Here is a 144,179-nt window from a genome sequence, read left to right on the forward strand (position 1 = left end):
CTCACAGTTTAGCCAGCCACTTTGCAATGAATTTGAAAGACACCCCTCTCACTCTAACGCAAGATATTCCACATCTTCATCTTCAGTGGCACTCCATATGTTATCCATTTGCAAAGTAAGGCGGAATGACGAGGCAATTACAACCCACAGCACACCAGAAAACCCGAAGCTTTTGTTCAGCGCTGTTTATGACCGAGGCTTGCAGCCAAAACCCATTACAATCCTGGAAAAGGGTTCCCCCTGACAGGATCAGGCCTTGCAAAGCCAGTTGCCTAGGGTCATAAATTTATTGCCAGTAATTCACTATATTCTACTTAAGTCTGAGGTTTACTTATATTAGTTTCACAATGAAGTCCACTTTCAGTGTCGCACTTTCTCCTGCATTGCATTCCCTTTTTGGGACACTGTCGTCAGAAGCTTGCAGAACACTTTCTGTGAGCTTTCTGGTTATTTTTGTTCCAAAAACAAAAGCTTGCATACACCCTCAAGGAAAGATAGCACAGGATGCACATCAGCAAGATTGCTGAAAAGAAAAGCAATTAATTCACTTTTCTGAAGCTATTCATGGTTTCTCACTGTTGCACCATTGTAAGATTTGATTTTAAAAGCTAAAAGGTTTTTCAGATGTTTGTTTCCAGGTATCTGCTGTGTTTAATAATTAATTGACAAGAGCTTATGTCCTTGTAAGTGAATGCAGAGGTTTTTGTTGGGAAAATAAAAAAAGTTTGATATATTTGATATATTGTCTCACAAAACTTTAAGTACATTAATATATTATTCAATATCTATCTGGATCATCTTCAATGTGATAAATACAATGCAAATCCTTTAATGCATGGATAATTGGCAGGTATTTACATACAGTACACCATCTTGAATTCAACATTCTGTGCAAAAATGAAAAAGTATAAATGATCACCACAAAGGAAATGATGTAATGCATATGACTTCTTCCTGTGCAATGACAGAGAATTAAATTTATAGAAACCACTCAAATATACCTTTCTTAGCATCTCCTTCAAGGAATTAAGAGACTGACTAAAATGTTTTGTTCATTGTTTTTTCCCTATTTTAAATAAATGTTTTTAAAAAGAAAAAGTTCCACTGCTTCAAAAGCCTAACTGATTTTCAAGACAGAGCACCTTCAACTCAGGTTTCCAACTGAAAGTTTGCAAAATCAACACCACAACAAGAAAAAAATAACTTTTTATCAAGCCTCCTTATTCCTTTCATCATTAAAATGTACATTTGTCAAATTCATATGGGACAGATAATAAACCAAGGAAAAGGCAAGTAAGTTGAAAAGGTTTATTTGTTGAGAGCTTTATCAGCCCACAAACATAACAAAATCTTTTTTTGGGGTTGTGCCTTGCTTTTAAAAAGGTTTATTCCTGGTAAAACAGAACTGAAAAGGCTATGTTGAGTGTGAGGGTTTGAATAGCTTCAGAGAGAAAAGGAACCTTTCTCATGTCATCACCATGTGAAGAAGTCATAGACCTTACACCTCATTTGAGTGGAGTCTTCAAACACAGGAGCCCAACGTGTCAGTACCAGGCTATCAAGATGGCACAAATCACATCTGAAACACATGTATCCCGTATAAGTTTAAAGTTCACCTCTACATTTTTCACCTGTCCTCCAAAGTTCCCTGTTCCCAAACGAGCTGACATTTGCAAAAGAAAACCACCAAGGCGCATCAGTAGACACCAAAGCATGGCCTCAGTTGAACTTTCTCCAAGGATTCCTCAAGGCAAGGGTCTTCAGCACCGGGCAGAACCTGAACTCGAACAGCGTTAAGAGGTGAGCTTGGAGTAGCTGGGTGGGGAGAATCGTCTCCTCAGGTATTTGAGAATGTAGAGAGGCAGGCAGCTCACCAGCGTGATGACCGTCACCTTCCACACAAACGATAAGGTGGCAATGAAGTAGACATCTGTGGCAAGAGACAAAGACCACAAATGCTCATCACGGCTCTTCAGAATAAAAATTAAAAAAAAAAAGTCAAAAGCTGAATAGAAAGTATACAGCCACAGGCTTACTTCTTACAATTAAGATCTCTGCTAACAGATATTTACAGTAGCTCATTTTGTTATATGTACAACCAAAACGAATCCTAGACAACAGCACTACTAGGCAGATTATAGATGTTCCAGTTTAATGGGTGAATTTAATGTGCCCCACATTACAGGGTAAAGGAAAAGGAGGACATCGCTACAAATGACAAAAGACACAGGACTTCACAAAAGCCTGGCCCTCGTTCATCTTTATAGAGGAGGAATCTTGGATCAACCTCCTCTCAGTTCCTCCTGCTCCTCCATCTGGGAAAAAGCTGCCTGGGCAGGATTCCATATCCCAAGAAGACACCGATTCCAAATTCAATTCCAAGACGTGGCCAGATGCGTTTTTAGTTTTGACTTAGTTTCATATCGAATGAAATTAAAAAATAAAGAAGATCTGTTTCAAATGATTAGTTATCGGTGTGCATAGGTAAGTCAGTCACAAAATCTCCTGAACCATCTATCTAAGCGCTTTGAAAAGCCACCTTTAAAGGCGCTATATAAAATAAAGTTTATTATTATTATTATTATTATTATTATTATGCTTTTCTTAAATAATGATAAATGACTCGTGTTCACTTTAGCAGAAGAAAAGAGGAGGTTAAATGATCCATTATCTGTGATAAATTCCATTAGAAATCAAATCAGCACCATGGGCCTGTATTTTGGTGCACATCGAATCTTGACTAAATCAATTTTCAAAGGTTGATATTATAAGGCATGAATGATCTTTGCTTAACTGTTAGCGACATTTCAAACAGCTCTCCTTTGATGAAAGGACACACAGAACATTTGTGAGCTTAAAGGTCAGACCTGATTCACCAAATGTGTGACACACGCTCCTGACAAAGATCAAGTTCAGACAACATGTGTCTTGTTTGTTTTTTTTCATAGCAGGAAAAACGTGCCACAGACAAATCACACTACAGAAGCCAATAAGAAAAGGCAGCTTTTGAAAGAACATTGGCTACAACTGAACTCAAAAATAGAAAAGAAACCCAGGGAAAGCAAATTAAATGAAAATGGACTAATAATCTAGTGATGGTTTACAAAAACAATGAAAATGTCAAATTGTATCGCAATCTGTAGAATGCTTGAGTAGTTACGGAGTTTATCGTGAAATTCTGTAAAGCTGGTGGTTACCATCTTTTTGCAACAGGGTCAACATTTTACAATATTTTTTAACCACAAGCTTGACCGGTGAGCAACAATGAAGTCAAAATTTTTAAAAGAAAAAATGATAAATACCCCCCTTAGCTATTGCTTAATGCAAGTATGAAGAATTATGTCTAGGATTCACTGGGCTTTCATTGCAAATTGCGTATAAAATGTATTATTCATAGAAAAAAATTAGACTACATCCTTCATGGACAGCATGGTTAACTACAGGGCTTCTTAAAGTAACAGTAACTTTATTTCCTTAATAGTATGATCATCCCGTGCGTATTTAGTTTATATTATTTTGGAGCTCAGTTTTTAAAGATAATTAATTCTAAAATCATCTGATGCCTGGAGTGCGTGGTTTGCCAAACAGTCTTTCTTTTTGAGCACTTGCTTGTCGCCAGGGTTTATTCTCAAATTTTGGACGACAGGTTGTGCAGATTTACAATGGTAATGCGTTGGTACCAAAACGGTCCAGTTTCTAGCCCCACTGTAAACTCCTCCCCAAAGCTTTTGTGCTGGTACACTCCTGCACAGAGAAATACTGTACTTCAATCAGCAGGAAAGTATTTTCTTCTTGATACTCTTATTTTTAAACTGAATTCATGTGTTTCTCCCTTTGTGCTAGATGTGGTTACAAAGGTGATGCTGAGTACTGCTCTTGCTTTAACACTGAAAGCTCATATTAAAGGCATGCCCCCATAGTGTATCACAGGATTTTAAATCCATCAAAAGGAACTGAGCGTCCCCTAATTCATTAACTGCATCAGTAACACATCAATAAGGGCTACGTTACTTAATCCTAATCAATAATTAAATATCAATGGTTCGTCCCCCATCTAAAGTATGACATTGCGGATGGGATCTGCAAAAACTCACTCGTAGAGCAATCTAAAAGAACACATCTGCAGTCGATCTGGATTTGAGAGACAGGCCGACCTTTGGCATTCCACACTCAAAAGGTTATAGAATGCTGCCTTGGTCACTCAATGTGGAATTGAATGAATTAACCTTTATTTACCCTAAGGGAATTCCCTTTGCACATCAAGCGCTCATAAACATAACCTGTTCAACAATTACACAATACAACCACAGTACAATACCATAATACAAAACAGCATTCAACAAAGTCACTCAATCAAGACTCTTCCAGTAGCATACGATTAAAAAATAGAAAGCAGCTTGTAAAGATTCTAAAAACAAACAAAAACATACTACATTCCCCATTGTGCTTAACAGCAGTTTTGCTCTCAGTGGGCAAATGTATACTTGCATTCCATCTCGAATATAGAATGTGGTTTATATTGGAGACTAGACTGTACTCATGGGAAGCCTATTCAATCTGAAGGCCATTTTCTTTATGCTGGTGGCATTTCAGACTTTTTCACTTAAAGAGTTTCCGGATTGGGATCATCCTCATCACCACTGTCACCTTGAAATTAAACCTCTTTATGTCGTAAAAAGAAAACTAAAGCTTTCAAGCTTTATCGACTGGGCTGGACTCATGTGCACTGAAAGATTTTGATTTTAATCCAAAGAAAATTTGATTAAGTGTTGGGGCAAAACAGCAGTGAAACAGAATTAAGAGGGGCTGACTCACAGGGGTGTGTAACAGACCTTGATTTATCACACTCTCAAGCAAATCATCTGTCCAGTGTTGAAACAAAGCTAAAACACACTGGAAGAAAACAAGGATTATTAAAATACACAAAAGTATTAACCGGATCCGGCCAAAGTAGGGTCTGGCACCTATATATAGTTAATAACATTTGTTGGGAAATAAAGGGAAAATAAATCTAAAATACTGTAAGTATTGTACCATTAAGAAATATAAAAAAAAGAAATAAAAAAACACTTTTTAAAAAGAGTTTTTTAATGAAAGAGAATGCAGTGTGACAGTTTGAGTCACAGAAATCACCAAATTCAAGAAACTCAAGAAAAAAAAAGAAAACATTATAATTAGTATGTTGACCTTTTTTATTATAATTCTCGAGAGGTGCTTTTTGCTTCTCTGATAAACACAATGGCCTTGGCAATATTAGATCTACAAGGCAGGAAATTAAGATCACACTGAGGAATTTCCCCTTTAATATTCTATTCAACGTCAGACCTCCAAATTACAGTTCAATCCAACAACACAGGGGACAAACGAACACTACAGGCATTTAAAGCATTCACAGATTTAAGAGAACGGACCTTAAATACTTCCCTTCTGATGAGTTACATGATAAAAATGCAGGACAACAGGATCATAAATCAAATAAATAAGTGCTAATATTTGCTAATGTTCGCCATATTAAAAGGCAAGCCTCAATTTCTCCTCTCCAACTCAATTTCTCAATCCAGACATAAATACGCTGGAGTGTAATAAATATTGGTCCATATGATTGAGTTTCATTATGGAGTGAACTATCTGGGGAAAAAAAAAACTCTTTCAGAAGAGTTCAGGAATTACCATGCACAGAAGTTATATTTCAAACTCTAAATCTTAAAACTTGACACAGTCAAGTGAGAAATATAGTGCCTCTATGCCCATTTGCCATTTTCTCTTATTTTTTCAGTTGTTAATCTTCCACTGGAAGACTACCAATTTCTTCAACACAAGTCTTTACAGTTAGACTGTACAAGCGCAATTCTCTGAATTCAATTAAAAAAAATTCTTATCCCAGCAGACAGTGGTCTGTTTCACTGTAAAAATGCCACAAACTCATATTAGGCTCCAGATATTTGTATTGATATGCCACATCCTTTTTTTAATTTAAAAGAACATTTTAACTACCCACTGCTAGGATTGACTAGTGTTAACAACTATGTTAAACCTAAACTATCTCATTTAGTTCAGAAGAAAGCTACTCCACTTTCCCATATAAAATATAATGTTACACCAATGAGCTTTACTTTTATGCCTTAGCAATATTGCCACATCAATAAGGTAAAGCAGGCAATCAGATTATCTGCATAAAAAAACAGTGGATCATTCGCTTTAAATGGGAATGTGCTTTAAATGGGAAGAGCTGTATAACAAAGGCATAAACACACATCTGCATTGGTAGCAGCTCAACTAGAAAATGCGTCCAGAAGCACAGGAGATCCCCAGATAAAGACGAAACGCAATGCAGTCTTCTCAGGGCTGCTGGAGAGCTGGGAAACTTACCAATGAACTCATGCAGGAAGACGAGGGAGGCGATGTAGCAGGCCAGGCTGAGCAGCTCGGCTACGATCATCAGCCAGTGCCAGGTCTGGATGGTGAGGGCCACCATGAGCAACTCAGTGAGGATCAGCGAAGTGAAGGAGATGGCCACAATGTGCACGAACTCCGACTCAAACAGCAGCAGCGCGCCATACATGATGATGCTCCCTGGGGGAATTGAGACACACACACAGAGGAAGAACACAGGTGTTGATCTCAAGCCAAGATCCCAATAACACAGCCACAAGACAATCAAATGATTGTCCTCCGTAGCCCTGCTTTCTGGGACTCTAAAGTCATGTTCCCACACAAGGATATCTCCCCAGGCGATGATCCAGTAAGAACCCAGAGAATCTGAGGAAGAGCAAAGTCACACTTTGCTGAAATATTCCTTACTTTCCCAAATCTTCCTTCCACAGTGGAATCCATCAAAAAAGTAAATAGAAAGCTGATGCGTTTCTGGGATGTTAATGGCTTTTCATGATTCTTCTAATCTCGCGTTTGTACTTCAGCTACAGACAATCTTTACATGATTTCAAGATTGACTGATCGCGATGATACAGAAAAGGCAGTAATATGTATATCTCTCAAAAAATGATCTGTAACACTAGGCAACTTCAGCTGGAATTCCCCAAGCAGTGGTACACAACTGTTCAAGTGTGGCATCACTTCATGGCTTGAGGCAGCAAAGGACAATCCTGGATTGCTGTACAATGGTTGCCAGTGAGGGCTCTCCCACTTCTTCTGCGGGGGTGTTGAAGTTGCACAGCTTGACAAGTTCTGGATGGTTGGGACACATGCACATGCCAGTGGACAGGTGGTACAACCCTCATCCTCCCCCATAATGGTATGTAAGAGGGTCATAGCAGCAATACTACTTTGGTGAGTTCAAAAAAGGGGTAAGAAGGGAGAGATAATGAATGGAAAATATATTTTTAGAACTAAATCTTCAGGAAACATATTTTTTACATGTTCCAACCCTTTTCTCCCCATGTTTGCGTGGGTTTCCTCCCACAGTCCAAAGACACACTGGTACATTAATTAACTTCTGAGTAAATTGCCCTTGGTGTGAAAGTGTGCGTTTCTGTGTCTATGTGTGCCCCTCGATGGCTTGGCATCCTGTCCAGTGTCTATCCTCTATTCTTGCCGAGATAGGCTCAGACTCCCCCGCAACCCTGAGTTAATTCTACAGCTACTCAACCACTGAGCTTTTGACAGACTACAAGCTCCACTGCACCTGACAGGAGAGCAGCATGTCTCTCACTGACATCACTGCAAGCCTGGCAAGTAACACGATTGTCTGTTCTCTGAAAACCTGGATGACTAATCCCTGCCCTACCCTCCCATTTGGGCTCTGCCAAAACAGCCTGGGGAATCCTGGTTACGGTCAGCTAGTGACATGACAGAGAATAAAACAGTTAAAGGAAAGAATCTCATCTAATTTCTGTCTGCAAGGTCTGAGCATCATTAGTCAGCGACTTTTCCTGTTCACAGTTCTTGACATGTGACTCTAAACGGTTTGTCACCAACTTGACCTTCTGCAAGTCATTTTGCTACTGTAGTTAGTTTCAAAGCATGACTTCGCATTCTCTCCACTAGTTTTAAAAAGCAATAATTTTCATGCTTTTCAACCACAAAATTAACAAAGATAACTGAGGCAGCTGAACACAAGAGCTGCTAAATACTTTTTCAGGTCCAATACGAAACAAATCCAATTTACAGCCTTGCTTGAGTCCACCTGTAATAGAAACAAATCCAGAAAAACGAGCTTTCTTAACACAGAATTAGGAACGAAAGGAAACTGTGAGGGGGTGGCTGGTGGGGAGGGTGAAGGGAGTGGTACTGTACATTTGCAGCTTGAGTAAATTTCGGGGTATAATTTAGAATAGCACTGGGTACACCTCCAAGGACAAACAGCCTGTTTTGAAGGATGACTGTAAAAAAAAAAACAGTTTGGTTCTTTTGAGAACAACAACTTTTGAACCAGTCTCAGAAAAACTGCTGATAATTACAAAAAAAAGAATAACAAGTGTGTGGGAGAGCCACAGTAGAGGCAGAGTCTTCGCCAGAGTCTTATGATGTCTCAGTGCATAGGTGGGGGGCAGGGGAGGTTGTTATAACTGCAGAACTGGTTTTCAGTCAATTTCCATTTACCAGGACAGCACTCAAGGTGATTAACACATCCCTTTCCCCTTCTCACACACCCACACACTAGCTGCTGAGTCCTCATTCAGTGCGAGAGCAAAGCATTTTCATTTTTTAACGAGGGGAGGTTTCTGTGTTGGGCCTGTAGTGCAAGAAACAAATGGAAAGCTTTTCAAAACACACATCCTTGCAGGCACATGTATTATCATTCAGATAGCAATCGCGCTTCCTGATAAACGGACATCACAGGACCCCAATGAAGACGACCAGGAGTAAAATAATTCATAATCTTAAATGTAGATCAGTTAATGTGGCCTCCGTCTAAGAGCTGCAAATAATGTGCACTACAAAGTACTTAAAAATTGTGTGCTTCAATTTAAATGCGAAAGAAAAGGTGTGTGCTTCTTCCATTTGAGAACAAATGTCATAAGATTTCATGCAGCAGATGACTCCATTGCTTTATGTTGAAGCACTTTGTGCTGTATGCACTGCAAACAACATTACATTTCTACATAGGTGGATTGAGCTGTGTTGTCTTTAACACATTACACTCCTGCAGGAATAATGCACACTCTTTTCAATACAGCTTAAGCCTGGAGTAGACATGGTGCCCTAAATTGCCCCTAAATCAGGAGCAAAATCGAAGGAGCAAACACTTTCGTTCATTGGAGCACCTTGTAACTTATTAAAATACATTAAAGCTCCTTTTTGTAGAGAACACGACTTTTTAATATTCATGAGTGATACATACTTTATACATAACATATGTTGAATTATCAGAGCCAACTGCCAGACTTTACTACACGTTTGCATTAAAGGAGCGCAGTTTAATTAAAACCAAACAGAAAATGTAGGAAGTTATGGGTGTTCAGAAAATGGGAACAAAAAGGCTACAAGACCACTGTGGAACAGCAGTACCTGTTCTCTAAATGTGTCCATTGGGGAAAGATATTGGTCTTGATTGTTTATTACTTCTTGTTTCTTACCGACACTAGCTTCAAATACCAAGTCCATAAAATAAAATAGGAAATATTTACCTGCTCTTAGAATCAAACAAATTGAGTCTAATATACTGCGGTCAACAAGCAGCAAGAAGCCCTTAAAATGAAATGTAATTCTTCCCCACATGTTGCTCAAGTTACTTAAGTAACATAACTGCATTTAACTGTTTCCAAGGTTATAATCCTGACCATTTTCTACAATACAATTTTGATGTCTAGCCCCTCTAACCTCTTGATCCCTGCCAGAGGAACAGAAGAAGCAACAGACAAGATGACAAAATCATCCTTTATGCCAGTTCCAGTTTATATTGACTTCAGTACAAACATATATAGTCCAAACCTGGAAACTTCAGGTCTGTTATTCTTTGTCATGCAGTTTTGTCACAATATCCTAATAACTAAAATCCTAAAACCCAATTGTTACATATATAATAATGTAATAATGTTCTATTGCTATATTGTTCTTAAAAAACCTTTCCTTGGGATCATGCAAGCACTGCATGTTAATTTGCACAGTGTGTGCAGGAAGTGGTTATTTTGTTTTTAACTGTATCAATGTAGATGCAAGAGATTCTCAGCCAGTACACTTCTGTGTTGTTGCTGGACAAACTACGACGTGTGTTTAAATTTCATTTCTTTCCTTATTGATGCATGAGAACGGAAGCTGTGAAGTATATTTCTTGGCGAGCTCAGACTGCGTCTGTTTTTCTTTTTCAAGCAGTGGCCTACCTTTCCTTTCATCACCCAAAGACAAGCTGTGCTTAGACCTCACTTTCACACTGTCATCACAGGCTATGTAACCTCCCACAAGGTTAACACAGAACTTGAACCCAAGTTACGTGATTCGTAGCACAGTAGGATTTCCAACAAGTGGAATGAAAAAAAAACAGTTATATAAAAGCTTTAACATTAATCAAAGAATAGCAAATAATATTAATTTAAGTGAGCCTTCAGGTTAGACTTTAAAACCGTATTTGTAATAAAATGTTTATTACATAATTCATCATAAATATTTTATAATACCAAAAATTCAGTCAAACGTAAGACTAAAAGACTACGTAATAGACTTACCTTGATAGATACTTATTAAAACCCATATTAAAAATGTCTTGAAAGACAGTGGCCGACCCTGGAAAAGATAAAAGCAAAGAAACACATGAATCACCACTATGAAAAAGTATGAGTAGAATAAGGTATTCTGCAATCTTTAATCGCTTTGTAGTCTGTGAGAAGAAACCACCTCCTGCATAATAATGAAGGTCTACAGCCCAGGTCTCCAAATGTAGTTTGGGAGAGATAAAGGGTGTTCTGTTTTCACTACTACCAAGCACTTTTATTTAAGTCAGCCAATTATAATGAGCTTAATGTGACATTTAGCTACTGCTGCTGGAATTCTGAGTGCTCAAGCCTAGAGCAGACTTGTTTGTCACCACTGAACTAAGGCTAAAACTGATTTTACACCAAATGACAGCTTATACTCCTCCGGGAACTGTTTAAAAGTCAAAAACAAAAGAAAATCTCCTTTATGTAAAAAAAACGTATTTTCATTATTTGAACTAGTCATTTTTCTCATTACCCAGTAATATTTTTTTCTCTGGTCCTAACCTGCTCCAGCTAACAAATTAACTAGCAGGAGGTGTCCAATAAGTGCAATTATATAGGATAAGGAGGCATTATCTTTGTTAATTTGGCAGTTAGTGAAAGACAATGAGCTTGCTTGCTTATCACTGTCCATTTCTTACTGATATAACAGGAGCTTCAAACAGCAGAACTGTCTCTTCTTGGAGATGGGTTGAAAAAGTAAGCTAAACTGCAACACCAGAACATTTGGTGAATGAACTGGCAGCCTCCAGTCCATGCCATTACAGGACTTTGATCCAACCAGAATGTTAATTGTTTAGTTGGCCTTTTTATTGCATAACTGACTCTGTTGATAGAAATCAGGTACATAGTGAGGGATCAGCCAGAACAAAGATATATGACAAAGTGAATCAGAAAGGTCAAAGTTGTTGACCCCTGATTAAGAGCAATGTTGGTCCCCAAAATGCTCGTAATTCCAATGATCTCCCTGCATCAGAACTTTCCAGAATGTAACCGAATTAATCATTTACCTATATTTATATCATTTATCATCACAGGTTGAGAACGTGAACATACCTTCAAGAGATCCTTGTACAGTTCGGGATACAACATCGCCACTTCTGACTTGACATCCTTGTCCAGAACCAGAGAAAATACAGGGAACATTGTGTACAGAGTGGAGTAACTGGAAAACAGGAATGAACAGAATGCAATGGATCAAGATCACACACCTATGAACTCATTGTGGCATGAAAGCTTTACTTCAACAATCAGTTTTTCTAAAAACTATGTTCATTTAATCTAAGGAAATTTAGGCCCATTACTTAACTTTTCAAACAGGAGTCTGAAAAGGTCTTGTCTTATGGTTTTCAAAGTTTTTATTCTTGTGTTCTGCTGTAGGCATACTGAGAGCTCTGTAGTAAATTAAATAAACGGGCTCTTTGCCTACAGTGGAAAATTCAGACACATTATCCGCGCACAGAAGAGCAACTTCAGTTGCAACGTATTTTTAAAAAGTATAAAATGAATCGCACTGTGCTCAGCAATGAAGTTTCTGCTGAAAATGTACAGTATGTGCTGCAGATAATTCTTAGGTGAAGCCTGATGCATTATTTAAAATGCAAAATCACTGTATGTAACCGCTGCTAATTAAAAAAATCAACCTGGTATTTCAGGCAGGCAAAAAGAAAAAACACAGTGACCAGCATCTTGAAGAACCCTGATTGGTCCAAACAGGCATGTGAGGAATGAATGAACGCAGCTGTATTGATCACTGTGGTTCGACACTCAGGAGCTGCTCACCCGATAATGAGGAACCCCTGGTAGAGAGGGACAGAGGCAAAGTAAAACACTGAAGAGAATACAGCCTGGAAAAGAAAAGGGGACAGAAAGGTCACAACGTCAGCCAGATCTTCACCTGACAACACAAGAAATCTTAAGGACCTGATAACATAGTGTAATGACATGTACATCAGGCAGTGTAAAGCAGGGCCTACGGTATATGTTACCTCATAGGTCAATCAATTAACTGCGACATATATACAGGGGTGTCGTTTCGAATGCAGCCTAACAAGCAACTTTCACCAGAACCAATCCAACCCAGCACAAGAGTTTTTTTGTCCCTTTTGTCTGTGGCTTGGCCCAACCGAGAAAGCCGACGGAATGTGCAACACAATGACCAACAGACTTGCAGAATGCCATTAGGGAACCACTCAGACATTCCTCGGCGGGTCAGTGGGTCAAACCCACAGCAGACCGATGAGTCAGTGGCTGCACTGCTGCCAGTTTCTCCGCGGCAGGGTACTCCGATCCACCCCGGCCAGCCCCCGTCACGCAGTGATTACCTGCATGGTACTGATGCACAGACTCCTGTGGATGACGAACTGGCTGAGGGCGGCTGACCTCTTGTAACTGTTCCGCCCGTGAACCATAAGCAATCTGCCCAAGTGCTTGAACTGAGTCACCGAGAAGTCGGCAGCCAGTGATGCCTGCTTTCCCTCCTGAAAAACACCGGGCAAAGAAAAAAAAAACAAAACAAAATATTATGGTCTGGTCTGCAACCTATTTTTGTTCAACAAACCTCTGCAAACAGCAGAGCTGTAATAAAGTAGGTCGAAAGTTGAAATTTTATACTGCTACTGCCAACGCAGCTTGAAGTTTATAGCTTTCAAAATAACAAAAGTGCAAACCACAGTATTTCAACTTGTTTTGCTTTCTTTTTTCCATCTGGAGGTTTTTCAGTTGTGCAGCGTTCTCTTGACACTGTCTGACTAACGGTACACTAACAATAAAATGATACGATTTTCTCTTGGAAGAATAACAAGTCTGAATGATGTTATTCAATTAATATTAAAGCAAGAATGAGATTTTGATATGCTAATTGAAGTCAACCAATTTTTTTTTCATTACAAGCGCATTCCCTCCTCACAAAGCAAATATGTTTTTGGAGTTACTTTTCAGGAAACACAGCACACATTTGAATTGGCCAAATCCAGGCATATTAGCTCTTACTTTTCCTTCAACTCCCACGCCACAGTCTGCTTCCTGGATCATGCTGACATCATTTCCTCCATCCCCTGTGAACCAATCAGGAAATCAGCTGTTTTATACTTCTGGGGGGGTTTGTGTCCCACAGATGCCCATCCGTCAACAAGGACAGTTTTTAACATCTCCTGCTAAACACAATCTGCTGATTGACCGACCATGTACACTGAAATCAACATGGAATGACAACAGGACTAGCACAGCAACAGGAGTTAGTAGAGGGTAATTTTCCAAAGACAAAGCCTCAGTTATTTATAAAAAAAAGCATTACTGACCTACAGTTTTGATATGTTCAACAGGTGAATGTGCATTTTGTTACAAATACATTTTGCACATGCTCTTTATTAATCCATGTCAGTTTGTCAATTGGTTATATATTCAACATATCTGCATGGGATTCTAAAATTGAATCAATGTTCTAATCATTTTTCAGGTGTTATTTTGTTCCTGGAAAAGAGTGGTTTTAATTATCAAGTAGTCTACAACCTTGAAACTGCACACTGCATTGGAGTTAAAGAAAAGATAAAATAATGGTCTTTCTTAAAGCTGCCATCGCAGTTACACATATCATTTTTAAAATTCAGGAGCCTCAGGTTGACTCAATGAAATGGTGTGGGAAATGTTGAATCCTTTTGATCTGGACCACTAGGAAAAGGGGTTGTTGTGAACCTCAGTTTATGAAAGTGTTGACAACATCAGACATCACAGGTGACCACATGGGACTCAATCGTCAGGTTAGGGGTGCACTAATAGAAATTAACCTTCTTTTACAATGAAGAAGATCAGTAACATATCAGAATTATGCTCAGCTGTTTGATTACACATTGTAATCAAATTGTCTCCAGACCGTGTACCTCACAACAGAACACTTGGAAAGCAGTTTGTATTTAAAATTTCACAATTTTGGAAAATGAAGAGATCATGCTCTCCGAATGGCATATTAATAGATCATTTTTAACACCATCTTGCCTATACTAAAGTTATGCAAGAAGGTTATTCTTTTATTTTAATTAGCAACAACGTGGAACACAAGTTATATTGCAAAAAGGATGCAGCGTCTTTTTAACAATCAAATGATACTATTGTAAAAGGTTTTCATTTAAAACATATTATCTGTGCATGTAAATATGGTTACCTTTCCTGCAGATATTTTGGTATATCTTACAAATAAAGTATTTGTATAAAACGAGTATATAATTAAATTCTGGTATTAAAAAGGAAATTATCTTTATGAACAGTTGACATAATATTTGATTAAATATTAGAGAACATTACAGCTTATATCAGGATTAATACCTCTGCATTGCTTTCTAACTTCCACTTGTAAGCCATTGCTTGCGCCTTCATAATAATCAAATATTTAATAACAACAGTAATGAAAAGTGTATTTACAGATGGTTGTGAATTTGACAGTAATCAGGAGACTTATCTGGAAAACACAATACTCGCAAACACAACGTTAAGTATTCAAAAGCTACTTTTAATAATGCCGTTTATCACGCTGGTTCAGCTGAGCTGACTGTAAAAGAAAAATCTATTGCATGAATGCTTCTTCCACAGTCATTAACAAAGGGTGTGATGTAAGTGACCCAAGAGCATCAAAGTATAATTTGCTCTGTAACTTATTTTCAAAGCATTATTGAACTGTGCTCATTAAAGAATTATGTCTTGCCACCAAGCCATAATTCCTGTCACATGTGTGACGATAGCACTAAAAAATAAATAAAAATACATATTCAACTGTTAACCCTGGGTTGGTGACTCAATGTACTAACAACAATTAATGCACTCCTAAGCATTAAAACAAAGGGAAATCGTTAGAATCAGGCATGTCCTGAATAACTTTTAAGTTTAAAATAAAAGAATAGGCTTGGAAATAACCCGTATTGATGATAATACTGAAATCAATTTAAATTTCTGCTGTTCTGGGAAGTTCTGCTAAATGGGTCGACTTGCTCGTACAGAATTTCTGCAAAAATAAAGTAATGCCCATTTTTGTACCCATAATTCTGTACACATGGTACAGAATTGATCTTCTAAATGGACAGACTCTGCCTGGGGAACAAGACGAAGCTACTGAGTATGTCCGGTTTGAGCTCAATAGTTCTTCACACCCAGGTATCTCTCAATAATAATAATAATAGGAGTCCACATTAGCAATAGGACCCACACAGACCATAGAATGAGCGCCCCCTACTGGCCCCACTAACACCTCTTCCAGCAGCAACCTTAGTTTTTCCCAGGAGGTCTCCCATCCAGGTACTGACCAGGCTCACAGCTGCTGAGCTTCAGTGGGCTGCCATCCTGGGAGTTGCAGGATGATATGGCTGCTGGCCCTTCGACCGGTAAATGAAGGTACAAGGACTCACCCACTGCGCAAGTCAGCTTGCCTGTGCGCTCCTGCAGCAGACGGACAATCTGGGCCTTCTGGGTGGGGGCACAGCGGCAGCACACCACTGCCGGGCACTGGCACGCCAGCTCCATGAACTCGTATTCGTAGAACTTCAGACACACCTGTTTCCGCCCAGAAGCACAGTTATGAGGCCCTGAGCTTGACAGGTTCTACTGAAATCATTAGCGTGTCCTACAAATATTACATGAGTAAAATATTTAAGGTTAACAGTATTGATAAGGATTGTATAAAGCACAGAACTTAACAGATTCTCATATTTTGCAAAAAGCTTAAGACTGGCTTAATTCTGTAATATCCTAAAATGACTTCATTACCTGCTCTCTTACAGTTTTTTTTAAAAAAAGAACTGGATTCAGAGATGAAAACACATCCCTTCCCACTTTTTATTATTTGATCTTTGTGGGGCTTCATGTAACCAAGACGAAATGAGAAGACCTGCTGCAGTTGCGTTTTTTCTCCGTGGCAATCCTACGCTAAGTAAAACACCTGAGCAGACTTGTGCCGGCCTGTGCACGCGTGCCCACCTCTAAAGAGTCCCCAGATATGACCAGAGCACAGTCGTGTTTCCGGCGGAAAGCGTTCAGCTCCAGGTGGGCCTCTCCCCGCGTGGTCACCTGACGAGGAAGAAACAGGGCCGTCATGGAAGAGAAGGGCCAGGTTGTACAGTGAAGGACACAAAATCAGCTGGTTAGAAAAAGAGCTTAAAGTCACGTACCATGGCCATCACCCCCATTATGAATTACAACACGCAAAAAATTTGAGGTCGACTGTACTTAGCCGATTAGCTAATTTATAAAACACATGCAGTGAAAGAGTGCCTGTGTCTATCCACAGTGGAAAATGTGCATCAGAGAAAACTGTCCCACCGCTGTCTAAAGTCAGAAACATTCTTGATTGCAGTTCCTGATGACTTTGTGCACTATGAATACCGGTGAAAATAATGTTCTGAGATTGTTCAACGCACAACATAAAAAGCACCCATTACAAATGACAGGTGGGTGTTACTGCAGAGCAATTGTAATAAGCATGAAAAGCAATCACTCGACCTGACAAAAATGTTCTAGTTATCCACACACACACATACTCTTCAGGAGGCTGCACTCAAAACCTTCCTTTCAGAAATCAAACAGTTTTTTCAGGCAGCACAGCTAAGTAAAACACTTTTTTTTTAGCACAGCGAGAACTGCTACAGACCAGGGAAGCTACAGTATGCTTGACATTCAGACACGGGAGCTCTGCACACCACTAATGCCCACTGGGGAGCTCTAGGCCATTGTTTCCAGACTGTGCCAGCCATTGTTATCTTTTTCCAGGAACCTCCAATTTTCCTTACGCAAGCTGTAACCTTCCATGACAACTCTCTTCGAAACGGCAACAATCCAAAAGGAAGCTGGAGCAGCTATCAAAGCAATTGTGCAGGTAGAAGTCTGCAAAAGAGATTAGGAAGCAACCTTCTCCTTTATTTGCCCTGAGCCCATTTCAGATATTTTTCCTCTTGACTCGCAGCCCACTGCTAAATTTAGCAGTGGGGGCCATATTTCACTTATTCTGATAAAAAAAAACGGAGCACAGGCAAGGTAGCAATCCTATCAGATACACAACCGATGAGCGACAAAATTCTGTAAAACTTCTGCACAGGATGTTAAAGACAATTAGGTTTGTTTAAAGGGAAGCTATTATTTTTTACCATTTCAGTGCTGTTTATTTTTTTCTTGGTGCACAACCGCTTCATCCCCAAACCCTGTACCCAAGGGGCACGGCCCATTCAATTTAATTTGCTAGCTGATGTAGGTAATGGTCTGACTGAGCTTCATGCAGTCCAAGTAAATCTTTTCCTCAGACCTTAAAGAGGCTGAGAAAACCTGCTGGAATATGTCCTTCAAGGACTAGTATTGGGAAACCTTGAATTAAAAAAAAACTGGAAGCAGAAAGTCCTAACAAAAAAGGCAATGAAAGGCCCAAAGTGCTCTATGATAAGCTTCTGTTACCTACTGATTGATTGTTTTCAGTGCAGTTACTGTTCCTATAGCTCCATGTTCCCCTGTTCTCTACCTGCTGAAAGTAGTTTAGGAAAGTGTAAAGAATACGCCCCTGCGTATAACAGGGATCTCAGCCACCCGGGCTGGGGGAGCTCTCCTTTAGCTCAGCCAGCAAGTTCCCTGCTGTGCGACGCCACAGACCCGGGTTCATGCCCAGGCAGCGAGGGACGAACAGGCATGGGAGGAGCAGCAGGGGCAGAAACCCCAAGGACCGTTACATGAGCAAAGAAGGGGTTCATGAAGGTCTTGGGGAAAATACAATCCCCAAGTCTGCAGACCATCCTACAAACCTGCAAGCCACACAGCTTTGAAACCCATCGACAGCTGAAGACGGGGGGAAAAAAAATATCTGCCTGGACTACTTCAGGAAATAACACAGTTCAGCGACTGAAAGCTCCAAAGAACCTAACAACACTGTAGAATTTCATCACTGACATCACCAGCTTTTGCTGACCCACTTCTGAATGAGGGCTACCCCAAGATTCTCCCATGAACATGGCTTTCCTTATTGTATTTTCCTGCAAGCTTACTGATTTCACCCTGCCATGTGACACATGGTTTTCTTCTTTCGCCTCACGTGTTTCACATCTCTTGGGATTCATTTCAGTATTTCTGTGGCCCAGTTATGATCTCGTTCTCCTCCAATATTCCTTTCCCACTGCCACTACTGCTACCGCTCTGTACTTTTTCTAGCCGGCCAATTTATCTCCACCTGGATACGCAAGATCCAGATGCAGTAGCCACCACATTTTCTCATACCGGCAAGCTGACTTAGCCAAGACTATCATGCCATACATCATGACTTTGCAACATTTATTAATTAAAACTGTGAAACATGAGTATTGAATATATTAACAGTATCCATTTTCGATCGTCTTGTCCCAGAGAAGATCATGGTATTAATAGGATAACTTTAAAATGGCATATAATTCTAAATGCACAATGTCCATCTACTATTAACATATGTTGAAAACTAATGCTGTGGATTTAATTATCCAATAGGTTTTACTCATCTGGTAGTTCCACAAAGCTTCTTGAAGTTTCTTGAAGTCAATCATGGCCACTGAGCATTAGAGGAGGTTGAACCCAGAAGCAAAACACCCAGTACCTTATTTTGGGGCAAGTTGGAGAACTGTCCAAAGACAAATTATCTGCCTCAACAACTATAGTGAGCACTGTAAAAAAAAAAAAAAAACCTGAGGCAACCCAGTTGTGACTGCGGAGCCCATCATTATTAAGGTCAAAACTAATGTGGTGTATTGCTAACTCCCAAATTCATCTCCAAGTAGAGGACGTACACAACTTAACCCAAATGCACAAACATGAAAGTGGTTTGGGAGGATGGCTCACACCCTAGGGCTACAACTGGAAAGCTTTTTTGACATCATCCGGATACAAAGTCCCCAAGACTAACATTTGAGGTTGACCTTATGAATCTGGGATCTGTGGCAGAGCTCTATGGCATCACAGAAAAAGAAATCAACGTGCTCCATAGCAACTACTTCTCTCCCAAGTCAAAAGGGAACACATGATGTGCTCAGATGAAACAAAAGACTAAAGACTTGGACAGTCCTACCAGCAGGGTGATTAGAACACTAAGGCGAAACTCAATGACAATGAATATGACTTCTTCTGTGAAGAAGAGAAATGGATCTCTTTAGCTGTAGGCTTGTTTTGCGAACTCTTGGTCTGGTGTTCTCTTTAGATGCGAGCAGTAGACAATTCCCAACCAGAATGTTTGAGCCAAATAGAATATTTTAGCCTTTTAGCCTTTTTTAACAAAAACTTGTGCCTTCTGTCAAAAAAACTCAAGTTTAGACAATAAGATAACATCACAAAGCCTGCATCAAACAAAATGACCCCATGATTACAGGAGCATCAGGAACAGTGCTCTTGATTGGTCAACACAGTCTTTACTAGAATGCAGATTGCATAAATCAGCTAGGCTGAAGAGGTTACACATCAAGGGAGTTAACTGATGTACCTCATGAGAAGTGCAATGACCTTTTTAAAGGCTACAGGACAGGGACTACTACCAAGTTTTAACCAGAAGAGGGTTAATAAAATCAAGCTACTATGTAGAAATGCGAACATTATGTTTTGAGAAATGCTTGTAACTCATTTTGTCACATGTATTTATAATATCGAAATGTATAGGTTTTTCAGTTTTTTGTTGTTGTTGTAAGCATTAGCATGCTTTTAGTTGCACTTCATCATGGATGTAACTCAATTTGTGTGTGTGTCAAGGGAATCTATACTGAACAACCTGGACTCTGAAAAATGGAAACTCAACATGGTGCATTTGTGCAGTTAATGTAACACGGGAGAGATATTTGGAGTAGCGTGCCTTCCTAGAGGCTCTATTTTATTTTGTTTTTGAACTGTGCATCGTTGCCCAGCTCACATGCAGAACCATGAAATAACTGATAGATCCATGTGCATCACCTCCAACACAAAACCAAGCAGCAGAATGCACTTGTGACCAAGTCTGCTGTTTTCTGCTTGTACTCTGTACCTTTCCTTGTATGTTGGTCAAGAAGATCTGACATGAAACATTTCAAACTTACAGGTCTGAAGGTGTGAATGTCTTGGGTCCTGGTCACAAGGTGTGCATTCTTTGCTGTGCAGGTTGCAGTTTCTAGTTTGTCCCCAGTGAGCATCCATACCTATACAGAAAATTAAGATGTGAGAGTTTTTGAACATCAAAAATGGATTCTGATATTCAAAGTTATTGTTTCTCCTCTTGCTGAGTGAACCTCTTTGGTGCTGCAATTTCTAAATTTTCAAACAATCAATGATGCAGTCATTACCAAAACTTAAAGAAGTTTCAGTCTTGATTTTCTGAACGCTGAAAACATTTATTTACTCAATCTGTCTTCTGTTTTGCTACAGAAATGTTTAACCCATGGTAGACAGGTCACTTTGTACAGGGTTAAAAACACTTAAAAGAATTTAAAGAAACAACAAGTGTGAATTAATTTTTTTCATTATCCATCCATCATCACTCCACTATTCCTGGTGAGGGTCGCGGTTGTAGCAGGCCGAGTAGATCAGCCCAGACTTTCCTGCCCCCGGCAACAGATTCCAGCTCCTTCTGGGGGGTCCCCAGGCGCTCCCAAGCCAGTCGAGAGATATAAACGGGTTTGCCACGGGGTCTCCGCTCGGTGGGAACACCTCCAGCGGAAGCCAACCAGGGGGGCATCCTTATAAAATGCCCAAACCACCTCAACCGTCTCCTCTCGCTCCGGAGGAGCGGTGGCCCTGCTCTGAGGCTCTCCCAGAGTGCCGAGCTCCTCGCCCTGTCACGGAGAGTCTGCCCAGCTGCCCTGCGGAGACACCTCAATTCTGCCACTTGTATCCACGATCTCGTTCTTTCGGTCACTATCAACAGCTTGTGACCATAGGTGAGGACAGGGACGTAGATCAACCGGTAACTGAGTCTTCAAACTCAGCTCCCGTTTCACCATCACAGACCGGTACAGTGCCCGCAGTACAGCTGACGCTGCCCCGATCCACTTGTATGTTTCTTATATCACATATATTATTTTTTTCTGACCAATAATAATCTCACTTCAACTTAAGCCTAAACCTAGATAAGGGTGTCTGCTTAGCAAACAATAAATTAACGGTAATAATACATTCAGTCATCTGCCTATCTTAGTGCAATCAATTAGTCTACAGTGAGTAACTTCTTATCTTGTCTATCTTTCAACAAACTAGCAATCTATGCACAGCTTTAATAGGTGAGTAAACATGTTAGAAATATCTTAAATTACTAGGAAATATACAAGCAAATGTTTCTTTTCAGTAAAAAATGATAAGGGCTACATTGTTTCCTTTTCTTGCTTAACATCTGGTTCAGTTTTTAATTCACAGGCAGTTACTACATATCCTTCTAAAAAAGTTTCTGGCTGTAACTGGTTCCACAATTATAAAGCTCTTTATTATAATATACTGTATAAAGGTACAATTCTGAGAATATGACATCTTATAAATCATAATTTAAGCTCAAATATTTTGTTATCATTGTGGAATTACAATATTGCTTTAAAGGCTGTCTTGGATAAACATCTGTTGGAAAGTGCACCACATTTTGAAAGGTGTGTTTAAGAGTTCCAATAATGAATACAAAATATAAATGGATATGGGCTAATAAAGGCTATTTTTGCTAAAGATGTCCATTATTTATTATTATTATTATTATTATTTCCATGACACTGAAATGAAGCATTGTACCTTGGCAAAGGACTAATTATTGCCATAAATTGTGTTTCTGCAATAATGTCATCAGTTCAATCAAGAACATCCAAACCTGTCCTATTGAAAAGTATCCTGAGAATTCTAAAGCCATATGTTCACCCTCTAAATTGAAAACAAAGATGCACAAGGTTACACATTTGTGAGAATCAAGTAAATAGGTTGGCACAATGATGTCAGGATTGCTGCCTCTGTCTGTCTGACATCCTGGATTTAATTATACAGTGGGTGACTGTATGTATGGAGTTTGCATGTACTTCCATAGGTTAATAGGTAGATTGTCTCTGCATGCACGCATGTGTGTGCAAGTACTCACACACCCCGCTATGCATTGGCTGTCCCTCCAAAGTAGGTCTTAAGTGTCTTTTGTCTTATGCTTTTGGGATGGATTGCAGATTGGCACAATCCATGCGAGGGGTAATCAACCCTTTGATATTGGATGAAAGTAAACAGGTAAATCTGTATGCAACAGATGTTCACTAGTACTGCGGACAGGCCAAAAAAAATAAGCAAACCGAAGTTTCGCACCTTAATCCCTGCATTGCGAAGCATTTCCAGAGTAGGCCTCACATCGGCCTGAAGCTGGTCCTCCACTCCAGTCAGACACAGAAGTTCCATCTCCATTTCCAGACTCTCAATCACCGTGGCAACCTTAAGGGAACGGTCGTGAACGCTCAGCTTGGCCTGCACATACCGGGCCTGTAAAAATCATTTTAGAAAAGTTTCATCCTTTAGGGTTTTAACAAGATTACAGTCCACTTCACCTCATCCTGGCTTCACTGACATCAAGCTATAAGGCTTCATGCTGGCTCTGCCTTACTAAGGAGTTCCTATTTTTAAGCAATTAAAATAGATTTATTGATAATTAAGTGACGATAATGTTAAAAGATTTCAAAAGTGTATAGATCAGTAGAAACCTTAAACTACTGATATATAAGTCATAACAAGAACCTATCGTAAACTGAGAGGCACAAAAATACAGTTTTCAGAAGTAAAAATAAATTGAGATGTCAGCCATCTAGAAAATACTTTTTAGATTACACACACACCTAAAAATCTACAGAGGAAAGATAATCCTAGTGAGAAATTTGTAGGACTCAATACTGTCTTACGCAGAATTTTAGTCATTTTAAATGCATGGCATGAGACAGAAAAACAATCAGAAGTTAGAATTATATGCATTGCAAAACTGTTATACAAGTATGATATGCAACGATTTTAGTTTTCTGTAGCTGTTTCTTTGCTTTACAGCTTAAGTTTTGCAAAAGATCACAGTGAAAGTACTTCATAAAAAAAAACTTGAAACCTACATTGATGAATCAACCAAATATAAAAAAGTGAGATTAAACCAAAACAATTTGAGTGAGTCACTGAGGAAAGCATTCTCTGACTCACTGGGTGACTCATATCCACCCACACATTGACACAATAATACAGTATATCAATTGTCCAGGACACAAAAAGGACACCCAGCCTTGAGTTTAATTTTAATGGCTGTAAACAGAACCACTGGCTACATGGAGATCTTAAAATAATTTTGCATTTAAGTACACAACCACACCACTTGATATGGCAAGCAGCTGAGACAGATATCTGTTATGGTACAGATGCAAACAACAGGCGTTAACACAGGAGTTCTTTCAGTCAGGGAATATAAATACAATAAATATTAAATGGGTGGCATTTTAGCTAGAACAGGCTATCTATGGAAAGGACCAAGGTGTTTATATTGAATCATCAGTGTCGTCAACCAACTAATGTAGGTTTAAAAATGTGCTCAGATGCACAAATAAAGTAGTCAGTGTCACCATACTTAATTGTATACCATTTATGGATGTACCTCCTATGTCTTTATTCTAGATGAGAAAGCTTTATTGAATTTAAAGTGTAGGCAGATCCCCATTTTGTTGCTTATCATTGGCTTGGTCACAGCCTGGGAAGTTGTAGTTGGCATTGTAACCAAGCATTAAGGTTTCTGCAAGCGTGTTTGAAAATGTCTTCAGTGAGACAGATGACTGCAACTGCCAACTGATGATTCTTTGAGTAAAATGCACCTCGAACGTTTCCGAAGGACTACGCTAAAGGAATATACGGTGTTAAATTGAGCACGATACTGGTTTAAGTAAAAAATATTTCTGTGGAGAAATACAGTACATACTGTATAAATCCCTCTTGACCATGTTCTGTACTGTAGCTAGTGCTGATAATTTCAATTTTAACAATACTCTCTGCATTTATACAGATATTATTTTAATTGTATTCTTTCCAGTGAAGATAAGTGGTGTGGATGAATAGGCACATGCTAAAACGCATCCCTGTTCATCTTTTTAAAATGTTGAATATTAAAGGCATATGAAATGAACCTGATTTAATATAAGGGAATATAAAGAAAATGATGAAGCACTGCAACAAGCATTAGTTCAATAGCCAGATCTACAGTACTGTTTCATCTTAGTAACTGGGGTTCAAAGCATGCTGAAGTGTACACCCCTAGGGCGGAGCCGTGGCACTGTGGCTAAGGATCTGTGCCTGTGGCATGAAGGTTGCCGGTTCAAATCCCGCAGCCGGCAGAGGAATCCTACTCTGTTGGGCCCCTGAGCAAGGCCCTTAACCCCAGCTGCTCCAGGGGCACTTTATAATGGCTCACCCTGCACCCTGACCCCAGGCTTGTCTCCCAGTCTGTGTGTCTGTGTCTCATGGAGAACAAGCTGGGGTATGCAAAAAGACAAAATTGTATATGGCTAATAAAGTGATCTTATCTTATTTATTATCTTATCTTTTAAAGTGCATAAATTGTGACACATAGATTACACACTTTAGCAGGGTTTTAAGGTAAAGCATAACCTGTTTAATCCATTATTTTAACCATTATAACCCCATTCAGTAAAGCGCAGTCAGTTTTAGCTATTAAACAAGACACTGCTGCTTTGGAAAGGACCCAGAATGATCCTGACAATGACATTTCATATAGGTAAAAGACCAAAAATCATTTGCACCTGAAAGAAGACAAGGATTTAAAGTTCTTATATCTACTGACAAAGGTAAGAGAGAGGACTCATTCAGGTGCAACAGTGAAAGGAGGAACAGAGAACATAAGTGGGAAATTAAACAAAGCAGCTTTCAGGTCTTCAGATTTAAGGTACATTTTTCTACAAAGGGTTATGGGTGTCTGGAATAAGATCAATCAGATCCTTGTGTTGATTAGCTTCCTGCAAACCACAAAGGTTTGATGGGCTGAATGTCATCTTATTCTACGTTCTTAATCCAAAGAAAACCGATTGAAGAATTCTGAACGGAATTTGGCCCATCTTGCACATTCATGTGGTAGCGGCTTATTGATCCGAGGACCACATCGAGATGCTTTGTGAAGCCTCCCTTTGAAAAATCTTAAGCAGCATGATTGTTTTGTAAAACAGAGTCATGGCAGGGGCAACGTCAATAGACATCATTATTTTAATCACAACTCTGAATACAAAAAATAGTTATGTGTATGTTGAAGATCGACTTATTCAGTACACAGTGGTAAGGATGTGAGAAGCACAAATATCAAGCTTTCAGTGTCCTTCCAGCAAAAAAAAGTTTCTGGACTTTGTTTACTGCTAAGATCAATAAGACCCAGACAGGCAGAATGTCCACTGTGTGCTTGTAACTTCTTATTTAATCAACTAATGGTTAATAACATTAAACTACTAAGATTTACTAATAAGAATATGTGTATTTCCAACACTGTCTCATATTGCAAGATGGCAAACGCAGGAAATTTGGGAACAGCAAATTCATTAAAAACCTAAGGCAACCTATTCTGCTAGACCATAGACCAACCTTTAAAAAGTTGAGACTTAATAGTATCAACTTAATAGTAATAGGTATACAGATAATATATAAATCATATATTCAGTTTCTTTTACCATCAGTGGCTGTGCTGCGACACTGAAAAAGTCCCCAAGTTTTATTCACAGGTAAAGAGTACAGCAATTTCTCACTGTGAAGCTGCTGTTAGCTGCACATACACATTAATAGCGATCTGCATGAACACGTTGTATTTTCTACATGCTTGTATCAATCTGAAATTTCACAAAGGGGTCAACCTTTCTCCGAGAATTTCCATTATCGGTTCTAAAATGGTCTGAAGCTCCGATGAATGGCACAGAGAAATAAGAGGAAAAAAGCATCATGCATTTCTGGCATTTATTAGTGCGGGACACTTTGCGGGTCTTTGTGTTGATGTTGAAAAGGCAGTCGTTTGCATTACCATTTAAGGTTAGCAAAAACGCTTGATTGTTTTGGAATCCTATAAAGTAGGATGTGGGACCTTGCTGAATGAAACATGTTTTTGAGGTGGGGCCATCCCACTTAGAAGCCATGACTCATCACAACTGCTTTCTGACAATTCCACACACAGCAAAAAACAACAACAACAGATTTAAAAACATTTGCATGCTGTTGAATCCAGGAATGTTTAATTAACACTGCACACTGTAGGGCCGCTCCAGCCCCTGCAGGGATTAAACTGAATAATAATCTTTTTCAGAGGAGCACTGACATTGTCCCACACACAGAGGCCCCCACCCATGTGAAAGGGCCAATACGCAAAAGGCAGGCAATTTACTAACTCTTATTCCGGAGGTAACTATTTCTTTTTCCAAAGAGAATTAAAATGATCTCTCAGGGGCTATCCCTGCCATTATTTATGATGATGCTAGTGTAGTTTGTTTATAGGGCACCACAGTGGCGCAGTGGTTAGGTTTGCTGCCTCGCAACACTGGGGCACTGTGTTCAATTACTACGGGAGATAGAGGCGTGTCTGTTCTCCTTCTGTTTGCGTGGGTTTCCTCCTACATCAATGACATCATGGTAGATTTAACTTTCTTCTGGGAAAACTGGCCCCCGTGTGCACGTGTGTACGTTTGTGTCTGTCTGTGACCTGCGATGGACTAGCATCCCATCCAGAGTGTATCCCGCCTTGTGCCCAATGCTTCCGGGGATAGGCTCCTATTAGCTTGATGTGGATGAGCGGTTAAGTAAAGTGATAATGTTTCGTATTTCTCTCTTGCTGACCCCACTCTAGAAATTTTACTTTCACTATTTGTCCATCCTTGAGGACAATAATTCTTGACGATGTAACCATAGTACATACAGTATAGAACAAAATTCATCTGTGAATAGGTACAGACTTAAGATGTGGCCTCACCTCAAAATCTTGATACTGCTCCTCTGTTAAAGACTTCTTAGAGACCACCAGCACTCTCAGTCCTTCTCTGGCCATATTCCCACACTGAAAAAATATTGGATATTATAAATTCATTATTTATTATAAACGGCTGTGCACATGTAACCTGCAACTACCAATCTGATGTGGTCTAGTTCTTGCAGAGATCTAGCCAGCCTTATAAGGGAAAGGCTTAAAAGTTATCATGCTAGGAATCACATTTCATATCCATCTACTGTGTTTCGACTTTCTGAGTGTATAAATATGTAACAATTTTGCGTATTCTTTTAAAAAACCCTACTTTTTCTATAATTGTGATAACCATCCATCAGAGTTTTCATATACATGGATTGCTCATATACATTTGCAAACTGTGTACAGTTGTCCTCCATCTCCGATGTTATCTACTGATTTAGCAACTTAAGCATTATTTTCATATAATAATGTACGATCTAAGCTCACATAGCACTTCAACAGAATTATAAAGCTAAGTATTCACAAGTTGATGCAAGTTAATTCACTATAAATCTTAACTACCACTTAATAAGCAGTTATACTGTATTTCACTTACTGTAGGTTAATGAACAGTCACAAACAAAATATACCATACATAATAAAGAGGTAAATAACGAATTGTGGGAGCCAACATTTATGTCATCAGCTGAGCAGTTTCCCTGCTCGGCTTTAACGTACAAACAAAACGAATGAACCCGATGCTCTACGGGAATTAACATTCTGCAACAAAGCTGTCAGAGGAGGGATTTGCTGGATAATAACCAACGCCCAACGTGATCATCATTGATAAACTGATTCATAAGCGCTGTAAAACCTCAAAGCAACATTCAGTAAAGCCTTTTCCAAAACGTCCACCCATCTATATCTAGATGAAGGTGTTTCCTGCCTCCTTCTCCGTTCACACAGTGCTGGCTGTGGTTGTGTGGGCTGTTTACTATAATGGAAGCCAAGCTCCGAGTAGGCTGCACTTGAGGGCACAACCTTTTCACTCTGCTGCAGTGTTATTATGGAAGGCTGTGGGGATCTTAGTCACAATAGGAAGACTTATAAACGTCTGCTGTAATTGTTGATGTACGTCTACAGCACCTCTTCTTCCAACCAATCGTTGTACTGGACGATGCCCGCCATCACAACGTCGGCTCCCTTCATGTAAAAAGTAATCTCTCCTGTTGACTCATCCTGAAAACACACAAAACCAACAGTCAATAAAAAAAGGGAGCCAAGCTAGGAGTACAAAGGAGACAGAGCACTGAAGCAAAGTGCATTTAGAAAAACACAGGTGTTGGAAAACAGTACAGTGTCACCGAGTTTACTTAAACACCAAAAACGGCTTTTTTAAAGTTTCTAAACCTTTAAAAGGTTTGAACTTGTCAAAACCTGCCGGGCCCCAATTTTCTCATTCACAAGGTGAATTTGATTATTGAAATATATATTTTTAAAATTCTATCAAATTTTCTTTTTTTTCCCCCCAGGAGACTTTTGCTTTCTTGACGAAACACTGAAAAGTACTTTCAACTGTCATCTTTACTAGGCAAATCTTGTGATATCCCACTCCTTTTGGCTTGTATGCTTTTAAAAAAACTTCTGTTTCATTCTGCTGGTAGGGACCACACACTTGCTATTTTGTTTGCTTGTATAGACAGAGAAAGGAAAACTTTTTTGGAATGGAAACGGGTCTTTAGAAGGTGTTTGAAAAAGTATGTGCTCTGGGAAGCCAGGCGAAAACTCCGGCTTCCTGATATTGAGCTGGCAGGCAGGGCTTTTAGAAGCCAAGGATAATACTTTGTCATTTGAGTATTCGGATTAGTCATTTCCTCTGTCAGAGTTCAAAGCTGGGTTAGTTCTTTCTCAGATAACCCTAAAACTGTCTGATTAACTAGCAGAGCAATTTAATTAGGTATTCAGCCACTTGCTTGCAATTTCCTTTCATAAAGCTGAAACATGAGGCTTTTCAGTCCTATCGAGTCTCAGTAGCAAGGATAAGGTGGAAGAAATAAAACAGCAGAGGTGTCTGGTCTTAATTCAAGTCGTAATCCAAGCAGTCTCTGAAAGACTGATTTTTTTTTTTTAACTGGATGTGTTTTGGCCTGTGCTGAAGAGCATTCATTTCACTAGCCAAATCAAGAACACTAAGCGTATTTTAAACAGCGTTATTCCTCAGCATAACTTGAGTGCAGGCTCTTTTGCTTGCTTTATTCTGTCTTTAATCACTTAATGATCTCTGATGGATGCATTTATAACAATGACTGTCCGTTTTAAAATTAATTTTGAATTCCCGTTTCATAAGACCCATTGTAGGACTATCAACAGTAAAATGAAATGAGTAAAATGATGTCTAATTATATGATTCCAGTTAATATGTATTAACATACTGCTATATTTAGCAAATATGTGTAGCACACAGTTATGTGCAGAGGCTGTACACCAATCTTAGAGACTGATCTTGTATGACTTTGGATTATAAAAAGGCTGGCCTAGTCAGCACTGGGATTGGAGACCTCCAAGGAAAACAAGTTCAGTGCAAATGTCATTGGTGGAACTGTAGGTGGCACTCCATCCTCTAAACCAAAGCTTCCAAAGCAACAAAAACCCAGTTTGATGATCGAAGACATTGTGCTGCAGAAGGTCCCATCTGCATTTTCCAGCCACTCCTTATACTGAACAGTGCCCGTCCCTACCACGCCATCACAGTTCATGTAACACAATCAATCCCATGAAGTCCAACCACATTGTTCAGAGGAGCAGGGCTGTTGACCTCCACCAGGGATCAAACAATCCCTATAGTGTGACCTTCTCACTTCTCCATCTGATCTGCTGTGCTTTGGAGCTGCTACACATCACTCAGGTGGGAGCTTTACTGCTTGAAGAACTGGGTCCCTTCCTATCTATAAAGGAAGTTTGGATCCTTTGGGATAAAAGCACTACATAAATGCAATTAAATATTATTTTATTATTAGATCCAAATTGCCAGTCACCAAACCATGCAAGAAGCAATAGTTTTAATGTCATAAGAGAAGAAATGTTTTGCATTTGACCACAATTTGGATGCTTTGAGGCAGTTACAAAATATCTGGTACTTTTTACAATTTACGGCCATTTCAAAAACACTTTGAGGATCAAATGGCTCACTGTTTCATGCAAAAATATTTATGTCTGTGATTTAAAGCTTCAGTCTACATAAATCCATGCAGAAAAAACTGGGAAAGAAAAATAACTACTCATAAGAAGGGAATTCTTATTCATCAAGCAAGTTCAACACTCGGCTTTCGGATCCTTTAGTTCAGTTTTCTACATCCCAGCTGCTTTCCAACCCAACATCTTTTGGGTCTTTTGGATGGAATAAAGCAAAAAAAAACACAGACCAGGAGATTGTACTACGCTCGGAACAGGTTACAGCACAACATGTCAGCAGCTGGTCACGCACAGCAATTGGGAATTTCGGTGGCCTATTTTATAAGATTCGACAGCCCTTACCCTGACAATAATGCCCATGCGTTTGCTTTCATAGGTGAAGGGGAAGATCTGCAGGATGGTGAAATTCAGGATTTGTCCACTAGGAGTCCTCAGCTGCATAGAGGATTGGTCTCTGCCAACCAGAGTCAGTCCCACACTCTCTGTCCACTGCACCAGAGCCACCTAGAAAGATGAAGGGAAGGATCACCTTAATTGCTGGGTTACTGGATACGGTAAAGGGCATTCAACTGAACATGAATGGGGATGGGTTGGTTTATTGGTTATAATGACCTTCCAATACTACAAAAAGCCCTGTAGTGTAGTATCCTGCTGTGATTCCTGAGTCATGAAGGCTGAATTAAATCAAAGAGTGCTCTAACTTGAATTTCTTTAAAGTCTAAATTGCCTCATTTAATGCAAGAACTTATTTTAGGATTAAATCATTTTACCCGTGTTTTTTTTGGTTTAACCAAAATGCACAAAAATGTAAGGAACGTGTGAATGCAATATAAATCCAGCTTTGGGCATTTCATTTGAATTTCTTGGATCTTCTTAGCAAGCCCAGTAAAAGTGATGCGCTTGAAATTTGCGACTGACGATCACTGCTGTTTCTCCTCCGCTCTGTTTAATGTAAACAATTTAAATTTAAATACCAAGTGGAGGAGCATGACATGGGGAGGGAAAACATCATTTTCAAAATCTGCACCCTAGCAACGCTGATTAATATGAGTACACAAAAATAAAAGCATCAGTAAGAAGCTTTAGAATGAGTAACTCTTGTAAAGAGAAGGCCACTTTCATGAAGGGATCTTTTATTCAGGATAGGCCAAATAAAACCAGCTCTAATGAGTGGCACCACTTTGGAAAAGCAGAAAAATGTGGACAGATGGCTTTTATGGCTTGGAGCCAGTTTTAGTACTTGAGGGACCCCAACCTTTTAAAATAAAAACAAACCTTTTAAAGCTACCGACAACACAAGCTGCAATGATATCATATCACTTCAGTTTCTATCTTTCTGCATTGCACTCACCAGATCATGAAACTGTGCTCATCAATTATGCTGTCAGAAATGCTGCCTTATTTAGAGCATAATACAGAAGACTTTGCTTGATTCTAACACCAAGGAGACTAGTCAAAGAGTTCAACTGCTTGGCCTGTTCCAGTTTCAGATACAGGTGTCTTTTGCAGGCGGTCAGCTCAGCCTCTTGCAGCTGCTCATTTCAATGTTTTTGTTCTTATTTTTTTTTTAGCTGATGAGTTGTAATGACAGCAACTACTGAACTATAAAAAGCGAACCATGCTAAAGGTAATACAAATGAATGCAAATGCAACAATAAATGAAATAATCCAGGCTACAGTAGGGATGAAGGGGAATGGACAAACACACTCCAAATATATTTTTCATGGAGACACCAGAATACAGAACCTATGGTTTATTGAAGGTGCTACATGAGAGTTAGTGCAAAAAATCCAGTTAAGGTATTTTTGACCAGTTAAGGAATTTGGCAATTGTTGTATTCCAAAGATTTTCCAGGCTTGTCCCAGGCCACTCTAAAGAAACCCTGGGAATGAACTGGACAACATCCCTCCTGCCTGAGATTTTCCTGAAACAGCTGACCTAAAATGTCTTTTTGGAACAAGGATGAAGCACCAGACTGAAGGAGTTCACAGACACACATGTCAGTGCCTTTCAATCAATACAACCTTCAAGTGTTGTGCCCAATCTCTCTTTGCAACACTGGCAAAGTACCATGTTGCCATTAACACTACTACAAAAGGAAAAAGGAAAAATTGCAGGTGGGGATAAAATGATAAAACCTTTACCAAGCATATACTTAAAATGTCTATATAATTATGTCGCTATGTTCAAAGCCAGAAACTTAACTTAATTGTTTTTTTTTAACATTACATATCGAAATAAAATAATAAAAGATAAAAATTATACAAATGTTAAAATCAGAGGTTCACTCTAAGGGTGTAAAGATGCAATTCATTTCCACTCAGGAACAATAGCAGTGTCACACAGAATCTGACATGAGTAAGCAAATGTTTCTTTCTCCTGTCATAAAACTGGATATTTTCTCTCACTTTGCCAGAAAGAAAGTAGAGGGAAACCTGACAGGGATGCATCTCTGTTTTTGAGGATTGCAAGAGTGGAAATCATTACCCATTCTGTGTCTTTTTAGAAAGCAGTTCACTATAGCAATAGTGTTTACATTCCCTTTGTGTAGCTGAAAAGATGTCCTACATTTTCATTCTCAAGCACAGAGAGAGGGAAAGAGAAAAGCAGACCCCATGTTATCGTCACACTATCTTGACTGTTATACTTGTTCTTTATAATGCTGATAAGTGCCCAAACAGAATGGTAATTAGATGCTCTGGAAGAAAACCATCTTCAGTTATAACCTCGGTCAGGAGAAATTTATTTTTAATTGATCCTACAGCTTCCTTACCACCTGCATCTGGAAATGAATGCAAAACAACATACAAATTTACTGTGATACTACAACTGCAAAGTCAAATATGCTAGCATCTTATTAAAATCAGTCTAGCAAGTGAATGACAGCTTGCAAAACTATGATTATGTTCATGAACTGAGTGCAGATGTGTATCTATTAATATCCAGAAACCGGTGTGGTCAATGAATCACACTGAATATATACTGTAAGTGTGCACAGGGTGGAATTCACCACTTGATCTAATCATGATGTTCACGTTCATTTATGCAGAATCTTGTAGTTAATGTCACAGCAGAAACACGTTACATATGTTGAAAATATAAATGAGCTTTTCTGGTTACACATTACATAGAAAATATTATATACTCTGCCATTTAAGATTTTAAGACAAAATCAGAAGTTACAGTATATGTGTATTATTAGCATCAACAATTTACTCATAGTCCATTATAACAGCTTTGAATGTTATTAATACAGGTCAGTTTGGGGAAGAAGAAACCAAACTTTTTATTGAGCAGCCTTTAATTCCTACTGATCAGAAACTTAAAACACTGCATCAGAAAATCCATCCATCTAAACACTTCTTCCAATTCATGTTTGCGGGGGAACAAAAACCTATCCCAGGTAGCACTGGGCACAAGGTGGGATACTCCCTGGATGGGATGCCAGTCCATCGCAGGGCACACACAGACCCTAACACACACACACACTCAGACCAGGGCCAATTTTCACACAAACCAATTAACCTACAAGAATGTTTTGGGACAAAGGGAGGAAACTGGAGCACCCGGAGGAAACCCACACAAACACAGGGAGAACATGCAAACTCCACACAGACAGCACCCCAGGCCTGGAATCTAACCCAGAGCCCCAGCTCTGCGAGGCAGAAATGCCAACCACTGTGCCACCCTACAACAGAATAACTCAGGGTCAATTAAATACATCCGCATCTAATATTACATGCTGTAGCAGACAATCTATCCATTTAAAAAGTGTAATCAAATTGAATTGGCTTTTCCTCAGTATTAACATCCTCTAAATAGTCATAAAGCTAAAGCGTTACTTTTTGCACTACAAAACACAAATACATCAGGATTAACTCCTTTTAAAACAACGTTTTTTATGCTTTTGCATAAAGAAGGAAAACTGAGAGAAATGAGGAGAGCAATGCCAAATGTTTAAGAAGTTTGCACTGCAGCATGAGTAAATCTTTAAATGAACACCAACATACCACGATGCAGGTTTTTAAGCTACAAGAACAGAAATGCAAACGGGTAGATTTCTCTTTGCAACTGGGATATAAAATAAAAGAAGAAAAATAAGAACATAAGAGAAATCCCTGAATAATGACTAAAGGCACAGATTAAACAATTTCATACAAAAACAATTAATATAAGTGTCTTATTTCATATGAGTCTGAGTTTCAGCACAGCACTGCTACTGGGAGAAGACAAGACTATCCTCTACAGGATAAATGTGGAAATTTTATACTTTATGCTTTATACTCAAGCCATGGATAAATAGTAAGGTTGACTTCCAAATATTTACTGCTTATCATGTGATGAGCATTGGAGAGTTAGGGGATTATGAGTTTGGTTATTTGAATATCATGCAATTCAGAAGCTTAAATAATAAAAACACTGACTAAGCTCAATACATACTGGATGTGTATGTAAATAGGACTTTAAAAAAATGCAGTCCTCTGAAAACTGTAAAAATAAAAGTTGCCTGATTTTTTTTGTAAGTCTAGATTTAAAAGTCTAGGTTTAAGTTTCAACATGCAATGCAGCTCTTACAATGTTTATGCTGAAAAGGAAATTTTAAAATATCAAACAACATCCAAGACTGAACAAAAACGTGGGAGATAACCTTGTCAATACCTAATATAGACGAAGTATTAAATGCAGGTAACATGTAATGCATTGCAAATGTAGGATGATATTGAAGAAGGCACTTATAAACCATTTTCATCTCCTAGACAATCGGAAAGAAAATTAAAAAAAGCACACAACGTTGGAACATATAGTTAAACATCTAAGATTTTAATCAAGATTTCTTATGCATTATGTACTAATAAGGCCTCATTTAGAATGCTGTGGACAACATGTTGTGGGAACCACATTAGAAAAAATAAATTACTGGTGTGGAATCTGGTTAAGAGTGATCAGGTGTATTCCTGGATTTAATATTCTACAGCAACAGAAAAAAATATTCTCTTAAGCCCTGAAAAGGGAGCATTTTGTGGAGACCCAATTCAATGATTCAAAATTCCTCAAGCATTGACAGTCAACCTAACTGATTTTTTAAAAATCAATAGTAAAAAAATAAACCAGAAGACCGAAACGAAAACTCCAGTGACAAGCATTTAAAACTTAGAACAGGAAGCACCTTTTACACAATGGATTGTGGGAGTATGGACCAAGCAGCCTAGCAATGTTGCTGAAGCTGATATCCTAGATACTCAGATCTATCCCAGCGTCCTTCTCTCGTTTGCGACCTTTCTTATTTTCTAGGAATGCTGCTCTTTTTATTCACATTTTTACACAAGCACACACAAGGCTTAGGACTCAGAGGGAGATATTATAGGTGAACTCTGATCAGCTCCACAAACAGCCCTGTCATTCTGTAAGATAAAGGGAAGCAGATGGGGGTGATGCTCACTTTCAGAATGTTAAAGGAACATTTTTGGTGCAAAGTTATTGCCCAATAACTTGTAGAGGTTAGCAGCACATCAAAGGCCCTACCCACTTATCCCATCTCTGCCAAACCTTTAATGTCATTTTCTTAAAACATCCAGATGTCAATGTAAAGAGGATCAAATCAACCAATTTTTTTCAGCTTCTTCCATGCTCACACAACAAGCCAGATCCTATTTCAGGCCACACGATCCTGGGGCTAATAAATAACATTGGTCCACTTTGTTCGCATCTTTGACCTCTGCCTAGTGAGCTGACCTCTGAACTATCTCCGGACACCACTACGAAAAGCCAAGCCAACACAGTCCAGCTTAAATCTTCACACTGTCAATCTGGACCTCACTGGGAGCAAGGAAAGACTGTGCTAATGTTTATTTAGTGCAGGGAGTCCAATGTCAGTATGTTTTAAACACTGGCAAGACAGCTTTGTATGCTTTCAGCTGCACAGCACAAACTGTCCACCACTTACAGTATTCCTGCAAGAGTCACAGTAAACCTGGGAGCACTGCTTCTATCCCCTAGTAAAAGTCACTAAATTCCAAAATGATGCTGAAAGTAACAGCAGCAAAAAATATTCTGTATTGTACACAAACATTATCTCTTTCTAGTTTTGACACTTTAAAAACGCAGTCAATAAGCGGGAAACTTTTTTTTCCACAGCTTAAACCTGTGAGATTTAAGAATTTACAAGAACTCAGGAGTGTCAAACAGCACTTTTGGAATCTTTCCATTTTGGTTCAAGAAAGGTGTTGCACCAGCTCGGTTCTGGTTTTCTGAAACTTTATACTCCGAGCTAAAGTGCAAAATCTAATTTCCATTTCTAGAAATCAGTCTATTTCACTGTTAATAATGTACCCTGGCAACCCTAAGCTGATGTAGTGTGAGTTTTATTTGGCAGATAAGTAGAAACAAAACAAAGGAGAGTCAATAGCAACTTGTAGTAGCCGGGGACTCTTCTTTTTAGGAACAGCCCCATTATTCAGATCAAAATCAATTTTAGCAAAATAAGGACATGTGTACCATAAAGAGCAGTGCCATGAGCAATCATTTCACAGTGTTCTGACGTGCTCTGGTAAATGTAATTTTATGACATTAGTAACAAAGTCACGATCACTGTGTACTGTACATTCCAAGCAGTGAGATGGTATGAGCAGTTTCAAAACCTTTTGGGCAGTTCTCTACATAACAGAACAAAATCTGGCAAAACAGATTTTGTTTTTAGCAATTTGCTTTTTCCAGCTCGGTTGAAGTGTCTCCATGATTCATAATTATATATATTTAAACGCCTTCAGAACTCTTCCATTGCGTGGCCCATCAATAGGATAGGACAGCCTACACAAGTTCAGTGGGTATCCTAGACCAATCCCTAAAAAAAGTCGCTGAACAATCATCCTGCAATCCCACAGCACAGAACTCCACGTCTCAACACAAAACATGTAAGCGTGGTGCTATCATACGTAAAACACAGGGTGGCATCACGCTGTGGAAATCCCATACTTTTAACCAGCAATATTCAGATCCAAACAAAACAGGTGCCCTAACTGGACATGGGCAGCTATTTATCCCTGTCCACTTACTATTTAGTTTGAAGTTTTAATTAACCGCTTCACTTATTTAAAATTGAGTGACTCAAAGGCAAACAATCAGTCACGTTTCCGTCTTATAGTTCTTTGCCAGCTTCGTAAACACCAACAGCAATATTGCTCACTTCAAATGGCTCGATTCAGATGTCACAGAACCTCATGAACAACAGGAGGACGAACAGAGAAACCAAACTACACGTCTCATTGTCTACACGCCAAGTCCTTCAAGTCTGCTGTTGAAAGTGGAACGCTAACATTCTTAGCAGGGCAATTAGCTTCATTTCTTGAGCCAGTTTGTCAAACAAAAAGCTCTCAGCTCTCAGCGACCACAGAAATAACCAGCTACATTTCTGACCATTCATGCTGGCTGGCTGCACAGTGTCTATCATTAGACTTCCTGGCACACATTTAAAAAAAAAATTAATTTGTGAACGTTTATATTTTTATACTCCACATAACGGCAGACAGAAACTAAAGCAGGCCAGTTGTCAACGCCTGGACAAACCAAGCAGCCAGCGTTTTTTTATGAAACAAACACTCATACACAATAAAAATCTACCACAGCTGTTTCAGAATCCAACACCACGATTTATTTGTACTTTTTAAAGTTTATAAAGTAGCTAAGGGATCAATTTAGCAGATCCAAAAGTGTTGTGATGCATTTATTTAGCTTAACCGCTGTCTAATTTTGAAAATCACCCAAATAATTCTCCCAGTGTGTCACATTCCTACAGGAAGTTCATTAGAAACAAATGTAAAAGTCTAATGTGACTTATATTCAAATGCTATGATCTTGGATGTGTCTTGTGTTTCCCTTTCTTACCACAAGCATGCTGAGGTTTTGCATTTCGATTTCATTCGCAGAACTGCCCCAGCGAAGCGTGTGGCTGTGCTGTCCTGCTGTTGGTTGAGGTGCTCAGTGGCACTTACAACTGAAAGTGTTGCTGTGCAGTGCAAAAGAGCAATGGTGAAAAAATGAACAACCGCCTGTGTGATGCGTGTGCAGTTATAAATAGTGCCCTTTCCTGCATTACTCAAGACCACCGCAAATACTGGCCCTGTTTGTTTTGCATGTCTGCGTGTTTGTATTTTTATAATGCAGCACCAATTCCAGCACGCCAAGCACCCACACTGCCCTGCTCTCCAAGCCTGAACCGCTGGTGTCACGCCCCGGCAGAGTGCGTCTGCACAGCTTCATGAATCTAGAGCACCGCAGAATACTGAAATGTTTCAAATCTCACTGTTTGCCCATTCAATGTGGGGAAGAAATCTCAAAACGATCGAGTGTGGTACGAGTCCTTTTAGAATTGAGGCTAGGGGGCACTTCTCTACACAAAGGGTTGTGGGGGTATGGAACAGACTGCCCACGTTTGTCAAAGTCAAAAGTGTTTCGTCTTTGAAAAAAGATCATCAATTAGCTACCAGCAACCAAACAAGCTAGATGAGCTGAATAGCATTCCTCTCATTTGTAACCTCTCTTATCTTCTCTCTCTCTCTCATCCTAGCGTTAATAATGTTTGAGTTTTCCCAGTTATTCATAAGGGAGTAAAAAGTACATAATGAAAGGAAAAACAGTCTTGTGTTTGTAGAAGGGAATCAATCTCGAAATTCTATACCTGTATTGGAGCTGATGTGCTATGAACTCCAACCTACAAATCTGTACTCAACATTCATGTCCAACAGATGCTATTCATATATAATAATGCCCGATGGACTTGTTTTCTTTTCTGTCAATACAGATTCCAGGCATTAAGTTATCATCAAAGTCCGTGACCTCTGAACTGGTGTGAACCGTATGTTTGTAAGGGATGTGCCACCCATGTAAACAAGCACATGCTGCCATCTTGGAATCTCATCTTTGAACTTCTCTCATCATTAAGCAAATCTTCACCCAGGTGCCTCTTACCCCTGAAGTCTGAGGCATTGAAGTCTCAATGATATACAGAGCCAGACATCAAGACTGGCAAAACTATCTATTTATGGCTTCACTGTAACCTGGCTTTAATACACTAGAGTCAGAGATCATGTTTCTGACCATCAATTTGCAAGACCTCTCCACCACAATGAAGATTAAAGTAAGCTCTTCTTAAAAGCTGCAACAATACGTTTTCCCCCATACAATCTTAAGATGTAAAACACAATTATTTCACATGACATCTACATGTAAACAAGTGTCAGCAATAAAAATGCAATCCTTTAGGGATATTAGGGATAAAGACTGAGGGATAATAACTTCTTTGGCAATAGAGGGCATTTCTTATTGCATTTATTTTTATAATTTCATCTCAAGATTAAGAGTCAACAACACTTTGCTTTTTACTTTAAAAAGTGTTTTTAACTACAGTATGATGTAGTACATCTATTTCACAGTCTGCTCTAACAAATCATTTTAAAATTTTAGTAAGCACAAGTGAAAACAAAATGTGTATTTTCTTTTAAACATAAGTAAACATGAGCCATTTTTTTCATTCCAGCACCAAGCTCCGGAAATACAGTCTTAATGAAATCAGCTGTCTCTGCATTTCAGCTGGTCTCTAGAGTACAGAGAGAATTTTATCCTGGAAACCACATTTGTTCTGGTCCACAGTCTCTAGCTTTTGTGGAAAAAAACTGCCTGAAAGAACAACAGAATTTCAGTAAGAGGCCACCTTTGCACTGTTTCTTTGGTGGAAGACAGGGGTCTCCACTTTGACAGAAATATCTTTTACTCCCCTGTCTTCTAATGCCAGGGGTCTTAATGGAGATTGATCAACTACTTAAGTAGTCGTGTAGGGTAGGGGAAAAACAGCAGGCCGCCTGTCATCTTGAATTCATTTGCTGTAGAAAGCCCCCTAATTCACGTACAGTTACAAAGATCTAACTTTTATTTTATTGTAGTCATATATAATTATATCTGCTGTGCATGTTTTAAAAGAGCTTGGTCTTCTTGTGTAAGACAGGAACACAGATCTTACAGCTGGACTTTCATCACAACATTTTCCCCAGATTTAACCATATATCCATCAATTACTGGTAACACAAGTGCATTTTGTTCTTATGTGGAGGGCAGTGTGCAGTGTTTCAGGAAGACTGCTACGAGATAAATTGATGAACACTTCCTCTCCAAAAACAGGCTGAGAACAGCCTGAACTAGACAGTGTAATATCTGCTGTCAAGTACTCCTGGGCATTTCTCAAGGGAAGGATCCAGATCTCAACAATCATGACATAATCTTCTGTCAACCAAAACCGTGATATAACCATGGTAGGAACTACAAATCATTCTGCTCTGTTCGCCGATTCAAGCACTAGGCCATACAACATCAGAAATACACAAAGCAAAAAAAGGCTGTTTTGCCCACCTTGCTCATTCCAAAACGAACATTAAGGAAGATTAATGTTTTACTGTTTTTCAGCTGACTTCCCAAATTCATAAATGTATTTTCCACAGCAAATGCAAGCTGTGTGTTGGCTTTCAAAGCAAAAAACGAAACCGAAATTGTTAAGAAGACCAACTGAGACTCTCACAGCTGCATTCAGACAGAGCCCTGAGCAACCTGTCATGTTTTTTTTATATTTCTTTATAAAACGACATGTAATTTATGAATTTTACCCAGGGCCCCAGATTCTAACCACTGTGCAACCATGCTGCCCCACTGTGATTACATTAAATGACTGACAACAGGATATCTGGCAAATGAAAGGTGACCTCCGTTTTAGACGGTTTTGTCAGGAGCTAGAGGGCAGTACCTCGTCCGGGCTGGAGGCCTGGTACACTCGGCAGGCGTCTTCGTAGTGCTGCTCGGCCTCCGCCTGGTCCGTCACCCCGTTGGACTCGTACACCGGCGTGACGTTGTGGCACAAGGCGATGGCCTTCACCGCCTCGTGGACGCGGCTGCTGATGGTCTTCCGCACCTTGGTGGCGGCTGGGCCTCTGGCCGCCGGGAGATCGTGAGACGGCTGGCGAAGGGCACAACAGGAAAGCGGTAATTGTCACCCTTTCAATGGGGGCAGCTAGCAGCAGGGCCGCCTTAGGACTGTACTGCGCACACAGCTGCCCCAAAATATAAAAGCAACTCATGAACGACCACTTGTGGAGCAGAGAAGCGAAACGGTTTTTGTTTTAAAAAAACCTGAGGAAGTTATTGTTCTTCTTCCTCAGCATCTCCTCTTGCTAGAAATTATTTGCTTAAGTTCTTGAAGTGGATTGAAAAAATGATTTTATTTACACCGTGCAACGCCACCCTAAAAAATGTGCCTAATGAAAAAAAAACACCTCAGCAGATGAGGAATTCTTTTATGAATGTGCAAATAAAAGTTTGCATAATTCTAAACTCATTACAAACCAACCATCTTCCCGCACGACTGACTGGGTCAAAGATTTGTTTGGTCATGTATGAATCTGTGGGACTTTCACCTGTGGAGATGTCTGAAAGATCCGGTATTCCATAATGAATCTAGCATTACTGAGGACTTAAAGGCAGCAGTTGAACAAGGATTGGTTCGTTTGCACCTGACACACTTCAGAAGTGTGTAGAATGAGATTCAATGAGAACCTGTTCATTGTTTTTGAAATAGTGTTTCACATGTTGATGCTTAAGGATAGTGCACATGCTAATTTAATCTTTAGACAATTACAGATGAACGCCCTGTAAATAACTATTTTTCCTAATAGAAAATAGTTTCCATTAATCTATTAACCAGTTTTACACCTGATTCAGCCCATATTTCATACTGGAATGTCATTCCATAAGCCTGTAATTAAGTCCTTGATTTAAGATAGGGCTTGAAGATACTGTGCATTATTAAATCATAACTGTTAATGTCACAGAGTTCTTAAATCCATGGGAAAGTGAGAAGAGCAGGCCCAGGAGCTTTGACTGGTTGTTAGCAGTATATTCATTCCACCCTAAATGGTTGCTTTTCCCCAGATTCTCTGCAGTATATCAACATCTCTCCAGTTCTGCCAAAATTAATAATGCAAACAGATTGTGAAATCTGAATTCTGTAAGGAATTAAACCCCTGTGATGCTTATTTCCTAACTAACATCAATATAACTTTTTAATCAATGTCAAACAATCTTGAACTAATTCGGCATTTCCCAGCCTTCTATTCATGTAAAACATCAATGGAGAGATGAACGCAAACAGATGTATAAAAATATGAACAAAAAACCTCTTTTGCTTTTTCGGCTTGCTATTTTTAGGAGTACATTTCCAGGGTTAATTGTGCAATTACTAAATTAACTTCGTCAGAGGCGGGCTGCAGGGTAATCCTGTTTCCTGCTCCACTAACCTTTGATGTCAAGGGGACCAAAGTTGTGAGTCAGGGTCAAGGGGGCATTCACCGAAAGAATAATTAGGGGCTAATTGGTTTTACAACAATGGCTTTCCAGTTTTTACAGCGCTGGCCTGACTGCCTGTCCAGGCAAGTTGTGTTGTTTCATTCCTTTAAAAGTGTTTCTTTTTCCGTCTTCATTTTTTAGTCCATTTTTGGTTGACAAAACCAAAGGTGAATAACTCCTATAAGCTTTAGAACAGAGATTTGTCAAACCCAAATGAACATGCTTGACAGAGAGAACACAACTGCGGCATCACGCCACACGCTAATCAGGGCTGACAAGCAAAAAAGAAAATCTTACTGGCGAGTTAGCCCTAGCCCAGCCAGCGCATACGGATCATATTTACCTTGTGAGAACTGCACTGTTTCACAGTTTGTGAGGGTTAACAATTTCAAGGTGAGGCTCCATTACATTTGACATTGTTCAGGCAAGAGCTGACGGCCTATTCATACCTGTGTGTAGGCACTAAAAACGTGACTCTGCACCTCATCCATGGAGTCCATGCCATAGGCCACAGTGCCGAGGTGCAGACGCCTGAACACCATTTCATTCTGGGTCAGAGTCCCTGGATATTAGGAAGAGGTGGAGAGAAAAGACAAATGAGCTTGAAAGCTTGAAGAAATTTTTTGCAAAACTTTGGAAAGGAAAACACAACACGTGTGACTTTGTCTTGGTAAAAAGATCACATTTTGTAGGTGAGTCACAGTGCTATGACAAAGAGCGCATGACTAACGAATAATTTTATCTTTATTCATTCAGTGTAATAAATATTCTTTTGTAGCAGCGAAGCCTCTTTTGTGCTTATGGAACGTTGTTAAATTATTGTAACAAAGCAGTGTAAAGGCAATAATGTAACTTAGTTGAAACATGGTGTGCCAGTACGTACAGCTGCCCCTTTTCAGATATCTATAAGGTTCAATAAACTCTGAAGAGTCACGAACAAATATACTGAAGACAGCGAAGAGCCTCGTCTAAGTTAGTGCTGATGCTAATATTTCAAATATAGGAATTTAAGAGGTGCATGGAGTAGTTACACACCAGGAGTCCAATTATTGCCAAGATCCCAAGTGGACTCTTTTCTGTAGTCATTATATTTAACTATATACTTAAAAGAATGAAATGGGAGTTTTAAATTTGAGGGAAATGAGCAAAGAGATCTAATGGAGTTTATTAAGAGGAGTAAAGGATGTAGATATTATTGTGGATGGAAGGTGAAGGTAAGTTATAGGTCTCAACTATTAAGCAGCAGCAACACTGATTTAATGACAGTTAGGCATAAAAGACTCAACAGCACTTGCCTCATGCTACATTTCATATTTCCTCAATCCCAACCCTTAAACCCACTTCCTAACACTTGGTTAAAAGCACTGGTGCTGTAAAATGACCAACTTCTGAAGCACTTAGGACAACAAAATTGATCCAATACAGGCACATCAGGGAGAGACTTAACCCTCAAACATTTTTCATTCGAACCAAGACACATTCTTTTGCTTTTTTCAAACAAAATTGAGAGAGGTCATGAACTCTGAATACAGTGCTACCCTATCATTCTAAGGGCAAAAAAATCCCAGAGTGGGATGGCGAGGCCTGTGTAGATGGGCAGTAAATAAGACATGAGGAGACCCTTCAAAAATCTTTTTGATTTAAAGATGCATTAACTAGCTTGTCTCCCAGTACGGCACACATCTCAAAGCCTCTGGGAGCTGCAAACTCGCAGCACTGTGCAAAAATTAAACCTGAACAAATCTTCAAAGCTATCACTTTTTATGTTTACGCTTAGTGGAAGAAAAAAGAAAAAACAGATTCTTTCTGCATCTACTTAGAGATACTGATTGACAAAACCTGTTATAAATTGTACACACACCACCTTTGCTTTGTCACAAATTACAAATTTGGGAATAGCCTAAAGTACCATATTTTAAAATTATTTTCAAGAAAAAATTAGCTTTGGTCTTTGTCCCACACTGTCTTCCAACACTCCACTATTCATCAAATAAAAATCTAAACTAAAGTGTGATAATAAACACTGTGCTTCATAAATGAGACCCTTTTTAGGGGAAAAAAATACCTCTCATCAGGCTCAATTAAGAAATACCTCATTATGCTACTTTGGTTTTTAAGGCTTTTTTTACACTGGTAACTTCAAAGGTTTTGGTGTAAAAGCTTGGTGAATTTACCTTACAGTGTGAGGAACTCCAACCAGTCAGAATCCACCAGTCCCGTTATTATCAGGACTGTGAGTAGCAATTAATTTCTTAAACCTTGGTATTGTCATTTCAAAACACTACTAACATATACTAAGCTTAGGAAAACAAATGTTATTTATACTAACATATATTAAGCTTAGGAAAATAAATGTTATTTACACTCTCACTTGGACAATGTTATGTACAGCGAAGTTAAGATTTGAATCAGGAAATGAACAGAAAAGGTCAAATGAAATTCTAATTAAGCGTGAGTAAATTCAGCACACAGGATACAGAGTACAGTAAACTGTACAGCAAAATAAGGTGCTACAACAAACAGGAAACACAAACCATTTTAAAATCTGTTCCATCACCAGCCTCAAATGAGAAAAATATCACCTTGTTTCTGTATCTTTTTTTACTAGTAAAATCATTTAAATATTCCAGAAGCTATGTCAATCATACAAAACACTGGCAGTGAGGCAAGGACCTCTATATTATTTATTACCATTACAAACACCAACCATTTGATAAAAAACATCACCTTAGAAAAAATATTCTGGCGTCAAAACTATCAAACCATCATTTTGTTTTTGTATCTTTTTTACTATCAAAATATCACATATTCTATAAGCTACGTGAGGAAAAACACTGGCAGAGAAAAAGGCAAGAAGATCTTTATTACAGATTACCAGAACAAACACTAGTGAAATGAGTAGCTTTATGACAGCCAAACAACATGTGCTGCTTGATTCATAATCCTGACGCCAGCCTGTGTCCAAATCTCCACTCTCAAAGCCCAAACCGGAAGGTCTCATGAGTGTACCCCACTGTCCTGGCAACCACAGGGAGCCAGTTAAAAAAGCAGTGCTACTTAGTAACCCCGGTAGCGCAGATAATCCCCTAACTTACTTATTTTCCGTTTTGTTTTAAAACCCTGAATGGCCGTAATAACAAGTTATAAATCGTCTTCATAGCTTTAAACAGGCTCTTCCTACAGTCTAACCTTAGGGGATCACTAGTGGGCTAAAGTGCTCCAAGATTAGCGACTTCAAAGACAAGTCGGCCTGTCTCCTTTATCAGAATGCCAGGAAACAGCCACAAGTTCGACAGCATATTTATTGGATCGCTTAAGTAAAGAACTGTTTTTCTGCAGCCTTCCGAAACCCCCTCCCAAAAATCTGGAGTCTGATATACATTAATGTAAAAAACAAAATTGAAAATAGGGTTAACGGACAGAGCTCATATCAATTTCCAAGTTTATCTAATATATCCACAGCATTTGTATCTAGCATTAATAATTTCAGATTTCACTAGTCTCTAGTAAGGAGATGAACATATTCATAAAAAAAGAAGTGTTTTGACCTATTTTGCCCTTTTTAATGACTAGACTAATGTTTCTAGAAAGTTTGTGGGCTGAAATTCTAAATAAAAGCCTGCGTGGGAGATCTTTTCAATCTCATTCTGGTGTTTCCACTGCAAACAGTTCTGAGGTAAATTAGCACTTATGTCACTGTGGTCTCAGATAAGGAATTGTTCAGAACTGATTTAGGCAAGACAGACAGCCCACTGAAAAACAATCTTTGCTCTTAGTTATAAAAGAACATTAGCAAGTTATTCCCAAGGAGGATAGACAGTGTCAAATCTTTAGTTTTTTTAAATCACTTCAAATAATGCAGGGTGTTCTTGCTGAATAAAATATTAAACAGCTTTAAAATGCACTTGGGTTATATCACTTTAAGTTAATTCCTTCAGTAAAAGGTCGCCAGCCAATCCCCAAGATAAAATTAAGTTTTGTTGGAAAACTTAACATAAACACAATATCCCAATCCAAATTGTAGTTAAAACCTACTAGGATGCCTCCAGTGGTGAGAGAGTGCAACTACCTTCTTTCTTGGTGTGCCTTATCACAGCCTCTATTACTGTCAATTCTAAGACACCAAACTAAATATTACACATACTATGCTTGTCCCTGGTGCACAACTGCTACAAATGTATTAGCAATTTGCCAGAAGGAGGGAGTGGGGGTGTCCTTCTGCTTATATCCTCCCTACCTGTAGATATATCCCAGGATGCAAGGGATTTGAAAGGCAAGCTTTGGGGTTTAATCAAAATGCCAGAATGTGTGCAAATGTCTGGAAAGTTCAGGGTCTGGCACAATGCATTCTCTAACCCGGTCCTGTACAGAGCTTTCACCTCCAAAAACTGCACTCTTTCACCTATCCTTCCATAAAATAATGAACACATTGAGGCAAATATTCAGGTCAAACCACAAAAGGAAATTAAAAAAGAACCTAATATTTTAAGCTGCAATTTTAAAGAAATACATGAGCGCAACGATACATAGCATTAACCTGGACAGCTGAGAATCAAAACCATATTAAAACATTTAAACCAATCCTTACTTGAGCCACTGTATTTTTAAGACTACAGTCAGGTAGGTATAAAACTATTTGTTAATAGAGAAAACATGTCCCTTTCGAAGGGGCAGAATGCAGATTATGGATGTCATTAAGTACCCTTTCTCAGATGGTGTAGGTGTTTGTCTAAATATAACAATCCATCATAAGTTGATATATGAAATATTATATAACACACGTTTAGACATGACAAACCCTGCTCGATGCCACCAGTGATAGGCTTGAGGAAATCTTCACTAGTTGACATGGTTCTAAGCCCCACCTGTCTTGTCAGTGAGGAGGTATGAGATTCTGCCCAGCTGTTCTGGAATTGTACTGGCTCGGACTACGGTTCCCGGAATCTTGGAGTCCCGGCGGATCATCCAGCTGAACACCATCTTCCCCATGTCGAGGTTAACACGCAAACTGGGAAGAGAGAAAGAGTTGGGGCAATATGAGCTCCAAGGCGATCATGGCAAAGATTACCTAGGAATAAGGCCAGTCTGTTCCTTTACTCTAAGTATGGACCTGACAATGAGTTAGATCAGGAGCAGGCAACGCCAATCCTGGAAGGCCATTTCAAACTAAACCATCCCATTAATGGCTTAATGGGACCAATTTAACAGCCTCTGCAGCTTTTAAAAGCACCTGCAGCTTTGAAGAGACCAAGAAAACCTGCAGACAAACAAACCCAGAAACCCCTGGTGTGGCTGGTGACAACTCAACGCAAATCAAAATTGTTAAAAACAATTCATCACACTCCTTCTCTTCCGGATTTCTTTTCAAGAACATGCAAAACAAAACGGTTTCCTGTCCAGCACTTGAAGGTGAGCGATAACGTCTAAGTCGTTTTACTTCTACTGTAATGATAAAGAAATCTGAAATAACAAAAACAATGGAAAGACAGCTGCTGTTGGATTTAAATATTAGAAAGTCATCCCTACCCACATCTTTGAAAAGCCAGAGATAATGGGTCAGACTGTTAGTGTTAGTGGGTGACACCAGTTGAAACAACCTCATCCTCCCATCCTGCTATTGAAAAATGTTTCTTCTGGTCTGTGATTGATAACTGAGGTAGAAACTACCAAACCTTTGTAATAGTTAGTCCAGAGCTGAATGCAGAGTGCTCAATGCAAAGTGGCGGTTGAGTTTACTTGGGGCTAGAGAAGTTTTGAGTGAAGAGCACAGAGATAGGATGTAAGAGGTGGAAGCCACACGGAAGGTATCATCTCAGGAAGCCAGTTTGTGCAGGTTGACTGAAAGTTCACCGCAGGCACGATTCACAAGCATGCAATCCATGTTTACCAGTGCTTTTGCCAAGATAACTCCCACAATTAAAACACAATCCATGAGGATTTAGGATGGCGTACTTTATTACTCTCCATATTTCCCTGCCTTCCGTGTTTTCTATACGGCTGTGCATACACATGGCAATCAAACTAGATATATACATGTGATTTTCAATAAAGATGTATAAAAACAAAAACTGGAGCAATATGCAAAAACTAGGTAAATGCTAAGCAAAAGACGGCTGCTATTGTGGACTATCTGAACTCTAAAAAGTGTAATCACCTCCTGGAGCACTGAAATTTGTAATGCAAGTGATGTGAGATTTAATCATACAGCAATACGTTGCAGCCAAGTCTGAGTTAATGCAGCTCTTTTCAGTGGATCTCACAGGAAGAATGGCCTTCGACTTTGAGGAATGTTACAGCAAACAGCAGGTGGAAGCAGATGCAGCATATGCAGAATTTGAGTGACTTGGTTTAGCTTTGCACACATTCCTCTTTAAACAGAAACTATGTCAAACGTAAGTAGCTCTTGGGGCCAGTGCTCAGGTGCATAAAAAGCAGACAACAAATTCACCCTTTTTCATTCTTTAATGTCCCTCCAGTTTGAAGATGTCACAAATCATCTCAACACACTAAAGATCAAATTAAGAGAAAATGTTTCTACAATTAATGCTAAGGCGATTAATATTTAAGATGCTTTCTGCAGCAAGCCCTAGAACTTAACCAGATTTCTGTAGCATTAAAGGGAGAGCTTTCACAATTACTTATACACTATATGCGTTGCACAAGAATATGATAGTTTTGTCTGTACTATGGACTTGAACCAAATGCATCATGGATCCACTGCAGAGTTATACCTTGAAGCCTGGTCTCTTCTCAAACAGTTTCACAGTCCTAAACAGAATCACCTGTTCATGAGGATAACAGCTTGCTTTTGAGTTTTAGGTGAACTGAAGATCAGAGCAACCTTGTGGCCTTCAAGAAAGGATGCTCAAAGTGTCTGCCACTGAGGAGGAATAAGGAAGGTACGGCTCACCTGATGGGAACGATGTTCGAGAAGAGCAGAAGGAAGCGAAAGATCTGGAGGTACCAGCGGCCTGCGAAATGCTGCAGAGCCACCATGACCAGGGACACGACAACCAGCGCCCCAAACAGGATCTTAGTCAGGCAGTTCACTTCCAGGTCAAACAGGCCCACCTTACCAAACAAAGCAAACAGAAAACCACACTTTGATGATGTCTGTGCCCTGAAGAATAAACTGTGCAGTGCTTAAATCAAAGTCAAGATTTATCACAGAATCTCCTCACAGTTACTTTTTAACTATAAATGACAGTATGTACCTTTTACACAAATGTTAATCATTCATGGATGGGGTGTAGATGATCATATCCCACTGTCAGCTGTCCTTACTGCACTTTTAACACAATCCACTCATTTTAGAAAATACTAAGATCCTGTAGCCAAAACTGGCTGACAATGCATGACCAGTTTAAGGTGCATGAAACAAACTTCCAGAGCAAACACCAGATTTCAATCTATTAAAAACTGGTGGAGCAGGCAGAATTCTATTACTCTCATCACACTGTCAATTGCAGGCACTCCTGTTAGAAGAATGGGTGTGAACTGAGCTGCAAATATTTTAAAGCCTTGTGGAAAATAAATACTTGCCACGTCTTTTTAAAGCTGCTTTTGCTGCACATTATGGTAGGGGATTCTAATATTTTGACCAGCCTGAGTACAAAACTGCAAAAAGTTCTTTAATAAGACCACAGTCACACACCAGAAGATGGCATGTCCTAGACAATATTAAAGGGTGCAAATGCAGGAGATTCTTTCGTTTTCATAATAAGCCTACAGCACTCAAGCGACAGCTCTGGTAATGGTCAAAGAAGAAGACACATGAGCATGAGCAAATGACACTCCAACTTGCTGGGTTCATGTCATTTGGGCTCCACAGTGCCTGACAATAGAAGTAGGGCTTTGTGCACCTCTCTCTCAGTAAAATTAGCTAATCCCACTCTTGTGGAGCTCAGTGAATAGGGCACCACCACTTGAGGCACTACAGTCGCAGTCTGCTAGCACCATGACCCGGGGTTCAGCTAGTAATGTATTGATCATAGAGCTCAGTCTCCTCTTGCAAGGCAGGAAACGCGATCTTTTTAGCAGGCCAGGATGTAAAGCACAGAAACATACAGTACCTTGTGCCTTGGGTTTGAAGTGTTCATCACACTGCGCAGTTCTTTACCGGTGTATATCACAACTCCCACAACAGTGCCTAAAAGAGCAAAAATTAAAGGCAATGGAAACTGCAGGTCTGTAGCTGGTCTAATATTATCACATCTCTCTGCCATACAGCGTTCCATTATGAAGACAGAATCATCTTGGGCAGCACATGTGTTGCCCATATTACAACCACGTCTACGTGGCTTACCAGCAGTCTCTCTTCAAAAGAGCAAGAAAGTATTTTTTAATGGAAAATGGAAAATCTAACGCCACACCATTAATGTACTGCCAATGGAAGAAAAGCCAACATCTGTGGAAGATTTCAAGAGAAAACAAAAAAACAAGGGTAAACAGTTCTAAAAGACTGCCTACGTCTGACAGCAGGGGCTCCACTGCAATATCAAAAGTCAGAAATTAAAAAGATGAAAGCTTCAGATACACTGGCCTAGAAAAACACATAGAGGTTAGTATCTTCTGAGAATGAAAGTAATAATATCAGCTCTTTAGACCTTCTCCTTTCTGCCAACCTTCCACTAGTTGTATCCCTAAAATGATCTACAGAGCACATTCAAAGGCCCATGATACACTGGGCATGTGAACTTGTATTCAATCCTGAGACTGGCTTAATTTTACAGGGACAAACGTGATGGAAGTGATCGATAAAGCCAATCAATTCTAAAAATGAATTTGGAATCGGCAATTATTTTGCTGACGTTTAAACCTCTCATTTGAGGTTGCCAGTGTGTCTTCAGCTTTACGACTACACCTGTGCCACACAGGGAGGCTGAACGGCTCTAACACATCCGTCTGTCAGAGCCCTTTCAGAACATGGCACAGTAGGAGCTCAGCTGTGCCTTACAGGAGAGTTAGTGCCACCTGCAGGAGAAGTCCATTGCACCGATGCCACGGTAAGCTCACAAGCATCCGCCCAGCAATGTCAGATATTGCAGCACAAAAACAAAGCCAAGAGAGGCTGGGCAGATTCAAGCCCACCCATCCCCAGAGGTGACTATCCAGCTCTGCATTGCCACTAGAGGAACCCCAGTCAATGGCCTGACCTAAGTGTATGATTGAGACCCAAGGCTGAACCCGAGCATCACCCAAGAGCCTTGATGAGCTCAATCACACACTTTCACAAATTCACATCCATTTCAGGTTCAAAGTGTCAGCCTGCACATGGAAAGACGATTTACCTGAGGCAATGACAGTGCTGGCCCACAAGGTGTTCTCTATACTCAGGCTCTCATTCACAGGTGGGTCCCCATCCTCCTGGAGTAAAAAAGCATTCAGCTTGTTCAAAAGCCCAGTTAATTCAGTGGGTAGATCCTGAAATGTTGTACTATCCTATGTATCTCTTAAGCCAAAACCACTAATCCTTCAAAATATGGTGAGGCTTTTTAAAAACCAAATGACACGATTCACATCAGCATGTGGCTGTATGCAATAAAAAAGGGACTGAATGCAAATTAACAGACAGTAAGCATCAAGTGACTATGATTGTTGCATAACCACTGATTCACCTCATCAGTGAGAGTCGAACTGGGGCACAAGTGATAAATGGTTTAACTTATTAAATGCCAAATCTGTTGAAAATCAAGACAGAAAAACACAATATGGAACCAATATGTCTCTTTTATCTTGGGAACACCTTTTTTCTTCTAGGTTTTGGGTATTCGGACAAATGTCTGATGTTTCCAGTTGGCCGGGTATTCCATGTTACATAAATTGTGAAAATATAAAAGAACTGTGAATGTAAAGTCTTGGATCCTGCCTTTAGAGTTTACTTTTTGGATCTGCCTCTTAAATTAGAAGGCATAAATCCCGACTAGAGAGTTGTCTATGAAGAAAAAGCAAACAATTGTAAAGATGAGAGCAAGGAAAACTCCAATTAGAACCACTACAGAGAGATTGAGCATTGCAAAAAACAACCGTATGGAATCTTGAAAAAGAAACTACCGTTGGCACAAACAATTAGCAAAGGCCAGGTTGTCCAAAACAATGGAATTATTTCCATTTGCCAGTGACGCAGGTTCAAATCTTCTCATTTTAAGTCATTTATTTACTTTAAAGCCCTTTGCTTTGTCTTTTTTATTCCTCAGAAAACTATTTTTAAAGCTAAGAAAGCAAGCCAAGAGTTAACAAAACAGGTTAACCCCGGTCTTTGATTAACCTGCATGCCCATTTGAGAACGTGGCCTGCGTAAACTTGTGTTCTTTTTATCAACCCACTTTTGTGCATGTGTCAGGTCGTTTGTGAGCGAACTATGCATAAATGTCAGTTTTCCTTGTAATCTCCTTTTTCATACTTCCTTTGGAGCAGAAATTTTACTTCTCTTCTTAGGTGAAGACAATGCAGAGTTCACAGCATGTTAATTCATTTGTTTATTTTACATAGAAAAATGCCTGCCAAGCAGGTAAATCATTAAAATGCAAAACCAGAGGATATTGCGAAATGTCCCTCACTAGGGTTCATGCACAACGCTTATTAGCCAATATAAAAAAACCTGAGGTTAATGGTAAACATGCTTTTAGGAAACTTTCTGCATCATCACAGGGCTTCCGGAAGTCCTTTATTGACATGTTGTGGAATGTAAAGACATTTAAGTTCCCCTTCTGATGCAAGACCCAGTCTAGCTACCAAAGCCAATGGAAGAAGAAAGGGTAAAAAATAGCTCTGCATTAAAACACTTCAGAGGGGCGGGGGGGTTTTAAAGTGATACTTTCGAGGCGTAAATGGAACAGTTTTCCGACGTGCGTGAAGAAGCCAGACTGCTGTCATAGAACCAGTGTTTTGGAGGCAGGTTAACCGAGAAGAAATATTAAGAGGGAACATGATAAAGCAGCACAATAACACGCACAATATTATTCGTAGCAACTAGCCAAACGGCTCGGGGGTTACTGTTTCTCATTTGTTCCTTTTTGACGTTAGTGTTTGGTCGCGGAATTCGGCACGTCACTAGCCAGTTGATTCAATCCTGCCGAAACGCCGAAACATCAAACTGAGTCACGCTCTTGCTGTTGGCAGACCCAGTCGACCACACTGACACATTCTCGGTGTCTGATGGGGTGCACAGCACATTAATCACCAGCAGAGGCCCTGGGAGGGAACCCCACCACAAAGGCGTTACTTACTCTGGTGAAGGTGCCAATGAAATTGTGGATGTCGATGTTAGGCTCCTCTGCGTAAACAAAAGACCGGATCTGGAGAAGATCCTGCAGATTTTAAAGGGAAAATTATTAGTTGCAGAAACTGATTAACAGGATGATTACAGTAGATAATATGCAATTATACCTAACACAATATTTTCATGTAATATAATATGAAAATAACCCCATCTAATGGCTTTTGTGTTTCAGTGGAATCTTTAAGAAAAACTCACAACAGTAGGCATTTCTACAGCTTTACAAACTGGTAAGGTTCCAAACATTTGCTGCCTCATAGTTGGGGAAAATAACAGAAAACAACAGGGACCCCAATGATGAAAAACAGTCCAACATCTGCTTCCTGAAGCACTAAGGAACATAAAATACAACTCTCTTCATCGATTTTGACAGTTATTCCAATTTGAGTCTGTGTACACTGTTTAAGCCTACCACATTTTTCAGTGATGTACAATTCCAGTTAAAGTATAATGAATGCTAAAAAACAGCAGATGTCCTAACTGATGATTAACATGAGAGAAAGATACACTTGTATCCTTCGCAAAAGATATCCAAGCTGCCCACTTCTGTTTGTAACCTTAGCTACAATGTCCCATTCTGATTCTGGGTTTCGTTCTCAGGTCCTGTAGCTAACAATTATGTCCTTACAAGGATTTCCAACCACCATCACTAACTGGCAAACTGGTAGCCTCTATGGAGGATATGAATTTTATTTTTCAGAGTTTATGCATATGCAACATTTCCTTTCAAATGATTATAGAAATAAAAAACAACCAAATTAAACACTTCGAATAAAAAAAGCAGCAGATATGTCCCCCTGCAACTCACAACTGGCAGAGTCGGGATGTTAACCTCGGTATCCTGGCAAACATTTCCCCTGACTTCGATTGACAGAGACCAATCATGGCCTCCTAATAATCCTCATTTATGAATCGTCTTCATTAGTCTGTTCTCCTCCCCACTGATAGCTGATGTGTGAGTACACTGGTGAACTTTGGCTGCTGTTGCATCATCCAATTGGGCGCTACACATTGGTGGTGGTGGAGGGAAGTCCCCAGAAAAGGACTACTACTGTTGTGGTAGTATAGTTATTAAAAATAGCAACCTTGCAGTTAACATCCTCTAAGATATAAGTGACAAAGTACATTGTCAAGTCATTCAATTTAAGATGGTTGTCAATGTGCCAAGTGCTCCAGGACCATCCCAAAGAGCACATACACAAATGTAAGATACTTCTAATCTTTCTGTAAGTGCTGCCCTTTCTGGAGTGAAACATGATGGGAAAACTCACAGCCGCAGTGGGCAGCCTCTGAGTGCAGGCCACGGGCAGTCGGAGCTTCCAGTCCGTCTCCCCATCCAACTGGTCTGTCCGCAGGAAACAGGACCCTGAAAGACAAAGGGCGCAGGGGGGGGACACAGCCAGCTTCAGGTAACACAGCCTCATAAGTCACACTCCAAATGCAAACAATTCCTCATGCATCAATGTCATGTTTCCCAGGCAGTTCATTGAGGAATCACAGAAGACTGGGAGGTGGGCTCCGATTCATCTTCTTGTATACCCACACCCTAAACTGTGATTCGTCAAGGGAGCTACTGACAAAGTGAAAGATTCGGTCATGAACACAGAACATGCCCAGGGGAATGCAGAGATACAACATCACCTCAAGGGGGCACTGCTGTCTCCAAGTTGCCCTTTCTCATTTGGGATTCTCTCTTTCCAAGTTGAATCATCTTGCTGTATCCATGGGTGACATTACTAGGTTTATTTCAGATTGCTGTTCATCATCTAGAAAGGTCATTATAACGCTTGTGGCTTGTTGTGTTCTGAAAAGCAGCACCACTTCACCTCCACATACACAAGCAGGGCCTGGCAGTCATTCCCAAACTCTCTTTGTACAGATTACCAATGATACTGGTTTTTACATTGACAGTAAAACAACTGCAAGGATAAGGTGTTAGCCATTCTTTCCTGAACTGTTATATATGAACTTGTCTGAAGGCTTTTTATATGGCCAATAGTACCTGTAGTCCCTATTTTCTTAATTGTTGCCTCTATTTTGTAACTGCATGTAAACAGACTCTATACATCTACGTACATCAAGCAAATCACTACTGCACACAGACACTTTTCCCCTTGTATTCTCATTTTTTGCTCTTGAAGAAAATATCCACAGCATAACAGTGAACCTGATTTGCTCAATGGTGAGGGAGCTGGTGAAAACAGATCAACTTAAAAACCCTTTTACGTGGGATGAAATCTCTTGGAGTCATCAAAGCCAGCTATAATACTGTCTCCCCATCGGAGATCTACTAGGGTCTATATAAGCATAGCAAGTTTTATGAAGACTGGGTGCTAAATGAAAGCAGAAAAGTAAATTCTATATGACAACAGTTCTACTTCTGCTTTGAATGTACTATATACAGTAAAAGAGCCTGTTAATTAACTACTGTATAAAGTGTGGTACAGCCCACATACACGTCTTGTTTAGTGTTTCTAAATAACTGACCTCTTGTAAAAGCAAAAGGAATCCCTACAGGTAAGCACACCTGGCCTTGAAGAGGCAATAGGTGTGCTACAGCACAGGCCTACCCTCCTTGCCCAGCTGAGTCATCCCTGTTTAGAGCTCTCCTGTCCAGGAGAATGGCCGGACTCAAGACCCCAGGCTCTTCCTAATGACCTAATGGCCTCCATCTGTGAAGGGGATTATGAAGCAGCCTTTCCCCTAAGATCAACAATTCATTTTTACAGGAAGCTTCAGTCAAGATGGATCACATTTCAGGTATTCAGGGTTAAAAGTGACTCCACTGGCCTCTTGCTTATCACATTTCTGTAAACTTTGAAAATTAGGTCGAGACTTGTATAAATGAATACTCTGCAAACCCTTATTTAGTTTCCAAAATCCAAAACATATATGTCATTCATTACACCACAGAATGTCCTTAAACACAATCAAGAAACAGCTGCCATGCAGTATTCACCAAGAATATGCTACAGGCCTGGCTCGGTCCATTCCAATGTTCAGATCTTAATAAAAAAGAACCTCTCTGCAGTATACAAGATATTTGCTTCACTTATGCTCTCTTTTAATACATTGACCATATAAAAAAATCAGGCATCGGGCATTTTGGGGGGTTTTCATATCATTTTTGTAACTGGGCCTCTGTGGTCACTAGCTCACAAAGTATTTTATAAAAATAAAGTTTTTTATTTCGAAGAGCAAATGCATACTGATTAAAACTTGTTTATGGCCTCAGGCACTTTTCCCATCCGGGCCTGCAGAGATGAAAGTCTCTGAAAAGCTGGTGACTTAACTCTGCTGTGATATCCACCAACCCCCACTTCCATCGCACTTTAACAGGGGGAAAAAAACAGCATATTGACAGCGTATTGGAGTCAACGACTTTCTGGATATTTTACACATCCTGACCCACCTCTGCCTTAATCCTTCCACCCCCCCCCATCTTTTTAGGTGCAATTTCCCAGCTATCCTGTTTGTAAGATTTAGATTAATGAACTGCAGATGTTTACCATTTTTTTCTGAAGTCCTCAAGAAGACCATATCTGCGGGCACTCGCTGATTCTACAAGAAAAAGAGAATAACATTTAAAAAACACACCCAATGTTCCTTTATTAAGCAATTTTCAGAGATGCATATCCTGAAGACGTTAGAGTGGTGAGTTTCCAAGGCATGAGGCAAGTCAATCTCACACTGAAACACACAGAAAAAAACAGCAGTCCTCAGCATGACTCTATAACAGAAACACTCTTCGCCTTATCTCATCGCATTAACCTCTGCTTCTTCCTGGAAATATAAATAAACGTTTTCCTTCTCTATGACTTTCATTCATAGAGAATATGTATTTGTGTATTTTTTTGATTTATGGGTCAGTGTGGCGTGCAAGCTTGACAAAACTTGGAGGATTCCCGCCGACAGGAAAAATATTTCAACAAAACGGTGAGAAAAATCTCCGCCTGGAGTGTAGAAATGGATTTAAGAATTATCCCAGGAAATAGTATTTAACAATAGGATGTATTTATCTTTCCTTTCAGCAACAGCCATTTTTCTTTCCTTCCTTCCTTCTTTGTCACTCAGCTTGTTATAACTTTATCACTGTTGTCATAGTCCAATACGTTAACAATCCACTCCCAAGTTAGCTTATTTGGAAACATTTTCCAAATAATAATAAGTGTCCTTTTAAATCATGTGCAAGTACCAGCTGTGACCTAGGCTTTCTCTGAAGTGCTCTTTAAAACACGCATCTCCGCAGTTTTTTCAAATTAGATACTTTATTGATCCCGTGAGGGAAATTGCAGTGCAACAGCAGCTAAACACAGACAACACAGCCACAGTGTAACGAATGATACAATAATAATAATACAATACATACAACACAATCACTACAGTGAGGTGGTGCACAGTTAAACTGTGTAACTCACAATTAAACTCACAAAGCAGCTTTAGATCAACAGTGCAGACGTTTCAGTGCGTATTACCTGCCTCCTATTTCTTTAAAACATGAGAGTCAATAGCTTTAAAAATCTGACCAGCTTTATGCAACGGTCTTCTGTAGAATATAAAGATCTATATAATATGTTAAATGCTAGTTGCTTTCAAATCAAATCAGCTGCTATAACAACTCAAAGATAACCGCTGTAATAATAACTAAATGCCACACATCAACACAAAAGGTGACTCTGAGTCAAGCTCACCATCTCTAAAACTGGAGTAATAAATTTACAGTATTTACTAAAACAAAAATAAATTTCAAACATTCCTCATCAGAACATGTCATTCCTCATCCAGGGGGATTCCTACCCTAAGACTTGGATTTTGCTAATATTTTGACTAGTGGAAGACAGGGGTGTACTAGGAAACATGGCCAAATATTGATGATGGTTTGTTGAGGCTGAGATACATCCCCTTTTTTCCTAAGCAAATTAGTCAAAGTGAAATGTTCTTATTTGGGAATGATTTTAAGGATCTAAAAATATATTTAGATTGTCAGCAGTCCCTCAAATGATTCTGATCACATAGGCTGGTAGAACATCTGCACTAATTCATATAATTCATGCACTTAATTTAAAAAAATGTACTATATAATGTAACAGCATATGATGACAAAAATACATTCCTGTTGTTTATATCAGTCATTGTCCCTGGGATGTTACTGAGATGCTGGCATAACAGTTGCAAGACAGAAAAGTAGTGTTAACTACAGGAAGATCAAGTTGTACATCAGCATTCAGCTGTTGGACAGGCAGCTGTTATGTTATTAATTATATTCATAATAAAATATTTTTTACCTTTTGCATGTTTATGAAGAAAGTGTCTTTGAAAATGTTCTGATTCCTTTAATGGTGCACCATTTTTGTCATGCAAACAACAAATTAACACAAATCATATTACAAAAGGTATTTTCACCTCTATGGAATAAAAAATGGATACATTCACTTTCATCGACGATCTCACCCTTTTTATTTAGTCTACAAACAAGCTGTATTTTTGTGCCTTTAAATGCACCTTTTGTACTACAAAATCAATATTAACTCCACGAAATGAACAAGGACTGAGAAAACTGTCACTTTCCTTCTAGAGGACAAAATTCAGACCTTGAAGATTCAGCTCACAATTGCAAAACATGGCCTTTTCTGAACAAAACGATAACCTTGTTGAATCATTCGTGGATGAAATGTGATTTGCCCGTGTCATATTTGGGGGTCAGAATGAACTAAGGTTATCTTAGAGCTGAAGGGAAACATCACACACAACACTCAGGTACTCAACTGTGATCCATTCTGAAGCTGTCATTTAGACTTCACCTAAGCAGTCATTCAATAATGCCTAGTTATTGACAGCAATGTGTCAACATTCATGCTTACACAAACCTTATGCTAATAACGCAATCATTAAACATTATCTCATTTTGTTTGAAACACTACTTCATTAACGCATGCTTGAGCTTAACAGTAGGTTTCAGTGGTCCTTTACGAATTGCAAATGGCACTGAACAAGTTACTATGGCAGAAATCCATTCGTGGACTCCTCTTTTCCCTATTAACAGCCATTAACCCTTTGTGGAAAGAATCCAATGTGCTGAAATAACAGCCATACTGATTCTGACATACAGCTTATTCATAATCTAGCAGTAAATTAAGAAATCCTAAATAATTCTACTTAACTAAAAAGTCAAGAGCTTTAATAAAAAAATAAACACTCTTTCAGAAAGGTTTGCAATTCTTCAAGAAGATCGTCTGTGGTTTTGATGAGATTTAATACTATGCTGATATTGTGTGAAAGTTAAAGGGCAGCTCCATATTTGGCCATGCGGGAAAAACGCTCCCCTTCAGTTGCTTGACAAAGTGTATTTTGTCAGCTCTCATAAGCATTGTTTAACGAGACGTTTGAGAAAACAGAAAGCCATACAGGCCAGCAGTTAGCAAGAGCAGGGCACCCTTATCACATTTCACCTTGGAAGGCTCTGCCAAGAGGCCCCTGAGCTTCTCAACACAGGAGGCAGAAGACAGGCAATGCCTAAATGCCAGTAAGGAGTGAACGACGCAAAGGAATTATAGAGCACTGCTAAGAACACAAAGACTCACAGCCGATCTGAAAAGGCATATCTTGATATTCCAAGCTGATAAACAGGTGCTTTGAAATCTGCGTATCTTTTCTGATAAAAGATAAAAACTAGTCTGGTTAGCAGCATGTACAATTATTACAGCTGGGTGGCATGATGATCAGAGCCCTTTCCTCACAATCCTTGGATTCAGGCCTAGGATGCCTTCTCGATGCTACCTGGATGTTCTCCCTCTTTCTCTGGCCTCTCCAGTTTGTTCCCACACTCCACAGGCATGCTGTCCAGGTTAACGGGTATCTCTAAGTCCTCCCCTACGTGTGTGGAGTGTCTCCAGAGATGGACAGGTTCCCCAAGCAAAGCGTAGTCCGGCCTTGTGCCCTGTGCCTGCAAGGACCGGCTCCACCTCTTTGCAACCCTCCAATCCTCTAAGGATTAAGTGGTTACTGATAAGAGATGGACGTGTTCTTTTGCAGTTTCAAAGTATAAAGTTAAGTAGAATTAAAAACGTGCACTTGTTTTCTAAAGTACTTCAAACACGGCTCCTTTCTGTGCTATAAAGTCCATGCTGACAAAGCATTTTCTGCTGGTGCAAATAAATGCAGTTATGGCTGATGAAAGTAACGCATCAGTCACCAGCAGTACAATGGAACCTCACATTCCTCTACAAAGTCCTCTCACAAATTAGCAAAGCCAAGTGCGTCTGTGAATACTAATGTGCTGTAGGCAAATGAGAAACAATATATACGAGACCAAAAAAGGAGCAGGTCTTAAAGACCATCAACACAGTCAGGTAACACACTGCAATGACAGTCAGGAAATGCACTGCACTGCAATGAAGTGTAATTACCTTATTAATATGAAATTACAATAACTATTTGCTTTCTATACCATTGTATAAAAATGTGCTGCCAGCCTTTGATCCAAATGAACTAACTGGTAAAACGCGCAATTGTGAACAATGCAATATGCAATTCTTTCAACTGTTTGGAATATCATTAATAAAATGTTAATAGACTGCTTATAAACAGATGTAATGGAAATGTGACCAACTACATTTAGATGGTGACAATATATGTCTACAAGGGCATTGATAAGTGTGCACCTGAATGTACTCTTTGATCTAGTCGAGTTAATGGGGAACAGCCCTTATAACTGAAACAATGAACTAATAAGTACGTAGAACACACAATTTCACATCATGCCAAAATCCAGGACAAATACGGATAATTTCCCAAACACATACTCCACAGTGCAGCACCGATACGGTCATCCTTAGTAAAAGTGACACGTGTATGTTAAAAAAAACAAACACAGGTTAATGGTAGATTTAAAATTTTAACTCCTATTCGAGGTTGCTTTACAAGAAGAAGTTAAGGTAACTACTCCTAGTGCTCTGCAACTCATGGCTGATATCACTGAACATAACTGTCCACTATGTCAAGTAAGTAACCGGACAATGATTTGCATTCACACAATGCATCTTGTTGTCGCTGCTTCTGAAATATTAGTGCCATCCACTCCACTGTGTCTCCTTAAATAAAAATGAAACCTCAGCTTATCGGCGCAGTCTGCTTTACAGTTCACTGAACCCACCTAAAAAACGTCTTTTGAGCAAAGGTGAGGAAAGCTGCAAATTTTCACTTTATCCATTCGCCTCAACAACAGACATTTAGTAGGACTTAGCGCTGGACTTTAAAGGCCAAGCTGAGAGATCCTAGTCTCGAGGCTTTTTACAGCTGAACCCAAATCCAGGAGCTTACAGAGATTTGCTTTCAGTAGCTCCTCTTGCGTAACCGAACAGTGGATTTTCTTCCGGAGGTAGACTGTCTTGCTGAGGCCGTGTCAACACACACACGTAGAACTGCTCGCTTGCTCCTGTCTGAAGGTGCTAAGCGGCCATTCCATGCTTTTCACTTCTTTAGAATTACCCTGAATCTATCAAGGCTGGCTTTCACTTTGTTCAAAAAATGACACAAATAAAACTATACAGGTGTATAGTTTATAGAGGCTTCAGCTTCGGAAACAAAGCACCAACCTTTTCAACAATGATAAGATCTCCCACTTGGATGCTGCTGCTTTTCACTTTCACTGTGCCTGCAAGAGAAATGAAAGCAGTGATCACTGAAGAGTAGCATTAATGGACTAACGGGCAATTTCTGTCTTTTCAAAACCACTCTACCAGAACCCTCCCCCCCCATTAAAAAATAACAGCACTTTCAGATTCTAAGAGCTACATGATGTCGACAAGTGAGGAGCAGAGAGGGAGAGAGAAAGTTTGATGGGTTGGCAACGATTTAAAAAAGAATTAAAAAACTCACTAGGTAAATTAACGGATAATTGTTTTTTTAATTAATACAACCTGAATTACAGATAGTCCACAAGCCATAATCAAGTAGATCAGTTATAGAACTCTGCATTTAGGTGCAGTGCTAAAAAGAAATACTTTTTTTTCTAGAATTCATTTATTTTCTATTGTTTGAAACCTACTTCTTCCAGCAGAAGGGAATATAAATGACCAACATTTCTCTGAAAATCAGGGCAGAGATCATCTGCTACAGCTTTTTCTTGTCTTGGACAGTTGTACAAATTTCTTATTTACAGGGTAATGTAGTATTGTACAATCCAGTTACCAGCCCAGGCTTTCCTTCATTGACACTGGAGTGAAATATTAGGAAATGCTAGATTCTCTGTATTTTGATACCAGGTTATTTACACTAATTCTAATGGGTGTGGAGAAAAAATGTTGTGCAGTTCTGTAAGGAGAAAAGCAAATTTTCCACTGCAGGTCACCTGACAGCTCATTAAAACATTTTTCATAGCATAGCCTGTAATATGGTTCTGAACCAAAAAACAATAGAGTGTATGAAGTCGTGGGTGGCAAGCTGGCACAATAGTGAACAGTGCTGCCTTGCGGCACTGGGGTGCCATCTGTGTGGAGTTTGTATGTTCTCCGCATGTTCACATGGGTTTCCTCCGTGTGCTTCGGTTTCCTCCCACAGTCCAAAGGCACACTGGTAGGTTAATTGGCCCTGGTGCGAGTGTGTGCGTGTCTGCGTCTGTGTGTGTGCCCTGTGATGGACTGGTGGCCCATCCAGGGTTACCCTACCTTGCACCTATTGCTTCCCAAGACAGGCTTCCCTGTGATCCTGCACTAGAAAAAGCAGTTAGAAAACGGATGGATATTAAGCTGTATGACTTTTTTGTTCGAATATAGAGAAATGTGAGACCTCATGGTGTACTGTAAGTACTGTGTGGGAGTGTTAGACACTTTGAGATACAGTACTTTGGGGAGTAAAACACTTTGTAAAGAAAAAAAAATTCTTATTATCACTATTACTATAACAATCTGTCATAACTATATATACACTATATATAGGAACAAGTAATAGGTTTATTCCATGCTGAAAAGAGAAGAAAGAAAACACAACGTTTCGGGCCATGGAGCCTTCTTCAGGTGTGTCAACACAGTTTGAGTATACCATAAGGTGACCCTGCTTTTCTGAACACATGTTCTTTTACTAAATCTAAATTAGTAACAGCTCTAAAGCAAAGTATTGCTTAAGCAAACTTAAAACATTTTCTGAGGATCACCTTAACATCTCCTGAGTGTCTGCTGTAAAATGCTTGGCTACTGAGTTGTGGAGAAGTGTTTTCGTATCTGTTCTTAAGAAAAACTAGCTATGCAGGGAAAGTTCAAAAGAGCCCTTATGATTCTACTAAGGCAAACATATTTTTAGCAGCTTACTGACCTGTGACCTTTGTGATGACCTCTGGCTTTTCCCATGTGTGTGGAATTTGGTTGGTTGAAATTAAGGAACATTAATATTCAGTTGAAACTCTGAAAGTCTTACAATAGAGCATTTGAACCACAGTATGTTTCCATTGTAGTCAACTGCTTTCATGAATTGAAGTCTTTTAAAAATCCTGCCCTGCTATTGAAAATCAATAAAAGAAAAGCTTTCTTATCTCAGATCAGAATCAAGGTTTTTTTAAATATCTGCTCCTTATTAATTGTTCCATAAAATTATTTAAATACTGCAGAAGTGAGTTCAAATTTATCGTTGCCTTCCTAATTTGTTCACTTAAGCAATTGATAATTTCACCTTTCTTTCCCTCTAATTCTGTGCAGTGCTCTAATTTGGAATGTTACCGCATTTTCACCAACTTTCACAAGATTTTCCAATTTTTTAACAAGTACTAATAAGTTAACAATAAGAAGTTCCTACACTCTACTACATCAATACTATTTACCATGGTTAAGTATTAAAACTAAGGGATTTTAGAGAATGATCTTAAATGTAATAGCGAAGTGTAAAAACACAGAAAAACAAACATTTATCTCCAGGATTCTTTCAAATTCACAAGACTCACCCCCCCACACACACTTTATTTTTTAAAATCCAGATTCTCAAAATGAAGGTCTGAGCTAAGAAATCTCTAGCTTGGAGCTTGCATAGAAAAAGCTCAACATTGGTCTAAACTGGAAAACAATAAATCGCACACATAGAAAAACAAGATGTAACAAAACGCCTCAATCAAAAACGCATCGTTTCTCCACTGTGGGACAAAACAAGTTCCAACAGTCTCCTCTGAAAGTCATTTCCTACTGGCTAATTCACACTGAGAACCACAAATCCCCCAGGGCATGTGATTCAGAGGATAAAGGTATGTGTTACAATGTGTTTATGACTTCAAGAAAGACGAGCCACCTGACTGCCGGCCAGTCTTCTCAGGGTGGTCATTCCGGGAAGCAGTGAGTTACAGGACTGAGTCTGACACCAGACACACTGGCAGAACTCCTGATAATAGGGCTCACTGCCAAACGCATATAGGAATGGGCAGGCTGCCACATTAAAAGGGGAAACTATTGAGCTCTAATGACTGATAGTGAAGTCCTCGAATGAAGCACAGAAAAAAAATAGAGGTTTCATGGAAATGGTCTTCAATATTTTTCAGATTTAAATTAACAATATTAGTTAAAGTTATTTTGGTGTTAATATTCTACATTTCCTTGAGCACATTGAGAATTCTCCCTAACTGCACTTACCTTCTGGTCTTGCAAAATCCAACACTACAGGATTCATGGACAAAGTGCTCAAATATCGTTGAGGAAGAGGCTGAGCTTGGCAGCAAAACCTCACTTTTGATACAGATAAAGTAATTTAAAACGGATAGATTTTTGAAGACTTCTGCTTTTAGTTTGTGTCTTTACATGTCATTTATGTATTAGAAGGAAGGAACAATTAGCCTTTGAAAAATCTATATATTTAGTGTAAAGGTACCTAAAGTGATTTTTCAGGCAGCAGACAATCCCTCCACAGCTGAACACATTTGTAATAAAAGAAAGACACACTTAGCTGCCATTCAGTTCAAGAAAACTCTGTCATAAATGGCTGCGGCTCATTGTGAAAAAGTTGTATGCTAGTGCATTCAGAGAAGCTAAAGTGCCAGTAAATGAATTCTTTGTACATCATGTGGGGCTTGTAAGCCTCCTGTTGAAATTTAGACCATTATACAGCATTTTGTTGTTCAAAATGTTATTTACTACAAGTTTTCAGGAAATACCGATCAATGGCTGTGGATTGTTGCATGCACTTTACCATGCAATAAAATGCTTCAGAGACTAAATGTTTTTTTATACTTCTATGAACTATAATGTGATGTTGGTTTTCTATTTTTTTTAAAGTGAATCTGATCAACATCGGAGAGTAAGAAAGAAAACCACACACTATTTGCATGCTGTGCAAACCTAAAAAGTACAAGAGTGTTTAAGATGCAAGGCATCATAGCTTCCTAAATTAAGCAGAATTTTAACTATCAAGTAACTGTTATAATGGGCCCAATCACTCCTTAAGAATGGTCTCACTTAATAAAACGTTACAATAATTTTAAATTTGCATGAAATAAAACTACAATTTAGGAGATGTTTAGTCTGTTGACCACATAAAGCATATATAAAATGTAGCACGAAGAGAATTTTATGTCTGCTGCATGGGAAATCCAGCATGGATGTAATATTATACCGACAGAAAACATTGAGATAAACATTACAGACACAAATAATGAGTATGGTTACACAACCCAAAGTTTTTTCCCCCAAAACACCAGACAAACACAGAAGCAAGTGGAGCTCACCTCTGGTTGACAGCTTGCTGTAAATCTGCGAGTTCACTTCCTTGTCCCGCAGAAAACATCGGATCTCTTCCACCGCTTCACGAATAATGGTGATTATCAGCACAAAACCCTGCAGGAGAACCAACCACACTTTCGCCAACTGCGAGACCTTCAAACCTTTCTTTCCTCCTAACCTAAAATAACTAAACTCCTCAAATGACTGAACAGGTTTACCTGCAGCAGTGCCACAGAATCAGAATAAATCAATATTATTTATGAAGCCAGACACATCAAAAGACACATGTTAAAACACTTTATGGTTAGGAATGTGCCTGACCCTTTATCATCATCAGTTATTTCTCAAACTACTCCACCAAAAGGTTCTTAATTCTGCTGAAAGAACTGTTTTATTTAGCACATACAGGGACAATATTTTAAAGCACCTCAACTTGCTCCTGGAAGCTTGGCCTGGATAAAATCAACACCCTTACCCATCAGCCTAATGCAGATTACAAACCCTGTACTTTGTGGTTTCTTTTCTCTACAGGCATCTTGATCCTACCTAAAGTACAAACTAAGATGGTCAGGTCCCCTTTCATCAATATATTTTATATCCTCCTCACCCAAACTAATCTTAGTCTTAGTTCAAAATCACTACACAATTTTGTATCTAAAAAAAAAAAATCAACTATTTTATAGGTTTGTAAACTTTTTCCACCAAGAAACTTGGAATTTCCTATTGAGCTGAAGACCATGCAATTATGGCAAACTTAAGGCAAACATTTATAAAGCTGCAAGTAAGATAATGTTGTAGATATAAAATACTATGGCAAGTATCTACATTTTCTTATGTGCCACAAAGAACTGTTTTATTTTAACTAACATATTTATATTTTATAGCCTGTAATATAAATTATTCCAGTTTTACAACTGCTGTGACCACTGCTCCCTCGCTGGCTCTGGCTCGATGAAAACATAACTTGTAATTTTACAACTGGTATTTAAATGTTGAACCACAAGGGAAAACTGAATTAACCGTTGTGGTTAAGTTCTGCAGCTAATGATGTAGCCTGCCCTAGAGAAACTGATAAACAAATATTGGGAGTTTTGGTCACAAGACTCACCGCTGTATTGTGAAATGTTGGTGAGTGGGTTTTGTATTAAAATAAACTCAGAAATGATGTTTAGGAGGTACATTTTATCGAAAGACGGGAGAGGTTTTGTTCTTCTTTTCAACAAATAGTGGTCAGAGAGGCAGCAAATCTTCTTCTAATGAAGGTTGTAGACCATGGGTGTCATATTCACTTCCTGTAGAGCCAAGGGCCTTCTGGTGTGCGTTTCAATGTAATCCACTTTATTACCCTAAAGATTGGCAGAGTTCTAATAATCTTCTCAGCCGGTCATATTTAATATTGTCACCGTTTTTTTTTTAAATTAAGGCTAAAGATACTTTCAGTGAAGGCATATTTGCTCCAACTTCTTTCCAGTTCATCAAACGATCTCATTAGGACAGCGAGGGCTTACAGTGTCAAAACACCCCATGGAAGCTAACATGGTGTTCAGAGATGCTTACGCTAATGAACTCCATTTTCAAATGAGCCAGTTTAAAATGAGAATGCACTGATCATTTGAGAAGCCTCACATCTAACGGGGTAAGCCTCAACACCGTTGATCCTGACTGCCTTGCCTCTCCAGCTATCAAGCCCTCAGTCTGTGAGCCATCTGCTGTTACAGAAAGCCTTTCTAGCATAACTGAGTACATACAGAGTTATTAAGGCTGTTGCTGTTTGAGCTCGCCCTTAAACAGCTAGGCAGCCTGTAAAGCTGCCTCTTAATGATATAAGCTGATTTCTCGATTTATATGTGCTTGATATTTTTTTTCCCCAAAGTCCTAAAATGTGAAAGTGCTCCGAGACTTGCCTGGAAGGTTTAATATCTCCATGGGAACACATGGTAGAAAGGTTTGGTTGATTTACCATTTGCTCACATCACTGGGCACTTCTGAAAGCACTCTGAAGAGGTGCTCATATTGGAAAAGCATTTGTTTGGATGGACTGACTGTTTCACCCCTTGGTTCTCCAGAATGCTGTCAAGATGTTCCTTGACATTAAAAATATATATATTACCCTTCCTATCATTTATCTCAACACTACTTTTCATGTTGAGGTGGACTAGTGCTTGTGCTGATGCTGACATTGTTTCAGAGACTTAAGAGTATCCTCAGGACACTCATTGTAAGTTAGCGGCATACTCTGTAAATGCAAGGATGAACCGGCACAGCAGGAGGAAATTGCTCAGGGCAACCTATTTATTCTTCTGCCAAGATTCAGTCACTTAGTTCTTAATTTCCCTCAACAGGAGTAGCATAGCCAGAATGACAAAACACATGGATAGCATTCACAACGGCTACAGAGACTTAAATCCACATCATTTGAAATCGGTGTGAACCGCCTGTCTGCAAAGGATTTTAGAGAATCTATTCTTAAAAACAGAACCCTGCTTTTAATTTAAAGCACTGATGCGTGCTCTACTACAGTCCAATATTGTGCTACCAGACGTATTGCTCCAGTACATCTCTTGTATCATATTGTATGTGCCCGAAAGTGAAAGACCTAGTAAAATGCTCAGAAGAGTTACCACATTTCAAGGCAGGCACTGCTGCGTAGGGGAACCTCAAGAAAGCTGCACTGCTACTGATGATGATAATTCTTGATATTAAGAAGAAGGAACGGATGCAGGCCTATAAAGCAGGAGTCAGCTCACGCTGCCAGCCATTCCCTTACACTCCTACAGACATGTAAGCATGTTTTACATTGACAAATTATCAACACCTAGACATCTGAATGTGGAAAAAGTATGAAAGAACATCATAAAGCTACTAGGATAATGTAACTTATCCTGTGCGTAAATAAACTCAAATTCAATTCAAACTCAATTCCTGGAGGGCCCAGTGCCCTCTGGTTGATTTAGTTGTTTAACTGCATAATTGTAATACTTCTAATCTGGCTCCCAAAGCATACGGTACATAAATAATAGATAGCTGTACCCTTTTACCCTTTAAATGAAGTGGATATTTTATAAAATCTGCTGTAAAACAAATATGTCTCAAGAAAATAATAAGATTAATTGACTACTCCAGGGATTGAGTTTGAAACTGCTAATCCAAATGTCGAAGACCACAAGGGGACATCGCACACAAAAAACCTTAAGTACAAAAAAATGGGAGATGGTCTTACCAAAGGCACCCAGTATGTATAGAGGGCACCCAGCCGGAGCTCTGAGACAAACTGGGAGCAGGCAAGCAAGAGGAAGTAGAGGTTGAAGAAGTACTTGAATTGATTGAAGAGAACCTGGAACAAAACAAGAATTATGTCATAGAAAAAAAAACTGCACAAACACAGGTCAGGATTTGAAACTTTTAATTCGCTTTACACAATTCACTTAGTATTCCCACTTCCTTTACTCTCCTGTAAAATGTCTTATGCTGATAGGTTTACCTTAAAATGTAAATCTTATTATCTTATTTAAGATCCATTGAGACAAGTTTCAGTTCCTACACAATTTTCAATGATGAGGATAAAGCACAGTTAACAATCCTGATACATTGTTGTGCATTTTAATGATGCTGGTGATTGGGTCATGTGTGCATATATATAGCACATCAAATGTATGCCAGATGGCTGCCACAATTCATAGTAAATGTAATCAGTAATTGCACATATTTATGGAATTAATTTCCATCAGTACAGCTAATGACAGATTTCTTTAGATGCTGGTATACGATAATGCTGGCAATAATCATTTGACACAAAAATGTGTTGTTAGACCTATAATGTCATATAAATATAAATTTTCGTATTAAAACATACTAGCTTAGCACATCACTTAGTGACCACTGCAGGGAACAGAAAACACATGAAATGTCAGAGCTGTGATTTATTTCAGATTGTCAGAACACAATTTTGACGGTAGTGACAAGCCTAAAATTTAAATTGAAAAAAGGTCAAATGCAGTTGGTTGGGGATTTATCTGTTACTTAACATGTTTTAATAGGTTTGTGTCCAGTTTCGATTCAAGTTATTGGCATCTAACATTTAAAAAGAGTGATTCAGAAATAAGTATGTTTAAAAAGGTAAAGTGGAGAGGAAATGAGTTAATGTGGACCCCTGAAAAATGTTTAGGCTTTGAATGTGTTTATAAATTACTTAAAATTTAATTAAACCTTCATTTAAATTAGCCACTGTCTGAGGATGAACTCCTTTTCCAAAATGAACTGGTGGTGACTCAGGCACATATATTGGTACCATGCACAAAGAAAATGACTCATTGTGTTAAAGATGGGCTTCCTTTCTGTGATAACGAACAGTATTGGTCACACACTGTATACATATCCTCAAACAGTCTCCAGAGAAGACATTAACATCTGATTGGAAATGCTTCCAAACATCCAGTTAAACCACCTAATATTTCAATTAACATGGATTCTCTATGTAAAACCAACGAAAAACCCTCTTTCTTTCATAACAGGGTTCTTCACTTGTGGGTACTGAAAATGTCTGCTACTTACCCACTACTCTTAGAAATATATCACCCTGAACCTTGGGATTCAGGCTAGAGTTCACAATAATGTGTTACACTAATTCAACTGTACTGCCTTACATTTATATCTCCTTTTCAAGCACAAAGATGAAAATGTCCTCTTACTGTAAATGGCATAGGTGGAAAGTAAGAGGTAGTGTAGTCTGGACCGGAGCACTTCTTAACACTGTCGACCAGATATCTGTAACTAACTTTCTAGCCACACTCGTAAAGCTCATTCTTTGAAATCAAGAAATTTTGGTCATTCTTTCAAAGAAGTTTGGATAAAATCCTCCAATGATCCTACTCATCAACAAAAAAAAACCCAACTATGACAGGCCACTATTTTACATTTTCTGTTTATGTATAATAAGTGACGTCATTTGTTCTGATTTACTTTCTCAATTTTGAGAATATATCTATAACGAAAAGTCCCTCATCTCAGTTCTGTAGCACCGCCCACACTGACCAATCAAACCGAAAGGTTTTACACACGGACCACAGAATGCAAGAACTATAATGAATTCCATTAACACCACAGTGCAACTTGATGACAGAGCTACAGCTAAAGAACTTCTATGCAAGTCATCACTCATGTAAAAACATCAGAACATATCGGGCCATCAAACTCCAACACATACAGTACAACACTGAGCAGACCTCCGAGTTAATTTCAGTTTTCTGAATTCATTTTGAATTTCTTTCACCAAGTTAATGATCAAAAACACATTGTTAATGCGTTTGAAAGCAAGGCTACACAATCTACCGCCCCTTTAATCCCATCCACTGCAAAATATAACTGCTCATTAGCAGGAGCATTATAATAATGCAGGTTCTCGTTGTACCAAAGTACTACAATAGAATGCATTGTATCACCTATACGTTGTGCAGCCCTTCATAATGGTATGTGACAGATGAAGTGGTTGTCTGGCAGCCACAAATTCCTTGACACAAATCCAATTAAGGCCTTGTGGGACTATCCAAACTTTGGACCAAAGTCAGATTGAAAAACTGAATAACAAACTGGATCTTTTGGAATATTCTACAAGAAATTTGGGAGAAAATGTCTATAAAAGTATACCACATGTGTATGGAAGTAGAGAAATTGAAGATTTTAGCTATTTTGATATTTTAGTTCATAATACCATTACATAGATTGTTAAATCTTTCAATTACAATGTGTGTGATACAATACTAGCATGTTAAACAATATACGGCATTAAAATAAATTCAGCTTTCATACTGTTTAATTATACCCCTAATATATGGACTATGAATCATCAACTTGTGTTGCAAAGGCTCATTCAATATTATTGAGTAAGTATAATAATGGGGTTTACATCTCATCCAAGGTAAGAACCAGAAAGCGATTTAGCAACTCCTTTGAGGCAACATACACTGTTAATGTGAGACTGACAGCAGCCAGCCTGTTTCCTGCAGCAAAATAAAAATAAAAACTAAAATTGTGAATTTCTGAATTAAGAACGAACGTCTAAGTTAGAAAGGAAAATGTGCTTCTCTCCAATGTAAATTTCTTCTGCTTCACTACTAAAGAGTGCACTTATTCTGTTCTGTCATGAAGGCCCTGAGACTATGTTTAAGTGTCTGGCAGTTCACCAACAGCCTGATTATATGAAAAGCAGGCTGGCACAGTTCAACAGAAACCTCACGGCAAATTTAAATTGAGTCACTATCGCAAAAACAGATAATGACTGGCAAAGCAGAATTTTACAGCTCAGCCTTCTTCAAATACAGTAGAGCTTCTTTATAAGTGAACAGCAGAAGACCAGACTCATATTTATGTGACTGTCAGCCCTGAGGCAAAAGCACTTGTACTTCATCTTTCTGCAGCTTTTATTTATTCTAAAAAGTGGGCAATTTCAGAACTACCACTAAATTCAGAGCTCTTTTCACTTTCAGAGCAGTGCAGGTATTATGAATAATTTACTTACGTGTCCACAAGACAGCTCTGGTTTAGTGATAAAACATGATGCACATCTACAACCCCAGCTGAACTTTTGTTGCCACTATAACAATTAATTTTTTTCCATCGTATCAAATCCACCTCTTATTTGTGTTTCTTTGTGAACAAGTGAGTGCTCATAGCATTTCCTAATGGGAGGTTGCAGGAAAATATGGCCAAATTCAGAAAACTGAGTTTAGGCCACTCTGGACATGCAATGTAAAGTATACTCAAAGTGCACCATTGCAGTATTCAAGATATTTCCTTTTATTTTGTATTTGGTTGCCAAAGAAGGTGAAGAACACAGAAAATCGACAAATTAACACAATAATAAAGCATACTGTGGTTATCAGATTTGTTTTCTATGGAGCAATGAGTTAATTCACCAATATGTTGAAATGGGTCGGCAGGGTCAAATGGCTGCTTACTTTTAATGTGACTCACAGTCAAAGGTTATCTTTGAATTACAAGAGATTCGAAAGACCGCAAGCACTTACTCCTGGGAGAAAAGAGAAGAAGTTGTACTTCTGGTTGTTGATAACATTCCGTGGGTACCTCTGGTCCCGTTTCTCAGGGTGGCCGAGCCAGACCGTGCGAGGTCGGAAGTCTCCCATCCCACAACATCGCGACCAGGGGCAGCATCTGAAATAAGAGCTCGCAGTCAGACGTGCTGTCAGCTACCTGCTGCACCTCTCCTCTCTCGGGTATTGAATACTTTCATTAAGAAAAAACGAAACAACATGGCCTCCCGAGCGATTCCACCAGTCCAAGACCGCGTCTTGCCACTAGATGACCCTAGTTCAATCCATCCATCTTCTAACCACTATACATCCGATCCAGAGTTGCCAGAGATAGCCAACTCGCAGCAAGACATGGGCACAAGGCAGGGAACACCCTGGACAGGATGCCAGCCCATCACAGGGCAGACACAGACATACTCACACCAAGGCCAATTTTCCAATGAGCCAATTAACTTACCAGGATGTTGGTCTTTGGACTGAGGGAGGAAACCGGAAAACTCACATGAACATGAGGAGAACATATAAGCTCTATGCAGATTGTATTCCAGGACTAGAATTAAGCTCCAAGCTCCAAGATCAAGTGTACCACTGACTGTGCACCTACAAGGGCTAGATTAGTCAGAAAAGGCCTTCCTAATGAAACACCAACTCCTGTGATTTCCAAGGTTACTGAAGGCTTGCAGTTATGTCAGGGAGATACTGCATCACTACTCCAATCAGCATTAAACCCTCCTGTAGGTCGTTATCAGAGCGCCCCTTCAGTCCTACCTCAATCTCTCTATGTGGGTACAGTCCTTGAGTATCAAAATCTACTTACACCGTGCAATTATCACCCTGCAGTTCACAACTGGCAGCCCACTGAAGCTCAGCAGGTGTGAGCCTAGATGGGAGACCTCCTGGGAAAGCTAAGGTTGCTGCTGGAAGAGGTGTTAGTGGGGCCAGTAGGGGGCGCTCACCCTGTGGTCTGTTTGGGTCCTTATGCCCCACTTTAGTGACGGGAACACTATAGTGCAAAAAAAGACACCGCCCTTTGAATGACATGTAAACTGAGGTCCTGACTCTCCCCGGTCATCCCAGGGTCAATCCCAGGGCGTTACTCGAAAAGACAAGGGGTGTTACCCTGACATCCTGGCCAAATTTCCCTCTGGCCTTTACCAATCATGGTCTCCTAATAATCCCCATCTCTGAACTGGCTTCATCACTGTGCTCTCCTCCCCACTGATAGTTAATGTGTGGTGATTGTACTGTCGCACTTCAACTGCTGTTCCATCATCCATATAGGGGCTACACATTGGTGGTGGAGGGGTGTTTCCATTATTTGTAAAAAAAGTAATGTCCAGGAAAGCGCTGTATAAGTGTAAGGGATTTTTATTATTACTACACAAGACGTTCTACAGAGTAATGTGCTGGGATGTTTATTTGCTTGTTTCCTCTAGGTCAGATTACCTACCATCATGGACTGCTTCGCTGTTATACTCTTATCAACACTTATACTATACTTATATCAACAAGATACTAAAAAAGCTTCATTATGTCCAGAATTCAGCAGCCCATGTACTAGCTTAAGTCTGCATCAGCACATAACGCCAGTGGTCTGTAAACTGCTTTGGCTCCCTCTGAAAATTCAGACTTTAAGATTGTCCTGCTTGTATATGAGCCACTGAATGGTCTAGTTCTACTGTATTTTAAGGGTCTTATGCATGGGTACACTCTGGCTGTTGACTTTAGATCTGATGACTCTGCTGAAGACCAGTAGACAGCAGTGCCTTCTGATGTCATACCAGGTCTACAGAAATCAATGCCCAAACCTAGACTCTGTGACCATAGGCATTCTCAAAACTGTAAAGCCTTTAATGGTTAACGTAGTCTTGCTTTTGGTTTCCCTAAGTCAATTAGGCGAATAAAGAACATTAGGTAAAAAAAGAATATTGTAGATGAACTGCCATGTATTGGAGTACTGAATTCTTTTTTAAAGGAGTAAGAGCATTATATAACAATTACAAAAATGATTTTAGAGGAAGCCTTTACACCCAGAGTAACTGCATTACCATACTGCTGATGGAGTATTTGTGCAGGCTGAAAGAGTCTCTCTGACATGCTGAACAAGAGATTGTTACTGTGGCTGGACACCTGGGTCACATTTTACTACCCATCAAAAACAAAACCAAATGCTTCCTTTAATTCCAACCCAACCAGAAAAACCTATGTTTAGTTTATGCTAAGTAACATGAAAGACTTAAAATGTAGGATAGGATTACAGTACTCATTTTGTGAAGAAAGGTTAAATAAATGCTTTCAGCAAAACGTACTGTTTACTCTTGCCTCCATACTTTCCTTGTTGTGGACAATCAATGTTCCTCCTCACCGGGTTTGCCTATCTCTTCCAAATAAAAGATAATGTTTTTCAAGTATGGAGCACAACTCTCCATTTCCTCTAAAACCAAATTAATCTGGACAGTGAGTATAAATACAGATTTGGTGGGTACACCACCCTGGACAACCCCATTTCTAACCTTACTATAATTAATTCCTTACTAACTGCACACACTGTGGCAAATGTGTCTAATTTGCTAACAATATGCTTGATTTTTTTGCATACTTAAAAAATATACTCATGTACTGCCCAACTACGCAGAAGTTAATCACAAGTCAAAAGATGCTCCTTTCCTTGACATAAATAACCTGTATCTCTCAGAAAATCTTACTTTTGACTGTCATCTTCAGGGAGTAATAAACAAATAAAGTGCATCTGCGTTTTATCATTGCGTGTCTACCCACTCATCTTTTAGAAGAACACTTCTAGAAATGTCAAATGCAGGTTAGTTTCCCACACCTTACTCAAACACAGCATGCTGCTACTTTATTAAGATAACTACTGAGGTGTGGCTCACCATAGTCTTTCATTCTGTTTACCTGAGGGTCAGGCCAAACAGCCTGCTAATTGTAGTTTGAAACTGCTTTCATGAGAATGCGAGAATTTTAAAGAAAAAGAAAAGTTTTCTAAATTTACTGACCTTTTGACAAAATTCACAAAACACACTCCAGGATACTCTTTCAAGACTTCTCCGATCTCTAAATACACTCACTACTAACAAGCTACTGTACACACCCTATCCTATCCTCTTTCTTCAATTGAAATATTATAACCTTCGACTGGCTGTTACAGTACAAAGTAACAAACTGTACACAAACATTTAAAATAAGAGCATCAAGTACATATCTGGAATACTTAATTAACATTTTTTTATTTGGTGTTTTATTTAGTAAGTTAAAGTCTTAGTGTATATGCATTACGCACATCTATTAATTTAGTATGATGCTTATGACTTTTTCTCGGTATCACATCACGTTTAATATGAATAGTGAGAAGAATTTCCATATACTGTAGGACAGTCCCCACACAGGCAGTATATGACAGAATGGCACGTGCACTGTCATTTCAGACAATACTGTATGCATTTCAACAAGAATACCACCTCCAATAATCATCATCCAGTATCACAGTAATGCATAGCACAGCGCCAGCAAACTACAGCAGCACACTGGTCTCCAACGATTTCATCCAGCCTCCTTTGTGACTTCTGTCTGAGTGAGTGGATGTTTACCGTTTACACCCCTGACCTCAGAAGTTGCCTCTGGAATGCAGGAACACAAACTTCACAACCCATTTGCACAGAGTCCCTTGTCAAGCTCACATCCTGTGTCTAGGATGTGCTCATCTCAGAAAAAAATAACTGCTGCCCAGGGAATGATTTTCCAAGTTGTTTCCATGGGCAAACACGAGCACTGTGCATGCAGACACATCAGAGACAACATCAGACATCAACATTAACATCAGAGGGTCCACATCAGAGACACCAGTGATAAACCATATGCAGTAGAGCATCATGTGACCATGGTCTATCTAAATAATCATACAGGATACATTACAGACCTATCTCTGTCTATCTAATAGTATAAGTGGTACAAAAGATATTTCTGCATCCCTGGCTGTCAAATGTAGTTTTTTTGGCCAGTCACGTGAAACATGGATCCAGCAAGCTCTTAATAAGGGAGAGCTACCCTTACGCTATTATTACACGACATCTGCAGCGATTATCCAAAGTTAGAAAAACACATTCCAGTATTTCCATCATTCTTCTAAATGCACAAAACTGTCACACGTTAGGTGGATAATATTGAGAAATTGACTATTTTAAGCAAATTAAAACACACCTAAATCTATATAAATAAATGGATAACATTACTCGAGTTAGGATTTAGAATTTAATATAAAACACAATTTTGCCAGAAGCCAGTTAACATACCAATATATCTTTGGACTGTGGGAGAAAACATGAACACAGGGACAACATACAAACCCCACACAGATGGCAACCCAAGTCCAGAATTGAACCCAGGGGTCCAGCGCTGTAAGGCAACAATGCTAACTACTGTGCCACCTAAAAACAATATTTACTATTTAAATTTAAAAAACCTTAAAACATTCAGCCTTACAGAATCCAATATCACATGTGGTTTCAGACTCGGAATCATTGAACATTGTAAAAATCTTGCAATAATAATGATGTAAAGAAGAAGCTGAAACCCATTCAATAACTTTCCATCTCATTAGGAAACATTTCCAGACAAAGGAATCCATTTTCTGCAAACTCATCGTAAGGCCTTAAGTTTACTGTTTAAGTTCTTCAGTATTTGGAACTCTGCTGTGGGTGTAGAGAGAGAAAAATGCTATCATATTGAAATCATCTAACACAGAAAAGTCTCTATGTAATCCCAGAGGTCAAAAATATTCAGCAGCAATGAAATCATGTTGTAATAAAACACAAAAACCAATATCTGCCCCCAATCTATTTCTTCCGGTTATACCCCTCAATTGCACAAATGTATTACCTTCTTTTTTACATTTACTGGTTTAATTCCCATAACACATCCTTCACAGAAGAACTGCACGTAGGACAGAGAACAGGAGAGAATTTCTTTACACAAAGGGGTGTGGGTGTCAATGAAAGCAGATGACACAGGGTCCTTCAAGAAACAGGTAGTTGAGACCTCAATTCAGGTAACTGCAAGCAATCCAGAAAGGTTACATGGGCTCAATGGCTGCCTCTAGTCTGAATGTTCAGTTGCCCATTATATACTGGTATTCTGAGTGAAACCATTAGAAATAATGATCATTTCAAAGGTTGTGCTATGTGGCCAATAGTTGATTCCATTTAAAATGGAGAAGAAATTAAATCGGAGTTCTTACAGTATAAAAAAATTATTTATTTGCCAGCAATAAAAAAACAACAACAAAAGACCAGAGAACTCCCCGTTTTCAAGCCCCTGCAAGGCCTTCACATTCCCTTCCCTGCTAGGAAACTGGCGTCCAAGCCTTTGGCAGTCCTCTTTGCCTTTTTACCCAACAGTGCTAGGTTCACATGCATAGATCTGAGATTGCTTCGCCTAATATTAGTACAGGAAACCCCGGCCCTGTATCAAGTACGGTAGAAAGAAAGCAAAACCTGTTTATTATTCATAGAGCCTTATATCAACGATCAGATCAAGGACCTGTTATCATATATTCAGCAACCGAAAACTAGTCAAACGAACCACGAATGGAAAAAAACACTCAAATCATCAACAGGCCATGTTTAAAAGCATTGTATATGATCGCGTGTATTTTTAAGGCAGCTGACGAGGTTTAAAAATATAAACCCGGTAGCCACTAATGTGGTAAATGCCTGAAGAGCTCATTTGCAATACAAAACAAATGCTTTCACTGAGGGGTACGAAAAAGGCCTGTAGACTGATCTCCGCTGCAGTTAAACAAAGCAAATGGTGAAATCCGGGACGAGGCAGGTCTCCCCAATTCCGCCGATCGACAATATTCAAATATTTGATACGGTGGGGAAAGGCTAGTTACGTGGTTGTCATTATTAACACAGCGTACCCGGAACCAGGATACCTGTGCCCCTACGCGGAGGCTGAAGATTGTCTCGGTAAAAGCGACACACAGATCTTGGATCAAATCTCTTCCACACACATAAAACCACCGAACATTAGCGAAATAACCCCCATTCGTGTAGGAAACACATAATCACGCCGGGAACAGAGCGAGAAATGCACTAAGAAAGCACTGAACAGCAACCCTTTTTACAAATTCACGTTAATTTTCCACAACCATTTATTCACCATTTATTCAAAACAGCATTTAAGACCTTACCCGTTCCTGTGCCTATTATCGTGTCTCTTTTTGTGCCGGACAGGTTGCAATGGGATATTATCCGTCATTTCTAAAGCCCCCTGCTAGTGTCGGTAAAATTCCTGCTTCCCTGCAAGCTGGGCGGAGGCTGTGTGGTTAAGCAAGCAGGCTCACAGGCGGACGCGCTCACTACATCGCCTGCTCTTTCTGACTGAGCAGGGACAGGGCAACCGAGGGGAGACGCAGGTGTAATCCAGTTTACAGGGAGTCTTCACCCTTTCCTATCTAAAGGAACCCCCCTTTATCCCTGAATAACTCTAAATTTGGAGTTTCTTAGGTTTAAACATACACTAAAGATTAGGCGATTGGCTGTAAAATGTTCAAATCAAAATATAAAAAAGCTTAAATTTGAGTTATCTACGACATAAGCACTGCTTTTGTTAGTCCCATCCTTCCTCGGTTGCACTTGAATTGTCTCTGAAAAGTTGTTTTTTTGTTTTTGATTAATGCTACATCTTAACCGTGTGATGTTTTACAAACACTCTCCATGTTTTGTAACAGTGGGTGGAAACACATCGTGGAAACAATGAAGAATTAACAAAATAATCGTCAAAATCAATACAGCAGTTCTTCGGCATTGCTAAAATGAAGTTTGAAGAGATGTTTCTTAGCGTCATTGACTTTAATCTGAAAAGATTAACAGCCTCTGGAAAAAAACGAAGACCCATTTTATTCATTTTCGGGGTTTTTTTTAATTGTTATCTTGTAACACGATTTGATACGCTTTCACTCTATAAACCTTCCATGAAGTTAACCCATTATAGACTTATACCACTATATATTGTTTAATTAACCATTTTCCCTTTGCTTCGTTTTTAGAAATAAAAATAGGGCAATCATCATGAAACCACTGAATACCTTCATGTAAAAGATATGTCACCTGCTCAGTAACAGTAATAATATTGGGTTAGTATTAATTTTAGGTTGTAAATACCATCCTGAATATAAAGTCGGAAAACGTGCAGATATATGATTTCATTCCATCTGTCACTTAAGTTAAATCAAGACGAAGTTTTCATTCTCATCCGCCTCCTTGGTACTGGTAGTTTTCCCCAACGAGGTCATAAGGAACAATTGTACAGGATGCCCGCACAAAGGGAGAAATTCTTAATTGTTTCACACCGTGTTACGTGTGATCTGTATAATTCTTCAGAGTCGTATCTGATAAGAATATAATTTCTCGTGAAAAAATAATTTTCCCAGGTAAAAGAAAGCGTCTGAAAAAACCGTCTAAATCCGATCAACCAGATAGATGTATCTGGAAGCTAGTTTCTTTTTCACAGAACTGAAAGGTCTTTTTCAAACTTGCACCTGAATTATTGGGACTTGGTTGTTTCAATATGCTGTACTCAACATGGTCTCTAAGCAGCAGCAACAGGCAAGGTGTCTGTTGCGTCCTTCCGTTTTCACATCCTAATTTGGAATATTCAAATCAGTAAACTGCTAATGACTACCTTGAGTGGAGAAGAACTCTTATGTTCTGACTGTTCAACTCTTCCCCTAAAAATTGTTAAAGGAGTGAGAATGGAAATAAGTGAGAAGTGAAGATGAGATGATGTTCTGTTTTATGCCAGATGTATGAGCTACCTTTTTTTTCTTGTGGGTATAAAATGTAGATATATTCTGGAAGATTACAGGATAAGAAATCTCAAGTGATATTTTGGGTGGCACAGTGGCAATGCTGCCTTCCAGCCAGGGCCCTGGTTTCAGTTCCTGTGGTGCTGTCTGTGTGGAGTTTTTATGTTCTCCCTGTGTTTACATACAGTGCCTTGCGAAAGTATTCGGCCCCCTTGAACTTTTCAACCTTTTGCCACATTTCAGGCTTCAAACATAAAGATATAAATTTTTTATTTTATGTGAAGAATCACCAACAAGTGGGACACAATTGTGAAGTGGAACGAAATCTATTGGATTTTTGAAACTTTTTTAACTAATAAAAAAATGAAAAGTGGGGCGTGCAAAATTATTCGGCCCCTTTACTTTCAGTGCAGCAAACTCACTCCAGAAGTTAAGCGAGGATCTCTGAATGATCCAATGTTGTCCTAAATGACTGATGGTGATAAATAGAATCCACCTGTGTGTAATCAAGTCTCTGTATAAATGCACCTGCTCTGTGATAGTCTCAAGGTTCTGTTGAAAGCGCAGAGAGCATCATGAAGACCAAGGAACACACCAGGCAGGTCCGTAATACTGTTGTGGAGAAGTTTAAAGCCGGATTTGGATACAAAAAGATTTCCCAAGCTTCAAACATCCCAAGGAGCACTGTGCAAGCGATCATCTTGAAATGGAAGGAGTATCAGACCACTGCAAATCTACCAAGACCTGGCCGTCCCTCTAAACTTTCAGCTCAGACAAGGAGAAGACTGATCAGAGATGCAGCCAAGAGGCCCATGATCACTCTGGATGAACTGCAGAGAACTACAGCTGAGGTGGGAGAGTCTGTCCATAGGACAACAATCAGTCTTACACTGCACAAATCTGGCCTTTATGGAAGAGTGGCAAGAAGAAAGCCATTTCTCAAAGATATCCATAAAAAGTCTCATCTAAAGTTTGCCACAAGCCACCTGGGAGACACCCCAAACATGTGGAAGAAGGTGCTCTGGTCAGATGAAACCAAAATCGAACTTTTTGGCCACAATGCAAAACGATATGTTTGGCGTAAAAGCAACACAGCTCATCACCCTCAACACACCATCCCCACTGTCAAACATGGTGGTGGCAGCATCATGGTTTGGGCCTGCTTTTCTTCAGCAGGGACAGGGAAGATGGTTAAAATTGAGGGGAAGATGGATGCAGCCAAATACAGGACCATTCTGGATGAAAACCTGTTGGAGACTGCAAAAGACCTGAAACTGGGACGGAGATTTATCTTCCAACAAGACAATGATCCCAAACATACAGCAAAATCTACAAAGGAATGGTTCACAAATAAACGTATCCAGGTGTTTGAATGGCCAAGTCAAAGTCCAGACCTGAATCCAATCGAGAATCTGTGGAAAGAGCTGAAAACTGCTGTTCACAAACGCTCTCCATCCAACCTCACTGAGCTCGAGCTGTTTTGCAAGGAAGAATGGGCAAGAATTTCAGTCTCTCGATGTGCAAAACTGATAGAGACATACCCCAAGCGACTTGCAGCTGTAATCGCAGCAAAAGGTGGCTCTACAAAGTATTAACGCAAGGGGGCCGAATAATTTTGCACGCCCCACTTTTCATTTTTTTATTAGTTAAAAAAGTTTCAAAAATCCAATAGATTTCGTTCCACTTCACAATTGTGTCCCACTTGTTGGTGATTCTTCACATAAAATAAAACATTTATATCTTTATGTTTGAAGTCTGAAATGTGGCAAAAGGTTGAAAAGTTCAAGGGGGCCGAATACTTTCGCAAGGCACTGTAGGTTTCCTCCAGGTGAGCCAGTTTCCTCCCACCATCCAACAACATGCTGGTAGTTTAATTGACTTCTGGGAAAACTGGCCCTGCTGTGAGCATGTGTGTTTGTGTCTGGCTTGACTTGTGGGTCCAGTCCAGGGCGTGCCCTGCCTTGCGCCCTTTGCTTGCCAGGATAGTCTCCGGCTCCCCTGTGATCCTGAATTGGAATACCCAGACAGAATATGGATGGATGGAGAGTGATATTTTCCAGGAGTACACCTAAGAGGAACGCTAAATTCATTTGCTAAATTCAAAAGACGTTCATGGTAGGGATGCAAGCCTGCAGATGACAAAAACAAATGGTCCTAGTGTAGTACTATTATAAGACAATTGTAATATTCTGACATTATGTATAAACTAACAACATGAGTCGGACACTTGTGTTTAAAGATCACCTTGATGTACAACAAATTATATATTTAAAATTGACAAGGTTCTTCTTCAAATTAAAATGCTGACTGCCCAGCTCATATAGAAAACCTCTTTAGGAGATAAGACCTTCCGTGCCATACATTAAATTTCAACCAAACTGACCTAGATGAGGTAAGAGATGACCTAGTTTTACTTAAGCAGAGCCATGAATACATTGATTCACACCTAACATTAGGTCTGAAGAGGCAGGAAGTGTTCAGAGATACCGGTGTTTGCCAAAACCAACTGCTTAATTTGTCAACATGAAAACCCCACATAATTAGACATATCTGATTTAAAATCATGAAGTTCCGAAAGGCCTAGGGCTTTCCCCAAATAGTTCATCTGAATATTGTTTAATGTTCTGTTAAAACGCCTTTCAACAGCCTGTGTAATTTATATGACCAGAAAATGTCCCACTATCTCTGTAGTGTTAAGGGACCTTAAAGCACAAGACAGCCCTAGGAGAGGATGCTAGTTTGTCACAGGTTTCACCACCTTCACAGAAAGTGATAAATGATCTGCAAAATAACTTTAAAAAGTCTCTCCATACAGTCAATGCAATGACAATGATTCTGCTTTTTTGCCTTCAAAGCTTAGGAGGGAAATGTCTTTATTCTTCTTTGAACAGGGAAGCTCAGTACTCATGGCGAGTAACTGTTTTTACGGTTTGGGACCAGCAGGTGCATCCAAAGTTTTCCCATCACAGATTAATCGAACAGCAACCCTGAGAGTGTGACCTAAGCCCTCCCATCCCAAGCTTTTCATTCTGAGGTGCCTTTCAGAAAAAAAATGGCGTGATGATAGGGCTAAACGTATAGAGAATTATGCGGCCTCTTTGTGATGCAAAGTGATGTCCACTTGAGGCCAAGTTGAGGCCACCAAAAAGCTAATTCCCCTAGTAACCTGGGCCGAATTTGAACCTTCAGAGGTGAAAGGCTAGTGGATTAGCCAAATAGTTCCTGCATGAGGCACAGCGTTTTTCTCTCAAATGAGATTAGCAGGCTTGCAGGAACTGAACTTGCTTTAAAACGTCTTAACCATGCTTAAGAATCTAGCAGTGACACCCGATCTCACAAAACTGGTATCATGGGGATCTTTTGCTCTTGATTAGGAGGACAGGACCTCCCTCAGCCTTACTCTTTCAAATGATAATCTCCCCAGTTGATAAAGCTATGCAAACTCCAATTTTTTACAACACATGCACAAAACTGAACATAAAGTACCAGGGTGTATGGTAAACCAACTGGCGTGGCCCATGTTCATTACAAGAGATATCTAAAGCCTTTATTCCAAGATATCGAAATAGTCCAACATAGACTACGTCCACGTGTTGCTTTTTGAATTCCACACATGAGATTGTTCAATTGGAGTAGCTGGAGAAGCTTTAGGTTTGAATGTGATTGTTTAACTGCAGTATTTGCAGTTTGATACATATTGGTTTGGCCCCTCCATGTAATCTTAATCAGTTTAAAGGACAAAAAAAAAGGAAACACTCACTTTAATCTTAGACATAGGAAAATGCAGGTCATTGGCCTATTTAGTCTGTTTGGTAGTTAGTAGTTAATAGATCCAAGGCTTCTTTCTTTTCTTGTCCACAACAACACAACTGGATTTTTTTCAGACTCCCACAACCCTTTGAGTAGAGATAAGTTTAAAATATTTCTGACAAAATACAATTCTCATTGAAGTACATTTTCAAAGTGAAATGCTCCAGATTCTTTCCTAAAGCTTTAAACATTTGTCATCTCAGTAGAATTCATACATAACAATATTTAATATCAGTTTAAATTCATCATAAAATCTGAGGATTAGCACGGTGGGACAGTGGCTAACATTACTGCCTTGTAACACAGAGGGCCAGGGTTCATTTCCAGACCTGTGTGGTTCCCTGTGTGTGTGTAGTTTCTTCCAGATACTCTGGTTTTCTCACACAGTCCAAAGACACATTGTACTGGAAGGCTAAATGACTTCTGGGAAAATTAGTCCTGGTGTGTGTGTGTGTGTTTGTGTGTCTGCCCTGCAATGACTGGCCTTGCTCCAGTTGCTTGCTGGGATAGGCTCTGGCTCCCTTGAGATGCTCAATGGGAAAAAAAAGGTTAGAAAATGGGTGGACGGACAAGATCTGGGTGCTGGTTTACCTAAACTGAGAATATTGCCGCTGCCTTCTTTAACCTTAATTGGAACGGTTTGTTAGTTGCTTAAGAGAACTGGTTTCACTTATACACTAAAGTTTAACACTGTTTAAGTGCTTCAAATTTCAAATATACAGACACACAACATAGTCTAAAAACATTGAGTTAATTTTTTTTTAAATATAATAATATAAAAAATAATTGTTAATGAAAGGATATACTCGGGAGGAAATGAAATCATATTTTCTCTAATGTATACTAAACACATAAAAGAGCATATCACTTATTCTTTCAATACCTTTACTAGAGGAGCTTCTAAATTACAAGATGGCTAAAAATAAGATGTAATTATTAAAATTAGTGCCCCACCAATTGGATCAAATCAAATAGCTCTTGTTTATTTCTGATAATGATGGTCCTACAGTAGTTCTGGTCTTATCAGCATGCAATCTTTATAAATCTCAGATATCCTGTTCGGATTTTAATAAAAAACCTTCCTGTCTCGTTTTGGTGCACTCTGAAACGATCTAATTTGTATGTTTTTCTTTTATTTTTTTTACAAGTTTATATTCCTTATAGTTTCTATGAGACAATTGAATGTAGAGCATGTGACATACTGCAAATAGCTTGTCACAAATCAGGACAATAGGCATTATCAGTGCTGATACTGCAATTTTATACATTGGAAATGCATATATGTATTTAAAATGCAGCAACCCATTAATGTTCAGTGTGCAAAAAGTAAGAGCACATCTGCAGATTTTCAACGGTGTGGTACAAATCAAATATATTTCAATGTATGTGGCTGAAAAGCAATATGCAAATAACAGCAACTCAAGTTCATCCATGTAAAACAAGCATGGCTATCCACATGCAAATACTACAATGATCTAAAGGCACCATAGAGACTATAGCCAGGTTACATTACAGTGGGAAGGTAATATTTACTTTGCCTAATAGGGAAAGAGACAATGAACCAATTACATGATCCTAATGGGGAAGCCAAGCTAGAACTGTGACCACTTAAAAAAGATCAAATATCATCGGTAAACCTCATCAAACTTAAAACTGATTGGAGTGAGCAGAATACTAAAGCTACATATTTATTTAAGAAATTCCGCTTTGGAAAATCTGCACATCTCCCAAGATAGATCTACTTTTTATATTTTTCAGACCATGAAGCAAAACAGCAAAATGTGGAGGTATGTAGGTGTAGCTCTAATCAAATGAAATCATCTCTCATCACTGCAAAAGTGTTCAACCTGTGGTTGAGTGGTGCATCATACATTCCAATACACCTTTACAGAAGATCTGTGGAGACCTGTGCAATAAAAACTGAGGTGCAGAGTAATGATCATAAAGTGAGTTGCTGACTTGAACTGGTTTCCTTTCAGATGGATTGTCATTCAAACCAGTGAGCCGAATTAAGGGATTCAATAAAGCAGTTTGAAGGAATAAGCACAGGGAAGGACTCCCAGCAAATGCTCAGAAAGCACTACAAATCTGTGGAACAGCAGAATGACTAACGGATCTCCCACGGTGAACTACTGTACATCACAAAGACCCAACAGAACTGAACAAGGCCTGCAAGGTCTGTCCCTAACATGATGATTTTAGCATTTCTCTGATAAAGATTTCAGGTGGCTGTTCATTTTAAGGACACATAGTCCTGACACATAGAAATAAAACAGTGGTAATTATACAGGCTCCCAAAATACAACCTGAATATTTACAGCCGTTTAAAATTAACTACTGCAGTGTCATATCTGGGTAGATATTATATAAAGACAGGAAAGCATTTCAGATATTTGCAAGAGTCAGATGTTTGGAAGGCATGGAAGGCAGGATTTCAGATGTTAGTTTAAAATGTCCTTTACTGGTATCATTAAATAGGAAGATATCCGTCACAGGATGAAAATGTGATAATTATGGCACTGATGTCCCTAATTCACTAGACTTGAGCCCCAATGGGGAAGCAGGGATGTTGACCATCCAGATCACAGAAACCAATGAACCAGAATGTACAAGAGGATGAGGCAGAATTCCACAAGCCAGCTTCAGTCACCTGGTAAAAAGCACGTGTTACAGATGTATACCTGTGACTGCTTTGAACAATGGCTACATGTTAAAGACATTTTACAGATAACTTTGTGTACTTCTTGCAGTTACAAATCATCAATTTATTTTGATGTTTAGCATGGTTTCCAGCATTTTAGAGGACCAACCTGAGATCCAGCATTACGCATGGTAGAATAAAAAAGAGGGAGATATCAATGGAAAAAAAATGGAAGAAGGTCATCTGAAAAGCAACATGGAATTAGCTGCTTTAAAAATTCTTCTATTTTCTAGGGATCAGGGTTCCAAAAACAAACAGTTTCTGCATGTATATTACACACACAATTTGCATTAAAATTAAAATATATTTCCAATACAGTTCCACACTACACTCTCCCTATTTTAATAGTATTTAAAAGTACCATTGCCCAGATGATTGATTAGTACATTCATTTTTAACTTCGAATGCAAGTAATGGTTCAGAATTTTGTTTAAAAGTTTACCATTTTTACCTTATGTTGGTGTTATGAAAAACATAAAACCTACAGATTAGAGATTACTAATCAACATTCGTAGGAATGTGTCTCTGGAGACAAGAAATATTTTGCAAGAAAATACATTTTTATGATGGTCCTTTTCAAATTCCTCTATATATTATAGCAAATGCAACATGACAAAAAAGGACAGCTGATGTTTTGGTAAAAACAGATGCACAAAAATAATTTTAACCTTTTCACCCCTTTTGTTAATTTGCCTGTCAAAACAGCACTAAATAAGCCCCTAAACATGATTAGTGTATGCATCAATCTGTTGCTCCAGCACATTTCCATTTTCTTCTTACGTCTGTACATTTACATTTCAAGACTATTTCCATCTCTTTATTAAACAAGGCTAGAAGTGAAACTAGTGATCATTAAAAGTAAAACCCATCAGCAGAACTCAGACTCCATACTCAAATCTATGTCCATACTAAATCTGACACTGAAATAGCTGTCACTGAAATACTCTCTAATTGTATCTCTGATATAAAAAATCTAAGTGACTCAACATTTCCTTCAATAAAAACCGACACCTCCCATCACATACCTTACGCCAATGCAGTAACCCCCATGCTGTGTGGGTATCACTGTGCTTGCTTTTTAATCAAAATTAAAGAATTTAGGGGCAATATTTGATCCGGCCTGTCTTTTCACCCTTGTGTGCAGAATATTGTAAAGACATCCATCTTCCATCTAAGGAACATCGCCAGACTGCATTCTATGTTGTCCTTGACTGTTACTGAAGAGCTGGTTAACACTTTTTCCCCAAGCACTGATTACTGCAGCTCCTGAGTTGCTGTGGTATCTAAATCCACACAAACTCCAATATGTTTAGAATTCGGCAGCCAGAATCCTGACCAGGTCATATGCAAAAAAATCACATTACACTTGTGGTGGATTCCCTGCACCGGCTTCCTACCAGATTTTGAGTTGACTTCAAAAAGCCTCATGCTCCCCTATGAGGTTTTAAATGTCACCTCAGTACCGGTCTTGACTCACCAGTCTACTGCCTATCTCACAACCTTCATTCATCTGATTCTGATCTTCTATCAATTCCCCAGCTCATTTTCATTGTATGGGTGACACGGCCTGCTCTTACTACGCCCCAAAACTCTGGATTTCTATCCCCAGGGATATCAAGAATCTCTACCCTGCGTGCATTTAAATCTAGACTCAAAACCTCTGTTTAAAGTCTTTTACTTAATTCTGCTGCACTTGTAACCACTTAGCTCTTACACATGCTAATTTTGTAATTTATCCTTATAACTTTTTACACCTACAGTAAAGCTCTTTGAGATGTAACTTTTAAGAGGGGCCACACAAAATAAAGTGCAGTATGATAGAACTCTCTTGAGCCTCGAGTCAATTTGATTCGGGAACAATTATATGCATAACTAATTTCAGAGTTAAGGGTAGGCCACCTTTTTTCAAAAGTCATGTGGATTATTTCTTCAATCTTATTAGACATAAAACTGGAAACAGAAAATAGGATTTGGAAAAGCCATCCTGTTTTTATTGTTGAAAAAATACCAGAAAAGTAACAGTATGCAGACACTCAAAAAGAGAAACAAAGCCTTCGCAGCCCACATGTACGAAGTCCACACTGTAAACATGCCAAAACTGGCCCCAGTTCATAAAAAAGTAACAGAAGATCCATTTCAGGACATCAACATTTTAATGTAAAAGAATGACACCTCCCGTCAATGAGCTTTCTGCACAGGTTTTTAAAAAGGCACAATGTGGCAAATATATATATATAAGGAGGCAAGATGCAGTAACACTGAACTTAGTTTTGTTTTCTTGGGGTGAAGCTTCCTACAGAGGAAGGGAATTAAATGCACACAATGCAGATTTGTTCCGAGCAAGAGACGTGCAAAGTATCTGGCAATACATTCAATACAAAATATCAGCAGGTTGTGAGAACGACTTGTAAAAGGGAGAGACCACAAAAGCAGTTCAAGAAAATACATTATACCTATACATTAAGACAATACAGAGCATCCACTCTAAAAAAAAAAAGCTCAATATACAAGTTATAAACAAAACTACTCCAAAAATAATAATAAAAAAAAACAATATTCAGAAATGAGGTAGAAGAATATTCAGCATGGCCCCAGAATCCCATGGAGTACACAGTGGTCTCCTTAAAGAAAAGGAATAAAACAGACTGGTGTATTCGGGCTCTCTGAAGACCAGGGATTCAGTTTCTATTCTTTTGTTGAAGGGGCATTCCACTTTTTTTTCCTTTTTGAAGAATTGGCCTCTTGAAAAAGCACTTATTTACAAAGTCCTTTATAATGGGTTTGGTTTCATTTAAGAGGAAAAGGATTTCTAAAAGTTTCTAATGTGGAGGGAAACAAAAAAGTTGGGACGATTCATTTGTAGTGAACAGCAAACTGCATGAATTCGCCCTTATTGCTCCTCCTTGAAAGATGGAGGGGGGAGGGGAGTTCATGCAAGCATTTCAAGAGAATTAGTGTTTATCAAGAGAAGCTTTCTGAACAAATGGTAAATGTATACTCTTCACCATTTGCCTTAAGGGCAAAGAGGAATTATTGTAATCCAAACAGACCCTCACCATGGCAAATTCAAGAAATCCATTCTCCCCATTGAATTGCAAGTTACCTCTCCACTCCACTCCAGTGAAATTTGCTTTGTGTGATATAGAACAGAGGAATCACTGGAATTAAAAAAAAACAAAACAACAACTCTGAAACCTCAGCAGAAGATGCATAAAAAGCAAGCAAATTTAAAGTGCAAGGAGGGATGTAAGTAGTCAGTGTTGCAACGGCTTTTAGGCTAATCCAAAAGGCTTCAGATCAGAAATAGAAGGACAGAAAGGAAAAGGAAACATTTAGAAACAAGACAATTCTGGAGGTCTTTAAATATTTCAGAACAAATAGATATTTATTTCTTTCTTCTCAAATTCTCCAGCCTAGGACTGCTTTGCCTAAAAACCAGATGGGGAAAAACGCCACTAATCCCACACCTCTCATAAACTAGGTATCTACGTATACATACCATCTTCAAAAGTACAGAAAACTGCAAGGGTAAAATTGTATGACTTTTGTTCAGTACTCTCAATTAAGAGAGAAGGTCAGGCACTTGAAGTTAGAATTGGCTCTCAGATCTAGTACAACATCAACTAGCCCATTTTATCAGCAATTTTGAAAAAAATACCCAGACATTTTAAACAGTTTCACTACACACATCTTCCAAAACAAAGCCAAAGACACAACCAGGTCAAATACCTACTCCTTTGACATGCAATCACCACTTTTTCGCAAATGTATGAACATGGTTTGGGACAAGTTTCAAAGCCATTTGTAAAACTGGTATAATGAAGACTTCCAGAATTTTCCTTTGTGTCCCTTTATAGGTAAGAAAGCCAAGAAATCACAAAAAAAGCCTTATTTCCCAAAGACGAGACACACGTTCAAATCCACCTCCAATAATGGATCTTAGAAAATGTACATTTACAAATCCAGTTAATGGTATTAAGAGTCTAAATCTTTCAGAAATTACTGAAAAACTTCAGGTCATTTTAAGTAGAGAGACCTATTGTAAAGTCAAAAACTTTTCAAGTAAGAAATACATTCAACATCTGGGACAGAAAGTCTAAAAGGATGGCAGTCTTATGAAAGTTACCCGCATATCTTAAACATACAAACAATATAAATCAAAAGATCTCTACAGTAGTTTGTTTCACGTTCTACACAAACACTAAGACTTAACAGAGGTAAACTGTTCAAAACTTTGGGTGAAAAGGGAGGGAATATTTTAAGGCTGTACACTTCCAAGTTATTTAAAAAAAGGTAAATATGGCTTGCAGGACCCGCAATTTTTGTTCAGCAAGTGGAGAGAAAAAAAAATCCCAAAATTTCGCAAAGCAAAAATAAAACAAAAAGTGATTGTACTCATTAATGAGCAAATGTTCAATAGAAACATAGCTACCATAAAAACCTTTATACATTTCAGTAGGAAAATACGAGGTTTTGTCGTCATATCCGTAAAAAGGAAACAGCAAAAAAAGACCTGTGACTAAAAATATCTGCGCCTTGTCTGGGTCGATTTTAATTCACTGCAATTTTGCTTTCCTCCATGAAATGGGGAAACTGGTGTTGTTTCGGCACACTGTCTGCTCCATTCTTGTCGATTTCAGCTACCGTGGCTGGGAGGCCTGACTGAGTTCCATCCATCTTCAACAAGCCACCACCTGAGCCGACGAGGGAGCCCCCAGCAAGACTACCCGGCAGTGGAATGCCTCCATTTTGGATAACGGAAATCTCATTGTTTTTCATCGCTAACCCATTTGTAAACACAGCAGCATATTGGTTCCACACAGATGGATCAATGTTGATTGGTGGAGGAGCCAAATCTTTGGTTGGAGGTACCATCTCGGACCCCATTTTGGGTTCGGCTCCTGGACCCATCAGCGCCATGGGGTTATCCAGAGACAGACGCCTACCCCGCCTGGCGGAGTTATTCCACATGTGAGTTCCAACATGGACCTATTGAGAGGAGCACAAAGCAGTGAGAAACCACGCTGAATCTCAAGCCCGATCAGCATGTCCATATGGTACCGCAGCAGCATCAAGCATTTCATTATCAATTCAGACTACCCTCACAGCATAGCCAAAGGAAAAAAAAATTAAACTGAAAGGCAACCTAAATACAAAAGGTATACAGTATAAAGGATAAATGGACTTTGGTTGGCTGTTTATTACTACCTGACTATTACCTTAAAGGGCAGGTTATGTTGCATTAACTAGTAATCAGAGGTAGAATGGAAACGAGAGCACCACATGTCCCTCAAGGAGTGGAAGTGCTCATTCCTGGTGCAGAGGTCAATTCCAGTACTAATAATTCCTAGTAAGAAAAGCAGCTGAAGCACAGAAAGGCTAATTTGGGGTTATTTGTGAAAGAGCAGCGTCATCAAACTAGAGAATTGGAGTGTATAGCAAACTAAGATCACTTCCAAAGGTTTAAAGTTTAGGTCCTTGTCAAATGTTTTGCAATTTGAAACCCAAATGCACTTGTTTCCTTGGAAACAAATCACACCAAAACCAAACTGCAGGAGTAATGTGTTCGAGCGAGCAGACTGAGTTATTAAAAATAAGACTGGCAGAATTTAACTGCATCACTCGTTCTACAAAATGTATTGTTGTTGTTTTACGCTTCTCATCATTAATGAGTAAGGAATAATTATTTCTGGTAGAAAGACCAACATCCTTAGCAAGTTAAGGTAAAAGTAAAAATTGCCTTTGGTTGAATCTCCCTACACTTTATTTCTCTGGAAATACAATAGATGCATATAGAAGTGTTCTTTTAACTTGCACAATTATGAATGAAAAGCACAGTATGCATCATCCCTTATGAAAAATCCTTATAGTTTCTGCTTGGCAAGAAAGAAGAAGTTTGTAAGGTATGTGTATAAGGTGTAAGTTTGGTATGAAGCTGGAAGCGCACAAACTTAAAATTCATTTTCAAATTAGTTCAAGTTTTATTGAATTTTCCTGGTATTAGACAGATGAAGTCTAAACTGAAAACAATGTTAACACGGAACCAAGTTCTCTGTAAGTGAACGAGGTGTTTGCGAATTCAAACCTTCCGCTGCTGGTTATGCAAAATTATGAATTCCACAAAACACTAATCAAACCCATTGTTTTCCAAACCTGTTGTCATCCATCCACAGACAAGGCACTGCAATCCTTATTTTTTAAGGTTTGTGTTCATGGGGAAAGGGTATAGGAGATCAGCACCCTCAATATACCCTGCACAGACTGGAGATAATAGTTCCTTACCTTAAGGTTGCCCTTGGTGGTGAAGGCTCTCCCACAGATGGTGCAAGCAAACGGCTTCTCCCCAGTGTGAGTACGCTCATGAATTTGCAGGGCGCTGGCAGAGGAGAAGTTCTTCCCACAGGTGTTACACAGGTGCTGTTTGGCAGAGCGGCGTGGAGGGGCAGAACCGGGGAGGTGCAGCCCTGACCCCATGGGTACCTGAGAGACAAACTGGCTCGGGCAGCCCACACCACGCTCCGGTGGAATCTGCATCTCCAGTTTAACGAGACTTGGAGGAACTCTCATGAACTGCATATGGCTAGCACCTAATGGCAAGAACAAAACAAAGAGAAACAAACTCAAAACACGGCTCAGGAGTGCGATTGGGTGAATGAAAGAAAAATAACTATTTACATTTCCAGCATACTTTAGCAATAAGAACAAGGATCCTCCTTGAAAGGTTATTTAAGTACTACTGTGGTGTAATGAAAAAACAAAAGTAAAAAAAACATGGCAAAGGAAGAGATCATCACGTATTCCAAATGATTTTTAAATACGCTAAACTCATGATAAATTAATCAGGTTCCCAGTTCTAACCATTTAAGGCATGATGGAACTCTCCTATCCCTCTGAGTAGCACTGGTCCTTGATAAAAGTCAAATAACATTAACTACTTGGTTTATGGCAGAAAGTGATTGATTAAACTGAAGAATTGTTAAACCTAGGGTAAACAAGCTGAACACCTCCATTCTATTTTACTACTTGATGTTTGTTGCTGCTAATTCTCACCTATGGGGCTGATATTCTCATTAATTAGGTGTCTGAGCATGAAATCAAATTGAATTGCCATTCCTGGCTCCCCCCTTTAGCAAAGTGTACTCAAATGCATGCACAGATGAACCTATGGAAGACTTACCATAGTCACCATTTGAAATAGACAGACCAGGCTCTTCCTTGATTGCTTTGGGAACAAAAGTGGCAGACGTCAGATCCAGAGCACCATTCGGTTCAGGATCAAGAGAACCACTATCGGACTCTGTTCTGGATGCCACCCTACTGCCGTCTTCGGGGATAGCAGAGTCTGGAGACTTGGACTGGTTGCTTCCCACTTGGCTGTCCACTGGCGATGCCGACTGGAAAGAGACGGAATCCGAGACAGTTGGGCTCCTGCCATTTTGATAATCCTGGTCCCTGGGCATGGCAGGCAAGTCGCTTAGTGTACCGTCACCTTCCGAGATGACGCTGGTCTGCCGCTGCAAGTTCAAAGAAGAGGCGACATTTTTCATGTGATTCTCCAAAGCAGCAATGCTGGAGAACAATGGCAGTGGAGAGTCAGTTTGCTCTTCTTTCACAGCAGGAGGGGGAGGCAGGGCTTTCGGGACGTCGCTGGCAGCTTCCTGCGTCTCCTGCTCCACCTCGGGCTCATCCAGGCTCTCTTCGTTAAAGCTGTTCAGTTCAACAGCCTTGTCGTCTAGAAGGGGAGAGTCCATCTCAGACCCTTCGAAAGAATTATCCGGCAGTGGGGTGTTGGGAATCTGGCCTCCCATGTGCATGCGGATGTGCTGCTGTAGAACCACAGCATTGGTGAACTTCTTCTGGCAGATGGGACACGAGTGTTGCATCTTCAGAGGTGTGTTAGCCCTGTGGACACCATAATGGGCCTTCAGGTTGCCCTTGGTAGAAAACGCCCGCCCACAGATTTTACACTTGTAAGGCCTCTCCCCAGTGTGAGTGCGGTAATGCATTTTCAGCGAACTCTGGCAGCTCAGCACACGGTGGCAGATTACACACTCATTTGGGTCATCGGTCTTCTTCTCGAGGCTCTCCACCATCTGCTGAAGCTTTGCGGTTCCGGAGCTCTGCTCACTCGGAGCAGTGCCATTCACATGGGGCAGGCAGCCCAGGCCTTCTGGGGATTCCATGTTCTGGTCTGAACCCGTGTCCTGGTTGAACATGCTAGAGGAAATGGATGTGCCGTCGCTTCCTGAAGACGACGGTCTCTGGGAATATTGTTCACTACTGTCCTGGGAAGGTTTGAAATTCTGCAGCACAGGTGGGTGAAAACCAGAGGCAGAGGCCAGTCCTAGCACCGGCTTGCTGTCTACAAAGTTGGACTCATCTGGAACCATAGACATTCCATAAGGAATCCCACTGCTGGTGGGAATGTTGTCAAGGTGCTCTGGCACAGGGTGAGGGTTCATCCGGATGTGTGGATACTTGTCTTTGTGCCTCTGGAAATGCACCTTGAGATTTCCTTTGGTTGTAAACCGGTTTCCACATATATTGCATTTGTAAGGCCTTTCCCCAGTGTGAGAGCGCAAATGGATCTGAAGAGCGCTGTCGTTTCCAAAGACTTTTCCACAGAACTTGCACTTGTGCTTAAACAGAGGCTCCTCCGATCCAGTCTTTGGTTCAATGGTAATGTTGGGTGGCTTGCCTTTCCCTTTTTTCAGGGGATCCAGACCAGCTGAAAGGGCAGAGAAGGGGTGCTGGAAAGCCAAGGTTCCAGGAGATTGAGGCAACAGCGTCGGAAGCCGGGAAACTAAATTGGGGTGACCCTTAGAACCATCTGGCTTAGGGGGCACCATTCCTCCAATTCCTGAGAGAGATGCAGGAATGTTGTGGGAGTGAGGTAGCTTTCCTTGCTTCAGGCTTTCAATAGAAAGGCTTTGTGAACCAGTTCTCTTCCCAATCAAGGCAGCAGCAGCAGAAAGCTGTTGCGACAAATGAGCTCCCAGGGCTTTCAAGGGGTCTACAGCCGCGCCAACAGCAGACGGAAGGCCATGAGGAGCCATCATGGCCACCTGGATCCGAATTTGCTCAGTTAGCTGGATTTGCTGAAGCTGCTGCTGCTGCAAACTCACCAGCTGCTCAAGAATCATAGGGATGGCGTTTAAGCTGGCTAGCGGCTGAGAGGTTTTACCAGGCAAATCAGATGAATGCTGAGTCACAGCCACTTTAGTGCTGGGCATAGTCTCCAATGTAACATTAGTGTTTTGCATTTTGGGGGCTGGCAAATAGGAAACAGAAGGGTTTTCCGGTGCCTCTCGTTTTGGGGGCTCTTCATGGTTCATTTCTGTCTCTTCCTCCATGCTCTCTGCTGCCCCAAGTTGGGATTTTAATTTTGGGTCACCAGGGGACATGCCTTCCGGGTTTTCAGTGTGGAAACTCTCATGTGAGCCTTGTGAAAAGTCGGGAACTATCCCGCCGTCGCCATCTTTCATAATGACCACCTGCTGGCTTTTAGTGCAATTTTTCTGATGCTCCAGGAACTCGGACTGGTCAAAGAACTCTGCGCAGCACTTGTCACATACACAGGTCTCTTCAATCCTTTTTCTCTTCGCCTCAGTCCCTTCGTCTTCAGTTGGGCCTTCATGCAGAGCCCCTAAAAAAGAAAAAAAAGGCTGAGGCTAAACACTTTAAATCAAGGTATTAAATGTATCACACTGATCAACAATTAGCTCAAAGAACTGTCTTGGGATTGGGGGGAATCTTAGCACAGGGGATGGCAACCAGAAACAAGTGCAGCACTCGAGGAACTGGTGCTTTTCTCTCATCTGAAAATGTCTAATATTTTCCAGCTCTTGAGCAGGTACCTCTAAATCGTGCAGGATCCTGGTATTTGAGGGCCGAGTTCCCTGTTCTTGGCAGTACTGTCTTTGTTTCAGACAGCTTGAGTAGTCAATTAAATTAACCTCAATATTTAGGCATACATTTCGAGGTCATATTCTTTAAGAAAGCTGTATACAAAAGCTACAGAAGACATGAGCCTGGTTAAATTAAAAATAGTTCGTTTTTATAATACTGCAGTTTGCACTGGATAAATTGAATGTTTCGGAAAAAATTGCACGAAGTGTTGCAGGAGATAGATCAAACCCTCTACTCACTCCACTCTGAGAAGCAACACAAGTGGAACCCAAACAAATTTCAAGACTGGCCATTTAAAAGAGCAAGAACATGTGAAAATAGAATTTCACTTTCTCTCACTGGAATATTAACCGATATAGTCTTACATGCACAACATTACAATGGGGATTGTTTCATTTAAGGCAACTAAATGCATTCTCGTCACAATTCAGAAAATCTAGAGACACTCTCAAAATAGCCAGTTTTCATTCACAGATATTAATGTGTTAATGGTTTTTACAATACAAAATATGGTCGGTTTAATTTATTACAAATCCCAGTTCTCGCCACTTTAACTGAAATACGTCAAGTTAAGTAGAAGACATACAGAATGTGATGTAGATCCATTATGAAATGGTACATTCAAAACTACAATGTTTACCCTATCCAATACATCAAATAGAAATGTTAGATCTGCAGACTAAAGTGTATACAAGCCATTTTCCATTTAACAAACCTTTCCTGCCAAGATCACAGAAAATTAAAAAATAACCTCGAATTGACCTGCTATCTTGAACTTTCAAAGCAAAATGGGATCAACTGCCAGTTTTTAATGCATTAACGCAGGACGCACCAGTGAGGTGGCTATAGGTTTTCACTTTACCAAATTCTCTCGCCTCCTCGGATACTAGTGCTTTAAAGAGGCCACAAGAACTTGCATACACACCAGATCTCCAGAACTACAGTTGGTCCCCTGTATGATCATATTCAAGTACTACAATACTGCCAGATTATTCACGGAGGAAAAAAAACAACAAAAACACAGACTAACATTCACATCCACACAAAGTACGAAATCAGAGAAATGGCCCCCGCCAGCCCAATGCTTGAGAGAAAACATTCTCACAAGCACTGGTTAACATCACAGCTTTTCCAGTTTGATAGGGAAAGTGAGACTGCTCCACTAATCTACAGACTGACAGTCAATCCACAGAGAAGTGAAGAGCAAAAACCCAAAGAGGGGATGCTTGTCATCACTTATACAAAATCTTCATTTTATTAGGACACTGCATTCCCCAATGCTAGGTTAATCTAACTGGTCACATAAAAAAAATAACCTTACCGTAACCAATTTTATCTAATGAAATACATTTATATTTCATATTAGCAAAACAAATGTTTTGTGCAAAACACAGCCATATACTGTTGTTTGAGGTGAAGGAAGGGAAACAAGATACCACCGACAGGAGGATGCTCACACATCTAGACACCAATGGAGTTGCAGACAGAAACAATGGGATCCCCAGCTTCTTCATCAGAACTTTAACCCAACTAATTTAGGGTCAGTGGTGAGGGAAAGCTATTCATGACAGGGCAACAGCCAAGTTTAATGAAAAAGGAGGCTTAACTCTTGTTCTCCATGGCACACTACAAATTAACCTCCAGAGTATCTTTGGGAGGTGACACAAAGCCACAGTACCCAGAGAAAGCACCATATAGACACAGGAAGAAGATGCAGATTCACAGCAAAGCACCCAAGCCTAGAAAAGGACTTGGGTTAAGCAGTGCTAGCTATTAGTGCTGTACAGGAACCCCCAGCTGAGCTTTTAAAATTTATTTCACACATTTACTACATTTTAAGAGGTAACTGATAAATAAATCTAACAATGTGTAATCTTAAAATCCTTAACCAAACACAGTATAGCCCTTACGCAGAAGAAAAATCAGGGTACCTCTTTTTTTTTTAACTTGAAAATTTCAGGTTACAAAAACCTTTTGGATTCAGATGACCTGAAACACAAATCCAAATAATAAATGAACCATTGAGGTATCTCCATTGTTTTCTTGTCCTCCAAACTCAGAATTCCAGGAATGTAATCTCCAAGCAGCTCATAATCCAATAAATGGAGGGAATGCAGTGTTTCCCAGCAGGGAACAGTGACACACAACTAAAGAATCTGCACTCAGGGAGACCATATCTCTGAGGTGCTTTTTAAAAGTAGAGAGCGTTTATAAAAATGGAAATTAGCCAAGAAAGTAGAAAAGGGCAATTTGCAGTTAATTTTTTTTTTTTTACAATTAGCTCCGATTACCTGAAAACTGTAAAAACATTTGTTTTCCACTAGTTACACAGTGCTACACTAAAAAAGGGTTCTAAATAATTTCAACTTCCAATACATTCCAACATTGTCACCATCTGCTAGGGATAAACTGATAACCAATGAGATGATGGGAAGACATTACAGATAAGCAAAGGGGATGTCAGTTTGTTTCTATTGGAAATTGGGAAGTCACCATTAATAGTAAGTGATCATTATTCATTATATGAAAATATATGCATTAATAAACTAGGAAATCACTGGAGATAATTGCTTTTCATAACGGAAAATAATTTAGAATACAAACTTAGGTTTAAACATTAGCCAGATCTTATCAGGAAGGTGTGTTTGTGTGTGTTGTGGGGGTGGGGGGGTCACAGTATTTATCCATTTGCTTGTCACAATAGGCATTCCATCAAATGCTAAATATTACAAAAGGCTGAAACAGTGTTACCAAATACCATGGCAAATCCCCTGTGAGCAGATACCTGCTGTGGCCCAACACCAAGAGCCCCTGCTTTTCATTAGCATCTGCTGAGGATGGGAAGCAGCTGTGATGGTGGATCAGAGGGGGCAGGTCTATGCAGCACGTGCTGAACAGCACAGTCTTTAAAATGCTTTATCTCCCATTTATAAAACAAATGGCAGCAGGAGAAAGCTACCACCTTTAACTAGTAGCTTTTAATGGAGACTCAAAACTAAGCCTGCAAGAAGGAGAAACCTACCTGAAAGCAGTTTGCATTTCTGGCCGAACAAACAAACTTGCACAAATTGCAATGAAGCAATGGCAAAATAATATTGTGCCATTCTTTGCCAGGGGTAGAACGGGACCAAAATTAAGGAAACCAGCTTGATGAGCGTAGCAAAATGCTTTGGCTTATACAAGACAGCTAGTGTCAAAAACCTGAAAAAGATCAAAATGCCAAGGAAAGAGTTTCGGATCTATTTCCACCAACTGCACATGATTTAAAGTTGGTCTTGGGGATACATGCAAAATATTGCCATCACACTATCACCCCTGCAACCATTCGGAGCAAGAGCTAAGATTGCTGCATTTTGGCTGTTTTGTAGTTACTGGGAGTTTCGTTGTAAATAATTTAATTCACAGTACCAGCACTGAGTAGTTGGCCTCCTGTTCTTACAGGAGGAAATCATTGAATTTGGACAACCAAAACGATATGCAAAAGTACAGGCACATACTCCACTTGGTTGGAATAATGTACACCAAGCATTGAAATTCCGAGACTGAGAAGTTTTCCATAAGCTTGCCTACACTTGGAAAGATTTGCATCGGGATATTAATGGAGACAAGGGACTTGGGAGTGATGCAACAACAAAAGATTGGCTTCAGAAAGAATGACATCCATAAAAAAAAAATAACTTCCTCCAAGACTAGAATAAAATCAAATCAAGTATGCAAGGGTGGTCTATCGATGAACACCATAGGAGTTAAACACCATGAGTAATGGTCTTCACTTCAATATATTTAGTTAAGAAAAGCATTTTAAGAGAACCATACTTAATAAATAAGGATGTCTGTCTAGGGAAGCTGTTCTCAAGCAAGATCAAGTACGTATTGCACTCTAGGTTAAGAAACTCCCAACAGCTGAAGCCACCTCTTTAAGAAAAAGGGAGAAGTGAAACACTAAGGTTCTGTATCCTAGCCAGCCTTAAAGTGCAAGCTCTGTTGTCAAGGTCAATTGCAAAGTGCCCGTTATTGTAAGCTTGACATCAGCCTACCATGCACAACAGGCAGTGAGAGGCAAAGGTTACTACAGCAGCTTTGTCAAAATGTCACCAAGTGGTTTTGTTTCAAGCCAAGGGCCCAGGGACTGGGAGCTATCTACTACGAAGTTTGAGTCACAACAAGAATGTCAAAGGCATGCTTTTAACCAAGTGCCAAATTCAGTGCCTGTATATTTCTGTACGGACTGTAGACTGTAATGAGTTACATTCATGGGTCACAGCAACAGCTCCTGCTGAAAAGCAAGCAGACTCTTGAGGTTTGAAAAAAAAAATAAGGGAGACGGAAATACAGAACCTTTCAGAGCTGTACAGTTAATCATCAGGTTAGGGTGTGAAGTTCAAGAAAGGAAGATCTTTTTCAAAGGACTGAGCAACATTAAATGAAAAAACAAAAAGACTGACAATGTACATCTATACTAGCAAACAGGCAGCTATGTTTTCCAATGTGATCAGCAGCATTGACATTAACAAATATGTCAAAATATCTCCTTCTCCCCCTCACTCCTTACAGAATATCTATACTTAGGTAAACACTTAATATTGATAAAAAAACAGTAACAAGCAAGGATACTACTTTCTGGTGATAGTGCCTTTTTTAACAGAAAGCAATGATATAATTGAAGACATCTCAAAAGTCTTATCCAATTTAAATTCACAGACCCCTGACTCAAACAAACACCACTGTAAGAACGAGGGTGTTGCTGCTTGCAGAGAGAAATGAATATACTGCATTGATATTTAATTTGTCTGTAACTGACTGCAAGCAGCAATTTAAGAGCCTAATTGTTAAAAATGCTAATTCTTTCATGCAAAAGAAAGGACAGGCCAGACTTGTTAATAGCCCAACAGATGACTAGAGGGAAAATGTTGCAAACGGCATTGTTTAAGAATGGCACAAACTCTTCAAACCAGTTCTAGTTAGAAAAGAAACAATACCTGTGTATATACCTCAAATAGGAGAAAAGGAGAAGTATCAAATATGTATGAGTAACTAATAGCGGCAATAAAACCAGCTACAGTAAAGGTAAATCGATAGTTTAGATTTGTTATGCATATTCTAGAGACGTGTACAAAGAGGCAATTAAAAATACTTAAGTGTCCAATACTGTATTTTAAATGCTGATTGCAATTAAACACACATAACATTAAGTAACCCCGCAAACCTTATTTTCCCCAAAGTGATGCGAGGAAAACCTCTTCCATTGAACTTGTTTTCGGTTATTTCTACAGATATGGAACAGCGGCTATTAATAACGATGCGTGTTCATGAGCTCTTGAATTCCTGATTTTTAGATTTAGCGGTGCAGTAGCCCATTTAACCCCGCGAGGGCGCCAGAGAGAAGGACACCTACAGTGCTGTACCTTTACCCACTTAAGAGATTGTAGATTGGTTTACTAAATGGAACAACTCTTTAGAGCAGAAAGACAGCGCACTGGATCCTAAAAACCAACCCTTTTCTCGGAAACAAGAATGCGACGTCTTGCAGTATAGTAAAAAAAAATTGACGCCAGTAATTCATTAATGAAATTTACACGTGTAAAACTTTGGTTTTATTAGAAAAACAGTACTTCGAATGCACGGGTAGACGTTTATTGGACAATTACAAAAGCAGAAAAAAAGTAATTATCGTTATGAATTTGGCGTTTCTCCGGTCATTCACTTTAATCTCCCAGTTTGAGTACATGCGTCACACCAGCTTGCAATGTAAGGACGGGTGCTGGGGGCAGCTTTTCAACTATTTACATATGGAAACTCCAAATCGACCCCCTACAACACTCCGCTCCATCCCCCACCACTCCATATGCACAAAAGGAAACAGTCATGCATTAAACTAGGGATTTATTACCTTTTGGTCAGTTTACTCTTCATGAGTCACATTTCATGGCTACCAACATGTTGAGGCACCTTTGTTTAAAGGGGACAATAAAATGAAGGCTATAAACAATAGAGGTTTCAAACTATTTTCACTCGGTTTTGCCATCATCCAATAAAGTTCCCCCCCAATCATAAAGCCGAATAAGATGACCATTTAAGGGCTCCCCAATTTATTTTCCAAAAACCATCCCAGGCAAAGAAAAAAGTAAGAAACATTCCTCAACAGTAGATACCCAAATACTACAGATCTGAAGAGACTCAGGGCTTTAAATTATATTGGTGTGTATCCTATAAATCAATAATAAAAAATAACGTATACACTAAACGCTCCTGTAAAAAAAACTTCATGTAAGAAGCTGATTGGTTGCGTTTTTTAAGGTACATTCAACCATATTTATATGCGTTTATCTCACTTATTCAAAATACTGGGGCAACTTTTTTTTAGACTAGAGTTGGTCATAATTTAACACTTGACAAAACGAAACAAAATCAGCAATATGCTGTCACAGCATTTTTTTCCCCCAGAGGCACGCACCTGGCGCATTAAAATAAATATGAAAATAGCATTAGGTTTGTACGAAGAAAAAAAAATGTTATTTTGGCAAGTCGGAAATCAAAGATGGCTGTGAGGGTCATGGTATAGGGTCTTCTGCGGCCGCGACCTCAAGGCACAGTTATATATATATATTTAAAAAAAAAAATCAAACGTTTAATAACCTAAAACTAAGACCCAAACGACTACCCGTTCATCATAAAACGCAATTAAAGAGATTTATCAGTAAAGTCCAAATACACCCAATGTGCCGGTTGGATTCTCTTTCAAGTTTTGACCAGCGTCCATCACGAACAAGTTTCAATGAGATCAATAGCCACGCCAAAAGCACACAGGGGCGAATCGCATCTAATGGTCAGCGTGAGTTAAAATACGTAAAGCTAGTCTAAAGCCTAAAGAGAAAAAGAAAAAAAGCGAGCTCTTAAAAAGTTAGAAATGGAATCGGTGCATACTGTGGAAAAAAAGTAACAGATAACAGCATGCACTGGTCAGCAATAGGCAACTCCTTTCTCTCCGGCCATCTCATATTCTATTGCAGCCTATTGATCACTCTCCGATTACCGTTTGTTAAACTAATGTTTCTATTTATAACTTAACCCAAGTCAAAGGTTTTAAAAAAAATCATAATAAGCAGCAAAACGTATCAACCGTGCAATGAGATTGATTATGCCGAACCATTTCTTTCCCCCGTCAAAATTAAGAGATTCTTTAGTACAGCGCACGGTCAGTTCCAAGGGTCACGATCCTGGCCAAAGTGCAACCAAAAGGGGGAAAAACAGTAAAAAAATTATAAAAATCTACTTTCCACTAGTTGATTAAACTCCAAACAGCTCCAGTTCGCACAGTTCCGCCGACCCAACTCACCATTTTCCGCCGAACCGGTCTCCTCGGAGTTGATGTGTTGCGGCTTGGCTTGCTTGCGCCTCGACATGGTACCACCATCGGGAGCAAAATAGTAACAATATTTTTTTCCCTTCTTTACAACAAATTCTCAGAGTTGGGAAATTAGCCCTTCAAGTAGAAATGCGCATGTCAGAGTAATTATGATTATCAATAATGCATTGCGATTTATCATGGGTCTCTGACAGCTGATTGGCTCCAATCCAAGTGCTTACAGATTATTCAAATAAGACCCATTGATGAGAAACGCAGAGTGCAAAAAGGGGGAGGGAGATGAGAGAGAGAGAGAGAGGTAGGGACAGAGAGAACATGCATCGAGCAGAGGGAGCGAGAGAGTGAGAAATTGTACAGCATCCAGGGAAACACTAACATAGATTCACCCTGCTTCGGGACTATGGGAACTGTAGTTTGTTTTTTGTTTGTGGAGGGGGAGAGTTCTTTTTCTTTCATTTTCTGACCGGACCGGACTACATCCCATCGCCCACACGCGTAAAACCGTGACATAAAGGACTTTTTTTTTAATGCAAGCAGCTGGATGAATTAGAATCACCTCCAGCAAAAGCAGCCCGAACAAACGGATTGTTATCTAAACAATGCGCGTGTTATCCAAAATAAAATTCTCGAAAGTTTGCATCTTACTGTAACTGTTACATACAGTCATTTCAACACAAAACACGTTTTCGCCTTTTCCATCACGTCCTTGAATTTCCAAACCTGTCTAGAATCAGTTCATTATTAAATTATTAAATATCCTTTTTTTGTGTGTTTATATGTAGCTTCTAAAAGCGCGCCTCTACTTTTTTCCCTCCTCGAATTCGGGTTTGGCTTTAAAAGTGTTGTAGCATGAAAAAAGACAAATCTATGAGTTTTATTACTATATGTAGAATAAAATAAGTAGTATAAAAATGTTCACATATATTATAAATGTCCTGCGATGAGTTGCCCTCCCACTAAGAATGTATCCTGTTTCCAGCCTTGAGCTAATTATCTAAACGGGTTAGGCTCTGGCTCATAACAACTATGTACTGGACTGAGCTGTTATTGAAGATAGATAAATGCAAGTCGTTGATTCACTCACTTTATTGTCGAGGGAACCCAAATTAAAAGTTAAACATAGGATAATTTAATCAAGATTAAAGCGTCGTTTCAAGCGTCTTTTTTAAAACTGCATGTGGTTTAAGTCCTGGGTGGGGCACTGGCGCCCCTCATATTGTTAATGACCAATAGACCTCTATAGAAATATCCCAAGTTTTCTATGCAGAAGTAAGACATTTCTATAGAGGTTATGTTTGTAAGAGGTTGCATTCTTGAACAAGGTTGTCCACTCAGATGTTTCAGTGAAATTTTTAACTATATACAATACAAAATGGTTAGAAAAGTGATAGAGTCAGCTAAATAAATTAATTGAGGTTTGTAGTAGAAAATATACAGCACAATGGACAATTACAGCACGATTATAAGATATCTTATATTTTTGCTGGGCTATCTAAACTCAGATCAGTCTGAAGTTTTGGTAAATTATTCGTTGTTATTGAGCATTCTGCCTAAGCCTGTGAATATTTGTGTCCTTTAAAATAAAATTGCAATACTTGCTGTGATGCTGAGTTCTTAAGATTTCCATGGTATAATGTGCTCTAGGCTGTATGTGGCAAGTATTCCTTCAAACAGGTTGTTTACATAACAGTGTGTAATTACTGTGCAGCATTTTTTTTTACATCTATTTTCCCTATGTTCCTTTGTCATATATTAGTATTTGTATTTTCAGTGTAAATCAACCAATTTCAGAATTCCGATGTCTTCAATATTTCTTAGCAGACACATATATTTGCTGATATTGACCTCTCCAGCAAGACCACCTAATTTCCTCAATGTCTGAAACACAGCAAGCACAACATTCAGAATTTCTCAAATCGTTATCCAGGTACTGGATATTTCTGAATTCAAAGCATTTACCAAAAAGCTGATTTCTCACTCACTGTGCAGTTGAAATATGAACTATAACCTGGTTTATATAAAAGAGACTGACAGCATATCTTGAGTTTTTGGAATGAATGGAAATATTTTCTGTTTTAACAACAACTGCAACTGTTATTTCCATGGAGAAGTTGATTTAAAACCCAATAAAAGCAGTTAGCCAATGAAACTGCAGTCTAGGCAGTTGAAAAAGGAAATAAACCATTTTCTAATGCAGGTGAGGAGCCAACTGTTAAAGTGTCCAAGGCAAATTACGTGCTATATTCATAAGAAAATGTATGAAAAGCTTTTTTAACATGATGACTTTCATATCAGCAGACAGACAGGCTTTCATCTTTATGCCCTTCTTTTGTAGTTAGATTTTCATTAAGCCTTTTTCAAAGAGAATTATTATTTTTTTTTTTTTTTACTTTTTCAAAGACCTTTATTTTTTTCTCAATTGACATGTATTCTTTGCCTGATAGTTTTGTCAAGATTCCACCTTTTGGTTAAAAGATGTGAATGATAAAGACTACAATATTGAACAACATCTCTTCCATAGTCAGTACTGTAATTTACAGTACATGTATGTAAAGTGTAATTCAATTTCCTTCATTAAATGTTTTGTTTCTCCCTGAAACTACAACAATAAATACAATGAATGAAGTAATTTTACCATGTTTAAAACAATTGCTGTTATGTTTGTACGTGTTTATGTTTGAAACTATTGTCTAATGACATTGATCGTTTTAGAGGTTTGCATAAGATTAGACATATTTAATTATTCTAAATTAAGGTACCCTTTCTGTTTGGAATTGTACAGGAACGCCAAATTTACTTGTATGAAAGAAACTGAGTAGTTCTGAGCAAGGAGAACTGGGGATCAGTGTGTGTTCTCCGAAGCTTCTCCACATTGTTTCTGAAAAGTGAATCTGAGTCTATTTATCAAGACTGGAGGTAGCTCATTCACAAAAAATAATCTGCGTATACTATTTTGTTTCTGCTAAAATCTCCTGCATATTTCCCTGTAAAATTGCAGTTTCATTTCAAAAGAAGATATTTGTAGACATAAACTGTCATATTGATGTCATACTGATGTAATCAGGTGGACTTCACAGCCTTTGACAGACTCTATTAGAATTAATGTGATTAAGAGAAATCTGCAGATAAAGGTTTTAATTTTTATGTTTTATATTACACCCAGTCAACATTTGATGTTTTTACATGATAATTGCACCAAGTACAAACCTTTCATGAATGCATGAAAGTTGGAACAATGAAAGGTATTTGACTGCATTTTGATACCAAATCCCACGATCTTCTTTCCTAGATATTCAATCGTCCTGGTATCTGTGTTCCATTGATCGATTTAACTCTAAAGTTGGCGGTGTCAATTATAGCAAAGTAGTATCTAATGCAAACTGTCCTGCATCTATTACTCACTATTACCCCAGATGGATCTACTTCCAAGCCTCGATGCTCATTCATTTTCTAATTATGCTGAGGTTTTGGTCATTGTGACCTAACTATACAGAGGTGTATGCTTCCAGCTATTGACAGGTTAATGTTTGCGACTGTACTATGCATCTGTGCACTCAATTCAAAACCACTGATGTCCAGAGCTCTTCCAAAGGTTCACTACTGAATTGCCCATGCCCCTGAGTCTAATGATGTTAGACTATAATGATAATTCTCTCTTCCTTTTGGGTCTGCAACAATTGTGTCCACAGGTTTTTTGACAACACTGATTCAATTATAACCATTTTTATTCAGCAAAAAAAAGTTGAAGGAAGGAAGAGTAAGGGAAAGACAATATCAGAAATGTTTTGAATCTTTCTTAAAATCAGTTCAAAGTATTACAGTTATTCCTTTGCAAATTAGGTCAATTATGTGGTGTAGAATAAGAAATCCAGTCAACTCTTACTGTGAAAATATTAAGACTCTGTACACGCAAGCATTGAATTTCAATGGTCTCTCTTCAATCAGTTTAATATTGTATGCTCTTACAGGTACAAAAATTAGGTCCTTTTTAGACAATTACTTAATCCGCCACATGAAAACAAAGAACAACAAGGGAATCTGCCCACTGTTGCTAATGGCAATGAGAGAGTGAAATAATTCTGTTTTAAATACAAAAAAAAACATCTGTAACGTACTGTATATGAATAATGTATTACGACAGCACACACTAGACAGTACTACACTACCAACAGCAGTGTAGTACTGTACCAACACTAGTATGAAGGTTGGATGGGTGTATTTGTACCATTCTTCAATAATAAATAATATATACCCTACATGTATCACTAGTAAGACAGTAACTTTTAACAAGTGCTACAGTTATATTAATATTAATATAGCCTAATATTATATAATTCTATATTTAAAGTAATAGATTTTAAGTGGTAATATGTACCTTACAAGTCTCTCTTATTCTGAAGTACTGCAAAAAAGTCCACCTTGAAATTACTTTTTTATCCCTCATACCAGAACTGTCCTTGTGTCTGATACCCACCTAGTTTGTAACGGATTTTCAAAATGCCCTTAAAAAGGTGTGGTCTATCCGGGGTAGAAACCGGCATGTCAGTTTGCCTTATTGCTCTTATTAGGCAGTTTTAAGTGAAACAAGGCATAAGAACATAAGAATGGTTACAAATGAGATGAGGCCCTTTGACCAATCCAGCTGGTCTGATAATAGTTAATTGAACCAATGATCCCATAAAGCTGTTTCTTGAAAACTGGATATTGGCTTCAGCATCGTGGCTGGGGAGCTTGTTCCAATTAAAATGTCTCTACATAGAAATGTTTTAAGGTAGTTGACCTTTAAAGATATTTCTGTTCATTTTACATATACTTACCTCGCTTTTGTTTCTTACATTTTATTATGCATTGACTGCACTTTACTTTATCAGACTATAATGATAACACTATTTATACAAAACAGTATTCCAGTGGTACTGCACAAGTCTTGTAAGAAAAGGTCATGAGATGCAAGTGAATCATTTGCAGATATGCTATTTTGAGGGGGAGTGAGTTACAGTAGACTGGCAGAGGGAGTGGTAGACAGGGACGGACACTCTGAATTCCAAAACAAAAGGTCATGGGTTCAAGATAGAAGATAACCTGTGCTTTACTAAAGACCCCTTGGTGGTTGGTGGAGTATTTGTTGTCTTATAAATTGACTTTATAAAGTTGTCATAAATACCATAGAAAAAGAACAGAAAAGTGCACCAAAGCACAGTGAAATCACAGTAACTAAGTGGTGCAGTAAAACATGATATAATGAAAAACATGGTGGAACAGACTGAATGCTTCTTAAAGGCATGGAAGACCACTTGCAAAATGATATAAAACGTGTGGGCCACCACTGCATATATCGGTGTACTTTCTTTCCAAATGATCCACAGTGGCTTTTGCAGCATTTGGATTGAACCTTGATATTACAGCACAAGTATATTATTTAAATTCAAGAACAAATTACATCGGAGGACAATTTCTCATTGACAGTGAGAGTCTAGAGAGTACCCATGCACTATGCGGGACATTTACTGGAGCAAAGTAAGTGAAGTACCTTAGTCAAGGGTGCAACTGTAGCCTCCCAGCTGAGATCCAAATGCATGAGTCTCTTTGCTAAAGCCCATAGCACTTACAAGTATTCTGCACGGCTCCTGACTGTTGACTAATCTGGATCAGCCTAGCAATAACCCTGGATCGTGTGCCCTAGCTGATAGCTTCCCTAAAAAAAGCTCAAGGAAACTAAAAGCATTTTAAGAATTCTATCTACATTTTGGCAAAAACTAGCACATGCCTTACCTGCAATAAGCAATAAGTGCTTCATAGCTTTTTTTCTCTCAAGCATGTAATCAAGTAAAGGGAAAGCCAATATCCTGAATAGTAAGAACTCCACACAGTGGACATTCATGTGCATTCCTGATCTTGTAAAAGTGTAGGAAAGCATGGATGTTAGTTTTAATTTTTTAAATACTTTTAATAAGTATCATAAAATATTATGTTCAATATCTAAGATACGAGGAGCTGGCCTCTGCCATAACCTTTTGGTTTGCAAAGCTGAAAAAAATCCTTGTGGGAGTCAAATGTTGTCTGTTGCGATATCATTGTGTATGTAGGAGGATGTAGGGATTAAAAGAGATCAGAGATCTAAAGACATTCGGAGGTCACACACGCTCAACACACGCTCAAGCTTGTGGCGCTTCAAGGGATGGTAGTAGTTCTTGGGAAATATGGATTGTGTCCTGCTGAGGAACTGTGACAGTAGTACTGTATAAAGGCTGAATTTCATGTGCTGTTTTCTGCAACTTCGTATGTATGAATTCCATTATATTAAACTCACAAAAGATGCACAGTCAATTCAGTCTTTGTCAAGCTAAACATCTACATGTGCACCTACAGAATTAAAATGAACATCCATACATGTAGCAGACTTTTCCAGTCGTACCTTTGTGTGCTTGAATTATGCATGTCCTTGATAATGTTTCATATGTTCTTATGTTGTAAGATATCAAATCAAGACGTGTTTGTGTCTGTTCCCTTTGTTAAGCTTTTGTTACCTCTTTCTCAACAATTCACATTTCTATATTTGAATCCCCTTTTGAAGAAGAGAAAAGGCATCCGAGTACAGTTGCACCTTTTTCAGTATGTAATGGAACTAATTGCAATTTAACGGGATCTCAGTCATTGCCCCAATTGTGTTGATTGCCTGCCTACAAGCTTATAAGTCTTTAGTAATTAGTGCATTGCAAAATTAATGTTTCAGGCTTCAGACTACACTGTTGGTTATACCTGTATAGCCATCTGGAATATCAAAGTCCCAAATTGCACGTTTATGTTATGGAATCCAAGTAATTGATTATAATGAAAACAAATACAAAGAATTTTACTGGCATTGACATTTATTGAGGTAAAGCGATGTTCCAATAAAGTCAGTTCATTATCCTGTGCTAGCGTTTTGCGAGATAGATAAAATCCCCTTAAGGTGGGAGTAAGTAGGAGGAGGTGCATTTAGTAGGAGGTGCATGAGGTTCAAAATCAAAATGAGTAGATTTTCACAGCACTTCAAAAATGAGTACTCAGTTTCAAAAAGTGCCCTACCTGGAAACACATTTTATGCTTAAAGATATCACTTCTGTTGGTACTGCATAATCACATCTTCGCATGTTTTAAATGCAAATGGAAATACAATTCCACCTGAGAAAACAAAATGCACTAAAGGACAGTACCAAATGTTCACTTTATTTAACATGCCTTCATATAAACACAAGGCTAATTAAATTAAGCTAACTGATGTCTTTTGGCTTCTGACTAAATTGTATTATGACCTGATTTCTACTTGCACATCCACAGGAGAAGGCAAATTGATAACACAAGAAAAGAAATAACCCACTGTTATGTCCTGTTGCACTAAAAAATAAACATTTAGCGATATCTACAATTAGTGCAATTGTTAAAAACAATCTACCAACTTTCTACTGGAGAAAACAATGTGTTTTATTGTACATCATGAGTGAAATATGTAAATGGCCTGCTTTTTTCTTAAATAAATATAATCTGATGCATGAGATTATAATTATGATGTTATAATATTTAATTGTTGCTGAGTTAATATAGAATGTGCAAGATTTTGGGGAGTGCCTTCCTGTGATCTACAATGTGTCACCAAGTGCTTAAAAAACCAATCCATTGCCCAGACAAACACATTAAGCACAATTCTGTAGAAGTAATTTTGTAGCAGAAGATAAATTAATCTTTTCAGTTTGAACCGTGTCATCAATACTGTCCACAAAGAGCAATATGCTTTGGGAGTTTGTGAGATGCTTTGTAGCAGAATTTTGTCCTTCACAGTTTTCAACCATTTTTGAGTGAAATGACAGCATTTATCATCACCCAGTGGATGTAAGACATTTCAAATAACGTTTTATGTCATAGCAGGCCAGAAATATTGTGTATCAGAGCTAAAAACAATAAAACCATACATTTTGCATGTGGGGCTGCATGATGGTGCAGTGGTTAGTACTGTAGTACTGCTGTCTTGCTGTGCTGGGGCTCCAAGTTAAATTCCTGGGGTGCTATCTGTGTAGAGTCTGTATGTTCTCCCCATGTTTGTGTGGATTTCCTCCAGGTCATCTGGTTTCCTCATACAGTCCAAAGGCATATAGGTACAGTAAGTTAATTTGCTTCTGTTAAAACTGGCCCTGGTGTGAGTGCCTTTGTCTCTATGTCTGCCCTGAAATGGGCATGCGTCCTGTCCAGGGTATATCCTGCCTTGTGTCTATTGCTTGCCAGGAGAGCTTCTAGCTCCCCCACAAACGGGTGGATGGATTTTGTATCAGCTGATCGAGTGACTATAGATAATCCATTTTTTTAAATGACATTGAAGGTTATGCCTGCTTATCAATAAATAAATTAGTTCTGAATGCAATCAGTGCAGCACTATAATCTAATCAGTCCTCTTTATTTCTTTATTTCTCTTTATTACACATAAGGCCCATTATGTGTAAATCTCTCTTGTAGTCCTAATCCACCATCAACAGCATCACTTTCCAAGTTACTGGCCAAAGGGTCTCCAAACTAAAATCTGAACCTGTGTTCAGTGCAGGACAGCTAAAGCATAATTTTTAAATCATCACTGCAACATCTGTTGTAAAAAAAGAATAAGCTCCCAGAAGCTCATATTGACTTTACAAGTCCTGGAATGAGTGAAGATCATTCTCATCAACAATATTTACTAGAGTGCATTTTAAAATGTTTTTCAAGGCCTGTGTCATTTTAGGATAAGTGCATTGTGTGATTGTAGTCCATGCAATGCACTAATCATACTGTAATTGCCCTACTACAAAAACAGAATTTGTTCCTCCTTTGAAATGGGGATTGCATTTATGTGTCTCTGGGATAGAACGCTATACCAACATCAGTCGGCAATGTCAATATTTAATCATCAGACAATGCTTTCTATTGAGAAGCTAATTGCGCGATAATCACTGTTGCAAGGTTATTTCGTTTTGTGATTTGCTGTGGTAACAGTCCAAATCTTGGGAAGAATCTATGAACTTACTTAATCATGGTGTACTACACTGTTAAAAACATTTGCACAAAGCAATCTCAATTATGATCTCTCACACACAGAAAAAGAAAACGTGAGTGCATATGTTTGTGCATATCTGTATGTTGTCAGATTAGAATAATAAAGGTCAGTTTGGGCAATTAAATTATTATTTTGTTGACTTGTACTCAATTACTATGTTGTGGAGAAAAAAAGTCTGTTTTAATTTACACACACATCAAAAATGTCCAGTTCTCAATATACTGTATACATATATGATTCAAACGTCCCGTTTATACATTTCCAAAGACAGAATGCAGTTTCAGTGTAGAAGTATCATTTGTAACAAGTATGATGGAGTTGTGTAGCGGTAATTCTTTCTTAGAGAGAAAGAAGACTGAGGGGACAGAATGGTAAGATTTTTCAAGAATTCTATTAGAAAGCTAACAAACAATCCATGGCAAATCAAAGCACAAACTTTAAATGTGCCTCGCACAAGGTCCTGTTATTGGACTTGAAAGCTGGACTTTGAAAAAGTTCGAAAAGACATTTTCCTGCTACAAGCTGCTCCCTTTTGTCTTATTGTTATCATAGCATGTGAGCTTGGAACGTTTCTGAAGCACAAAGAAGAATTTTACGACCCCTGTTGAAACAAAGATTTGATTTTTTAAAAGTCCAGTGCTGGGCTCTCTCTTTGAAACAATAGAATATTAGAATCCCATAGAGACACTGACAGTTCTTTTTTAACTTTCATCCCCTGATTTAGAACTTTGTCATGATGATGATGAGAAGAGGAAAACGGAGAACGCTGACATACAAATCAAAGTAAAACATTTTCAGAATCATCATTCTTTGGTGTGCTTTATGGTTCCCTTTATGGTACCTTATGGTACTTATTTCTTACTGGTGTAGTCCTACAGGACCTTGAGTTCTGAGCTTCTGGGATTTCTCACTGTACAATTAAAGACCTGGGTTTTGAGCATTAATATAAATATATATTTCAGCAGCCTAAGTCCATTTATGATTTTGATCTCAATCTTTCTGGCTGTCTGAAAGTGAAGTCCAGTCTAGTTACTCATGATCCAAATTTTCACATTTTTTTATCCTTGTGATCAAATGATCACAATGAGGCAGCTGGTCATGAAAAGTACTCTGTAACATGGAACCTGGAATCTACCACTTATAAAACCGAAATCATGGAACAGCTATGTTAATACTTTTAATGATATATTTTTAATACAGTTTCTAGATATAATAACAGAAATTTGGGAAATATCTCTGGGACTTTTAAGATGCCAAAAAATACAATTCAAAGGCTTTAAGATACATAAAATGACCTGGAAGGAGATTTATTTTGGTTTTAGTGATCGATTTTTCTCCACACAGTAACAATAAGAGGTACGTCCATGCTCATAAAACGTTCTGCTCGCTCCCTTACTGATCTCCAGTCACAATATTATTACAAATCCACGTTCCAGCTGATTTGTATTTATTAGCTGAAATAAGGATGAGTATTAAAAACATAAATAAACAATATTGAGGTCATCTTAGGGTGTGCTAGATTGAGATGCCATTTGACCTTGGACATCTCACACCATAGAATGACTTGAGTACAGCAATGGCTCCACTTGTGTTATAATTGAATGTTTAATCATTTTCCTAAAGTGTATAAAGAAAGACACTGTAGGTGTTCTAGCAACATGACACTAGAAATAAATCAGCTGTGATTACGAAAAGGACACAGCATGGCCCATGTGCAGCTTGAAAATGCCACGTCTGAAGACATTACACTGAACAGTATGGCCGCAGGTCATCTACACATTAGGTCTCTCGCAGACAATACTGTGCTCAATTTTAGTAAAAAATAGGAAATTCTTCACAAGGGTGATACACCTCTTTCGAATAATATACACTATGCATTCTATATGCAGCTGTTGTGCTTTCTCCTTCTTCATTATCCCCACCAATTCTGTGGAGATAGAAAAATGAACAAAACGTAGGAATTGTTAAAAACCAAAAGAATTACAACTTAGCTTCTGGGAAAAAAAAAGCTTTGTTACTCAGGCATTTAAAAGCCCTAATTGGCTCAAAGTCTTTTTTTTGTATCCAAGGGAGTTTAACTGGGCTAACACTGAAGTGAAAGCAGTTTTCAACTCTACATCAAAGGGACAGATATCACAGTGCTATATAAAGACAATTTTATGTTAAACTCCTTTTTACCAGTGCCAGTCAGTTAAAGTCAAATGACTATTTGGGAAATGCTCAGTTGGGAACAAAGCAGTTGATTTTTTTATTGTGTCAGACTCTAGTAAGTTTTATTTTCCCTCTGCCTTTTCTGAATATATACCTAAACTCCAGCAGAACCGTCAGCACAGCTCAATATTTTCTTACACTGTTGTCTGTCACTCGGTCAATTCATTGTCCCACTGAAGAGACAGCAGTGACCAAGCAACATCATTATAATTGATTTCTTTCCTGTTAATTGTGACACCAAGAGAACTCTAAATATCTAAGAAAAGCAGGAAAAAAAGCAGCAAAGAAAGGAATAAATGGCTGTCTAGACGGTTTATTGCTGCAATAAGACTTGGAACCTCAATATGCTGTTTTCTGGCACAAACTGTTCAGACTAAACAAGTAACATTTGGAGCAGATAGATGATTTATAATGAGCCACACTACCCATGGGAACTCAATCTGTTGTCCTGCCCCCCACACACCCAGACTCCCAGTCTTTTTACCAGTGTGGTTAATAGTATAGACGTTGGGCTAAAAATGAATTCTGGAACAACAGATCATCAAGGTTCTTTAACAGGTGATGACTTCTGATTTCTTCATATTGTTTGTGTTTCAACTTGCACATTTTTAGCTAAAGCAGGATTTCAATCACTAAAATGAGTGACATTCTCTCAAGCAGTTTGAATATTAATTATTGCCATTAGAAAGAATGACTTGTCCTTATGTTAATTTAACAAAAGAAAATTTGATAATGAGAGCCTATAGGCAACTGAACATTTCAAGTACATTTAAATTAGTATGCAATGAAAAGGACAATAATTCACCTTATCCCAAATCCCAAGCTCTAAACGTCTGTCTGTCTACACTGTTTCACTTGAAGTGTATCTTCTTTTGTTTGCCACAACATCAGAGGACACAAAAAGGCCAGTGGCAAAATTCTTTTTGCCTTACATTTACATAAACCTTTGATTTTATTAGATGAAAAACTGGTTCTAATGTGATAGAATTTTCTCAGAAAAACACATATTTTATGAATTCTATTTTGAGAACATTCTCATACTTCTCATTTTAATTTAAATAGTATTTTCCTCTGTACTGCATCTATGTACTGCATAGAAAAGATCTATGACGTAGAATTAGTAATAAACATTGTTATATAACAAGCACGTTTTTCATCTTATTTGCTGAAAGGACATTTTTTTTCCGCCCAGTGCTTGCTAGTAAGGAATTCGGTTGAAAAACAGACAACAGAATGATGACAATATAGCAAGAGTAAATGCACAGCAAACTAACACTTGCCTGATTTCATTATAGCACTGAAACCAGAGCAACACCAAGGCTACAACAACACAATAGAAACATAATTATTTTGTTTCCTTCAGACTTTAAACATGCTATTGTTAGGAATATTGGTACAGCCCAAGCCTTCTTTAGTTGGACAAAAAGGCAACACAATTGGATTGATACTATATATTGGAAATGACATAATTCGGGCTTTAACAAAGCCAAGGCTGACTGGGAGAAGAAAACCTATAGTGGTGGTCGTAATTACAGCAGGAGCAGAGCAGAATGAAAAAACCTTGAGAAGGACAATAAATCCCTCCAAGGCCACAGTGTCCGAAATGACCCCAAACATGGACACAATTGCAGACACTCTCAACGCAATTGTTTCCCAGATATCATTTAAAAATAAGTTGTGGTATGTCTGACCGATGCCCCCTTTGTATTTTGTTGACATAGTTGTCCTTTCAGACAAAATTGGAACAATTTTAGATGGCATAGCTGCAATGTGGAAACAACAGATAATCAAAGTGAAGAATCAATTTTTTTTCCCAGTATCTTAGAGAGCCCAGTCCTGCAGTACATTCTTCTAGATGGTACTGGATGAGATAGTATTTATTGTACCACTTCATTCAAAGTAATTTATTTACATTGTAAACAAACTTCACTAATTCCTGTCCTCTACCATGGGAACTATACACTGTACATATATGGATCTGTCTGTATTCTCATACAGTATATCATATCTATACTTATAGAAAACATATAGATTACCGGTTCGTTTTTGGTTCTAAGCCCTTGCAATTCAGAAGTCCATTTATCCATTTTGACTCGTAGGGGAGTCGGGCGCAAGGTGGGGTACATACACCCTGGACAGGACAGCAGTCCATCAGGGTGCGAGAAAGACATAGATACAGACATACACACAAACATAGTCTACCAGGGGCAAGTTTCCCAAAAGCCAGTTAACCTATCAGCATGGCTGTGGGAGGAAACAAGAGCAGCCAGAGGAAACCCACACAGACACAGGGAGAACATACAAACTCCAGCAGGTCTGGAATTATTCCTGGGCCTCAGTCCCGCGACGTAGCAGTGCTAACCACTGTGCCACTGGTGGAATTATAAATCATCATCCCGTCGATTATAAATCATGTTGGTTTATCAATGTCAGGGTTAGGTAGGTGAGGACCACACACTTTCCCCGGAGATACTTCCTTTTGATCTCCATCATTACCCCATTGTTCAGACTGTGAGCTCCACGCTGTCTGTATAAGAGGGGTAGCTTCAGCTGAAAGACTATTGACAATCACCAAAGGTGCTGTAAACCTATGGGTAGCACGAAAAGCATGTGAGTCAGTCCTGCCTAGCAAGCCAAGGAAAAGCTGTACGACTCCAGCCCACCCAGCCCCCTGACCAGATGTACTTGAAGAATCCTGATCACAGCTGTCTGAGGACACACAGCCCAGACCCAAAAAGGCTAAATCAGGGCTGTGGGGTTCATTCTGCACACTGCAAGACTGATTAATTAAATGCAAAACTGATGTTTAAGCATTTAATTCAAATGTGTTTGAATGCTTATATAAAACCTAGAACTGTATCCCTTGGAAATTAATCAAGCAGAATGAACTAATAATATTTTTCTTGTTTTCAGCAGCCCTTTTAAGTGACGCAAGCCTTTAAGAATGCTTTTGTTGTCTTCAATTTGCTTTTGAATTAACAAACACTTTAGCTATCCGACAAAACCCCTTTATCTCTAGGGACTCAAAGATTCAGCTGAAGGCTTACATTAAATGTTATAAACTTCATTAGCATAGATTCCGGGGGTGCACTTTTCCATAGCAGACAGCTACTTTGCAGAAAGCAAATGTAATCAATAACATTATATTTTAATTGACCTGACAAATTACATCAATTATTGTTCTGGGTTATGAGAAAGTAATGAGGTACCATACTTCACAGCTCTGGATTTTATAAAGTTAAATAATGATAATATAAACATGATCACAGAAAAAAAAGTATAAAGTATGGATGAAAAGGATAGAAAATCTCTTTAGGGCTAAAAAAGTTAGAACCCCGTTTTTGAATAAGAATAAAAAATGCCCATGATCATATTGAGCTTATGTTAGGGTATTGAGCTTGTTTAATAGCTAAACAAGATATATTTTATTGAATATTGTTTTAAAATAGTTGATCAACCTCAGATCTCATTCTGCAGGAAACAACAGAGACATGCAAGGGAGCAACAGCAAATTATCTGATAGCTCCACCCCTGTTCCTGCTTAGCAACTCTGTCTCAGTTCATTTTAACTATCCCCATAAGCCAGAGGGTAGTAACAGTTCCCCGAAATACCAGTAAACTAGCAGTCATCCCGCTAACACCTCCTTAGTGCTAGCCACGCAATGTGCCAGAGCCAATGGAGAACTTCCCTTGCAGATGCCAGAGCCTGATCTGCTGTAGGTTTCTTTCCTTTTTTGATATCATGCATCAGAAAGCATGGAAACAATGCCTCCTTCGTGTTATTGTTTAACAACCACACTCCAGAAAGTAGAGTGGTGCACGTCAAGCACACATAGCAGAGTGCACTAATCTTCCAAAACCGCCTCTTACTGTTTGAGATTCATCAAGTTTTATATGCAGGCTTCGAAGAGGGGCATGTGAATCAATCATTTGCAGTAAAACAGTTTATCTTCCTCATTCTAATCATTGTAATTAACAAATTGTAGGTCAGCATTTTTTTTAGGTTATTGGTAGTTACAAGGTCATCAGTTCTGTCCTACAGTAATGACCTTTTTCCTACAGCACAGGTTCTTATTACAGGTACTAATGTTGCCAGACTTAATCCTTTATTTTATGTATGTGATCAATACATGAGATTTAGATTTGCAGGACAGTGGTACTCCTTGTGAGGATTCAAAGGTGTCCACAGAGATTGTCCAGAGTGTCCTCCAAAAACAAACAAAAACCTTTTACCCAAAGACTAGCAATCTGTAAAATCAGTTATTTTCTGCCTCGCTTCTGCTTCTTTAATCAAGCTTCTATAAAAACAAGTTTAAAGCGTAGTTCTAGTAGTAGCTAAGTGATACAAAGATGTGATCTAGCCATTTTTCAAAAGAGCATGATTCCAGAGCTGCAATATCTTTTTTATATCAATGTTTTGTTCACATCATAAGCTGTTTGGTATTTACTACTGTCAATACAAAAGCTTTAACAGTTCCTTTAAACAAATATATAAATGTAACGTTTTTAATGACTATCCCTTAGAATGCTCTAGCCCACCAGATTATGCTCTAGTGTAGTTTTAATTATCTTTTCTATAACTTAAAATGCAATATAGCTAAGACTTATTTGTCTATAATCACCAGGTTCACTTTATGCATGGATGCCATATCTGACTGTTGGAAATGATTTGCTAACTCAGAATAACAACTCTTGCTTCCTGGAGTACAGTTGGTAGAATACCATCAGATCCTGGAGATTTATTTACCTGAGTTGCTGCTTGTACCTGTAACAGGTACTGTTTTGTTTTATTATTTGTTTGATTATTTTTTAAATGCCTGGCGAATGTTGCCGAGTCCTTCCTGAGAGAAATTCTTCTGATACATAAGCCATTTCCCTTTCATTGTGTAAATTAAATCAATCGTTCAACCAATCATCCAGTCAATCAATCAATCAAATTCTATCTAATCCATTTTGCAAGGCCTCAGTATTCAATCTGTGAATTAAAGCACCGAGCCTGCACACACTTTTAAAGTATATTGATTAATTGCAGAATGCTGGCAGACAGATGGGAATGTATTATTTTATTGAAGTCGGAGAAAAGCACATTTTCCCCCAGAGTGGCCTTGTGCAAAATGCTAAAAACATCCGAGGCACCTCTTCCCATTTGTTGAGAGTTGTGCTTTTATTCCCTGCATCTGAAGGTTTACAAGCAAGCTTAGGGAGCTTTTAATGGTTGCTCGGGTGATTAATCACTGACTTGAGATTTTCTGCTGTATGGGGCTTCTCCAGCCCCCCATTTTATTATTTTCTCCCTTTGTCTGCCATCTTTGGATGATCCTGAAATACTTCCTCCATCCACCATAAATAACACTATTAAGTCCACACAAAAGAAGAAGCAACAGTTCTCATGCAAGAATTGATTTCCAAGGAAGGGATGGCTGATGCAGCCAAAACACATCAAGGAAGAACGCAAGAAAAGGTTAGCTTGTGCTGTATGATTAATATAAGGCACCATCTGGCCTTGGGTACATATTTATAAGGATTGTTTGAAAGAAAATACAGTATACAGAATCTGAAGTTACCTCCATTGAGCATTACTATGGTCATGGCCAATTGTACATTTGGGCACTCGCATTACAAGTGTTTTCATTTCAAAGGGTTCAGTATGATTTTTTTTTCCAGGTTCATTATCTGAGCTTTCTGTATAATTCCGCATCCCCCACGAACAATACATCAATAGCCTGTAACTCCCAGGGCTTTCATGTAACTCACAAAAGCTAATAGCAAGCATTCAACACAGGACTCAGGATCACAGCCATTCCTATTTCCAATTTTATCATTTGAAAGGTAGGCTGGGATTCTCATCCACTGTTTTGGCATTTGAAGGCATAAGACTAGGAGTTGAGTTGTGGAGTTTATAAGAAAACTGTTTCAATGGGATCCTGCCCTTTAGGTTTAAGATTTATGCAAACTATAAAGTTATATATAAAGTATAAAACTATATTTTAAAACAAATCTTAATAATTTCTCCATTCCCTTCAGAATACAAATTATTTTCCATAAACTTGCTTCACCATCAGTTTTGGCCAAGGAAAAAAAAGGCAAGAAAGCAAATCAGGCAGATGCAGACACAGAAGCTAAAAGTCTCATGTTTTATTCCATAACCCAAACTCTCTTTTCAACATAACATTTGTAAAACACACTGATAAGCATAAGCAATGGGGAAATCTACAGTTTTCAGACTCATATGTTTTTATGGTCTCACACAAAATGTTAAAACATTTTAAGATGTGTCCAAACTACAAGAACATAGTACAAATATACGTACAAATTATACATAACTACTTTTACACACCTCAGTGCTTATTTTACCTTGTTTGGCCAGTTTAAGAAACTGCTACTGTTTATTTATGAACAACAAAATTTCTTGTACAGATTTCAATCATACAAAAATACTGAAGCACTCCGGAGGTAGACAGGACTTCAAAACTTGTATGTGAAAGAAGACAAGGCACACAAACTTCACTTTTTTGTCTTTCTACAATAACTAAAATAGCAACAAAAACTAACGTTGTTGCAGCCACTCTGCAACAAAGTTTTAACATTAAAATACATCTTTGGTTTGTTAAGGAAATGGTGAGGGCTAAGAAATCTTTTTAAGGGTTGATTCTCTGCTGTTTTTTTCTTTGGTTCTGTTAAGTGAGTTACTTTTGACAAAATCTGAAAACTACATTTGCTCTAAGATGGGAGTCTTAGTCCTCAAAGATAACAAGATTGGTTTTATCTCTCACTATTGAGTGGAGGTGGGGGCTGGAAACAGAGGATATTATTTAAAGTGTTCCACAAACAAAGTCAGCAATTTAATGACCTCTTTTAGCTAGGGGGGTAAATACTAGAAGCCTAGAGAAATTATAAGGGAATGAAACAAAATGAACACATGTGGAGTGCTAATTATTTGAATTGAATGGATATATCATCAAGCCTAAAATGTCAGTGCAAATAAACAAGCCCCTTCCATATACTGCATATCTGAGATACCATTTTTATTACTGCCTCAGTGTGGGTCTTGAATGAAAATGCAGACAGCCTCACACCTTAAAGGGTCTGGGAAGAATGTTACCCTAAATAAACAAACTGAATCACTCAAATTACAAAGAAAATAATTAGCTTCTAGAGAAGATTCATTTCTGCAACAGATGTATTTGCATTTTTATAAATATAAAGTGCAGATTAAATCATGCAATGAAGAGAAAACCGTAAACTAAAATACCCATGCACTGACTATTAATATTAATATATGATTTTAAACTGCAAGCAACCTTGAGCAATGCAATCCAGAAAACTCAAATGAAAAATCAAATGAATTATATGAATGACACAGAAGTACTAGACGTTCTGCAATGTACAGAGATATCTTGTGCTCATAGCCTAAAGTAAAAATTCTATTAGAAACAGAACTCTAGAAGCATGGATCAGCTTACAAATTAGTATCAAGTTTATAAAGTCACACAGGCAGCAAGTATAATTTAAATAGGATAAATATAAGCATAATTTGTTATCATCTAGTGACAATACTGCTCACTTTGCCTGGTATCAATTCTAAATTAATGGGGATCTCTTGCATTATCTCTGCTGTTCAGCTTCAGGTTAAAACCCTCCTTATTGCTCCTTATTGGAGAAACTATCTTTATTGGAGGTTCTTTCCTACTGTTACTGCTATTTTTATTTCTAGATTACAGATTATTATTAGTTGTATTCATTCTTAATCTTTCAGTGTTATTTAGGACATTGTTATCGAAAACCCTTAATGCTCAAGGACGATAAAGGACATAAATTACTTTTTTATGGTATTTTCCAGAATATAATCTCATTTTACAGAAGGTTTCCTTATTTAGGTTGGGAGCTGTGAACTGCATTAAAACCAGACTGCACTAAATATCTCCTCCACCCCCCCATGTAGGCGCACACCCGTATGTGAGCTGAATTCCACACATGGCTGTAATTTTATGCAGATTGCTCATCAGTTCCTGTGCAAGAGATAAACACACTAATGGCTGGCTTTGGCTATTATACGACTATGACAACTGCTTGCATCAACAAACAATAAAGTGTGAGAAGAGAAAGGTAAAGTGGGAAAACTATGGTGATCATTTCTCACCATGAGTCCAACATGGGTTTTGCCTCTGAGCTACAGCTTACAGGCTGCTGCAATGCTCACCAAATTGTCTAAATCCAATGTGTTGATCTTTATTAATGAGGAAAAAATGCTTTTCTGACATTTTTAAGTTCTGTTTGAAATACAGAATGATGAAAACTTGGTTGTAAGGACAGCAAGTTTGTCTTCATCGCTCAGTTTGTAACATTCACTACCTATGCTTATATCCCAGAGCAGCTAAACAATAGACTAATAATGACAGTATCAGCACATGTGAAAATGTAAGAGCCAGTGTAGCTCTGGTCTACAGACCTGATACAGCACAAGTTCTGGGAGTTGCTATCAATCCACAATGCACACAGAGCACACAGGTGAAATCAGCCCAGGCTGTACCAAGAGCAGACACAGTGAGAACAGTGAAGCCAATCTCCTGCGAGAGGAAACGGTGGAGCTCATACCCTTTGCAATAACTGAAAACGTAAAACTGACGTAAAACACACACAAGAAACAAAATCAAAGTGAGTGAGTCACTGTCAGTTGAAAGGAAGTCTGTCCCTCAATATGTCTTCAATTCTGTGTTCAGATGGAACAATTTATTGGGTGGGATATTGTGGGAGAGGGAGTGGAATTAGGGGTCTCTCTCTGTTTTAACTAGCCGAGATTATCTGCTATAATTTAAGGCATCCTGATTCCTTTCAGCTGGGCAAAGCCAAAATACCATGCAACGGAGATGATGTGGTTGGAAGTCAGCTATGAATTATAACAAAATTGTGATGAGGACTGATCAAGGGTCTTGAGGGAAGTAAGATTTGCAAACAGTTTAACTTATTTCCCACAATAATACTAGATCAGTGTATGGATAGATTATTTTAAAATAGCTGATCCTGTCTGGCAATTTTAAAGCACAAAATACAGATAATCCACTATATAGTTCAAAATCACCTTTTCCAAAACAATGCTGGTCAGTTTTGAATGACATTCTGCAAGAATATTTAAATATAAGAGTGAAAAACAATAACTGCACATGTACAGCAGGTGACAGAAATACATATATCTACCTCTAGTAAAGCAGGAAAGGAGGAGAAACAGAGCGATGAAAAATGAAAAATACAAAAAACATTTTTGCTGTTTCTGCTAATATATCAAGGTGTAAAAAAAATGAGTGTACAAGCTTCAGTTTGTTACAGTCTGCTTGTCTACAGGTCTCCTTCATAACTACAGAAGCTACTTTCCTTATCACATTTTGTCATTTCTTTATCCATCTATTACAGTGTGACACAGTGAATTAGGTATGAAACACACCAAATGGCAGACTTGATTGTCCATGTCAAAACTTTCTTGTTAGCAGTTTGTATTCTTTGTACCGGATCATATGTAAGTTAAAAGTACCCATATTGCTCTCTTTTAATATGTGTGTTTCGAAACAAGCAGGCTCAGACCACATATATGTGTGTAGATGTGCATTAATGGATGGTATTACGCACTGATTGCAACCATACGGCAGAAGGCTCCATAAGTGTGATGAATATGAACATTGATGATGGTAAGAGATGGTTTGCTCCTTGACCAGCGCTCCATCAACTGGTGCTCCAAACCAAGAAGAATATGCTGAATTAATATGGGTGTACAGGAATTCAATCTCATACTGCTTTATCTATAGTTCAGGTGGGTAGCTGCGTCAGCTTGTATAGGCTGCAAAGGAACGAGTAATAGGTTTATTCCCTGCTGAAAAGAGAAGAAAGAAAACACAACGTTTGTTGATAGGAATCAAGATATTTTCTAATCAAAATATTTTTTTTGTATAGGAAAAGATCAAAAAGAGATTTCAAGACATGAATGCAAATATTAAAACCTTAATATTAATAATAATTATTAATATAATCAATAAGAGCCATACACTATAAAAAAGATAACATAAGAACATTACATACAAGATAAGGCCAAATAGCCCCTTTTGGTAGTTAGTAACTAATTGATTCAATAATTTCAAGGCATTTTTTGAAAGAAGCCAGATATGAAAAGAAAACCACTGTCAATCATAAAATACTGACTTCATAACAGCTACATGGTTCATTTACAATATAAATGCTGATTGTTTCAAATCATTTTGATTCAGTGCAGGATTATTTCATTCACTGAATAAAACCCATTTAAAATCCTAAAATGTTTATTGTGAAATAAATCTTCCATTTTATTACTGTTTTCTACATTATAATACTACTATATCATTTTCAGCTTTACTGGAATCTCTGTGATATTAGAATTACTTCCAAATTATGCTTGTGACTAAAAATCACTGAAAATCACCTCTTTTATATATAGAATAGAACGTTTTTATATATCTGCATGAAATGGTCATTCAGACATTTGGAACCATTTTACCTGGAGCAGTTAAAGATGGCTGATAGTTTGCTGATGTTGTATTTTTTAAGTTACTACAATAATGAAATCAAGTGTAATTAGCTATTTTAATTTAAAAAATAGTATGTTAGTTAAGTTACACTAAACAAACACAGAAAAAAAACACGGCTATGCAAAATTCCTTTCCTCTCACCAGGAAATCAGTATCTTTAAATCTAGTTTTTACCTCCATTTGTCAATGTTAATTACTTCTGTCAATGTTATTCCCAGGAAATATGCATATAACTGAATTCAACAACTTAATCTTAATTTAATTTTCTCCAATTAAATGTTTTAAAACAGGAATTTCAAAACATTTACAGTTGGAGATGTTAAAGAATGATTGCAAGACAATTGGTCTAAGGTTTTTATAAAATAGTTTTGTTATTATTGTAAGTAAATGATAATAAATAACAATAATATTATTGATACTAATATATTATTAATAATAATTGATAATAAATAATACTAATTAAGCACAATCTTTTAAAAAATTGTTACAATTGACAACAACATGTTGTGCCATGTCAGTTTTTAAATGGTTTTTGCTACTATTGAACAGAAACTAAGAAAGTTATCTTTAAATGTAACACTTATCATCAGCATTTCAAAAACAGACCAAAAACAAGGACTAGGTCACTTTAAGATTTTTAAACGTGATTTATGTAAACAAGATTTAATTTAATTTTAACTTAACCGGTTGGTAGTAGCACATTTTATATATGCCTTATGAAAACTATGTAATTACAGACAGAAAACTATTTGAGAAACTACTTTGTGACCCAGTTCTTGTTTATATCTCTTTCAAAGGTTGTTGATTATATCTAAAAGTTTAAATATGATATGTGAATTATTCCACTTTGTGGCGCAAACGCAAATGTCATTCTTATATTCAGTTTTAAGGAGATTGTTCATTAGTTACTGTTTAATACCAGTTATTAGTATTCAATTTAAAAAGAGCCTTCCTCTTATTTATAAACTTTCTTATGTTTGATCAAGGATTTTATGACTTTAAATGCTAGTGTACAGTTTTTTCAATAATTAAACAGGATCAATAATTAATTTCAGATAATATGGATAAAGGAGCTACAGAATTAATTGCCTGAGCTTAATCATCTGAAGATGAGTGATTTTTTATTATATATAATGAAAGTGGGCAAAACTAGAATATGGAATACAGTAGCAACTTTGCAAGCTGTGATGTGAATTCCCCTGGAAAATGTTGTCAAAATTAAAAATACCAAAGATTTTTGAAGAACAATTCACCTATAACTTTCATTAGAAGGAAAACCTGCTAAAGATTTATTTGCAAAATTACCGATTCGTGGAGTGTTCTGCAATATCAGGGCTTTATGAAAGGACGAGAGTGTACATTTGAGTTTCTAATGGAGGCTGGGCATCTTTCGTAACACAAGCTTTGAAATGTCCCTTCAGAAACGGAAAGGCCATTTGTAGTAGGAACAAACAATGAACTTTATAACAGCTACAAAACAGACTTTCAGGAGCTGCCTGGCAACAGGCCTAAAGATGAAAGGGCAACTAAATGAGATCTGTGTGCAGCAAATTGCTTCCCCATGATCAAACTATTTTATCCTTTAGGCAAACAGTTTCCAAATTGTTTGGAAACACCCTATAATGCATCATCTTAATGATGAAATTCTATCTGGGAAAAATAATGCTGGGCCAAATCTTTTTTGCATTTTCGCCATTTGATGTGGTTAACAAACAATTATTTCAGCTTTCTTGTATACACCGCTGACCATATCATAAATCACAATTAAAATATGATTGTTTTTGAGTTTGTGGGATTTATTTTTCCCCCTTCATATCCAGAAATAATCAAAGCTCTTTGTCAACAAAAAACGTTCTCAAAGGAAGAATAATAAAGCCCCAAAACCACAGCATTGAAATAACAAAGGGATTTGATTAGAAGTGGGGACATATATCATTCCTGATGATCAGTCAAATGGAGTCGTGTATAGGAAGTGGTATAATGGATAATGGTGATTTGCCACCTCTCTATACCCAAAGTATCTATTTAGCTAAGAAGCCCATGAAAAGGCATGCAAAAAACAAAGATGGGGATTTATCTGTTGTGTGGCAGCATCAATATCATAATGTCATCATTAAGCACTAAGACATTAGAGCAACATGATATTATTGCACACTTCTCCCTGCTAAAATCAAACGGCAGTTGCTGTTCTGAGCCTTATTCTTGCTGTCTGTACTTTATTCAAAAATGTCATCAACAGTAATAAATAGTAAAACAATCTTATCCTTTCCAATCTGTGAGGGCTAAATCACAAGATTTGACGTGGTAAGTGAGGAGGCTTAACGTAATGACTTCACTAGACCTGCACAACAAGGTTACATTATTCTTGCTCTCGGTTTTAGGAGGAGGAGTTACAGATGAGTTCTGCAGTTGATTAGGGCCCACAAATAAAATCGAAAACATTTAAAAAAAAGATTGGTAGCTTTTTTAACACTTGGAATTACCAAATAGTTTTATATCATGAAATCCCACCCCCCCAAAAAAAGATTTAAGATTCACCAAATGTTTTTTTGAGGATTTTACTCTGTGGTAAAAGACAATGAGACAGGAGCTTTTCTAACACACCAGGAAAGGTGGCAGCTCCTGGGGGTCTCTCACTGACACCCCTGCAAGCCTGGTGGCACTCAACCAACTGTGATGTCATTTACGGAATCTCAATCATAGCTAGCTAGTAGCAAGACCCAGGCTCGTAGACGTCAGCCTGCTCTTGTAAAGAACATCTTTATTTGGGTGAACTATTAAAAAGTTCCTGCGGCTCAGTTTTAGCAGCTAATCACCTCTGTCACTGTTTATGTAACCTCCTCCCATTAGAGAACAATCATGGTGAAGGGATGAGTAATGGTTCTGTGCAGCTCCACTGTCAATTTCCACCGTGCATGATTATCCACACAGAGTGCAGCGTGTGTCAGCTACTCACCTACGCTGCTTAAGATCAGAAGCAATGTACAACCTCGAAAGCTGTTCTGTTCTGTTGATCATTAACTTTACTAACCAAGCTCCACCAGAAGCCTGGACCTTTGCTGTGGAGAGTTGGAAAGCACTTCAGTAACATGAGGAGTTGCAGTTGTATCTTTCTACACGTCCTGCCTACTCTGACAGAAGCAGAAAGACTGCTTCAAATAAAACACATGCTTCAATAGGAATGCATCTGGATATATCTCCTTTATTCACGGAATTTGTTTTATTTTTTGTTGTTCTCCAATGGAAGAAAAAAAGTTTTCCTAGGATTACTTTTAAGGGAAACTAAATATCCCCTGCCTGCCAGGTACTGAGCAGTTTGGTGTGTGAGCTATTTGAGAGGCATGTTTAGCTGCAATCTGCTTGGCTGTGGGAAGTACAATCCGGTTATGATGACCAGGACACCAAACTTTCACTAAATGGAATGAGCCAAGGGGCTCACAAAAGGTGATGATGGGGAGGAATTAAAGTAACGAAGGCTGGTAAAAGCCTGTTCTTTAGCCATACTAGGATTTGGTTTCAGAGTTCTGTTCTTACTCTAATTTGCAGGAGTTCCACTATGTTTTCCAGTACTTACTATAACTCTGATCAGAAGCAAGAGATCAAGGCACAAATAGTACAGTTAACAAAGTGCACTGGCAGTAGAAATTAACAGCCCTTTACAGGAGTCCATTATTGGCTGTCATGTTCATGCTGGTGAATTTGCAAACAGCATGTTTTGCTGTGATGAGGCCCCAAACCTGCTCAATACTGTTATTAAATTCACAATTGGAAGAAAGACAGTTCTTTTCTCATAACCAAAGCACATAATCCATTTCCCTGAAAAGCAGTTTTCATGAAAAACTAATCAGCAGAGACCTTTGCCCAAAAGACACAGCTCTTTGTCTTTTGAAAGGCCCTATTGTTAACATCCATTTTAATTTTCATCACCATTGGTAAATGATCATTGTCGCCCATGTTCAAAGATTTTTGTATCTATTGTATCTATACTATGCTATCAACTTCCCTCAAGCCTTCATTGAGGGCAATTTTAAAGGCTTCATGAATGACACTGGCTAGTCTTTTGTTTTCCATTGGAAAGTCTCATTTTGTTTTTCCTTCCATTGCTTCACTTATTGAGTGTCAAACAATTTAGGACGCTTTCTGTGGGAAAACAATACGATAAATTCTGAACAGAATTACATCCTTTGGCTGCTTTTATTGATCAAACAGTTATCTTAAATTGCCATACCACAAATAAAGAAAAAAGCTAAAAAAACACCAGGGTTATTTTACATCAATTTTCTGGGTGAAGATGAGGTTTTAGGTTAATTTTGCTTTCAAGTGCCAGGTTAGACTTGTGTTTTTTGTAAAAATTCTCTTGTTGATTTATTCTGGTTCTTCACTTTCTTCCTTTATAGAAATTGACATTTATATTTTTTTTATATGCTTAATATTATTATATAATATTTTTTTTAAATAAATGACATATTTTACTATACTTAGCATATATTTGTTTTTTCTGTTATATTTTCAAAATCTTTAACTATTATATCTTTCAACCAATTTAAGGAAACAGCTAAATCTTCTCTAATCTCCTCTAACATACAGAGATTTTGTGACACATTCTGAATAATTTTACTTGTCCTGGTAGACAAGTAATCTTCTTGTATTACCCTTGTTACAACATCCGGACAGACACAGCCTGGATCAGACTGAATATTTCCAAATTAAAAAAGTATATTTTAATTTTATTTTAAATGAACTTATAGAACATGGAGATTATAGACACAGTGTCTTGCAAAGGTATTCCGACCCTTCATATGGTGTCCCGGTTTGTGAACTTTGAGAACTATATATCATTTTTGAAACTTATTATTTTATTTAGATGTTCAGTGCTTATAAGGTAGGTTACAATAAATATAAGCAAAAATGAATGAAAACATGAAAATGAAAACACTGAAATAGGTTGATTGCATAAGTTTTCAGATCCAAGAACTCAATATTTAGTGTAAACACCTTCTTCCTTTTTTGGGTATATCTGTGAATTTTGAAATTTTTGCCCATTCTTCTTGGCCGATTTGCTCAGACTCTCTCAAATTGCCTGGGGACGGTTAATGAACAGCAGGTTTCAAGTCGTTCCACAGATTCTCAATAGGATTCAGGTCAGGGCTTTGACTGGGTCATTTAGGGACATTCAGTTTCTTATTGTTAGACCGCTCCAATGTAGCTTTGGCCTTGTGCTTTTAGATCATTGTCCTGCAAAAAAGTTTCGCCCCGGTTTTAAATCACTAGCAGACCAAAACCGACTTTTCTCAAGTGTTTGGCAGATTGTGGGGATGCTGATGACTGAGAGATGTGCTGTGTTGGGTCTATGCCAAACATCAAACTTAATGCTTGGCTTTCAACCCAAATTTTCCTCTCTGGTCTCACCTGACAAAACAACACCTCTTGCCATGTTTTTGTAGGATCGCTCAGGTGCTTGGTTGCAAACCCCAAGCAGACTTTGAGATAAATTACATTTAGAATTGGTTTCCTTCTTGCCACCCTGCCATACATCAGAGTTTTGTTGTTCTGTATGTTCTTGACTGATGCACATTTTCTCCCGTCTCAGCTGTTAGCCATTGAACTCTTCAAAGTTGTAATTGGCATTCCTCACCATTTAGTTCTTGCCTGGGTGCTCAGTTTGGACAGACATCTGGGTGGTACAATGCAGCTACTTTTTCCTTTTGACTGAGTAGGCTGTGCCCACACAGTTATTCAATATGTTTTGTTCTCTTCTACAAATCAGCATTTTTCAAGAACTTTATCTCTGGCTTGATCTCAAATTCACTTGATCAAGGAACATCCCAGAGTCAGGTGATTATATTCTGAAATATATTATTGAACACAGAGGATACTCAACTAATTGTGTGGTAGTTTTGTGCACTTTTACAATACATTTAGATTTGCTATAGCAAAGGATTTGTATACTTATTGAATCAATTTCCAATTTTCCAGTTTTCTTTTATTTTAATTATCTATTTTTCTTTTTTTTTTGCTTTAAAGGTTCAAAGTAGGTTGTGCATATGACATATCGATTGCTACTTCAAAGTGTTGTGACTGCAAACTTTGAAGCAACAAAATGTTTTGTTGTAGAGGGTTAAAGTACTTTTACAATGCACTGTATCTAATATATGAGAGTTCAGAGTGGGGAACTGTCTTTTTAGTATACAGCAGGCAGAACAATTACGTTAATTTCCATGTTTTAAAGAAAGAGTGAAATGCATTGTTTTGGCTCTGTATGCTTCTTATATTATACATGTGTATATTTAGTACATGTGCATTATGTACTAATGGACAGAGCAACAGGGAAAAAAGGACAAAAAAGTTAGTAGTAATGGCCTTGTCTTGAAAGCCTTTTGACAATTTTTTTGATTGAACACAAAATAGGTGGCCCCCACACGTGAACACTGAACACTGTAGAGAGTATTTAGATGAGCTTCACCAATCAGCTCCTGGCCTGTTTTTGTCTGATTATGAGAAATTATTATGTTTTAAGGCACTCTCTAAACAATATATATTATTAACCACCATGAAATTTTGAGTAATCTCATTTTCTCTTCCTCTTTTCTCCAGATCTAAATTCAAAAAACATATTGAAAAATGTCCTCCTGGTAACATTTTTCTTAGACATTACTTTTCATCAGAACTTTTCCTGAGACTACAAAAGCATCTTCATGACTAATTTTTGCCATCAAATTTTTAATAATGATGTAATCCCCAACAATACTCAAATGTTTTGTGTTTTTATTAATATAAAATGTGCAGCTGATGATATCTTGTACATATTTAGATTCCTGTCCTTTTCTCCACCCTTCTTGATTACTGATGTGTGGGGGGTTGTTCCACACTACCCTTGATGAATAATGGTATCTTCGACATAGTGGAATGTTGTGAGCTATAGTCAACCCACAGTATTATTTGCTGGTCAAGTCTTTTCATCTCTGTCAATAAGAACTATGATCCCACATTAGTATGCATCTAGCATGGGAAAATGGAAAAACGTGTCTTATCACTGCCATGGCAACCAGATAAATGGCTCCTTTGCTAAACAAAGAGCTTAAGGGAAAGCAGAGGCCTGGATGTCCTTGTTTCTGCTTGACATCTGTTGCTTAACATTCAGAATTATGAGATTATCTGTGAGCCATTTTCTGTGCAGCTCCCTCTCCTGAAAGTTCTTTTTCTAATGGGCATATGTCATAAAATACAATTGTCAATCAAGTTGATCGAAACATCATTTCTAAATGTTTCTTTGCCAATCAGGCTGTCAGTTTTCATCCTTCCCAATCAAAAGTAAACTTCTCATACTGTGCAAATACAGGAAAGTGGGTGACAAATTGCCAACTTCTGTTAGTTAGCAAAACTGAATTCTCACAAAGAGGACTTTTTTCTCTTTTTACATATGATTTTTGTAGGTTACAAGTAAATGATTTGGACAACTGTTACTTTTAATACATTTTTGCTATTCATTTTACATATTCATTTTACATATTCCAAAATGTGCTTCAGTTTTATAACTATCTGTTTATCTATCTATTATATATCAATCTTTTGGAATTGCCCAGTTTCCCAACAGTACTTGAGGATTTCAGAAATAGCAGCTATCTACCTGACCATCTGATTCAGGACAAGTACAGTGAATAACTACTTGACTTAGTATCACCACTTTATCTGGGATGCTCATTTTAAAGTGTATTTATACAAATGTTCTCACATCTGTGGCTTATTTAAAAGCATGAATCCCTGTAAGGAAAAAAAACAACTTCTGTTTACAATTGTGTGCTATAAAACTGTTGTAAATAATATAATTGCTGTCAAGTATGTAATTAATAGCATGTACAATTATGTGCAAGTGTGATGGGTATGTGTGCTTTCTTTGGAACTGTCTGTTTAACATTTAATAAAATATTTAAAAAGTAAAAAGAAGTACCAGTAGTGATTTATACATGTACAAAAAAGCATCAGAGCCTTGTACTACTTTTGAAGAACAGTTTGTTAACAATTACGCTTTTCTATTCCTATGTGGAAATTAATTTGTTTTTTAAGTTGCAAAGGAAATATTTATTGTTAAGGATACGCATCAATATCACAATGCTAAACCTACAGTACAGCTAAAATATTGCAATCCTGAGATTGCTAGATAATATGACATTATAATGCTCAGTATTGCCAGTGTACTAACTAAACCATATGGATCAATTTGTAAGATATTTATAACTATGTATAAACAAGCTTAAATAGCGGCTTCAACAACTATTTGTAGAAATACAATTTTACCTGGAATTAAATTAATTGCTGCTCAAAAGCCTTAAATATTTTGTATTATTCTACTGTTTTCATTCAGTGATTTTCCTTCATTGCCCAGAAGAACAACTCAGTGGAGATGTTCTCCTGAATGTTTTCTTTTAAGATAAAAGTTAATCCTGTATACTATATTTTTTGCACGAAAAGTAATCTTTTAGCTATCTGGATGTGTAGAGAAACAAATGATGTTCACGATGTGGAACTACTGACACATAGTGTCAATTAGACTTGAATAAGGAGGTGTGTCTGCATGATAATTGTAAAGAAGCCAGCTGAGGTTAGTAGCATGATCAAAAGTGGAAAAAATAAAGTAGAAACACAAAGTGTTAGCAGCAGAGTCTTATTTTAACCTCTCAGCATGGAATTGACCCCTCTTGTTTCTAACAGCACAATTAGTTTGGATTGGGAAATATGATAGATTAACTACTATAAAGTGTAAGATTGGATGTTTTTGAGCACTTCATCTTGTCTTGTGATCATATTTGTGAAGATTCACATTAATGAGATAAAGGAATGGTTTGGTGACAACTGTCAGAGTTGTTATAAAAATATAAAACACTAGTTGGTTTAGGTTTTGAACAAATTGCTTAGGCTCAAGCATATACTATATCATAATTCTTACACATATGTAATAGTGATTGTGTCTAAGATGTCTAAGACTCTTTGCATATCACAGCTGCCTTCATAACAGTGGCAAATATGAGGACACTTTAATCAATATTATTTTAGAAATTAAGTCTTATATATTATGAGAGAGTTGATTTCTCTTTTGTATTATATTTTACATTTTACTGTATTTTATATGTTAAATAGATACTATATTTTTCTTAATAAAACTGGAAAACTAAGGAAAGACACTGGGGATAACTCAAACAGTGACAAGGGCCTCTGTACAACACATTTTCTGCTAAAAATGGTCTGGTAAAATATAAACACACTCAAATGAACCGTTTCAAAAATACATTTGGTTATAAACATGAGCTATTTCCAATATTAAAATAACCTTTGTGGCTCAGAATGCGTGTGCAGTCATAACATACATTCTTCACTGCCATATGAGCTTCAGTTAGGGTTGTGAGGATTTAGGTGACCTTGTGTTTGCTGTTTTTCTGCAGGATATCTTGGTTTGTTACTCTGAAAAGAGGAAAGTATTCCAGATGAAGACTTGTCTCACTATCATGTCTAGTATATCATCTGAAAAATGCTCAGAGAATAATGAGATCAGAAGCGCATGGTTTAATTCTTAGTGTTTCCAAATACACACAAGCAGTGCTTCCCTAAATTAGGAGTTCATATTTATACAGTACTTACATTCTTGATCCAGACAACTTGCTATTTCCAAGCTCTTACTTTTATGAAAGTTGAAAATATACATTTTATTTATTTCTGTGCTTCTGCTAGGTCACCTCCAAACATATGCACTGCTTATAAATTTAGAAAACCTGCTTTACTTGAACTATGAAAACGTCTAACAAATCCCATTTAAGTCACTAGGGATGCAAAAATGCTTCTGAGGTGGTGGAGGTTCTGAGAAAAATGCGAAACATTAAAACAAAGAGCAGCCCTTCAAGAAACAGAATCTGATTTTTAGTTTTTTCCTTTTTTAAAAAAAAAAATAAAAAGCTTGTGATGGGACATAATGGAGGAAATCCCACCTCAAAACATCCATATTGATAAAACAAATTTGCCACAAATCATTTTACAATAGCCCAGCGGGGGACTTTAGAAAATGGTGGAAATGCTCCTATTCATCTTCCACAGTTCCCTGTCGAGCATGACTCCCGACTCTTGGCTCATTTAACCACGTTGACAGTTTTGATCCTCTGCCATCTGTGAGGTGGGCCCTGTTATGCTAGTGGCTTTTGTGTTGGAAAACTTTGTGGGGCAAGACAGCTTCAGCACAAAAAAATGAAAAAGGATCACCAAAGACGGGGAGGCTCCGCCAGAGAGGTCTCACGTGTGACGTGAGCACAGGTCTCCGAGCTGGTCCAGATGTTTAAAGACAGCAGAGGTCCCTCTCCCACCTGCCACTAGCCCCCCCACAGACCTCTTCAGAATTTCATTTAGGGGATTTGAATGCATCCACCTCTGTGGCTGACAGTCATTGTCATCAACAGCGTATGCATTTGAGGGGCAACGTAAAGCAGTGGTAAAGGCTCTGTACCCATTACTAGAGGGCTCAAGCAATCGGAGGTTGTTAGTGCACACAAGTTTTTTCTAAAATCAAATGTTAGCATGGCTGTGTGGTAAGCCTGCAATTACGGTAAGTAGCGTCCGTTCAGCGGGAGACTTGTACTCTCATTTTGTTTCATTGTATAAAAATTAAGATAAGTTAAAGCCCTGTGAGCCACTTAGGGTCATGGAGGACTTTAACCCTAGGCATAACTGAGTAACGTCTTTCAGTTTGTGTTGAATGAGACATAGTATTTCCTTCCACTGTTACTCATTGTTTTCTTTTCAGTTGATGTTCTATGTCCAGAGTACAGAAAGATGAATTAAGCAAACATTGCCCTGCTTACAGAAGCATTATTAAAGAGGTAGGCCCAATACAAACCAAGCCACCCCCTGTCACTCTGGTGTTCTGCAATGTATCGCACCTAAACTAACAATATCACTGCATTGGAACAGATCCTAGGCTTTGTGACAGGATCCTTGCTCTGAGGTTTGATGGTCATACACCGGTAAATGGAAGCAAATTATACTCAGGCAATATTTATGGAGATCTCCATGTTTTAATAGGAAATAATAACAAAGAAAAAAAAACTGAGAATTTTCACGGGCCTGTTATGCTGGGGTGAAGAGTGGGGAGCTGCGTCAGCATGCGTTGGCTGCAAAGGAACATTTAAAAGTTAATTCTACGCTGAATATTAGAAAAAAAATGTTTTTCAGATGGTTCATGTTTCTTCAGGTGTGAAGGTTAAAAAACACACCTTCAGGAGGCTGATCAGCTGAAATACAGTGTTTTTCTTTGTTTCTACTCTTTGGAACTGACGTTTATTTCCAGGGACAATTCCTCCAGTGAAAGCTTAAAGTGAATCACGTCAATAAATAGGTCACAAAATGGACAGATCCGTAAGAAGTTTTTGACTTGGTATACTGAGGACGTCCAGGTGGCAGGCTTCATGTCCTTGTAAGCTATTGTTTATAGCTGTACCGAAATTAATCCTCTGTGTCATTCCATTCAGAGAGGCGATCTCAAATGGGGAGGCCTGTGTAGTGTTACAGATGGCTTCTCCTGCTTTGATATAACTTATCTCTTAACTCTTCAAACTCTTTGGGATAATTTCAGCTGACATGCTTAAAAAAGGCAGAGAGGTTGCACTAACACCCCTCCTGTGAAGGAGCAGAAGACAAAAATCACTATGATCAGGCAAAAGCATTAAGGTGCAGGAAGGAGGAAAGGCGCTGATTTGGAGGAGATGGAGTATCAGGTTACTAATGAGAGCAGTCAAGAGGAACTGGGTTTAAAGGCTGATTATGATTTCATTGTAAGGCCACTGAATGTACTCAAAGGCCAACAATATTTCAGAAAAGGTCAAACAACACAGTGGGCAGAGGGGGAATGTGGATATAATCAATGAGATCTGTATCTTTCCTTCAACACTAGTCTCCCAGCGACACTGATAAAACTCCCCTCACAAAAACACAAACTGTCAAAACATACTGGGTTTGAAAAAAGCCTGATTCAGAATCAAAGGTATTTTCTTGCATTTGGGAACTCCTTAGGAAGATCACCTGTTCTTGATCTTCTCTTGAATTGATATGTTTTATTCGAAATGCTAAAAACAACAATGTTTACCCTATGGGCAATCTTCAAAATCAACAGCAGGCACGGTTGGAAATCAAGGAGATTCCACGTGCATAACATAGAATCCACATAAGAGGAGTTTTCTTTAGTCGCTGAATGAGAATGTATTGTGACAGGACTTCAGAACTGTGCAGAGGTGCCCACAGTGTAGGGACCTGGGTCTAATCCCAGCCTGAAGTGTCGGACTGTGAGGAAGTTGTTCTTCTTCATGTTTGCATGGCATTTTGCTTGGTGCACCATTTTAATTTAACTATATTTAATTGTGCCTTTCTCATAGCCCCTCAGTGGACAGGGTTCTGAATCCTTGTGCTCTTGCACCCAGAATAGGCTCAGTCTTCCCACGTCTGCAGGATAACCACTTTAGTAACACTGGATCGATGCTTTACAAAATTGCTGATATTACTATTTCCTTTCCCGTTTGTTTCAGAAGGCAGATAAAAGGCACAACACAATACATAATACTCTTAACACAAACCCACTACATGGGAACCCATTAACAAATAAGAGACATACAGTACATGTATGATGAGAAAGGAAGAAAACTGAATATATATATAAAAGTAAAAACTACAATCAATTGTCCAAAATAAGGAGGTTAATAGCCATGGGATCAAAAGATAACCTAGTTTAATCACATTTTAATAGGTAGTCTAAATCGATATCTTGATGGAAGGAGCTCAAATTCACTGTGCACTGTGATATTGGAGTGTGGGTGCTTCTTAAGCATCTGCCTGAAGTAGGACTATAACAAGCCACAGGTAACACGACTATCATCTTTGGGTATATGTTCTTAACAGTGGATGTAGCATTCAGCTAGAATTCTTGTTTATCCCAGAATACACAAGAATAAAAGGTGGTATGCTAATATTAAATGAACAATATGAAAAGCAGAGCAATAGAGTTTGGCCAATAAAATCAGCACATCAAGCTACAGTATGTGTGCTCATGTGATTTAATATGTACAGTATAGCTGTATTTAGACCAGAAGTATTGATTTTAAAAGAATCCTGAAAATATGGAATACAAATTTCAATAACAATAATAATAATAATAATAATAATAATAATAATAATAATAAGGGGGGGTTTGTCACTGTGAGGGCCTGGCCTTGTGCTGAACCTACTTTACAAGGGGCAGGAGTCTGACCTTCTCTTTCACCCACGCTGTCCTCTGAGTTCTGGGATCCAGCACACACAGAGACTTCAGGGGAGTTTTCACAGCTCTACAGGGGAAGGTAAACAGGAAATAAATACAGTTCCCCCTGGCTCCCTGGAAACATCATTTTACTTTCACAGTTAACCAGGAGCAGCATGCTGACCTGCAGCAAGTGAGCTTTTTCCTCTCGTCACAGGGGGTGCTGCTATTAGAGGAGGCCTACCTGTGAAGTCCTCAAGTTCTTTACTTATTGGGGATCTGTTTTCAGACAGTATTCAATCACTGTCCATGAAAAAAAGAATTTCAGGCTTAATCCTGGATTCTGTACTCTTATGCTTACTGAAGAAACAGGCTATGTCTTGGTTGACTAATATGACTAATTCAAAGATTTTTTTTTTAAATTGAGAAAACTGTTGTTTTCTTTTGATTAATATACTGAACTGAATCACTACCTGGGCAACACTGAAATGCACCATCCTTGCTTCATGCTCTGATTAAGTTCATAACCTGCATACAGAGACTGGAGAGGACAGAGTCAAAAATGGAGAGCTGTTCACTGTCTTAACTTCTTGCTCTTGTACAGTGTCATTTCAGTGTAACAGTGTAATAAGAGTCTATCAGGGCTGTCCAGTCCAACTGGAAGACCCTGCAGACGATGATGATGATAAATTGAAGAATAAGAAATGAATAAGAAGGACTGCTATTTAACCTGCTATTATTTTAACTGCTTTCAGCTTGACCCACAATCAAAAGAATGCCTGACCACATTCAAAAAACACACCCTAGCATGTTTAATTCACAACTGCAAAAATTATATAAATAAAAAACAATATATACTGCATGTAGCTTTATGTTACTCATCATGTATTGTGTAAGGCAGCTAAAAATGAAAGAAAAAACAACCTAAACCATCCATTCCTAAGATCAAGTCAAAAGACAGATCAAAAGACCTGAAAGGTACTCATCAGCTGATTCAAAGGAGCACCCAAAACATTCAGTTTCCTTATTTATCTAACATGCTTAAGTCCAAAGGCTAAAATAATATCAAAGCTGAAATGTGACTTCAGTTTTCAGGCTCCTTTGCAGCTCCACCTGTAAAGGTGCTTATTCAGGCTACGGGTTGAGTCGATTGTGTAGATGTTACTAGAGAAATAAAGATTTATGTTAGAGAAAGTTAATGGGCCTGCCTCACAGACAGCAGCAGGAGTCTAAATACAGCTACAGAGCAGTCAGTACGAATCAGGCATATAATGGACAGCTTCATTCCAGGGCAGGTCCTTTGGAAATGACTGTCATCGCCATTCAGAATCAACACAACCCCCACCCAGGAATAGAAATGCATTGAACTAATTAAGCATCCCTCTTTTTTAACTTTGACCTCAAATCCTTAATTTTAAGGGAGTATTGTGATGCTTGGATAAGAATACAGCTACCTGTCCTTACATTCACAGATACTAGGGTTTAAGTGAAAACAAATAAACAAATAAAACAGAAGTCGCAGAATCGATCACACTGCCTCTCAGATTTTTAAACGCAACTGCCAATTATTGTTTTTATTCCATCCAAATTGGAATCAACATTTGGTTTCTAAGGCTTGACTTTACAGGCATGATGTGCTGAAGGGAGACCTGCGGATGTGCTAGTCTGACTGGCTCACCTGAGGGCCATCTATCATATGACATGCTGCAGATACCACATTGTCTTACAGGACAGTCAGCACCAACTGGAACAACAGCACATCTCTCAGAGATATTGCAATAGAAAGTGACCTGAGCAGCCTCAAATACGGGCTGCAGGACCCAGCCTGAACACCGAGCAATTGCCTTTACTGGCTGAGAAACTCAGCCGCACCAAAACAAAAATTGGTCATTAATTTAGTTTCCCTTTGTCATGTGTGGACAAGTCAAAACTCAGCGCAGTTGCTATTTAATACCTAAGCACTGCCTCTTACCTTTTTTTGAACTCTGCTCAAATTCTGAATAGGGTTTCTTCTCAGGCTTGTGCTGAGCACTGCTCATCTTTCCTGTGTAAGGCTGCCCGCTTTGTGAAGTCCAAATCCAGAACTCTGCGAGCACAGGACAGAAACAGAGATCAATGCTTGGATGGGTAAGAGGGGAGTCCTTCTTGATACCACACAGTTGCAATGGCTGGAAGAGGTGGAGAAATGCTACCTGTATATCAAATAAAGATGGTGCCGGGACAGTTCGGCGGTTGGCGGTTTTATTTATCTGGCTGTACTGGAATGAGAAAGTGAGTACTCCCTACTGAACAAGTGAGATGGAAAAAAGTCTTTCTGGAGAAATTGGACCTACTGTAAGCAGCAGAAATATTAAAGACCTGCTATGGGTTTTCACACATTAATTATGAAATTATGAAACATCCTCAAATTCTTAATAACATGGGATTCCACCTGAGGTACATGGAAAGAATCAATTATGATAACCTACATGCATTGCATCTTTCTCAAATTATTTTCACGTGTTTTTTCTCCTGCACTTCAAGCTAGTTGGCAGATACAGACTGATAAATACTTAAAGACATAAATTAATCTTGGACAATTTCTTGGTCTATGGTGGCCTTTAGGTGTTTATGGTTATGGTGGTGTTTCTGAAATTCAGAACTCATGCAAAGATGTAAATGAACTCAGTGAACTGTGTATTTGACAATCTGTGGAGCAAACAAAGGTAATTAGAAAAAATAAAGCAAGTATTTCTTTAAAAATAAGATGGGATGTGATCAAGGAAAGGTGCAAACCCATTTCAGTTTTACTTTCAGAATATCTTTGACATGGATTATAACACAACTTTGATTCAGATCTGTAAAATGGTAGGTTAACAACCCACACAGCAGTTTTGTTTTGGTCAGAAGCTAAATTTATCTTACTTACATCAGTCTGATGCCTGTCTGTCATCTGTCTGGTTACAAAATAAAATGAACTGAATTAAAGAGACAGATCCTTGGTTTTGTTATGTTTCTTTTCAACTATGGGTACCACCTTTTGTATTTTTTCAATAGAGATCCTGGAGATGCTGTTGCCCTACCTACACAATGAAGGAAATATACAACTCAAACTCTGCCAGCAGATTTTTCTCATAAAAACTCCTTTGATAGTTTAGCCATCTGGTCAGACCAAAAAAATCCTCATAAAAGAGGCCCAAACAAGGTCAGAGGTCACTCCCTCCCTGGGTCAGGGGGCCCTTGAAGGTTGTTATAGTGGACTTTACTAAAGTTGTCAGCCAGGATCATTCTGACAAATTAATGCACATTCCTCTTTTTAACAAGTATTCAATTACAGTGTGCTGGAATTTTGTTGATACTCGAACACAAG

At 38.6% G+C, this 144,179-nt stretch overlaps 2 protein-coding genes across 2 annotated transcripts; both read right to left on the reverse strand.

The window, feature by feature from the left end:
- Positions 1–813: 813 nt before the first annotated feature.
- On the reverse strand, positions 814–80,579 carry atp9a (ATPase phospholipid transporting 9A). Its single transcript, XM_088607474.1, has 28 exons — positions 80,345–80,579; positions 74,113–74,257; positions 70,311–70,424; positions 67,096–67,204; positions 62,996–63,054; positions 57,911–57,962; positions 55,673–55,767; positions 54,352–54,432; positions 52,414–52,489; positions 51,196–51,272; positions 50,034–50,194; positions 47,989–48,131; positions 43,573–43,685; positions 41,529–41,738; positions 31,084–31,245; positions 28,696–28,788; positions 27,577–27,660; positions 22,914–23,084; positions 20,696–20,794; positions 16,614–16,703; positions 16,046–16,190; positions 13,644–13,708; positions 12,977–13,132; positions 12,435–12,499; positions 11,709–11,817; positions 10,623–10,680; positions 6,370–6,573; positions 814–1,930 (listed from the first exon to the last, which is right to left on the reverse strand). Exons 1-28 carry the CDS (start codon positions 80,410–80,412, stop codon positions 1,794–1,796), a joined length of 3,141 nt encoding a protein of 1,046 aa, XP_088463600.1. The 5' UTR covers positions 80,413–80,579; the 3' UTR covers positions 814–1,793.
- A 9,857-nt stretch (positions 80,580–90,436) lies between these two features.
- On the reverse strand, positions 90,437–106,071 carry sall4 (spalt-like transcription factor 4). Its single transcript, XM_088608055.1, has 4 exons — positions 105,718–106,071; positions 95,650–98,118; positions 94,755–95,059; positions 90,437–93,461 (listed from the first exon to the last, which is right to left on the reverse strand). The coding sequence occupies exons 1-4, from the start codon at positions 105,782–105,784 to the stop codon at positions 93,024–93,026; spliced, it is 3,279 nt and encodes a 1,092-aa protein (XP_088464181.1). The 5' UTR covers positions 105,785–106,071; the 3' UTR covers positions 90,437–93,023.
- Between the last annotated feature and the right edge of the window lie 38,108 nt (positions 106,072–144,179).

This window comes from Lepisosteus platostomus, chromosome 15, assembly GCF_059453375.1.
Source record: "Lepisosteus platostomus isolate fLepPlt1 chromosome 15, fLepPlt1.hap1, whole genome shotgun sequence".
NCBI classification, from domain to species: domain Eukaryota; kingdom Metazoa; phylum Chordata; class Actinopteri; order Semionotiformes; family Lepisosteidae; genus Lepisosteus; species Lepisosteus platostomus.

Coding starts and splice junctions, on each gene's coding strand:
- atp9a (XM_088607474.1), bottom strand. CDS start 80,412: ATGACGGATAATATCCCATTGCAACCTGTCCGGCACAAAAAGAGACAC. Junction 16,704..20,695: donor ACATTCACACCTTCAGACCT/GTAAGTTTGAAA, acceptor CTTCCTCGTCAG/GTGACCACGCGGGGAGAGGC. Junction 11,818..12,434: donor CAGGGGTTCCTCATTATCGG/GTGAGCAGCTCC, acceptor CCTGTTTTCCAG/TTACTCCACTCTGTACACAA.
- sall4 (XM_088608055.1), bottom strand. CDS start 105,784: ATGTCGAGGCGCAAGCAAGCCAAGCCGCAACACATCAACTCCGAGGAG. Junction 98,119..105,717: donor GACCGGTTCGGCGGAAAATG/GTGAGTTGGGTC, acceptor TTTCTTTTTTAG/GGGCTCTGCATGAAGGCCCA. Junction 93,462..94,754: donor CCACCAAGGGCAACCTTAAG/GTAAGGAACTAT, acceptor TCCTCTCAATAG/GTCCATGTTGGAACTCACAT.